The 119,322-nt window shown below is 42.9% G+C and overlaps 9 protein-coding genes across 11 annotated transcripts; all 9 read right to left on the bottom strand.

Annotated features, from left to right (window-relative positions):
* Positions 1–7,923: 7,923 nt before the first annotated feature.
* On the bottom strand, positions 7,924–27,958 carry lypd6 (LY6/PLAUR domain containing 6). The gene is made up of 5 exons (XM_067259622.1): positions 27,843–27,958; positions 13,302–13,475; positions 9,969–10,067; positions 9,020–9,150; positions 7,924–8,217 (listed from the first exon to the last, which is right to left on the bottom strand). The coding sequence occupies exons 2-5, from the start codon at positions 13,417–13,419 to the stop codon at positions 8,038–8,040; spliced, it is 528 nt and encodes a 175-aa protein (XP_067115723.1). The 5' UTR covers positions 13,420–13,475; positions 27,843–27,958; the 3' UTR covers positions 7,924–8,037.
* An 8,426-nt stretch (positions 27,959–36,384) lies between these two features.
* Positions 36,385–41,687, bottom strand: lypd6b (LY6/PLAUR domain containing 6B). Its single transcript, XM_067261069.1, has 5 exons — positions 41,654–41,687; positions 38,164–38,312; positions 37,927–38,025; positions 37,538–37,668; positions 36,385–37,268 (listed from the first exon to the last, which is right to left on the bottom strand). Exons 2-5 carry the CDS (start codon positions 38,285–38,287, stop codon positions 37,098–37,100), a joined length of 525 nt encoding a protein of 174 aa, XP_067117170.1. The 5' UTR covers positions 38,288–38,312; positions 41,654–41,687; the 3' UTR covers positions 36,385–37,097.
* A 19,487-nt stretch (positions 41,688–61,174) lies between these two features.
* LOC136959813 (aerolysin-like protein) lies at positions 61,175–73,229 on the bottom strand. 3 transcript variants are annotated; one of them, XM_067254021.1, is made up of 13 exons: positions 73,063–73,229; positions 72,793–72,908; positions 72,518–72,650; positions 71,681–71,758; positions 71,312–71,425; positions 71,074–71,181; positions 70,633–70,933; positions 70,438–70,465; positions 70,019–70,282; positions 68,752–69,036; positions 67,067–67,339; positions 65,731–65,827; positions 61,175–63,248 (listed from the first exon to the last, which is right to left on the bottom strand). In XM_067254021.1, exons 2-13 carry the CDS (start codon positions 72,839–72,841, stop codon positions 62,282–62,284), a joined length of 2,697 nt encoding a protein of 898 aa, XP_067110122.1. In that variant the 5' UTR covers positions 72,842–72,908; positions 73,063–73,229; the 3' UTR covers positions 61,175–62,281. The 3 variants fall into 3 exon arrangements, with proteins under 3 accessions (XP_067110122.1, XP_067110124.1, XP_067110132.1); XM_067254023.1 differs by lacking the exon at positions 72,793–72,908 and having other exon boundaries at positions 73,072–73,229; XM_067254031.1 differs by lacking the exons at positions 68,752–69,036; positions 70,019–70,282; positions 70,438–70,465; ... (5 more) ...; positions 72,793–72,908; positions 73,063–73,229 and adding an exon at positions 68,362–68,469.
* A 2,352-nt stretch (positions 73,230–75,581) lies between these two features.
* LOC136960137 (olfactory receptor 4B13-like) lies at positions 75,582–78,551 on the bottom strand. The gene is made up of 2 exons (XM_067254497.1): positions 78,541–78,551; positions 75,582–76,521 (listed from the first exon to the last, which is right to left on the bottom strand). The coding sequence occupies exons 1-2, from the start codon at positions 78,549–78,551 to the stop codon at positions 75,582–75,584; spliced, it is 951 nt and encodes a 316-aa protein (XP_067110598.1).
* Positions 78,552–81,826: 3,275 nt separating this feature from the next.
* Positions 81,827–82,777, bottom strand: LOC136960117 (olfactory receptor 10J5-like). Its single transcript, XM_067254463.1, has 2 exons — positions 82,210–82,777; positions 81,827–82,176 (listed from the first exon to the last, which is right to left on the bottom strand). The coding sequence occupies exons 1-2, from the start codon at positions 82,775–82,777 to the stop codon at positions 81,827–81,829; spliced, it is 918 nt and encodes a 305-aa protein (XP_067110564.1).
* A 4,357-nt stretch (positions 82,778–87,134) lies between these two features.
* Positions 87,135–88,085, bottom strand: LOC136960109 (olfactory receptor 10J5-like). The gene is made up of 2 exons (XM_067254450.1): positions 87,518–88,085; positions 87,135–87,484 (listed from the first exon to the last, which is right to left on the bottom strand). The coding sequence occupies exons 1-2, from the start codon at positions 88,083–88,085 to the stop codon at positions 87,135–87,137; spliced, it is 918 nt and encodes a 305-aa protein (XP_067110551.1).
* An 8,593-nt stretch (positions 88,086–96,678) lies between these two features.
* LOC136960099 (olfactory receptor 6K3-like) lies at positions 96,679–97,647 on the bottom strand. The gene is given in 1 exon segment (XM_067254441.1): positions 96,679–97,647. A coding segment is annotated over 1 exon segment (969 nt).
* Positions 97,648–102,564: 4,917 nt separating this feature from the next.
* Positions 102,565–103,506, bottom strand: LOC136960090 (olfactory receptor 10J5-like). Its single transcript, XM_067254429.1, has one exon. The coding sequence runs from the start codon at positions 103,504–103,506 to the stop codon at positions 102,565–102,567; it is 942 nt and encodes a 313-aa protein (XP_067110530.1).
* Positions 103,507–113,033: 9,527 nt separating this feature from the next.
* On the bottom strand, positions 113,034–116,613 carry LOC136960081 (olfactory receptor 10J5-like). Its single transcript, XM_067254417.1, has 3 exons — positions 115,707–116,613; positions 113,645–113,673; positions 113,034–113,081 (listed from the first exon to the last, which is right to left on the bottom strand). The coding sequence occupies exons 1-3, from the start codon at positions 116,611–116,613 to the stop codon at positions 113,034–113,036; spliced, it is 984 nt and encodes a 327-aa protein (XP_067110518.1).
* Positions 116,614–119,322: the final 2,709 nt, after the last annotated feature.

The raw sequence follows: 119,322 nt of genomic DNA, 5'->3' as shown, positions 1-119,322 counted from the left end.
CTGGTTGTACAATATGAATCACACGACTCAGCCAAGTCCACAGTTGTTATCAAGCATCTCAAATCATCGCCCGGAGAGGGTCCCTGTCTCGCTGCTATTACTTCTGTTGCTCCTGTCACTCATACTCACAGATGGACCAAGTTCCAACATCTAGGTATTCATGCATCTGCCCCAGACCACTTCCAGAAGAAATGGTGCATTTCAGTGACTTAATCTCTTAAGTGTTTAAGCCTCCTGTGTTGATGGAAACTGTAATGTATCAGAGGCCGTCACTGGTGTAGTCAATTTGTCCAACCTTTCCTTATCTCTCAGAAGACACGAGGGGAGACAATGGTGTACACGCACGGACAGTATTAGTGTTTAACTCTGACTTTCCTGTCGATAGAAACCCAGGTGATGAGGTCGAGATGTGACAGGAGGAATGGATTGTTGTCATTTCCTCAGGACTGGTTCCTCGGCCGACTCTGGAGAGATTTGCTTTAGGAAATGGAAATTACTGTCCAGCGACAGCACAGGAAGAAAGAACGTGGTCTGGAGAGACTGACGGCCAAGCAAAACTTTGGTTTGGTAAGGAAGACCGACAGTCAGAAAGGAGCGAGGGAACTCAAAAGTAAGAGACAGATTGAACATGCTTTCAGAATTTGACAAAATGATCCTTAATATTGTAAGGGAAGAATTCATGCTGTTCATATTTAATCAAGGTTGATATCTAGGTCAGGTGGGTTGGTTGTTGGTTTGCATAACGTATGAATAATTAACACCTTATTCCTGAGGACAGATACTTCAAGGAATTTCGTAACATCAAACAAGTCTGGGAGTAAACAATGAGTTTATTTATTTTAGATGCAACAGGGACGTCATATCTTTGATGTTTTTTCAGTGGTTTCTGTGTGTGTTCTGAAGCCTAACTATCTCAGTGACGGCAAAACACTCCCAACTGAAGGGATACAACCATTCTGGTATCTCCTGTCATTGTTTTCCATTGGTATCTCTTATAAATCCAAGTAAACCTCCATGGACCAAAAGTTCTGCACTAAAATCTTTCTAACATCTGACCCATTTACCACATTAGGTTGAACTGAATTGTGTTTTATTTGAGATCCTGTTGTACGACTGTCTGGCAACAGACTGCACCCACGACAATGTTTGATGCGCTCATGATAACTTACAGTATATTATGTCGTTGATCGCACTATGCACTATTGTTATTGAGATGCTGTTGTTGCACTGTAGTTAAGATACTGTTATGATAGTTCACAATGCTTGGTAGCTGAGATGTGGTTATTTTGCGGTGGATAGTGAATACGAACCTTTCCTTGACTCCGACCACCAAAATAACGTTAGATCTATGCACTTCTGATCCTTGATCTTCGACTGTACTTTCTAGATGCACTATTTGTACGTCCCTTTGGATAAGAAAAGGAATCGAAATGAATACAATGTAAATGTTTGAGCGGCTCGAAGGAGTCTGCAGTAGCAGGGGTGGAACATGTCAGGTCAGGTGGCTAAGCGGTAAAAGAATCAGGCTAGTAATCAGAAGGTCGCTGGTTCGATTCCTGGCCGTGCCCAAAAAATGATGTTGTGTCCTTGGGCAAGGCACTTCACCCTACTTGCCTCGGGGGAATGTCCCTGTACTTACTGTAAGTCGCTCTGGATAAGAGCGTCTGCTAAAAGGGAGTCAGTTGGCTGAGCGGTGAGGGAGTCGGGCTAGTAATCCGAAGGTTGCCAGTTCGATTCCCGGTCATGCCAACTGACGTTGTGTCCTTGGGCAAGGCACTTCACCCTACTTGCCTCGGGGGAATGTCCCTGTACTTACTGTAAGTCGCTCTGGATAAGAGCGTCTGCTAAATGACTAAATGTAAATGTAAAATGTAAATGACTAAATGTAAAATGTAAATGTCTCCTGAAGCCCCCTTTTTCCCATAACGTCTGCCTGCGAAGGGTTGTGTTTGAAGTTCACAGAGTCTGGGGGAAACCTTCAACCCCACCAGGATCAGGCTGACTCGAGGGACAGCTGTGTCCGGTCGTGGCTTGTCTTCGACCTAACAGAGCAGGCCCTCCGGACCCATAACTCATCCTCGAACGCGTTCCTGCTCTCACAGACTCAGCACGGACTCTGCGTGTCACGCGCCTGTACTGACCCGCGCTCACGGCTCAGTGTTAGAGTAGCGGGATGAAATTCAAGAGGACGCAGGTTTGAATCCCCCCTCGGTAAATTGCTATGGTCGAAAACGAATCCGTCTGCTACAGCAAATGAACACATGGTTATTGTCATAACTTCTGACGGACAGAGGATTAATACTACAGAGTCTGTAGTCAAGTCAGTCGCACACCAGTTGTGTTTATCACCCTTTGATTTCATATTGTCACGTATATATGTACATATAATATACTCTACAGTATATTGCAAGTGTGACTATTACTCTGGGCCCCAGACTGAATGTAGCCAGTGTAATCCATGAGGGGAAGGGGCACGCTCTGTTCATTCACAGCCTCGACTCTGGTAATCCTGTTAGACGTTCACGCCAGGAATTTCATTCAATTAAGACTCCGATTAGCGAAGGGATTTGTAATGAACTACAGAACTTTGTCTTGGCCAGACAAAGGCCAACACAGCTTATGCACTGCGCCACGGAGAGAGACCAGTCAGGGAAGCCCCAGGGAACAGGAACACGCGGGATTGGCTGGGAGGGCACGGTGTGTGTTTGTAGACAGATTCATTTAATAATAATAACAATCTGAAGTGGATAATAGATGTTGATCTCAACTGTGTCGCTCTGGAGATTCTTTTTGCATTTTGCGACATCTTCCCAGCTTGGCCTTGGCTTCCTCTGTGGTTGTGTTGCAGAGGTGTGTGTTGATAACAGTCATTCCCTTCTGTTCTGAGCAAGCGAAAATGTGCCATAGAACTGTCAGGATTCTCTTTCTCTCCCTATGAACCTGTCAAGCTCCAACTCCCCAACGGCACCTCACACAGCTACGCTTCCTGGAGTAACTCCAAAACCAGAAACAGTTTCCATAAATATTTTGGAGGTTCTCGCAACCTGCTTCCTCCCGGTGTCATCGTCTTCCTCTTTCGAGGCTATCACACTTACATCACGCTCCAATATTATTTTGTCAGTCACACCCAAGCTGATGACACAGTTACAGAGAAGGCCCCCAGCCTCCTAGCCCCCAGCCTCCTAGCTCCCCTTCCCCCCAGCCTCCTAGCCCCCAGCCTCCTAGCCCCCAGTCTCCTAGCTCCCCTTCCCCCCAGCCTCTTAGCTCTCCTAGCCCCCAGCCTCCTAGCCCCCAGCCTCCGAGCTCCCCAGCCTCCTAGCTCCCCAGCCTCTTAGCTCCCCAGCCTCCTAGCCCCCAGCCTCCTATCCCCCCAGCCTCCAAACCCCACAACCCCATCCTCCAACCTCCCACTCCACACCTCCATCCCCCGAGTCCCCTAGCCCCCCCCCAGGCCCTCCGCCCCCCAGCCTCCTTCTTTCATGTGTGCCCCAAGATTGCTCCCCAGATAACCGTGTAGGCCGGTGGTTCTTCTCCCTTTATAGCATTCCTGCTTCTGCATGTGTTTACCGAGATAATGAGGACATCAGGTTGACTTTGTAATTACCCTGATAGTGTGACAACGTGTTGTGTGAATTAGGAACCCAGGAGACAGACTTTGTCACGTCTCCCTGGAGCCTGTCAGTCACCGTGGCGATGTTCCCTCCTGCTTCATCGCACAACACAGCCAAAGAGACAAACAGGGAAAACACAGACGACTGGGTAAACCGCTGATTCACATACACACACATACATGACACAAGCGCACGCACATCTCACACACACACTACAAGCATACGCATACACACACACATAGGGCCCTGTAATCTTACCGTACTTTTGCCCCTGAACCATTTCTAATCCGTCTACGATACACACACACATTCCAGGGGCTTGCGGGGCCAAACAGCTGACCCTGCTCATCACGGGGGGGCTTGTACCCCCATCCCCTCTGTCCTGTCAGCCATGAATCACCATCCAGCAGCCAAACCTCTGTCATGGTCGCGACCACTTTCTCTCTCTCATCACCACGTCTCACAGTAACACGACACCACTCCAGGAGTTACAGCTGAACCAAATCACCAGTTCATAGCCACAGCATTAAACAGCACAACCTGAAACACCTCAGCCTGAAACACCACAACCTGAAACACCACAACCTGAAACTCACAACATAAAATGACCACAACCTGAAACTCACAACTTGAAACACCACAACCTGAAACTCACAACTTGAAACACCATAACTTGAAACACCACAACCTAAAACTCGAAACCTGAAACACCACTACATAAAAACCCATTGCATAAAATGCAACTACATGAAACACCACAACACGAAACTCACTATTTGAAAAACACCACAACATGACACGGCATGAAACACCCCAGCATGAAACAGCACAATGTCTCAACTTTGTGTGTTCGTCTCACAAACAGGAGTTTGATAGCAATAAAAGCAGTTTCACGCTTTTAAATGACACAAAAACTTTATACACCAGCAATGCCTCTCTATGCTGTTACTGTGTTCAATTAGCAGCCAGGATTTAGCAGGCACTACTCACCCTAAACTGAGGGCAGAAAGCATGCGTCTCTGGGCAGCGTAAGAACAACCAGGGGTCACCTCTAAATGAACACCCTGCAGGTCACAGGTTGGGAGAAGAAGGATAATCTTCCCCCTTAGAAGAGGATTATAAATGACACTTGAGGGTAGAGAGCCTGAGAATGTGGTCAACATGTTGTGCAGCGCTGAAAGAGAGGAGTGTAAGAGAGAAGGGGACGAGGGACTTTCTCTCACACATTCTGGGTTGTTTCAAGATTAGGACGTTACCTAAAACCCTGTGCTCTGCTGACAGTACCTCACTGTGAAACCAAATGCCTTTCTACAATCAACAAAGTCAGCTTCGCTTTCGCTCTGGAGTCCACATGTGACACGAAAACGGACAAAAGGGTTCAGGATATTAACCTTTGACCCCCGGGGTTCTGTCCAACTGGGGTCGTGTTGCCAAATTACATGTCTCACTGGGAGTGATCCCGGGACATTTACATTTACATTTAGTCATTTAGCAGACGCTCTTATCCAGAGCGACTTACAGTAAGTACAGGGACATTCCCCCGAGGCAAGTAGGGTGAAGTGCCTTGCCCAAGGACACAACGTCATTTGACACGGCCGGGAATCGAACTGGCAACCTTCAGATTACTAGCCCGACTCCCTAACCGCTCAGCCATCTGGGACCACCTAATCCCCTCCATAAATCGACAGGACATGGTCTAGTCCAAACACACTTTACCACAAAAGTGAACCGAGCGCCGTAAATCTTGGTTCTTAACATTGTGTCTCGTTTTAAGCTGCCTCAACATACCTCCCTTCTCGCTGATAGTTGGTTGTTATGACCAGAGCTTCAAGGCCCTGGTACCCATCTCAGCTTCTTAGACCCTCCGTAGCCCACCAGCTTTCACCCTGCCCCCCCCCAGCCCCCCCAACCACACACATACTCTACAGCCCACCAGTACTATAACATCCTGAACACGGCACTGCCACCCCCCCCCTCCCACACACACCCCAGGACCAGTTCACTCCCTCTCCTGGTGGAGGTTGGGGGGAGGGGCAGACAACATTGTCCAGAGGGAAGGCTTCTCGCCCGTAAAAGACCCGGGTGCCATGTTCCTTTCGGACACCGTGGAGAGCATGCCTTATCTCCCGGCGTCGCTGCCTCCACTGAGGCACCAGGTCCACAGCGCTCGCATGATTCACCTCCACGCGTCACCACGGCTCACTTTCATATTTATGAACAACGAAAAGGTCAAACGGTACGAAAACATGGTGGATTTATTGGCGCCAGCCTCGCAGCCCTATGCTGCTGGACGGAAACTCCACAGCCTGTGGAAAAAGAGGACTGAAAAACAACGGAACAGAGAAACAGTTGGACATAAATAACCCAGCTCAACATAGCTGGAGCTTGATTTAACTGGTAAGATCATCCAATCAACACCCGGAATATCCTAGTCAGCTAAAACTATGAACTATAGAAATGTTCCCTGACTGTCGAGCCAGCATCACTTAGAACCTCTCTCAGTCTTCAATGGCAGGTTGTGTTAACGGACGGTTAAATGAATCAAACACTTCTAACGCGGTTTCAAGTCTTTAATATGAAGGTATAAAGTCATTCGTGTCTACTGTCGCTACACAACTATATACAGAGGAATAGCATCGAACTGTTAAGTCCACATCACTTCACATTGGCACAACACTGACATGCAGGTATCTCCCTACAGGCCTGGAGATCATGCAGCTCCTCCACTGTTCACTTCTTCCTCAGCGAGAAGGCAACAAGGCAGCGTGTGGAGAAATATGTTGGCACACGAGATTCATGTTCCAGCCCTTTTACCCCTGAAACAAACATCATCATATACCTGTTAACAGAGCATGGAGAGGGCTCCAAGGATGTATGTCGGTTTGCCGAGTTCCTTCTCTTTGCTCCTCTTGGCCTGATGGTGTGTGTGGTGTTTGTGTGTGTAGGTGTAAAACAGACAGAGAGGGGGAAATAGGAAGACAGGGAGGAAGAGAGAGGGAGAGACAGGGAGACAGGGAGACATGGAGAGGCAAAGTGAGTATAGAGAAAAAAACGAGAGAGAGAGAGAGAGACAGGGAGACACAGAGAGAGACAGATAGAGAGAGAGACTTAGAGAGAAACAGAGAGAGAGAGACAGAGAGAAACAGAGAGAGAAACAGAGAGAGAGACAGAGAGAGAGAGACACAGAGAGAGAGACACACAGAGAGAGACACAGAGAGAGAGGGGAAGTGACTTGTCTCCTCAGAGTCTCGGGCATCCAGCCTAAACTAATCACAAAGCTCACAGAACAATAACACTGTAATTGCAAACGCTGCATTTTTCTGGCAGGCCACACAGCCAGACCACGGAGATGAGTGAAAGCTGTGTCCCATGAACAGGAAACACGAACAAAAAGGAGAGAAAATGTCTTCTGTGGAACACATATGTCAGGACCTAATCGTGTGCCTGCTAAGTACTGTAACTTATTTCTGCTTCTCAGTTAAACTGGTGTGCTAAGCAAAGAATTGGGATTTTGTTCCAGAAGAAAAGTTCCCAAAATAAAGTCCTGGGTTGGACCGGGGAAAAAGACCAATCCATTTGATCCTCTGGAAAAATAGTTAAACCCAAATTGTCCTATAATTCTTTTTTTAGAGATTCAAGGAAATGAATTTTCCCCGACAATAGTCACAGGCCACCTTAAAGGGTTGAACATGAAAGATGCCAGGATTTTCTTTCTATGTTAATGAAAATACTTTCCACAGAGATGAAAGAACAAGAGATTCTATCCCTTCCAGGTTAAAAGTAAATGTATTCTACACATCACTGACATGCTATAAGCTACAGACAGAAACTGGGATACACTTCTCACATTCACTTTCTAAAATCAAACAACAATATAAAAATAAATACTATGTGTATGTACATATGTGTCAAAACTTACAACTTGGAATATCAACTTAGAATGTGACAACATGAAAACATAAGTGTTTAGAAGCGTTTGAATCCCCCAGACATATCCCTACACCCAGTTCGGTTCTTCAAATTTTCCTCATCACTCTAAAATGTCCTAACTTGACAGGTCCCGACTTGTCTCCCGACATTTCAAAGTCTCCAGTTCCCCGCTGTGCATCTCTCTTCAGACCGAGATGACGTAACCCTGTACAGTCATGTTTACGGCGTTTGATCCCAGGAGCTCCTCAGAAATAGTGGCTGTGTGGCAGGCAGACCCAGAGTGCTGCAGACAGTGCTAAGTGCTCTTCTATTCATACCCTGCTCAAGCTGGAAGGATAAAAACACTGAATCCCTTTAAAGTTCAAAGGTAAGACTGCCCAAACAATATACATCCCCTCTCCCAAGACTCAACCTGGAGATAAAAGCCAAACTGAACCCAACCGACAACACGACTGGGTCATTTAGCGGCCAGTTACAACTGGCGTCGGTCTACGCCTCAGATGTATGTGGAGGTGAGGAGGGTGAGGGTGAGGGTGAGGAGGGCGGAGGTGAGGCCGTGGCTCTGTGAGAGGGTGCTGGCGTGGCTGAGGGGCGAGGTGGTGGTGAACACGGCCTCCGTCTCGTTCCAGGGCAGCGCCAGGTTACAGATGTTCCCCTCGCAGCACGCCGTGCACACCTGAACAGGAGGACATGGACAACAGAAACAGGTCTGTCGATCTCGGTTCACAGGAAGAAAGCTTGAACTTGAAATTGAAAGAATTCACAAGCTACTACTAAAACGAAAACATGTCTTTGTTCTTTTTCGATCAGATGCGACTCGCGGTGGGAGGCACTGGGTTTATTTACACACCAACTTTACACTCTTTGCTGTTTCTCTCTTCCTCTGGGGGGCTGTTCTCAGCCTGGTGTCAGTGACAGAGAAAGGAACGCTCGTTTTCTCTCTCTGTCACTCTATTCTCTCTGTCTCTCCTCGCTCTCTCTCTCTCAGTTGTGTGGAGGAAGCAGGCAGTGAACAGACATAGTGAAGACACCAGCTTTTCACCAGCGATTAGACTGACAGCACGGAGAGAGGCCAGTAAAACTCCTCTCTTTATCTTATCTAGACTGGCCACTTTTGAGAATGGCAGGATTAGCCGAAAGGCCCGGTTAAGTGGTGCTGACTATGGGAGAGACCCTCAGCTTAGACACAAGGAGGCACGGCTCTGACCACACCCCCTTCAGCCAGGCCTGCCACAACAGGCTGCCGTCAAACCGAGCCATGATGTTGAGTTCCTGTTCCTGTTTTGGTCCAGAATCCATATCCAAGTCAAATATTCCTTATATCATACTGTGGCATGTTTCAACACTCCTACAGTGGAACATTCCACCAGTAAAACAGTCCACCAGTAAAACAGTCCACCAGTGGAACATTCCACCAGTAAAACAGTCCACCAGTAAAACAGTCCACCAGTAAAACAGTCCACCGGTGTGGTGCTCACCCTGTGTCCTTCATGGTCCTCCTCCGAGCAGCCTGTGGAGAGACAGTCCTCCAGGGACACACAGCGCTTGGTCACCGACACACTGCTGCCCTCCGCGTCCATCTGGTGATGTGTGTAACAGTATCTGGCTTCTGTTCCAGACAAAGAAGAGAGACACATCCAGGATTATTATCAAGCCAGCCTGTCTGTGTCATCTAGTCATGGCCAGCTACGTTCAGAACCTAAGACGGTACAGAAGTTTACGTTAAGCGTAAAGTGATGAGAGTGTAAAGTTACCAAAAAGCGTAAAGTGATGATAGTGTAAAGTTACAGGGGAGTAAAGTAATGGCTTTGCATGGAGGCCATGCTGAGTACTGTTCGGCTGAACTGATCCTCTTTGGGACTGGGACCTCTGAGTGTTTGACATCTGATATGTGAAAATCTCCAGTGCTATGCCCTGAATGTGGCTTCTGTCATGTGGAAAACCACAAGTAGAACCTTGGGAGAAGGCCAACGATACCGCATTACCTAGCACATTCCTCCGAGTTTTGGTCAAGCTCTGCGCCCCCCACCCCCCCTATAAACGAGGAAATCAGAGAATTCATGCAAAGAATGCATTTTTAGGCCTGGACCAAAGACTAACTCAGTCATTAAGACCGTGTTATAAATCTGCCCAGAAGTTGTAGAGGCAAGCAAAACCTCTATATGAAGGCAAGTATTTATGAGCTAAACATGTCGGTTGGAGGGTGAAATATATTAAATGATACCCAAGAGGCCTCCACAGAACAAACAGAGGAGTAATTTACTACCAGAACAGAAGGAATGCCCAATCCAAATACAGACAGGGGAGGGGCAGGCAGAGGTGCTGAAATTATATTGAAGGTGGTATTGAGGTATTGAGGGTGGGGGTGGTGGTGGTGGGGGGGGGTCCTGAGGCCCCCAGGGGGGTGGCTGTGAGGGGAGGCCCTACCTTGTGGGCAGTACAGGTCTGGAGCCCAGCGGTTACACTGATAGTTGTCTGGAGCGTCTTCACAGGTGAAACACTTAAACCCACCTGGGTACGGAGTGGCTGTGGAGACACACAGACAGACACACACACACAGACACACACAGACACAGACACACAGACACACACACACACACAGACATAGACACACAGACATAGACACACAGACACACACACACACACAGTCACACACAAACACATATAGAGAGACACACACACAATAACAAATTAGGTAATGCTACAAAATACATGCTGTAACTTATTAATTCCTTTTAATCGGAATGAAAAAAAAAAAAATCTTAATTTTGTACACGTTTCGAGGGTGTAGTTGTATTTTGTACGTCAAAGGAACCTGGTTCGAACCCAGTGTGGACAAGACAAGGAGTAAGCTATCCTAACAAGCAACGTGAAACGTTGAACATGAAAAGACTGCTGTGAGCTTCTTGTTGACCACCCGGGCCTGTTTCAGACACTACAAGCATGCAGACATCACAGGCGCCCCCCCCCCCCCTCAACGCACACATCCCCAGGGGGACCGAGCCGGTCCGTGGAAGCCATCTGCTGTGATCAAACAACAAGGCCTGTTAGTCTTTCCAATTTTGCACCATCACATTCATCTGATTGGCCCCCAGCCCCTCCTCCAAGGAACAGCTGGGACTGCATAGGTCAAGCAAACTCCTTTCAGCAGACAGATACCCCCAATCTGACCCCTCCTCCTTCGGCTCCCAGCATGCCTGGCTACCTCGCTCTTTACCAGGGTGTGTCACACACACACACACGCACACGCATGGACACACACCAATCCACATGCTCACGTGTAAACAGACACACATGGGTTTACGCAGACAAAACCGCAAAATCCTGAAAAAAAAAAAAAAAAAAGGCTTTCCCCTCCAACACACACCAGACACGCGTACGAACACACACACATCGCACATCACCCACACACTGCACGCACCATCCACACGCTCACACACACACACTTTTCTAAATCCCCAAAGGGACCCGAAGGGTGGCCTCCCGCTCACACGGATCTCTCCCGCAGTACCCCGGAAAGCCAGCGTGTTGCGGCCCTGATCCCGGGAGTCCTGTCTCCGTGTGATGAAAGAGCCCCAGGTCTTAAGAGCTTTACATCCTGGCTCCGTGGGGGTCCTGCTTTGGAGCGCGGGAGGGCTGACCTCTCACATGCCCGCTTCCTGGAGAAAGTTGGCTTGTTTCAGCCTTCTAATCTTGGGAGGCTTACCTACAGCACACACCCCTCTCCCGCCCCGCCCTGTAGCTCTGCGACTGCTGCGTGCCCCTGAGGGGGGCAAGAGGGCTTTCAGAAGTTCTGGACGGTTACGCATAAAAATAATTCAGCACACTTCTAGACAGTCAGGCATCGAGAGAGATAACAGACAAGGACTAAGGCCTCTAAAGAGCGGGTGGACGTCCAAAGCAGTCATTTCCCAGTTTAATGGAGGCTTCTAGTTAGCACGTGTCCCATGGCCACCAGGGCTGAGGTAAAACAGGGTGAGAGGGGACAATGCTGTGGATGGCAGCCATGTCTGAGGCTAGGGAACATGATCTAATTCACACTGAGGACCAATTAGGCAGGTTTCCACACTCCAGAACATTCCGTTCGACTCTCGGGGACAGCCAAAGGACAGCAAGCAATCAATTCCCTTTCAGCAGTCTTTTTGGTCTTGTTAAGCCAGCCAGTGTCCTAGAGGACAACCCTGTAGTCCTCACCCTGTCATGTCTATCACCCTGGTCTACGACAGAACCAGAATACCAAGCGTCATACCAAAGCTCCAATGTTTCTATACTGTAGTATCTTTAAGTCACCCGTCAATAATCCTCTCAGCAGTGGTTCCAAAGGATCCGTCATGCCCATAGGTCAGATGGGGGGCGGAGGGGGGGAGTGGAGCCTGGGCTCTATGTGGATGTGACAGCAGGAGGGCAGAGGGCAGCATTGGTCATTCTGCTGGGTAGCTACGCACAGAGTCACGAGACTCCATACTTGACTTTAAAGACCCAGGAGAGGTGGATGCAGACCGTCGCTACGCCAGCTGTAGCTCTGTCTGGCCGGGGATCAGGAGCTGTGTGAGCACACCCCTGATGATCCCCCGGCTACCTAGTACAACCTAAACCCTCAGAGAAGAGATGAAAAACTCCCCCCAAATCCCCCAGAGAGAGATTTGAGACATCCCCCTCATCACTGCCCAGGACGGTCAGCCTAACGTGGAACGGAGCAGTCTATTCCTGTTTGGGGGTAAACAGTGATTATGGCGGACTGTAAGGAAGAGAGGAGCTTCCAAATAATCTGGTCATGTGAGAATGATAAGCGAGTGTGAAAGAGCGAGAGAAAGAGGGAGGGAGGGACAGAGAGAAGTAAAGAGGGAGGAAGGGATAAAGGGAGGGAGGGAGCAAATTAACTAATATAGGCACAGGGGAGACAGCGAGAGAATGGGGGAATGGGAATAAGAGAAGGAATGAGAGAAGGGGTAAAGATAGAGAGAATGTGGGAACCAGGGACAGGGCGAGAAGATGGATGGAGACACCGTGCCCTCTCCTTCTTCACGGGGCCCCATTAGAGTTACCTTAATAACAGCCCACAGTCTAATGACAGGCTCCACAGCAGCCTGTGGGCCTGGGGACTCACGCAAGCTCTGTGTACAAGCTGTCAGGCAGCTACCCATGTTCACTACCTCCTAGACAGTCAAGTTCACTAGCTACTAGGGTTCACTTCTAGCTCCAAAATAATCCACTTCACTAGCCTCAAGACAGCTAGCCATGTTTACAAGCCCTCAGACACACAACCTATGTTAACTAGGTCCTAGGCAGCTAGCAATATACACTAGCTCCTAGATAGCTAGCCATGTTCCCTAGCTCTCAGGCAGAAAAAACCCCAGGCTAGATTGAGGCCAGAGGTGGAGGATTAACAAGTGCCATTTACAGCCATGGCGTGACTATCTTGTTTACATCCCAGCGCCTGGTGATGATGGTGGTCACATGTTGCAGATACTCACAGAGCTATGAGGTACAAGCCTGACCCTGCAGTATCAAATATTGCATAATGTGTTGACATTGTCTAATACATGTAACAATATAACATCATATTTATATAATTTAATACAAACAAAAGGACACTTACATGCCGTGCAAGGCCCCTCTTTTGGGACAAGATTAGTCCGTCAGAATGTTTTCATGCAGTTGATCTCTGCTATGCCTAGATTAGCACAATGCTTTCTTTGTAATTATGTCCGAAACGACATGCTGATCTTGGCATAGAGGGATATGAGGTCAGGTTCTTACTTGAGGGATGGAGACAGATGATGTCTTGTTCTGTGAAGTCCCTTGATTGGGCTATTTCCAGCCAATCAGTGATGAACGTCAGCAGTAGGACCCAGGCCACTGCTGGCCAGGGTTCCATCGCTGGTCACGGCTTCACACATGCAGGTCTCTGATGAGACACGCACGGCAGGACACCTGATGAGGAAACAAAGAAAACGAATGAAATCGGATCTCTTTGAAACGTTGAAATCAATACAGTCCCACTGGTCACTTTCCTCAAGGTTCATTTAGCATAAAGTGACATATTGTGCATCACGAGTAATATCACTAAGGTCTTAGTTATTGATATTTCCAGCTCTACCCTGACCACATGGTGTTTCCTGGGACCTCCAGGCCTGTGAGAGAGACCGGGGGGGAAGGCCCTGGGTCGTCTTCAGACAGCGGACAAAGCGGTGTTCCTCGTTACAACAATCATCATCACGGTCCAGTATTCCTTCATTATATCAATGACATTCATTGGACCGAGTCCCAACCGCTCTCCTGAACTCGGCCCAGCTCCGTATTTAGGGCGGATGACAAATCGCTAATGGATGTAGGCACGCAGATGTAGGCAACAGTAGACAACAATTGTAATTACCATGGTAATAATTCAGAACATTGGCTACAGACAAGATTCACACAGTCTGACGAATGTCACTCTTTTCAAGTGAAGTAGCAACAGGGGAGTTCCCTACTTACATGCTGGCTATCCAGCCATGTTTACACTCGCAAAGCAATCGATTATATTTAATTCACCCTCTCAAAAAGGATCTGCGATAAACCATTTTACACTTGTCACCACAAGACACAAGCGGAGAAAATGGGTTCATCAAACGCCAGGCCTCGAACAAGCGCCGGGACTGACTTAACAGCCTGGGGGCCAGTGTGGCTGGACGTCTGCCAGGGGGCTGGTGCGTCAACATCCCAACAAAGACACAGAGATGCCTGCCGTTCCAGACCCAACAATGAGGAGCGTTAGGATTCTCTCTAAGCAAAAGAAACCAGTAAGACAATACAGTGTCTGCCATCTAACGTTACCACAAGTTGACCAGATTCTCTCCCGTCATATCTTACCCTGCACAGTACAGTAAGTCACAGTACTGTAACCTTGACTGTCTGGGATTGTGTGAATTACATAAGGGTGAGGGGAGAACATGTTGGTTTCTCATTAGACAGGGAGAACAGTTTTTTCTCAGTTGTTTTTGGCAAACATGCCTGTTTCAAGGGTTTTAAGATCAAATTCTCGAGAGTGAAACTAATAACATGCAAAAAATACATGCACAAGCTTTACTGAGGAGACAAAATATCTGGGGAATGACTAAAGAATCTGGAATTTGTCTGCAAAAACACACAAAACTGTCTCCCAGAACCCATGTCAATCCTGCTACTCCACTTAGGGATTCTGGAGACATATGGACTTTGGTGAACGACACATTCGAAGAGTCTTCCTTACCCTTGTGTTCACAGGAGAATGGTAGAAAGCCCTGAGAGGGCCCTCATTCACGGCCTAGCCTCCCTGACAGAGTAACGGGGAGCTGGGCCCCCCGTCCCCTGGGCAAAGCCCCCATCTCCAGACTCAGATGGAGAGCTGGGAGACAAACCTCGTCCATCACCCCCAGGGTAAAGCCGGGATACGCTATGGTTTAATTGCGGCCTCGCCAAACTGAAAAAGAACCGGGGTCCATTTTGTCAAAGAGAGCTGACAGGGATACAGAGGAAAGTCTGGCCACGAGACAAGCCTCGGCCCAGCGGCCTCGGAAAAATTGGAGGCGTTTACACATTTGTCACACGCACTTGACTCGAAGCCTTTGTGTTAATTACCCTGGCCCAGAAACATATAGGGAAGAGCACAAAGCAACGATTCAAAGGCAAAATTGAAATGGGTTCATCATCATCGTTGAGGTAAACACTAACAGAAATCGAACAAAACATTCCAGGAAAGTTCACACACTGTTCCTTTCTGCGGTCCAAAAACCTGATGCCTGCAGTCAGAAGTCAAACGTAGTGTTATTAGCAGTACAGGGGATTCAACAGCAAAGCTCGCTGGTGTAATTTTAGGCTTAGCTCACCCGAGTCTGCTGACCCAAACTGAGAGTGTGAATTTCACATCTCAAAGCCAAATTAAATGCTGCTTGGAAATAGCATCTCGCTCAGCAGTTTAGGTCTCCCGTAAGATATCTTTTGTACAGACGATGATGTCATTAAAGTACAGATGTATTGGGTTATTTAAGGCCTCCGTCTCCCCAGGCAACCACTGCGGATCGGAAGAGTGGAACACTTTAGAACACCTAACTGTATATTGTAACAACTAATAAACTCACCATATATCCAATCCTAGGCCAGACTGTGGATTTTAGCTACTTATGACCCTTTACACGGAAAGAGATTATGGGTAACACAAGCCAAGCGTTGGAAAAGCTGAGTAAATAATCTTTATCTCAGGGTGTGGCAACAGTGGCACTGTTTGATTTTCACTGCACCAAAACAAAACAGCCCTCACTTTCTGGGCTTGGCTACATACAGTATGCCTCCTCTTCGCTACTTTATGCTTTATTTGGAGAGATAAGATAAGTGTGTTTATCTAACACAGTTGTGATAAGTCTTTTTAATGCCTTTTAAGTAAATATTGTCAATTACTCAAGGGTATCTGAAGGGTCCTGGAATTCCAAAAATCCAACATACAGTACAACCCTCCGACCCTGCGCACACTCTGAGCAAAGCATGTTGGGTCACTAAACAGAAACACTCTGGCAACCACACCGGCTGCCCAGAGTCACGGCTTCTTGTTCTGCCTCCTGACCCTCTCCACAAAACACCGGCACAGTCCCTAACCATGCAGGACTGCATTGAGTTTCCATGGAGAGATTCTTATCATCTCTGAAGGTCCACTGTGTATTCAGTCAAAGACCAGAGCGGGTGGTGTGCATAGCAACGAGAGAGAGACCCCTGACCCACTTCCTGTTTCCTGTAACCTGACATGTCTGGCAGCACAGACCCTCAGAACACCTTCTGCAGCAACAACAGATTGGCAACACAGGGAACACAGTCATCTGCATTTGGTCATCTGTAGCTGGACTGCTGAATTAGACAAAACAGAGAGTCAGTAGAAAATATGCAAACAACCAAACAAGACTGCCTTTGTCAAGAGTCAAGTTCAAAATACCGGCATTCCAGACATTGCCAGTTTGAGGTAAGTTTTTAGAGATCACAGATCATTTTTTAATCGTTTTTTACCGTTTTTAACACTTTCTCAGTAGCACATGAAGTAGTTAGAGGAGGAGGTGTGTATGGGGGGAGGGAGTTGTTGGGGTGGGGGAGGGGGAGGAGGGGGGGGGGTGGAGGGCACTCGTGGGGCACTCGTGGCTCTGAAAACCAACCACAGGAGCCGTAGACTCCCCTCACGGCGGACAAGGAAGATCAGATAAGTTCTCCAGATAGATGTGGTTCTGCCCAACCTCTAGCTCCACCTTTTCACGTGGCGACAATGCCCAGAGAATGGCTCCTATATGAAGAGAGAGCTAAAGGACACAAACAGACTTCCCATTGACACGGAGACGTGGGTTCGGTTTCAATGCTACAGGTGTCCCAACAGAAGCCCGAAGACATCTTTAGCCCCATCTCTTTGTGAGGGTGGAGGAGGGGATTGCTGCATGCTGGGGCCTTGTCCAGAGGAGGGGCTGACACTGTTGGCAGGTACCTCTGATGGTAATGGATTTCCCCTCCAAAAACACTGGAGAAGGCTACAGAGGACGTGGACACAATGTGAACATGACCTCCAGTGTCTGGAAGACAGTTGATGTTTCAGCTCTGTGTTTAAAGGCCTACACATGGCGGTCAATTGAAAGGGATTTTTAGAGGTGAGTCTGTTCGGTGTTGAGGTATTGAACATGCAAACTGGTCAGAATCTGGTATTCAAAACAAAGCAAGTCTTCACCCAGGCGTCAACCAGGGGGGTATTCCAGAAAGCAGGTCATGTGACATACCCGGGTAAGTTAACTCCCCAGCTGACACCCAGCGTGGTAGCAACATTGTCAGTAGGTCGCTGCAACATTGTGAATCAGCTGGATAACCTGCTTTGTGGAATACCCCCCTGATGACTAAATAACCAATATATCGTCTATAAACAGATACTGTACGTCAGCAAACCTCTCACCTGATACCAACCAGAAACAAACCCTGTTTCTTTTTGTGGTTACCTGACAAAGCAGCAAACTTCCTCAGCTTATCCTTTCGCTGGCAGAATCTTTTATACTGCTCCGAGTATGTGACAGACATAAACACAGCATTATAAATAATTACTTCTTTCATATCTTAAGGAAGACATCATAATTAATAAGTGGTTGTACGGGGCAACTATCCAATGAATGTCAAGCTCTCAGGAAATGGTTGCATCAGAACTTCAATCGTCAAGCTTCTCTAAAACGTTGCCAGATCGTCTGCCACAAGCAACACCTGTCATCAAAGGCTTTTAGCCCGTTGGCGCTCAGGGCAAATGGAAACGGTGGCCGCTTGTTTGAGTCGAAGCCTTTTGTCTTTTTGGCCTCTGTGTGGGAAATTTGACAAACTATTTGGCACTCCAGCACAGCCAGTCAAACCACTGACAAACCAAGATCTCGAAAGAGTGACAGGTCCGCCTCTCTTCTCTCCTCTGGCTTTTCTCTTTTCTTTCTTCTTCTTCTTCATCCTCTCCGCGACAGTTTGGAGTAATTACCCTCTCCGAGATGGCAGGTGAAGAAGAAAAAAAAACAACTCAGTGCCCGGCTCTGAACGTACACAGGAAGTGGAGGGCGTCCGGGAGTGCTCAGGGTTAATGATCCAGGAAGTGTAGATGTAATGAGGTTGAGAGGAGTCGAAGGAGGCATGTGTTGGGGAGGGGTCTGTCGCTGCAGAAGAGCAGTAATGCTTCCTATTTTCTTAGACCCCCCCCCCCCCCCCCCCCCCCCCCCCCCCCCCCCCCCACACACACACACACACACAAATATGGCTCTTTTGAGCCCTAGCCATGAGGCTGGGGATGTGGAGAAAACAAATGCCATTCATCATCTCGCCACAATGTCTGAGGAAAAGGTCTAATGAACCTCTTCACAGTGCACTTCACACGGACCCACAGTCTTCCCCAGGCTAACCTGTGTGCCATAACTCCCTTGGAGTACCCTTCTCTGCAGACAGCAATGAACTGCTAGGAACACTAATGGTACAACATGGAGGATCCTCATGATAAATACCATTAGCCTCGGCTCCGCTCACCGCGCTCCGGCACCCCATGTGATTCTCCCGTTCCCCTCCCAGGTCACTGACAGAGCCAGACCTCCAGGACTCCCGACGGAAACCAAAGCAAAAACAGCTCAGGCCTGCTGCTTCCTCGCGGGTCAAAGGTCAAACCTCCTGCAGTACTTCTCTGAAGCGCAGCCAGCTGGGTAAAGCTATCTCCAGGGCTGGCAACACGATATTGGGAGCTGGGCGATGACCTGTGAATAGTGGTTCCTCCCATACAGAGAAGAGAGAGGGGTGGGGGAAATGCAAATTGGCCGTCTTGTGACTTTGAGAACTGGTCGGACCAGATTGGGGGAGAGAAAGGGAGGATGGGAGGGAGGGGGAGGTGGTTACACAGAGCTTTTCTTTCCTGAGGGCCTTTCGCAGTTGTGCAGAGAGACAAACTCTCCAAACTCAATTACAAGACAAGTCTGATAGAACCGTGTAAGGATCCGAATAAAGCATAATAGTCTTAATGAGCTTCTCTCCAGTAAACTGATTTTGTAAACAAGTCTGGGCTGTCCGAAAATCCCTGCAAATCCATACAGTATGCAAACCCTTTGTCCTGTAACAAATCCAATTAGAGCATTCTCAGTACAACACCAGAGTAGCCGGCTAAAGCTGATTACACAGCTAGGGCCGACAGCCGTAGTCAAACCTCAAGCCTGCCATGGACCCAACAGTCCCACAACCAAGCAGGACAATGTGTCACCGTCGCGGATCGTCCTCTGCTGTCACCAACCATATGGTGACTGACGAAGCCTCGGGGTCCCTCTCGGTCCCCAGGCAAATCTGGGGGCTCAGGAAGGGCTCTCCGTCTCAGGCTGACGGGCAGAAACCCCACATGCACACACACCCCCTAATCCAGACGTTTTCTTTTGAAGTGCTCCAAGTCAGCTGTATAATTGTTTAATCCCCATCTCGACTGCTTGGTGCAGACGGAGATCCTGGGGATTAGGAGAATAGATTCCACGAGACACTCAGGGCCAGAAAGTGCTACGGTCGGGGAAAAAAAGGTGTTAACTGTGGAAAAACAAAGGCCCTGGAATACTTGCTGAAGCTGAGACTCTAGGTCTGGTTCTCTGCCCCGGCCGTAGCGGGACACGAACGCCACGCTACCTCAGTGCTGACACAATGTAAAAGGCCAACGTGAGAGACTAGGCCAAAGAGGGCAGGTTTGACCATGGAACATTGGAGGACCTCTCAATATATAAAGACATGCCGTACTGAAGCCCCATCCCCCCCCCCCCCAGGTCTAAATTCAGCCAATCACAATCAAACTGTCTGTGTTACCCCAGAAAATAGCTAGGGTGCACAAAGTACAACCCGATTAACAAGGAAACGTTCCTAGTTAAAATGTGATTGGTATGCACTCAAGTAGTTCAACTAATCACCCTGTCACAAACCCTGCTCTCACACGGTAAAACAAACACAGGAGCTGTAAATCATTTCAATTACAGGGTGATTTCCTCAACGTCGAAATAATTACTTTTATTTCCACAGTCTGTGGTTCCTGGCTGGTGAAGAGGTCATACAGGTATGTGCATTTCTTCCTGGCTCAAAAAGCATCCTTCTGTGGGTTGTGCCCTCATGAAGTATAACTTGGGTGTTCTGAATACATTGAAATATATTCTTACAGTTGTAAATATGACCTGAAATATGTCTGAATCCTCTCAAACAAATCTCTATTCATTCAGTCTGCTAATCCTGTGTCATTTCAGCAGGATGATAGAGATGTCAACAGGTGTGTAAACAATGCACAGAATAAACCCTCTAACTGTACTGTACATAGTCACATCTTATAGTACATGTTTGTTTGGTTCCAACCACACAATGTGGGGTGGTTACTGAATAAACAGGAAGGCCTTTGCCGGACACCAAAGGACTCATTACAATGGACTTCTCCAAATACTCAATAGGATCTTTTGCACTGTTTCACCTGAAGGGTTCTGAATGAGACCTACTCTACGGTCTAATCTGTCCTCTTCCTATCCTGTCCCCTCCAACCCTGTCTCTCTATATTTTCCTTTCCTTCCCCCACTGACTTTCTGCCGTTCTATCCTCCCTCCCTCCCTCCCTCCCTCCCTCCCTCCCTCCCTCCCTCCCTCCCTCCCTCCCTCCCTCCCTCCCTCCCTCCCTCCCTCCCTCCCTCCCTCCCTCCCTCCTTCTCTCTCTCCATACCTTTATTTCCCCTCCCCTTTCATTCTCCCCCTTCCCTCTCGAGACAGATTCTCTCGTCCCTTGATGAGTCACCCTTGTTTACTTCCCCCAGTGGAGGAATGACACAAAATCTAATCCAATCCAGGTGTAACGTGCCAAACAAGCCTTGCTTTTTAACACTTCGAGCTTTAGCAGGGGATATTCTCTCTCTCTCTCTCTCTCTCTCTCTCTCTCTCTCTCTCTCTCTCTCTCTCTCTCTCTCTCTCTCTCTCTCTCTCTCTCTCTCTCTCTCTCTCTGCTGGTGCTGGTGGGGGAGGGGTGAGCAGGGAGATGCCTGCCATCTCCCACACCACACGGTGCGGCTGCTAGAGGACTCAGGCTCTGCATGAGGGGCACAGGGTGCACACCAGGCAGGTCCCTTTGAAGCGGGGGCTGAGTTGAGTGGGGGGAGGGGAGGGGGGGGAGGGGATGGGATGGGGATGGGGGGTGCGTTGGGGGAGATCATAGCATGGATAATGTACGCTTGTGACAGCTGCAGGGAATTTGGAGGGGCTGCAGGGGTGGATTTGATCCCCTTGAACTGGAGGACCAGGACTGGAGCTGAGGCCAGGCTGAAACACGGACATTTACATTTACATTTATTCATTTAGCAGACACTCTTATCCAGAGCAACTTACAGTAAGTACAGGGACATTCTCCCCGAGGCAAGTAGGGTGAAGTGCCTTTCCCAAGGACACAACGTCATTTGGCACGGCCGGAAATAGAACTGGCAACCTTCAGATTACTAGCCCGATTCCCTAACCGCTCAGCCACCTGACTCCCGGACGGAGCTCGTGTGTTTTTGAGAAGGCTTGGGGTTGGCGTCCACTTTAGTCTTTCGGCGGGAAATGATGGCACATAGGTGACCAGGGGTTGACCCTGTTCACACCACATGGATGTGGCAGGGTTCAATATCTCCCAGGTTGTACCTCGGTCTTTAGTAGACTACAGGGAAGGAAAACATGCCCTACCTCTTCACAGAACCAGCAAAGAGGAGGTGGGAGGCACAGGGCGTTTAAAAACTTGGAGGACTTTTCATCCATATGACAATTAGGAATAGGTGAATCTGTCCAACCAAAAGTTTAGTGCAGCAGTCTTTAGGAGGGACAGATCTTGTCTTGTCAGGACAACAGCACCAGGAAATATTAGAAGTTCAGGGGCACATGTTATGGTCCTTTCTTCTCAAATGCCAAGACCTGTCCAAAAAAAGCACAATTAGACACGGTGCAAAAAGCTTTTAAAAGTCTCTCTGACTTCAAAGTCCGCCTTGTTTTGAAGAGAATGACCATGTAACCTGAGTAAACCAATGGACCAATCAATTCACAGTTCGGAAAATAGCTGCAAGCGTTCAATTGAAGATGGATTTCCAGACCCAAATCCCTTGAAACAGGACCATTTGTTTTTTGGCAATGCAGAGATAATGCATCAGGGTATTTGGTGTACCTGAAGCAGGGACATTGTTGTGATTATCATCCCAAAACCAGATTTAGGAATTCAATAAACTGAACTTAAAAAAGTAATGATTTGCAGTATTAAAGGAAATGAATCCTAATCTTGTTTCTTTGACTAAATCTTATGGTTCAGCTCTTCATGCCAGAGAATTTTCTGAATCGAGCACTGGCACTACTATAGTACTACTACGACGACTACTACTACTCCAAGGCATGAATTATTCATACAAAGCCAACCAATCACAGGAGTGAGATAAAAGTGCTGAACTTCAAAGGAGATCATGAAATGATAAACCTCGAGAGGTTTGTGCCTCCATGCCCTGGTACTTTCTAAGGCGTGCGAAGGGCGAATACCCGCATTCTGAAATAAGATAAGGTTACCACATCCACCATCTTCATGTTCCATCTTCGGAACGCAATGTGGCAGAGGTTGTGAATCAACCAAATATTTAATGTCTTTGCTTTAAATCACAGCTAATCAATGATCTGTGTATCTGAAGTAGCCGATCCTGGGGTGGGGGGGGGGGGGGTAGGGGGTGGGGGGGAACTCAGTTCAAAGTATTTCCCAAATTAAACACATCGCCTTGTTCCCAGCCGAAGCCTCTCTCTTCATCTCTGCTTTGATCTGTTTGTGGGCCAACACGATCTCAGATGTGAGTGCCTCCGCGCACTTCATTGCCATGCAAATTCCGTTTCCAGCGATCTGCCGTTGAAAAACACACTGCATAATGGCACGGAAAATCTAAAAGGAATATTCAAACGGGCTGAATATTTTGGATGTGCTATTCAGGGGTTCAACAGATTATGGTAATCGAGCACTTAACCCCAATATTGCAGGGTAAAGAGCGACAGCAGGTTCACCCTAGGATACAAGCTTCTCACAGCCACAAAATGGCACAAGACAGTACGGGCCAATCAGATACATCTGTCCTCTAAACCAATTGAAAAGAGGAGACTGGGAGCTCATTCAAATACTAAATCAGAGTTAAATGCCACACCCACTGTCACCATGGAGAATCTTCCCCGTGTCAGTTTCCCCTGGGCCAAAATCAACGAGGAAGGCCTTCTTCACAAACAATGAGTGAGCGTGAGTACGTCCATTCCTTGAAACCTCGTTTTGTAAAAGCCACTCATGCTAACTGGACGTGACACATCAGTGCACCCTGTGTCTACGCGATGCATCCGGGCTCTCTGACTCTGACAGGCCAGTGGTGTTCTCTCAGTATGGAGTACAGAGGCACTGACCGAACATAAAGACCTTGTAGGAGTCATCCATGCGTTTAAGCTTGCACAAACTTTAGTGAATTATTCAAAGTGAGCATTAGGAGTATGTCAGACATTGATGTATACCATGAGGGGAGCCACATCCCGAACACACACGTACAAACACAGTCTACCACCTCCAGGATTAAAGTCATGCGGCCAAATGTCAAGGACAAGCCTCGTTTTATTTGACAGAGCATAGGTCCAGAAAGCCACATCAGGGATCTGATTATCTGATGTGTGGAGGATTTCCTTGGTTACCCTGGAGGGACGCCACAGCAGGAAGCCAGGACACGTACAGCCCTCTATGTCCCTGGCCACTAATCTAATCAAATCAAACGTCATTTGTATGAAGCCTTTAAAGGGCCTCACAGATGCCCACAGATAACCAACCTATATCCTCAATGAAGACAAGAAGAACTCGCCCGTCCTCCTGACAGGATCCCCCCTGGGTGACACCGACACAGGAGGGTTAGCACGCCTAACCTCTGAGGTAATGGAGGAACCTTCTCCAGACCTCTGTCCCTGACCCGCTCTGGGCCTCGCAGGCCTGGGAGATATACTGGTTTCAGCTGGTTCAAAACGCAACGCCATGACAGCTCGCCTGCCCCTGTCGCCAACCCTGGGATGTGACCTACTCGACTGGTTGGCGATGACAAGGTGGACGAGGTGATTTGCGAGAGCAGCGCTATAGGCCAGCTGAAGATATCCTCAGCCTCCTCATAAAAATGTGAGGTATTTCCGTTTGTCACTTTTAACAGGCTAGAGAGTCAGAAAGGGGCGGGCGGTACACTTTAAAGTTGTCTCTACAGATATATAGCCTCCAGTATGACCCTTGCATACAAATGTGTATGCGAAGGACAATTTCAAAGCGTCTATCTCTTCTAATGGGAAAATCATATTCAAGAGTTTTTCAACATAAAATCATTTATCTTGTTAGGTTGATAAAGTAGCAGACATGCTCTGATCTGACACACACGTTTACTGGCATGAAACTGGGGTCAGCCTTCTCAACAAGGGACTCCAGTGTGTGTGTGTGCATGTGTCGGTGTGCGTGGGCGGGTGTGTGCGTGTGTGGGTGTGCGTATGTGTGTATGTCTGGAGAGGAAAGGCAGATAGTGAGACCGAGCAAAAGAGAGAGACGACACTATCACTGCTCCTGAGCCTGTCATTCTTTCCAAGCGCATTGTCACCGGGGGCGTTCGATAACACCGGCTCGGTTCGAAGGAGGCGTTTTCTCCACTGAGCCAAGCAGCCAATACGGCCCCTCCAGCAGCACAGAGCCGGGAGAACACATGAACAATATGTTTACATGTGAGAGGGAGGGAGGAAGCGCCGTCACACAGTGCGTCCGTCGACGTGCAGCAGGAGGGAGGCCTGTACTGGTGGACTGCGGTGCTGTATGAGGGCTCCAGCAGCCATGCATCAGGGCCAGCCTACCTGCATCCTGGGGTCCTACCCCCATACCTGGCTGGCAGTCAGCCCGAGGATAATGACCCAGATGCCTGCATCCCGGTCGTTAGCCTCGTCTCACATGACACACACACACACACCCTGCAGGTGGCACATCTGTCCGACCCGAGACTCGAGGCACATATGTTATTCAGGGTCAGAGAGAGTGACAGAGAGAGTGACAGCTCTCTGGGGCAAGGGGGGGAGGTTCTCCATCAATGACAGAACCCGACGATGCACTGTTAGACAGACTAATCCATCACACCATAGAACCATCTCACTACAGACCCATCACACCATGGAACCCTCACACCATAGAACCATCTCACTAAAGAACCCTCACACCATGGAACCCTCACACCATGGAACCCTCACACCATAGAACTATCACACTACAGAACCATCACCCAACAAAACCTTCACATTACAGAACCATCACAGTATTCCAATTCTAAATCAAGTAAGAATCATCCTCACAGAGATTAATCAGGGTTTATAAACTATATAAAGGAAAGGCATTTTCCGAGCGAAGTTCTCTCTGTTCCTGGCACTCAAATACAATTCAATCAAAGCTTATGTGGCTTGTAATTGTGTATCACTTTGGCATCAGTGAAATTGATGCATACAATGATATATTGAGCATATAATAGTTGTTTGAAAAAAAAGCATTGTTGATAAGTCATGTAGTGTACTGTAATAGACTATTCACTCATTTGATACAAAAGTTGACATGCTCATTTAACAAACAAAGATGAACTCTCAGCTTCTCGCCCACTCACACACAACCTCATGCATGCACACCATCCCACACACACACTCTCACAAACACATACCCTCAAACAAACACACACACACACCCTCACACACACACGGCCAAGAATGGGGCCTAGGAGACCCCCTGGTGGTATCTTCCACGCGTGGGCACCAAGTTACCAAAGATACAGCTGAGCCAACAGACACACACACACACCCACTCTTTTCATCCTAAACTCATTTTTCATCTGCCATTGTTATGCTGATGCGCCTGAACAAAAGCGCGGCTCTCACGTCATTGCGATTATCAATATGAGCCAGGCTACAGATGGACTTCACACTGAATTAAAGCATTCCATCCTTCCATTCAGATCACAGAGCGGTTCCGAAGTGAGGTCGCTGCCCACGACTTGAGCTCCTCCTCGGTGTCTGTGCACTCGGGTCCTTGTCACACGTGCAAGGAGGCAGTCAAAGGAAGCGACGGCGGAACACTCGAATGCTAGGAAACTTTCAAGGAAGCAGAGAGAGAAAGGGGTTCTGTGTGTGTCTGTGGCCTCATCAATGTCTCATGCAGTAGTGGAGTCTGGGCTTAGGTGTAGGGGCGGACGGTAAGGGCATGCTCCTATCAAATATCAAGAGACACCACATCCCTACCAATGATGAACAGGGTTAGCATGTAGGATGATACATTGTTTTTGTCCCCCATCATTGTTCGAACCAAACCAACCCTTCAGTCGACGTGATACAGGGATGCATCGTTTGCCCACCAGGATTTCCTGTGTGTCCACTGTGAAATGAGCAGTGCAGCGCGGGAGGAGGAACGCACATGGAGGAGAGAGGCTTGGTGAACGCCATGGTGTGCCCACTACTACACTACTACACTTATAGGGGGGGGGGGGGGGGGGGGGTGTAGACCTCATGACCACCGGTCCTCTGGTCCCCAGTGGACGTCCATGGGCTCCTGGTGGCGGGAGGAGCGGCCTCCTGGGGGGAGCCGAGCTGACTCCCAGGCCCTCCCCAGCACCACGGCCGTGAAGCCAGGGATACTGACACTACTGTGGTCTTTGCCCCTAGCAACCTCCTGACGAATATGGGGCACCGAGACCCCTCCCTAGTTTAGGCGCTCCAGTCTACATGGCAACAAGCCCCCCCCCCCCCCCCTGATCCTCTACCCAGACTGGAACACCAGATCCCTTCACCAAAACACCATCGTCTCCACGCTACGGTAAATACTGGACAATACGACACAGGAAAGCACAAAGCCGCACACTCCCAAGTCAGTGCATTCACACCCACGACAAACACGTATGTTCTCTCTCACAAAAAAAGCATCAGAATCACAGTTTTATTGATCAAATCAAACAGGGTATACCGGACCATGTATTTCATATCTTTACATAGGAGAAGGTTGTGCTTCAGAAACGTCCTGTCTACTCTCAGTCTGGGACATACAGATGATGTCCAACTGTTGTTTGGAAATATGAGAAATGACAGCATTTCCTAACATCTGAGAAGTAATTTTGTTGTAACAAAATGGTCCTCATACTGTGTAGAGATGAGATAGAGATTTAACTGTGTCAAATGATATATATTTCAGAATACTTTAAACAATTTGAATGTGGTTTTAATTATTTAATATTTCATGATTCAGCATTAATATCAAGGTCACCGAAATAAAACAGTCTGCCTTTTCAGATTGAAATTACTGATGCAAAGGGTTTAAATGTGCTTATATTTCAGCACATATTTTAACGTGATTATTAGGAATAAAAGTATACCATACTTGGAAAATTACGGGTGCATCTCACCTCATAAAAAGAGAGGCTTTAAACCTATTGTTGGGGGGTAATATTTTTTATTCCAGTCATTTGCATCATATAATGGGACAGACGGGGCCAGAGCGGGTCAAAAAAATGATCCTTTTACGCTGAGACAAGAACAGTGCGCAATAGGTTACTATTGTATTCACCTCATAATGAGTGGTGCTTTTCTAATGTTATGGTTGGTATTTCTCAAACTATAAATAGTGCATGTAATTGCTTCGTAGGGGGCTCCGTTTGTCTGTTTCCCCCCGCACTGCCACGCACCGACCGTCGCTTATTGATCCTCGTATTGTTGCGGTTGTGGCAAAATAAACATAAGACTTACTTACGTGGTATTAATTCCTCTTGCTGCCAAACTTCACCTCAGGTCCAAGTTCTTGAATACTCCACCGGTCTCAGACTAACATACACTCCGCCGTTTGTTGGTTTAGGGATTATATTGTCCGTCGGTGTATTGGTTCTGGGACTCTTAGAAGGTCTTGGAAATAGAATACATTAGTTGACGGGTGTTCAGGATGAATTGCCACTTCTGTCCTATCAGAGGTCGCGGTGGGCGTGTTCAGCGTGAATTGGGATGGACTCCGCGCACTTCAATATTGGTCACAGGACAATCCGCTTCACTTTCCCTTTCAGATCATCAGGATTCTAAGAACGGTTTAGACATCATTAGTGTGTTTCTTAAATGTACATGTATAAGAGTAACGTTAAAAAGTGCACTGATGGCTTCTTAAATTCATCATTATATCTGCATAATATATTAAAGCAAACATGTTGATTGGGATTCCGTAGTGTAACGTCATCATTTGCTTATTGGGCGTATTTACTCTTTCACGTCCTCACTGAAATAGGAGAATCAATGCACGTGTGTGTGAAACTGTACAACAGTCGATATATACCCCTACATCTCTACAATATACTACCTCTCATTATCTTTCGCACAAGCCAAACACTGCCAACCATAATGACAATGTATTTTAAACACCCTCAGAGAAGCAATAAATAAATAAATCAAGGAGAGATAAAACGCTCTGCCTAAAGATACACTTCAAAAGGACGTGTCTTACTTTTTGTTTGGAGCGCAGTATGATTTGTGCTGTGCGGTTGTTAAGTGTCATAGGAGCGGAACTGCTTATGTGTAAAAGTCATGTTATTTTGTGGGAGTGTTGATGGATAAACGGCTTTGCTGTCCCATATAAGAGGAGGGGTGCGTTTCTCTTCAGGTGAACTTGCTGTTTCTCCTCTGTAGTCTAAACTCTGGAGCAGAACAGGGACTTGCGGAAAACGATATATCTTGATGTTGGTGATGAACAGTAATTATTGGGAGTGTAGGTTTCAGTTGAAAGTGTGTTATTGGGAGTCAAGATATTTGTTTCCCCCTGGATTGGAACAACACAGGATTGTGTTACATAAGTTCACAACATATTTCCAGGACTGTACTAATATTTTACATTACATTTATTATTTATTTATCAGTCACTTTCATCAAAAGTCATATACAAATAGTGCTTAAAAGTAACAGACGATATGTGATCAGATACTTTCAAGCAGGCAGCATCAGAGACCAGCCCTTGGAGCTGATCATAACAGCTGAGTTGTTATTATCTGAGAGAGTCTGCCAGTCTATAAACCAATTAACATTTTACGGTGAAATCACACATTTTGTCACATGCTTGAGCTGTTATGCTGTAAAAGAAAATACATTATAATCTACTGTATGTCTTCACCTCAAATCCCCTTGGTAAAAAAAAGTTTGGGGAAAAACCTAAATAAATAACCATCATAAGATGGCCTGAGAGGGATCTAAGTGTTAACATCTTTTTTATTGAGTAATCAATTTTTATTTCAGTCTCACAGACTATTGCATGCTGTAAGTGATTATTCTCCCAGTCCTCCATCTGTCACTGATTCTGTCTGTTGGTTCTGTCTCTGATCACAAGTCGAGTCAGAGAGATCATTGGTTTCATGTACAGATTTCAAGCATGACTGAATTCCACTTGAAGTTAAGATCTTAAAAAACAGCCATTTCCCATAATTACAGCCTCGAAGCAGAGGATCGGGTCTCCCCTAATGGAGGAGTGGGGATGTCACAAGGACAGGCTGGAGATAAGGAGTATTTCTCCCCAGGATGAAAGAGAGGGAGGGAGGGAAACAGAGAGGGAGGGAGACCATGAGAGGTTGAGGAGGTGGAACAGGTATGGTCTGAAGTTCAATGGAAAGCGCCAGCTGAAAAAGGAATTTTATCACAAAAAAGTGCAGTATTTCAGGCAGTTTAGCCACGCGTGTGTGTTTGCATGTGTGTGTGTGTGTGTGTATATGTCTGGAATGAGTCCAAACACATACAACATCGGTATGCATTAGTTATTAAAATAAAAAAGTTTTTAAAAAGCCCCAAATATATTTAATAAACATAATAAAAACATATTTTAATATAGCTTCATGATGCTTGAAGGGAAAAAATAAAAACTTGTGCAACATAAGTTGTTGACTCCTTGTGTGGGTGAGGTTCAGTTTGCAGTGCATTCTGGGATACGGTGCCCATGCTCTTTATCAGCGTCCTTGCTGTCCATCAGGAGAGACAATAGGGATAGTGAGGAGGACACATCCACAGACAGAGACCCATTCATATGGAAGCATCCAGACCGCAGACATGCCGGCGGGGTCCAGGGTCCGGGATCCTGCCCTACACCTTCACTTAACTTCACTGGCCCTGAGTGCATCGTCTATATGTCCAAGGATAGACATGACATCCTTTATCAGGAGCCAAGACACTGAGCTGGTGTCTTCCCATCCTCCCACTCTGAGATCAGACAGATGAGAGAGAGGAAGCCAGATAGATTCCCTTCGGTGCACAGGGGTTCTGTTGTGGTGGATGAGAAGGATGCAGGGATTGCTGCCTCCAACTGTGTCTGCTCTCGAGTGGAAAGAGTCATCTTTTTGTTTTGTTTTTCAGTTTTTGATTGCTTTCCACACCTTTCTAATAGCTCAGTAAATCCCCTCAGCCCTGAGGTGTGTTTAGCGTGTGTATGTGTGTGTGTGTGTGTTGAGTGGATGTGTGTGTGGACGTGTTGAAAGCCCATGTTTGTGTTTAGTCCGTACCTCAGTATTGCAGAGAGCGCTCTGGGCGAGGGAAGCCACAGCTAACTCTTTAGTCTTCCCTGTCAACACGTCTAGAGGCCAAGTACGTCCCAGGTAAAGGGGACGTCTTGTTTGCTACACAGAGAATGACAAACCTAAGCTAGCCTGCCTCCATCATCAATCAAAATAATCATCTGACTCAATCTGTCCGATTTAAAAACATGCAAACCCATTAACTTCCTTCTGGGGTTTCACACTTTCATAGTTCTACACACCACATGTACCAGCACACTCCAAAGTGCCACATATATACCAGTATTGATGAAGCCTCAGGAAAGAAGCTGTCAGCAGATAAGTGTGCGTTCAAGACTCCTGGACACTTACGTAAAAAAAAAAAACAGCGCCAATACATCCGGAACTTTTTAGAAGTCCAAACCAGATGTGGAGATCTGAGGAGCTTCACACACGTCTCCCTTTCCAAACTGTGAATGGTACGAGCCACCTGTCTTGTGACCTGGATCAGAGGCAGGGTCACGCCACCCTCTGGTCCCTGCGGGGGGGGTTTAGTCTACGGCCTCGATCCTGTGACCTGGCCATGGACATCAAAGAACATGTTGGGTGGCAAGATGTGAGAGAAGGACAAACTAAGAGTTCTGATATTTGCAACACTCACAATGCAGATTGTTGGAAGACTCATAGATTGTTTGTTAGATATAAGAAGACTGGTGCAAACATGTCTGACTTTATTCGGTACATTTTAGTTCTTTTAAAGCTACATGAGGTCCAAAGGTTTAGAAAACATCATAACGAGGACGTCACCAACATTTCTGTGTGGCTTCTAATCTCAGCGGTAAGGGACTGAGGGGTTAATGAAGATGGAGGCGTGTCTTTCTAAACTTCCATCCCTCATGTCTCTCCCGGATCAGAGAGACGCTCCACAGAGACCTGATTCATCTGTCAGCAATCTCTCACTGAAAGGTGCCAGTCGGCTTTTGGATCGTCGCCCACGCCTTCATAAAAGAGATGGACGGCCAGAACCATCTGTAGTTCAGCCTGCAGGAATGCTGTTAGCGACTCATCGTCCTGCGCCTCACCCTTCCTGCCCTTCCTTTTGTGAGCTTTCTCCTCCTCCTCCTCCTCCTCTTCCTCCACCTCCTCCTCTTCCTCTTCCTCCACCTCCTCCACTTCAATTTTTACTTAAAAACCTCATCACATCAAGCACCAGAGGGTCTGAATGTCCCTGGAGTGTGTTCCACATACAGACTCACAGAGGAACGAAAGCACAACTGGAGGGATGGGAAATTATACATTTCCTTTGAAGTGATAGACGCTTACTTAGATCTCCGTGATCTATGACTAAGCAGCTACTGTCAGTGGTCTTCGCACCTAAAGCAATCCATTTACCCCCTGTTATCATTCCTCCATGATCACCCCCCTCCCCCCCCCCCCCCCCCCCGCACCCCTCCAGCTCTGAACGCAGCCCCTGTAAAGGTTACCCTCTCTGGGTAAACAGGAGGTGTTTGATCCCAGCAGGATCTCCAGGGCCGTCACAGGGCCTCCATCAGAGAGAGGGTTAAGAGATGTGCAAAGCAGATCACAGAAGTCCCACAAGCAGAAGTGTTTTTCCCAAATCCCCATGGGTGATCCTCCAGCAGCAGTGCTCCCAGGGAAAGGGCCTGACCTGCCATCGCCGCCCCACACATGAAGGGCCGTCTGGGGGGTAGGGTGAAGGGCTGTGACCCTCCGGCTGGATCTTCCAGGAGCAGACATGTGAGGTGGCTGGAACGACAAAGCCAGACGGTGTGTGTTGACACTTGGCAGGGAGTGTCTGGAGACAGGGGAGAGGACCAGTAGAACCTGATCAAGCATGCCACCCTGGCCAATCAGCTTCCTCACAGTGCCCCACTCAGACACAGGACCAGTGAGAATCAAGCATTCTTTTCTACATACTGTATTCCACAGAGGTGAGAAATCAACCTTGGAACTGTGTCTCATGCAAACTATAAACCCTCACATACAACATACTCACAAAAGCATTTTGGAACAACCTTTAGCTTCAGTCATTCCCTCAGCTTTAAGGAGGGGATGAGAATTGGAAGCAAAGGTGAGCAATGCACTGCGTACATCACCAGGGCTTTTAGCTTCAATATTAGACCTTTCCCCTCTCAGGGACAGAGCAGAGAGTGAAGGGAGCTGAATCTTTTAACCTGATGATCCCCCCTCTACACACACCCCATCTATCTTTGATGAGGGGGCTTGGGGGTTAGAAAGGTGTGCGGTTGGGGGAGGGGGGACCCCCACCATCACCATAAATAATGTAGCTTGAGGATCCTGGAGAAGAACATTAGCAACGTGGCCCAGTTTCACAGATGACTAGACTGATGGAGGCAGCTCTCTAAAGACATGACTGGTGGATAAGACAGTATCGAACCAGGATCCACAAAATCTATAATCATGTAGAACTTTGTTATCCACAGTTCTGTAGCTTTAAAACAAGTGTGTTGCTTTACTATGTTTATGTATAATTCTGTGCTGAGAATAAGCTGAGAAATAATACTAATTAATAATAATACAATATTACCAGACCAGATTTTTTCAAACCTCGTCTCTTTGATTCTGTGGTTTTAAATCAGGCATTGAGCTCAATGACGGTCATTTACTTCCACACTTGAATCACCTGTTTCTGGGAGTCCAGCCCTTCTCCTCTCCCGGGGACCAGATCCCCACAGCAGAACAAAGTGTCGGAATCTCTGTCAGCCAATTAGCACAGTGAACTCTGCCCTCGCATCGGAATGTTAATCCCCCATTGGCCGTCGCTGTGTCAACACACCAAAACAGCAGAGCGGGGTTGGGTAACCGACGCCAGCGCCGCTACAGCTGTAAAGTAAGGGCAGAACGCCGCTCCAACAGGGGGAACAATCTGCTTTTTTAAAGCACGAGTGATGGAAGCGTGTTCGAGGTTTTTAGAGGGCCTCGTCACAAGAAGGGGGGGCATTTATCCGAGCAAGGAGGGAGATGGAAGAGAGAGAATTAGAGGAGAGGATCCAGCTGGTCAACCGAGCGTGACAGGCAGTCTTGACCTCGTCTGGTTGGCCACCAGTGCCTGGGACAGACGATGACATCACAGTAGCTCTCCGGCTAACTTGATTATGACGACCCTTCCCTGAGGGTGGGGGGGGTTCCGTCAGTTGTGGCAAGGACAAGGACAATCAGATACCCCTCTAATGGATAGGAGCTGAATACCAAATGCATTCCATGTTCAATCCACTTAATATCAGACAAGAGCTAACGCTGTGCTTCAGCAACAGTTCATTTATTAATGAATCTTTTTCCATTCGAGTGGATTATCTTGATCATCTGCTGTGCTTCGTCCATCTTCTGTTGTACTTTTTATATGGACTATTTGTACGTGACTTTGGATTTTTTTAAATGTACATGTGATTATAAATTATAAAATGTGATTATAGAAAAGTTGAAGTCGTGGAGCCATGTGCATGGTCCATACCCCGCCACGCCACCCCTCACCCCTGCTACGTTCCCCTGAACTAGCTGCCCCCCAACCCTCCCTTGTTCCAGCTGGACCCACTGATCTCCATCTCACACTGCCAGCACAAGTCACTTTACTCTACTTACATGCACATGCTGTCAGGTTGTCCCCTAGAGCTTAGGTTATCAGTTGTTAGGTGATTTATTCAGCATTAGTCCTTATAATGTATCTCATTTCTATTTATATCACATTCAGTATATTGTCAATAAGACTACTAGCTCTTATGACTTTGTTATATCTGCCAAGTGGAGCCGGAACAAATAATTCCAATGTACCTGTATTTGTTACAACAGACAATAAACTTGAAACTCGAATAGACAGATCTAAGTAATATGAATCCAGTATCCTGAGGAAAGTTGCTCATGTTTCAGTGCCTCAATCTGTGTAGGTACTTGTTAGAGAAACTGACCAGGTTGAACATTCAGGATGACTCCTGACAGGAAACGGTAAAGGAACAAAGTCTTCGTGCCGCCAGTGGGTCTCTATGGGGTCAGAGACCTGTGCGTGTGTGTGTTTGTGTATGTGAGTGTGTGTGTGTGTAAGTGTGTTTGTGTACCGTTTGTCAGTACTGACAGGCTCCAGCTCCACGCCTAATAAAGCCAGAACAAAGACAGCAGCAGCCAGGGATAACAGCACACACACACACCCACAAACACACAGGTCCAGTGAGGCCTTTCTGCGTCACCAAAACACACACAGACATACACACTTTCACTGGCCCCGAGGAACAATGGAATCCCCTCCCCCACACAAACATACACACACACCCACACCCACCCAAGCACACACTCACAAAACCACAGCCAAACACTCGCGCACACAAACGAATAGAACATGTTCTGCTGTTCTAGTTCGGCAGTTCTAGTTAACATCCTTCAAGGCGGTGTCTATCAGGTGTGGGGACTGGGGCAGAATCCCAGACGGAGCAGGAAGGGGAAACCTCCCCCAGGGTTCGTGTCTCTGAATATGAGTGTCTGTTTTGACAGTTCCTTCAACACCTCCGCTCTCAAGACACGCAAGGGGCTGGTCTCAGTGAGGGACCTGGCTGTTGCACTCTCACTGCATAGGGGTGTCAGGGTAGCAGCCAGGACAGATCCAGGATATCCACGATCCAGGATATGATCTATCACGCAATGCCTTCCCCGCCAGCAGATCCCCAAAACACCCTAGAGAAGAAAAGACAAGCAAAAAAACAAAAAAAACCTCCCTCTCGCTCCTAGTCAGAACATACATGCACACACATGCTTCTCCAATCCCTTCCAAGGGTACTTTTGGAGATTAATGTAGAATTGGTTTCAGGTGGAAATGAAACGCAACGCTGGATCCCATGTCCGGTTTCTCTAATTTGATTTCCTCTTTTTAAAGCCGCTGCTCCTTAAAAACGCACTAACATACAGTTGGCTCACTATACTGTGGAGAGAAGGCAACAAACCCGATTTTATGGTAATTCATAGTTAGCGGAATTACTCAACAATAAACCTTGATGTTGTGGTGTTCATAACGTACAGTCTATGTATAGATATAAGTGGAGATGGAATGCCATGGCCAGACAATAGTCTATATTGACACAGCTCATGTAATAGGAGGATACTTTTTCATATTAATTATATTTACATTTATATTTAGTCATTTAGCAGACGCTCTTATCCAGAGCGACTTACAGTAAGTACAGGGACATTCTCCCCAAGGCAAGTAAGGTGAAGTGCCTTGCCCAAGGACACAACGTCATTTTGCACGGCCAGGAATCGAACCAGCAACCTTCTGATTAATAGCCCGACTCCCTAACCGCTCAGCCATCTGACCCCCTGATATTCATAATGGCAAACATGTGCATTCACATGTTTTTTGTCACTTTATGTCTAACAATGCATTAGATCCACTGACAGTACTGTACCCAATACAAGGCATCAATCTGGGCATCTTGTAGTTAGAGAGCTGAGATGTTGGGTTTGCTCTGTGTAAAAGTTAATGATGTTACCTCACAACAGTACAGAACTGGATATCAAAATACCACACTGGAATGTCATTTCGACAGAAGTTGTTGTGTAAGGACAAATGACTACAATACTTTCCAAAAACAAGCAGAGACACAACGATCCAGGAATCCAATAATTTTTTTCACGACTGTAGCCATTTAAATGTGTTTCGTACCTTTTTTACTGACATCCACATACAGTCCACACTTCTCCAACTGAGTATGCTATATTCAAGTTTTGTTAAAATCAAGTTCAAACATTTCATAAGTGCAAACATGGATTTGTCATACATCACACTAAAAAGATAAACCGGCATTGACAACCTAAGCGCAAAACTTTGCAATGACCGTCATACGACTCTCCTTTATAGCTAGTCTGTGTTCTTTGTCTAACGTCTGGTGCATGTGTTCAGCTTTTAGGAACTTGCTGTGATGAATGACACCAGAGCAAGTTGGTGAACATCACAAGACAGTTTTGGATTGTCCATGTGTTTACAGGTGTGCGGAGGCTGTGGCGAGTCTTGAGGAGCTGGACAGCATTATCTGTGCCACCAGTGGGCAGGTCGGAAACGAAACACCATCATCATCATCATCATCTTCATCATCATCAACCAAGTTTCTACTGGCTGAGTTACATGACCTTATCAGGAGTGCCACGAGAGGCATTTCTGAACTATCTCTGCATCCCCAGGCTCCAGAGTTCAGTCAGCTGGTCACATCAGTGTCCATGCTTCACAGTGAGTTTGTCTCAGGTTCATGAGTTCGGAGAGTCTGTCCTGGCTCCATGGTCTAGGTGGATGGAGCCCAGTCTTTAGCAGTCGTGAAGAACATCAGTATCACCTTGGTGAGCACTCCTGGGTGATAACTTCACCAACTGTTACGTCTGACGAACTGTCACAGGGCACATCCTTCACCAGTATCGGGGAAGATTACTGGTCTCGCGCTGTCGGTCCCACCCTCTGAGACCTCCTCTGATTGGCTGCTGTGTCACAGTAGGAGCAGCGTGGCCAGCCCCAGGCTGAGGAGTGTCAGTTTGCCTCGCAGCCTCTCATTGGCTGAGGAGGAGCTGTGGGCGTGTCTCTTGGCAAACACAGCGTTGGTGTGATTGGTGGGGACCTCCACGTTACAGACCATCCCTTCACAGCAGGAAACACACTCCTGGAGGAGGAGAGGGTGAGGAGGAGAGAGAGGAGAGAGAGGGGATAAGGAGATGGAAAGGGGGAGAGAGGAGAGGGGGAGAGAGGAGAAGATGGGGTGAGAGCAGAGAGGGGGAGAGGAGGAGAAAGTGGGAGGAGACAGGAAGAGAAGGACACAAAAAGTAAGTCAGGACAGAAAACAATTACAGATTTTTTGAAATATTCTTCACGATACATAGGATCCATCAAGTCACATCCAAATCATGCCAGCGTGTCTGCCAGGGGACCCACAAAGTGTCCTGTGTCTCTGTGGTGTCTGCAGCCGGACGCGTGGCAGTCCTGGTGGGCCGCACAGCGCTTGGTCACAGACCTGGTCCTGCCCTGGCTGCTGAAGTGGTGCACAGTCATGCAGAACTGGGTGTCTGGAGGGAGGAGACGGCATCCGAAACAAGCAGGGTCTTAGGATGGACAGGGGTAGTCATAGGAGAGGTATAATCAGAGTATTGGTGTATCTGTGAGTGTGTATTTGTAAGTGTGAGTGGGGTATGCATGTGTGTGTGTGTGTGTGCGTGTGTGTGTGTGCTCATGTGTGTTTCATTGTGTGTGTATATACGCATCTGCCTATGAGTGTGGCTGTCTGCTTGCGCAGTGTGTGTGCGTGTGTGTGTGTGTGTACTCACTCGGTGGGCACCACCTGTCTTCCGCCCAGCGATTGCAGTTATAGTTGTCCTGCGCTCTGTCACAGGTGAAACACTTGAAGCTCTTAGGAAACGGAGTGGCTGTAAGAAAATAGTCACGATTTGTCAAGACACAAAAACAACACTTTACAGCACAATAACATCCAATCACAGTGGCTTGGCCGAATGACAGTGGGGTTTGGACATTACAGCTGCTCGGGTCAATGTTGAGAACCAAACCTTCGACTGGAGGTCTGACGTTGTAGAAGTTGATGCGGTCGGCCTCCGCCAGGCCACAGCCGACCAACAGCAGGACCAGGAGCTGCAGACCAGCGTTGGGGTGCGGGGCCAAAGAGAACGCCATCCTCACTGCCTCTCTGTGACCACACCTGCAGGGGAGACAGGGGGAGGGGGTGACTACCAGTGTGGAGGAGCTGGTCCTATTGTGTGGACCAGCCTACTGAAGAGGGACTGAAGATTCCCACAGCCTCCTGGAGGGAGATGGGGTCTCTAGGGTGAGGGGGGGTGAGGGGGGGGGGGGCTCAGGGATCTTCTGACTCCCCTCACTCAGGTTCTGAGTGCCTGCTCCTAACCTTTGACCCCCAGCCCAGGTAACCTTGAGGTCGGGTGACCGGCCGCGGGGTCAGGTAGACGGGGTCAGCCACAGGAAAGTGAGCGGGTGGAGGGATCAGGACAGGCTCGAGCGAGTTTCACTGGGGTCTCAAGGAGTCAACCGATGGTCTCTGAGAAGGGGTTTGGTCCATAAAGAAAGTGGTTATTGGAGAGGCCACCAGAGGATTGGGGTCCACAGGGAGCAGTGTGAGGAGGGACCCATGTGAAGACCGTGGATACCCTGAGAAACAGTCCCTCTTAATGCTGCTTCTATCTTATATTATCTGAGTGAGACATCTGCAAGAATGCAGTATTAATCTAATGGTACAGTAGCTCATGGTACAGCGCAGTCCACGTAGAGAACCAAACCAGTAACAAGACACCCAGACCGGACCAGTAATAACACACCCAGACCAGTAACAAGACACCCAGACCAGACCAGTAATAACACACCCAGACCAGTAATAACACACCCAGACCAGTAATAACACACCCAGACCAGTAACAACCAGTCTCCTGTCTGGCCCCCCAATGGTGGAATCATCTCCCCACCTCCATCAGAGACACTGACTCCACACCTTACATTTACATTTAGTCATTTAGCAGACGCTCTTATCCAGAGCGACTTACAGCAAGTACAGGGACATTCCCCCCAGAGGCAAGTAGGGTGAAGTGCCTTGCCCAAGGACACAACGTCAGTTGGCATGACCAGGATTCGAACTGGCAACCTTCGGATTACTAGCCCGACTCCCTCACCGCTCAGCCACCTGACACCTTCAAGAAAAGGCTAAAGACGCACTTGTTCCGGGAGTACAACGGTACTTAATAAAGATTTGTTGGATCAGATGTTAGTTTATTTCCTCCAGGAACACAATGACACTTATTGAGGGACTCGCTGCACTTGTTGGTTAGTTGTAACTGATTTAACTGCTTGTACTCGCTGTGAATTATATTATTGTTGCTTGCTTTCCCCCATGTACACTCTAGCACTTTCGAGGATCATGTTGTTTAATTGAAATGTGTTTAATTACATTCTCTTCTGGTTCCACCCATTGGCAGTTATTTGCTTTTCAGAATGTATGCTTCATGTTTTGGCTACCCGCAATGTTCGTTCAATCTCGTTGTTTATGATCATTGCCCTATGCACTTTTTGTAAAGCTCTCTCTTGTAAGTCGCTTTGGATAAAAGCGTCTGCTAAATGAGTAAATGTAAATATAAATGTAAATAAATACGTAATTTGAAGTGTGCTTGTCTGTGGGGTTTAAGGTTATGTAACAGCCTTTAAGTAAAGGGAAGAAGAATCTTTTTTGAAATCACAAAATCTGCAAATTTATACAAAATACAAACATCCAAAAAACGAATAACCAATAAAAAAATACACAAGTCTGTACACCAGATAAAGCCTAGAGTTAAGTTACAGGGTAATGCAGGTAACACAAAATTATTTAATGCAGGTGACACACACGTGAAGCAGGTAAAACTGCCTAGTAGCTCAGTGAATAGTAGTGAGTGGCATGTGAATAGCATGAACTAGTGAATAGCATGAACCATTGAAAAGCATGAACCAGCAAACAGGTGTAGCGTCTATGTTTAAATGAATACAGCAGCCCTAATATAAGGAGAGGTGTGAGAGTGCCAGATACTGCGAGATGTACCTGGTATTAAACAACTACAAGCTAGTAGAATGTTTGCAGTAATGAGCTGCATACCTAAAGATGTCACAGGTAGTTGAGACTGAGGATGAGGGCTGTGAACCAGCATGTTGGTCTGTTGTCTGGTAAACAGACACACTGAGGCGGGCCGTTTGAAGCCTGGTCCTGTTCTCATGGCTGGTTTCTAGAAGATTCAACTTCTACTAGCATTACTTTATCACTTGGGGCGCAGGTAGTCGTGCTTGTCATTATTGGGCTGCATTCCAACATAATAAATACCTAATAAGTTATATGGAACTCAAAGGCCAGTTGAACAACACCTTGCCAAGAGGCAGAACTGACGACTTGGTCAAAGTCACCAGTCAGCCCTAATGAGTCCTCTTCCATGTCAGCAGTGAGTCAACAGTCACCTGTTCACCTCTGCCTACCTTAATCTGAGGGGCCAGAAATCACACTCAGACGCTGACCTCCAACAGAATCAATGTCTGAAAACAAACAAGCCCTCGCTTATCTTCTCACTCTGAACCAACACTGGCTCTGCCTAGCAGAGGCCCGGCCATCCATCACGCTGGAGAGGTCGCACTCCTAAGGCCCGTGCCGGAGGGGTGAAACGGAGCTTTTGAACAAATAAACATTCGACACCCCTGTGACACCTCAGGGGAGGGAGACTTCACGGCTCGCAGGGAGGAGACAAGAACGCTCTTGGTGTGACTGGCTAATTTTAGGTCATCTAACTGTTCTCAGGAGTGGTTCCCCCTTGAGGGAGTTGAACAACCTGAGTTGAACATGAAGAATAAAGGAAGACACACCTTCGACCATGCAAGTTATCACTGTAACAGTAAAAACTGAATTGCAAAACTGCATTAGGCTGATCATCATCTTACATTTAAATGAGTTGTTTTCTTCACGTAAATTATTTAAAATGAGAAACGAGGCCTTTCTCCTCCTGCTGTCCTTCTGAGGGAATTAAAGGAGTATGGTGTTGATTCCGTCACGTCCTCTGTGTGGAGCGGCACCTCAGTAACTAACACACAAAATAACCCCCCACTCCTCTCTCTCTCTCTCTCTCTCTCTCTCACACACACACACACACACACATCTATCACTTCCTACCCCACACCCCACACAGGCAGTTTCACTGGAATTAGCATTGGGTCCCACATCCAACTGCTGGTAGTGGAACAGGTTACTGTGACAGCTAAGGGCTAGTGGTCAAAATCCTGCCACTCAGTAGTAAATATAGGAATGGTGAGAAGTAACTAGAAAGACATGAGAAACAGAGTTATATAGATGTGGTGATGACCTCACACAAACACCACTACTAAAGTGTGTATGGTTAAAAAAAAAATACATACAAATGTGCCAATACCACATATATCTTTAAAAACTCCAGATTGGTCAATATATACAAACACATATATGTATTTCAATATGGAGCACACAAAGCATGTATGTGTAGGACTTACCTAACAGATGCAACAAAGTGAGGTCTTATCCATGTGTTACCAGTCAGTAAAAGCCTTGTTTAGCAGACCACAGAGGTCAGACTGAGTGAGATAGATGGTCCTCTAGTTGAATAGAAGCTAGGAGTCATTTCCTGATGGCCACCTCCCTACCAACTCAGAGTCCCTCAGGGGTCAATGACCCCCAACTTCCTGACTCTGCAGCAATGTGATTGGATGACGGGTGGGGCAACCATGGGAACAGTCGGTGGCTAACAGACCGGTGTCAACCCCTCTGCCAGCCCACCTCATTAGCATTCACACACACACACCCACGTACACACACACACTTGATCTAGGGGGAGGGGGAGATGTCAGCAGATACTGCCACAGATCCTTATTTCAGAGAGGTTGTCTGGGAGGTAAACCCAGATTAAACATGTCCCAGAGAGAGAGATTACCAGCCTATCATATCATGTGACTCAAGTCATTTCCTTCCTTGACACAGTGCTGCCAGGTGGGAGCATGGGAACGGGTTATAGGTTATCGCTAGCTGGGAAAAGGTTGTAGTAAGCGCTATACGCTACCTGGGAACAGGTTACGGGTTAGCACTAGCCACTTGCTGGGAACAAGTTACTGGCTAGGAATTTGTTGGTAAACAGGTTACTGGTTATCACTAGCCAGTAATTAGATGGGAAAAAGTTACATGTGTTAGAAACTATCTGGGAAAGGTTTATAGGCTAGTGTTAGCCACTAGCTTGGCTTGAAACAGCCTCACTATCTAGTATCTACACTATTGATTCTGGTCACCTAGACAGGTCACATGAGGAAACCACAGACTTATCAGGTTGACTATAGTGAGACGTAATCAGTCACCAAACATTTCAGCAATTAGCCTGCACACACCCACCCACCAAACAGAGTATGCCTGGCACTAAGCAATGCTTGAAAAAGTTTGTTTTAAAGAAACTCTTTATCAAGCCTTCTTTTTCGACAGAAACACAACCACAGCAGTCCTGGCTAATGGCACTCTTCCTCTCTGCATCAGCAGGGCTTTCCTCTCGCAGGTCTCTGAGATCAGAGAGAAGCACTGGTTCCCATGACGAGGAAGGAAGGCAGAGAGAGAGAGAAAAATGGAGAGAGAGAGGGAGAGAGAGGGCTCAGTGTCTCAGCAGGGGGCTAGTCATTTTGTGGAAGGATTTAAACCACTTCCTGCCCTGCAGTTCCGGACGAAGCTCGCCCGACTCTGTAAAACACATTCCAGAAGTGGTGCACCTGATGTCTTACCAAGCACCTGGCTCTGATAACTAGTCCTCAGCATGGTGCGTGTGTGCATTTGTATTAGCAAATGTGTAGGTGTGTGCCTGCATGTGTGTTTGAGTGTTTGTGGTTGGGTGATGGAGCAGACTGAGAATTTCTTCAGCTTTTAATTTAAGCCCTGATCTCTGCTTCCTGCTCCACTGAGTCCGGTAGCATATTTCCCCAGCGCATTCAAACTGCAATGCATTTCTACACTTAACTGTGTTAGAAATGTTAGCTGTGAGGGATCCAATTATCTTGATGCGAAAGCACATGTTGTCTGTGTAATAAGCCTAGCTTCTGAAGAGTGACCACAAGATGTTCTGAAAGAAAGACAAGGTGGTCCGTTTATGCATCATATATCTCTGAGATGTGACCATTAAATTAAAGTGATATAAATCAAAGAAAATGAATGCTAACAGTGACAGCATGTGTATGTCATTTTAAGTGGTTGTCTGTGTGGGGGCATCGGAGGAGAGGTTGTAATCTGATGAGGAAGTGCCCTCAACTTTCTGATAGTTAGTGGTGAGCTAGTGGTGGTGACCCACCCCCCCCCCCCCCTCCCCTCCCTCGTTCCCCAAGGCTGGCTCGATAAACTCAGGGGGAGATATCATCCCTATACAGCGTAGCTGGAATGCTACATGTCAGTGAAGTTTACAACACCTTCTGAGGACCTTTGAACAAACCGTATTTTAAATGCTGGGAGGCATAATTCTAAACCAACAAGAAAATTCCCCGTGTCAAGACAAGAATCAAATACTCAAATACCCTCACTTCACGGTAGACCACCCCCTTTTAACATTTTTACAATTCTTCTGATAAAAAAAGAAAGATCTGTCTTTATAACCTCACAAACCGACTTGAATTTCCACGTCATGAACATTCAAACCACATCAAACGCTCTTCCAATGTGTAAAACTGTTGGGTGGCAAACTTCTTTTGGTGCAGTTTTCAGCCCACAATCACCTCTCCCTCGGGCAGAACTGGTAGGGTTCCTCAACTGTCAAACAGATTAACTTCTCTGTCATTTCTGCTACTGGTCCAAGGCTGGTCTTTGGGGATATATGAAACAGGTGAGCTTCAAATGAGATTCTATCAGTGTATTGAATTAAATGGAAAAATGGTTTTCAGATAAGCACAAATAAAAAGGGAGATATACTGTTGATTTGGATTTCTAAACGCGATAGAATAATTGATAGCTGATCACTGTTTTCTATCAGTGTCTCCTATCAACAGCAAGTTATCTAGGGCAGGATCATCTTAATTAGTTTACGGAGGCTGTATCAGTTAAGGAGAGATTTAACAAGAGGTGATGCAATCTCATCGCCTGTTCACAACAGCTTCCGAAGATTAAAGGAGAGAGAAAGATAGACAGACAGAGATGGGCAGAGAGACAGACAGAGCAAAAGAGGGTGAGACAGAAAGAGAGAGACACTATTTCACTTGTGACAGCATTTCACCTTGATGTCGCAACTATTGTCTGTATGCGATTACACTGTGGCAGCTCAAGATGCCTCGGGCAATCAAAATGACAGATTTATTACTTTGTTTTTGGCGTTGAGAGTGGAGAGTCCTTCGCTACCACAGGTGAAAGGAGAGAGAGAGAGACAGGATGAGGGCGTGGCCTCGTCACAAACAGTGCCATAGGAGTGGCGGAACCCGTCTGTGCATGGTGGCTTGTGTCAGGGTGCGGATGACAGCGATCAGGGAGGCCTTCAGGCTGTCGTGGCCAGCTTAATGCCCGACCGTCATACACAATGCCGGGGTCTATTTTTGACCTCAGCTCACCATGGGTTAGGAGAATGGTCTGAGTCATGGTTTCAGAAGGGACGTTGGGTGGTGGTGGGCTTCATGCCCTAATCTAACCTCAGACCTAAACTGCTGATTCAGCCTTGGTTTGACCTTTCTGTTCTGTTAACGACACTGGTCTCTATTGTGTCTGTTCCCTTCCAATAGAACTCGTCGTTAAAAAACGAAGGACACGAAAGGCATCAGAACACTTTATCAGCCAGGGGGGATGGGTGTACTTAACCGCTAGAGCATTTGACTGCACATTAAGAGGTCACAGGTTCGAATCCCCCCTGTAAACCAACACGCCCAGCTGTTGATAGTCATCTTCACCGGGCCATTCCCACAATGCACGGCTATACACCTGCTGACAACACACCAGGTGAGCCAGGGGGCGGAAGCGACCTCTGCGGGGGTCCACATCGCCCGCTGGGCAGAGCTTGTCCCTCGGCGCCGCCGGCACAGAGTGGTCCTACGCGGCCGTCAAAGGCACCGGCAGGGGCTGCCCACAGGAATGTACTGCCTATCAACAGAGCACCCCCTTAAGATCACAGAGAGAGGGTCTCATGTTCCTGTTTGTGTGGAACACAGCGGGGGGTGTGGAGAGAAGATGACTCAGGGAGATGCCTCAGAGAACGTCATCTCCAATAAACCTCCCCCTGGAGACCGGAACTTCAAACGAGAGCTTACAGGGAAAAGATGCCCATTCCACAAATGCGTTAGTTCCTCCGCCTCTGCAGCAGTGGAAAGCACTTGGGATAATTAACAGCAGCGTCCCGTTTGTACCATACGATATTGCGAGCGAGTACAGACATGCTTAACAGGTAGCGGTGCACAAGCAGGGGCGGGAATAAACGACAAACGACATCAGCATGCAAACGAATCCGTTACCTGAGAGATCCTGATGCACGCTCTTGTCTTCACCTGCCAATAATCCTTGCCTGCAAGAAAGAAAGAAAGAAAGAAAGAAAGAAAGAAAGAAAGAAAGAAAGAAAGAAAGAAAGAAAGAAAGAAAGAAAGAAAGAAAGAAAAAAACGGAAAGGTTAGAGAAGTATTCCGGTCCCTCACTGCTCCCAAAAGCAAACTGGTATGTGATCACTGTATGTCGTCAACAAAACAAACTGTTTTGTGGTTACTGTGTATCCTGAAACCAAACGTGATCCCTGGTTACCTAAGTGTGCCTTTTAACCGCCAGCCCCAATCTGTCCTCCCCCTCTCCCACGCATGGAGGACCCTCCACACCAGGAAGTGACAGGGGGGCTGGCCGCTCGTAAAGCCCTGGGGACAGGCTATATAAACCCTGGGGGCCTTTTGGGTGGGTTTTATGGCTGTGTTGTGGGAGAGTGGGTCATTGGACCGCCTTAGACAATGCCTCTGGGCCAGAACACAGCAATGAGGGCTGTAAAGCACTTCGACCCTCCAGACACTCCACTGATGATCAACAGCAGAGCTATGGAGAGCCGTAAGCGCCCTGCTGTGAATGGCAGGGTTGGCCGTAGACTCAGACAAACACTGTGACGTCCTAGCGTGTCTAGACAAGAGTTCACTTCTTTTAGATTGTTGTGTGGCTTCCCAAAAAATTGTATGTAAGGATTTTTTTAAGTCATTGCTTAACTTCAGTAATGCATTTGATCTGTCATTGATTATGGTCACTGTATGTAGCTGATCTTGCACAGAATCTTTTCAGAAAACCTTGGAAAGTTCTAAAAAGTATCTTTCATAGTAAGATCATGTAGTGTGAGTATTCTACCACAGAAGAAGACTGTCTATGTTTGTGTAAGGTGGTGCTGCGCTAGTGTTGTTGTACCACAGAAGAAGTCAAGTCTCTCCCAGTGTAAGTGCTGTGTAAGGGAGAGACTCAAACTGTGTTGAGTCCTGTCTGGTCTTTCAGTAATGACAGGCGAGCATGTGGGAATATAGTAAACAAAGCCAATGAAGGGTGACAAAGGACCACTCCTACAAATAGCTGGGAGCAACCCTCACCTTGAACAGCGCTCAGAAATCTGTGGTATGTCTTTGGTCACTAAGCGGTTGGGACATCTATCACCTGTCTTTGTTAGCGTAGATCCACTCACCGTCTCCTATATGTTACTTTCTCAGGAGACAATGATGGCTGTGAGTAAACACAGGACCCAGAGGAGGATTGTTTTACTAGGTTTTCACGGCACAGTAAACATTTACATTTATTCATTTAGCAGTACCTTTTAACCAAAGCGACTTCCAAGAGAGAGCTTTACAAAAGTGCATTGGTCACTGATCATAACGAGATAGCCCCAAACATTGCGGACAGCCAAAACATGAAGCATACATTGTGAAAAACCAAACCAGTAAAGAGAATATGAAAGCTAACCAAGGTTTTAGTAACTCGTCCCAAAGCACTGTTACACAACCCACCAATCGAATTGCCATGAATATTGTACTACTGTTAGTGAACATTGTACAACTGAATCAAACCTGCCATTCTATTACTTTACTGTTTAACTGTTACTTTATCTAACCGATCTAAACAAATTATGTCTACAATGACTACAAAGATATAATGTTAGGAGATCTGAAAGCGTACTGAAACATCTTCACTTCGCAAGGTTTCTTGATCGAGGATGATTTCACACCACAAACGACATTCATTTACTGTGACAAACAAAATGACATCACTCGAATGAAGAAGTAGGGGAAGCACCTCCCTGCTACACGCCAGGGTCCATTCATTTAACCCTGGAAAACGGCTCAGTGGTATGCCAGAAACACCCCTTTCTGTGCACACACCCCGGGGGTAACAGCGTGGTGGTACGACGTAAAACCCACACTTAAAAGTTGAATTGTGCTCCCGCTGGCCAGCTTCAGGGGTGATGTATTGAGGTAATAAATTGGTGAGTGTAACGTGTGGTCGTTATCTGATCTGGTCCAGGTGAGCCGCAGAGAGCTGAAGAGACTGGCCCAGGCTTCTAGATAGTTCCCCCTTCAGGTAGGTAGGTTTTTATATGGCTGAATTTGGCCTCCTTATGAATTCTTCTTCACAGAGAGAGGGGAAGTGAACGCCTTGTGAGTGATTCATTGTTGTTGCATCATGAACGTATGATGTCATGGACTACAAATATGCCAGACCTGGGCCAAACTCTCTGCCTATTGTGGATGTGCCAAATAATTGAATGGAGCAATTAGGGACTTCCATGTAGACGTACGGTATATAATCCTCTCGCACCCAATTGTTTTGAAGTACTATTATGGTCTGTTTGCATTTCAATTTATAGAAAGTAACCGTTTTAGTTAGTTTCACTGCCCTGCATGACAATTTGCTTCAATAGACAATGAGAAGGACCTTCAGAAGGTTTGTTCATGCGAGAAGGATATGTTTATTGCAAGGTTCATGTGAGAAGGATAGCTTTATTTGCAAGGTGAACCAAGAAAATAATTCAATTTCAGATGGTGGAACAAAAGACGCTCCACCAATCACATCCATCTCACGTTTCATCTCCTTCTCAGCGCAGGTCAGTGACCTTCGCTTTTCCTAGAGTTTAAATCTTATCTGGAGTAGCTCAACTCAGCAACTGCCACTCCTTGGAGAAAATACTTAGAAAAAGCCCTAAAACAACAAGTCTATTCCAAATCCTCCAAAACACACAACTAATCATCATCACGAAAGCGAACACAAACAGCCCTTTATACACATTCCAAACCTTTTAAGACTTGTGAAATCAAGCTAAAAGTATACGCATTTCAACGGATAAGTTACTGCAGCGATTTAACAATGTCCAGCTTTGCACACACTAGTTTAATAGCAGACAAAAGCCCAGATCTTTCCACAACCATGACCTGCTTTCTACCATCCATCCATGCACTACCAAATTAGCATGTGCCCAGGCCACCTCTTCTCTCTGTGCTCAGGTCACTACACTCCTTCCCCCCAGAGGACTCTCCCACCTGGGTTAATACCCGCTCATTACACCAGGGCAGGAGACCAGGGCCAGTTAAATTGACCGTCTGATTACAACCGCCGGCTTCCCCTTACAGGTCCTGCCCCGCTCTCCTGGTTCCAGCCCGCTAGGCCAGGAGGATGGACCCAGCGCACACAAGGCCTGTCTTTGTGTCGCTCGCTGTGCTGGGAAATCGAAAACGTTTCTCTCCGAGGCCGCAGAGAGGGGGTGAACAGGCCCAAGAAGAAGTAAAAAAAAAAAAGAAACCAGTCTTCTCAAGTGTCAGTTGGAGGCGCTGTGCAGGTGAAGCCAAGGAGGACGGCACAGACAGCGAAGCCGTTTCAGGAGGGCTGATTTGGAGAATTTTGGTTTTGATCTTTAAAAGGGAGCGGATTTGTCTCAATGGTGAATATGTAGACATAAATTACATGGTTGGTTGCGCACAAATGATTTGAGGTACGGCAAGAATGTCCAATGCTGCCGAAGACATTTCCGAACGTGACGCCGGCCACTCGAGACATAGATAGCCCACCTGTATTAAGTGCATTGCCATTTGAATGGTTTGAATATCACACAGGAACATTGATGTCTTGGAAGGGACAAAGGCTCGAGCTGTGTCAGGCCACCACTCTGTCTCTGCGGGGCCTATTGTGCTTTGACAGCTTGACCCGTGTCATTTCCAGGATAAGGCTTATCCTCCTTAGATTTCTATGGGTTTCGAATGGCCCACTACTCCACCCACTTCAGGTGTGTTGGAGCAGCGCATGTACCACCAGTTACCTCTCAGTCGGGACAAAGCTACACAAAGGATCGCCGGGTGTAAACGTATGAACGTTTAGTCTGACGAAATCGAAACCATTTGATCCCATGAAGCCTGATCTATTCTGTGTGAAGAGCGTAAAGGTGATTGGGAGTTCACCCGTATAGACGTTAGGAATCTGGGGTCAGGTTCCCATCATCCTGTTCTTGGGTCAAACAACCGCACATACACACAGCAACAACAACATATTGGCATCTAGCAAAGTTATGTATTAACCGATTGGCAGTTACACTGTAACATAAGTTAAGCAACTAATTGTGTGTGTGTTAAGCAGCTGGTAGACGATGCATAGAACAAAGCGGGGGTGCGTTTCCCGAAAGCGTCGTAAGCCTAAATTGATCGTAGAATCCATCATAGGACAAATCTTAGTTTTACGGGCCGTTCCTAAAGACATCGTATCTAAAGTGTCTTTTGAAAATTCGTAACTCTTGAAAGTGCATAGATTAGCCTACTCCTTACGAGCATGTTTGGGAAACGCACGTAAGAAATATCGATGGTTTCGTTTTTTGCTCGATCGTTGCTACAATCCATCGTTATCGGGAAACGCAGCCCAGGTCATTTAAATAATAAAACAAGCAGAGCTGGTTCATGAAGGAGGACGTGAGACATAGCGCACCACTAGCAACGCGTCATTTTATGCGCAGGGCACTCCCTCCTAATAGGGCGGGGTATATAAGGGGTTCCCGGCATATGCATCGCTAGTGCGACATAGACTTCAGTCTTCCTGCTGCCTCCGCCTCCCCGGCCCTCACCCTTGGTTCTGTTTTCTGTTTCCTGTTTCAGAGGGAATGCGTCGCTGCTCTCTGCTCGGAGGTCGAGACGGTGTCTCGTTGGATGCGGCAGGGAGCCGATGCGAGCAGAACCACAATGCCAAATCAAATGTACAATCGTGTTTTGTATAGTGGGAAATAAAGTATTCGTAAAGTCATACTGAGTCCTCCTGCCTGAACCTGCAAGCCAACTGAAAAGTGAAGCCAAAACGTCCTGTTACATTTTTGTACCAGGAACTTGATAGAATATAAAGAAAGGCCTTGATTTAGATGAGGTAGGACTCCTTCAAGTACCACAGTGGTTTAATAAAGAACCTGGAGATCTCATATTTCGTTTTATTTAGTCATTCCTCTAACTGGAAAAACTACGTAGCATAGATGCTACTCATACCAGTCTGTCACAGGATCACTGGCAGTAATTGGTTTAAATAAAATGTTTACAAAATGACTGAAGACCCTTCACTGAGAAGCTCTGTAGTCACACCAATAAAGGAGTTTTCATCTCAATCTATTTTGGCCCCTAGGAACCAACAATGTTGAATGAGCTCCTCTCTTCACAAGAAAGAACCTGGTTTAACAGGCTATATAATCTGACCATTCAAGGTGCTGATTATCCTCATTATGTTTCCAGCAAGTCCTTACCGGCATTGGCTCTTCAATCACATTTAATTAACGAGACACAATGGCCGCTCCAGATGTACAGTGGAATCAATAGACCCTGAGCAGGCACAGTGATTGGCCTCGATCTGTGCTTTTGTCGACCTTGCTCCTCAGCGATCTAATCCCCCGAGATGATGAGAGATTGGGTCCTATCCCAGAATGCCCCTGTCAGGGGAAAGATTAAATAAAACCCTTGAGCTGTCCCACCTGGGCCGGGGGCCAGGCTAGAGATACGCCAGAGAGTTCTACAAAGCCATGTTGGAGCATAGTAATGCCTTTTTCTCTACTGGTCCTTCATGTCCCCCCTACATAGGTTTGGTGGTCTGTCCTGGTGTCTTTGATGGAACATACCAAGTTGCAGGTTAAGGGGTGTTTTAAGGCTAAATTACATTGCCCCACCAAGGGTTTGTTTCTAGATGTTTCCAAAGTTACTTTATTGATTTACTACCTCCACTTAACAGCATTGCCATTGGCAACCAATTATGAACCTGGTGCTTGTAATAACGGCTTTCGCCAAATGTAGGTCAACTATGGATACCTCTTAGTAACACAAAAAAAGTGAAACCTAAATTTGAACAAGCACAAGCCTGTTGTTTTGGGAATGGTTACTTCATTTGTGTGGAAAAAGATGGAGAGCAACTGAAATTGCCACATGGGTAGAAATCGTTTTCTTGCCAACATTATGCCAAACATATTTCCTACCCTCTTTGTTGATATTAGCAACGCAATAAAGATGTTGGTGATCTGTTTACCATTACACACTACCATTAGTGAATCATCACCTTGGAAACCAAAACAGAATATCACACTCACTCCTGGTTTAAACACAGAACCTACCTGTGTTTGACTGCAGCAAGCTGTGCAACAATCTACTTATTTATCTACTATAGAAACACAGCAGACGTTTACTTCACTCCTTGGTTTTACCTTGTTTAATAGCCCCTTCCCCTGTGTAGAATAGTCTTATCTGATTTGTCATATAGATTCAAGATAACTTGAACTCAATAGATCTATTGGTTTGTCACCAGAGAAGACACACATGGATATATGCTAATGTCTGTAGGAGATCCCTATCAGTCAGTGTAGCAGCCCAGGCCTGAATACAAGGGAGTGGCCCCACACCCCACACCACCTCCCCCAGGGTCAGTGACAGGCCCTGGGCAGGTGCCTCAGGCTTCAGCCAGGTCTTATCAGCGAGGAGGACCAGACCTGCTTGTTCGGGATCAATGGTCGTCACCTGCTCCTTCAGTCTAAGGACTAACCCCAAATTAACCACAGGCCCTCCCCTGCTCTGTAATGGAGCGCTGGTTCGGGAACAGCTGGTTAAAAATGGCTGATGTCCTTCCACTTTGTGCTCCTCTACACACCGTGTTCTCTGCTAACTTGGGTGGGGATTTCTCCCGACCACACAACGAGCTACAGAAGAATGTGTTTAATTAAAAGTAGAGGACAAACCCAGGTTGGTGAGGATACATCCATCAGTCAGTCTCCCTCTCTCTAGCTCGACAATGACAACCTGTTTCCTTGTCTTCAATGACATCAACATGAGATAATCACAATCTGGTGACAGCTGTGATGAAGGTCCAGCACAACCTCCATATCCTGAGGGCTGACCTGTTTCAGTGAACTAAATTAAGACCCTGTCTCAAAGGCTACGATGTCACTGCCATTACAAACACCTGCTTGTGTGTGTGTGTGTGTGTGTGTGTGTGTGTGTGCAGCCTAACTATGACAAATGGATGTTCCTGCATGTTCACATTCACTCATGTAGGAATTGTGTGCAGAGTTCTGGGAGTGGAGCTCATCTCCTCCTAACTCATCTGAACGCCTCTTCTACTGTCTCCAGCCTCCTCTACTGTCTCCGGCCTCCTATACTGTCTCCGGCCTCCTCTACTGTCTCCAGCCTCCTCTACTGTCTCCAGCCTCCTCTACTGTCTCCAGCCTCCTCTACTGTCTCCGGCCTCCTCTACTGTCTCCGGCCTCCTCTACTGTCTCCGGCCTCCTCTACTGTCTCTGGCCTCCTCTACTGTCTCCGGCCTCCTCTACTGTCTCTGGCCTCCTCTACTGTCTCCGGCCCCCTCTACTGTCTCCGGCCCCCTCTACTGTCTCCGGCCCCCTCTACTGTCTCCGGCCTCCTCTACTGTCTCCGGCCTCCTCTACTGTCTCCAGCCTCCTCTACTGTCTCCAGCCTCCTCTACTGTCTCCGGCCTCCTCTACTGTCTCAAGCCACCTCTACTGTCTCCAGCCTCCTCTACTGTCTCAAGCCACCTCTACTGTCTCCAGCCTCCTCTACTGTCTCCGGCCTCCTCTACTGTCTCAAGCCACCTCTACTGTCTCCAGCCTCCTCTACTGTCTCCGGCCTCCTCTACTGTCTCCAGCCTCCTCTACTGTCTCCAGCCTCTCCTCTCCAGCCTCCTTTACTGTCTCCGGCCTCCTCTACTGTCTCCAGCCTCCTCTACTGTCTCCAGCCTCTCCTCTCCAGCCTCCTCTACTGTCTCCAGCCTCCTCTACTGTCTCCAGCCTCTCCTCTCCAGCCTCCTCTACGGTCTCCAGCCTCTCCTCTCCAGCCTCCTCTACTGTCTCCAGCCTCTCCTCTCCAGCCTCCTCTACTGTCTCCAGCCTCCTCTACTGTCTCCAGCCTCCTCTACTGAGAGTGAGTGGCAGAGTGGGCAGCTACTTTAAATGATATACAAATCAATGTTGATATACTGTAGCCTACATCCAGGCTATGTATATGTATATGGCATGTTCGGTCATACATCTAGGCAGGAAATATTGATTTGTTGCAAAAGCAGTGTGTGTACAAAGTAAATATTGGTTGAGTATTCCCATAAAGATGCTGTTGGATGGTGGGCATGGACATCTTTGTCAGGGCTATTATGCTATCTCTCTTCTTTTCCATCCTTTAATATGTATCTGGTCATCTAACCCATCACCCTCTCACTCAGCTCCAACCGTCTCTCCTTCTCCACCCTTTATCTCACACTATTCTCCATCTCACTCACTCCCCCTCTCTCTCTGTCTTCTCTCTTGTTCATTCCTCCCCCTCTTCCGCTCCCTTTATTTTCTCTTGTTCTTTACCCTCTCTCTTCTCTATCTCTTGGTCCCCCCTCACCCTCTTCCCTCTCTCTTCCCTCTCTCTTCCCCCTCTCCTCCCCCTCCACATGGATAAGAACCCGCTGAATCAAAGCAGGCCAATGAACAAGGCCCCCTCTTTTCAGCAGAGTGATAAAAAGTTAATAGGTAGTATGTGACCGGGCTTAGATTCCTGGGTAATTGCCTTGAGCTGCGTCAACCTTGATGAAGTGAGTTAACCCACAGCGACGGAAAAACACCAAAAGCAACCTCAACCAAGCTATCAGGCCCGGATAGCTTAATGATGAACTTGCTGTAATAAACTGTTGACAAACAAAGGGAAACACATGCATCAACATTTCAAGTCCATGTGCAGAGAGGCGGTTGCACATTACAAGTCTCTTAAAAACAGAAATATGTCTAGCGAAGAAAAAAAAAAAAAAGCAGTTATCTGTAATATTCACCTATTAAAAACGTTTAACCACTTGTAAATGTGGTTTCATATTATAGGTGCAGGTAATATCATACTCATTAAAAGCTAAAGTTTGCCACGATCGCTTTGAAAGACGATAACAGCGACAATGTACATCTCAGTATATTTGGTTTTCCTGCCATAAACACATCATAAAAGCCCATCTGCTGTGATCTTATCTGTCCACGGACTGACCCCCCCCCCCCCCCCCCCCCCCCATCCCCCCCAGCGCCCGTCTACACCACGTCGCCCTCGCTCACTCTCTCTCTACAGGTCTGGAAGCTGGACCTCACTGCCTGCCAAGACCAGCGCCCAATAAATTCAATCACGGTCAAACATTAAACAATTGTAAATGGGCCTGTGAGATGTGCCAGAACACCAGTGTTTTCTAAACTAAAGGTCTTATCTGTGTCATACTGCATCTAGTCAGATAGAGGGTACGTTCTCTGTTCGAGAAGGGTTAAGGCGGCACTTTGCTTAAGCAGTAAACGGAATATGACTCGCATGCTTTAGCAATATTATGAAAATGTCATGAAGAAGCTTACATAAACACTTTAGAAGGCCTATCCCACGTGTCTCCATTGATATACCGGGAAATTGTTACAAATGATCTGTGAGGTATGCCCTAAACACACATTCTAGGCCTTACCCAGCGTTTACAAAGGCTTAAGGAACTATGTACGAGATCAACTGCTTTAAGGTGTGACTGAGCTTTCTGATCCCTGTGGCCTCCGCCGGTAGGATCGGAGGAACACAGGCACTGTTACAGACAGAACAGGACGGGCTTGTGTCCTACGGCGGTCCTGTCACTCCACACCCTGGCTCAGCCCATCGCTGGTCCATCAGACCCAGACCAGACCCCCACCCTGGCAGCCGGGAGGAGGGCAGCGGTGGGGCCTGGTTTCACTCCTCACTAGCCTGGAGCACCACTGATGGTTGGAGATAGAGGAGAGAGGGACAAGATGGATGGGCCGGTGATGAAGGAGGAGGGCAATGACAAGGGGGGTAAAGAGGGAGAGAGAGTGGGATGGAGGGAAGGGGGTTGGGACGGGTAAAGAGACAGGGAGGGAGAGACAAAGAGAGGCAGACCGACAGGGAGGGAGATGGAGATTGGGCGAGAGTTGGAGGAAGGGTGACAGAGAGGGGAAGAGAGAGAGAAATAAGGAGAGGGAGAGAGAGAAAGATGAAGAGAACAGAAGAGGGCTGAGGTGACAGAGGAGTGCGGTTGCTGGGAGAAGGTAGGTGAAAGGTACAAGCCATTTCGGCTGACTTCATAGACAGACTGAAGGAAAGGCCTGAAGTACAGGTGTACTGTGCACTGCGTTGAGAGTTGCATCCTTGCTAAGAATAGGTATAGACCTACCCAGTATGGTAGGTACAGGCCTTTATAGGTTAGGTACAGTACAACCAAGTACCAATCAGGGAGATTGATGGTACTGTCAGCAACTACAACATACACTGTGGGGTCATATATTAGAAGAGATATCAAATCTTTGTCTCTCTCAACTTTGACAAAAACAAAATGGTGGCTTGACTTATTGCAAGGGGGCCGCCTGTGTTCTGTTTTTAGCTTGTTTAGCTGGTGAGAGCCCAGAGTAGAGGCAGTTGGTGTACTGGACCATGCTGGGAGCCACCTGTCCAGACCACATGGACTCTGTTGAGTGATACTTCCATGAGGTACATGTGGCTTTGTTCACAAAAGTCCTAAATAATGCTCAACATCTAATAGCTATTCAGAGAATTATATTTACATGACTCACAATAAACAATCAATGCATGTTCTGAGATCCTTTATTTTCATTTTTACGTATTTGTTCTCCTTTGTTAATTATCATTGGGACTTTGACTGTAGATAAATGATATTGAACTGTATGTTTTATGCAGCACTTACCAAAAAAAAGACCCGCTATGGCCATAGGACTAAAACATAACCATCGATGTTCACTTGGGGTTTGTTTGAGTGACAGTTAGGGACTAAGGTCAGTTTAAGGTCTCCGGACAGCAGGACACACACAGAGGAACAGTCTGCTTTCCAGAGCTACCGGGGAGTCCATACCACTGTCTATTATATTCAAAACATAGTGGTGCACAATTACGTGTTTGATCGTTTTCTTTTCCTTGCAAGATTACATTGTATGTAAAAATGTTAAAGACAAACTGATGATAAATGTTTTTTAAGCTTTCTTGACTGTTTTTCGTTTAGAAAACTGCGCACTGCACACTTTCGCAAAACACATTCCTGACCAGCTGTGCGCAGTGTAGCTGAGAAGATTCATTTTTAAATGTATTGTCAAATTTCTCGGTTCAACAACTGAATATATCGATCATGACTGTTTCAACCATGTGTTAAATGGAGCCTAACAATAGCCTTTGTTAGGTTATTAAAAATGTCTTCAACAGCTGTGAACTGGTCGGACAACGGCCCCACAATAGGCTGCAAACACATAAGAATCGGTGCCAAGACTGAAAAGTGAAACTTTTGCTTACTCTGCAACACTGACTTTGCATAGCATACAGTTTTATTTAGACACGCTTCAGCAATAAGTATAAACTCCTTCTTAAAGTGTGTAATAGTTTGCTAAATCAAATCGTCGTATGTTGACTTATTGAAACAGTGTATGACAAATTACTCACCTCTGTAAACCTTCAACGAAGATTGTTGATAAAGTACGTTTAGTAGCAGAAAGCAGCGTAGGCTAGATCTCTTCGCCTATAGCCTCAATGTATAACCATGTTGCCGGTTACCCGTGGCTGACAGGGCGCTAAAATAGCGGAGGACCCGGAGGCTGGAGAGAGGGCGAGGGCGGAGTTGAAGGGCAGGTGAAGTTAGTATTTGCAGCGAAGACCAACTCAAAATGATACATTCGGAGGTGGTAATTTTTTTATTTTAAATGATTTAGCCTACAATAAGATTTTCTGTTTGAGAGATTGGGAATCACAGATAAAGGCGTAAAAAGTATCTTGAAAAAAAAGCATCTTGTCTTGAATATGAGAGGCATCGTTTTCATTCATGATGAAATCCAACCGGCTATTCAACATTGTTAGACAAGAAGTTAAGAACAATAAATCAGGTTCTGACATTCACCAAGACTCCAGAACTGGTGAATGCCACGCGTAAATGTGCAAATGTGCATAGAATCAACATGGAAATGTATTTGGTAACACTTTGATCAATATACTACAGTTAATTAGAGAGCCCTAATAAATAACCTTTTTTTAAAGTGAATTACCTTTCACCACACTGCCCGAGTGGAGCCAGGCCTGAGTGGGTAGAGGAAGCATGCAGGCCAACTGATAATTACAAACGGAACCTTTAGCGATAAAAGGACATTTAATTCATAATTGAAATCCATAACATTGTTTGTACAGATACTTACCAAAAGTATTGAATAGCATCTACGTCAACCAACTATGTCAACCAACCCCCTGCTATTTCCATCTCCCCACCCCTTCACTACAAGATAGCCTGACTTACTGATCAGTAACCTTGCACAGAAAAAAGCATTTCTGTGTGGAATTTGCATGTTCTCCCTGTGCCTCCCTCACATGGGTTTCTCACAAAATAACCAGAATACAAATAAACATGCAGAAAAGATGTCTCTCCTGCCCGTGTCCCTGGCCAGGACATGGCTGTGCACTTGGACTTGGCCTCAGGTTGCTGTTGATATGACTGACCGCTGCTGTTGGCTGTGACAGTTAAGTTACATGCTATGATTTTATGCTACAATCACATCAAAAGTGTGTAATACTGTAAAAAAAAAAAAAAAATACAAAAAATTCATGCGTCAGGGTTCGAGTCTGGTCTTGGCTGTGTGCTGCATGTCTTCCCCTCTCTCCCTTCCTTTCCTGTCACACTTCTCTTAAATAAACTGTCCAATAATGCATGAACAATGACACAAATTTCTGTAGGTTAGGTGGTTCGGGGATGGCAAAGGGGAAGGGTCCAAGGGATTGAGGTGGTTCTGGGGGGGTTGTGGTTGGGTGGGTTCTTGGGTGGGGGTGGGGGGGTCTGTATAGGTCCCTCTCATTAAAGTTGTTGGGGGGGGGGGATAGGTCCATGTTCAGAATAGGAGCAAAGTCGGGTTATTGTAGAACAGAGGGTCTGTGCTTGGCGATCCAGCGTGGATCAAAAGCTATGGAGAGCGATGGGATGAGATCCTATGAGTGTACGTGTACAGTATATATCTTGGCTAACGAAAATAAACCCACTATGAAAGTATGATTACATAATTACAGTGGTACTGTAACTGGCTGTGTGATTTTTTCCTCTTTCAGTATTAAACAGCGTCAATGACCGTTATTGAATGATTATTTATTAGATACTGCCCCCTTGTGGCACATTTCTGAAGTGAGCCTTTCCTGTCATGCATTCCTCAGTTGTGACTGGCATTTCTTGCCATTTTTAGCAGGCTGACTGAAGTTACCATAAGAGCAGGTTACAAACATAAAGACAACAGCATCAGACCCCAGCTGGCAGCTCATAGTAGGGGCTTCTCTTTATGAAGACTCACTCTCAATCAGATCTTTTGTCCTCATTCATAGAAACAAGTGAATGCAGCTCTCCTGACCAGGCCACTGGCAACAACACAGAAGGAGACTTTGTGGGCTTTCCTCTGTAAACCCAAAGATTCCCAGACTCTCCTCAGAACTGATTACAGCTTGAAAGGCTTTGAAATCTCATTAATGAATGCTGGTTCCCTGACTGCCTCGTTAATCTTCCCCCTGCAAGGCCACAGTGCTAATGTGGGCCAACACCAATTAGACCAATCAGATTAATTCAGCCTAAACGCGTGACTCGACCAAAAACAGGCCCACAGCTGGGCTCTATGACTGCAGTTATATGTGATTTGCCCACATATTTCTGTCTTCAAGACGTGTATTGTTTCAATCTTGGGTGTGAATCTATCTGCAAATTGCAGTGTGGGAATCTCTAGGTCTACTCTCACAAGGCGTTCTCTGCCGACCTCACACCGCACCAGACACATTAACCTGACTTTAGTAGACCAGTCAATTTTGCAGAATCAGTGATCTGACTTTAGTAGACTTTGCACACACTTTATTTTGACACAAAACATGGTGCTTCCTGACATGGGGGACTAATCCATGTTTGTAGTCAAAAAAGGGGGATGAATAGAAAGATGGATGGACTGAATAAATAGGGCTTGCATGATTACTATTGCTCAGTCCAGTGTTGCTACATGCAGTTTGAAAACAATGTAACTTAAACTAAACAACCTTTTTACTGACTGGAGAGTCACTGTAAAGAATCAGGCTTCCCATCGCTCAGGGCGGGCGAGGGGTGCTGCAGGTCATGTCCAGTACAGATGGGTTTGGCTGCAAACACACTATTCACACACTACACCCCACCACACACATTCACACACTACACCCCACCACACACATTCACACACTACACCCCACCACACACATTCACACACTACACCCCACCACACACATTCACACACTACACCCCACCACACACATTCACACACTACACCCCACCACACACATTCACACACACATGCATACCGTCAACAACACTGTAAATTTACAGTGAACATGCTGTGCTTGATACAGTATATACCAGGTCTATGGTACTGCTTACATTCACAGTCACTATATTAAAGTATTTGAGCTCAAGTCTCAACCATGATTTCTTGAGGAAAACTATTTGTTTAGTGAAGTCTTTGAGGCCTTAAGGTGAATAGTTTCAAGTGCCAGCGCGGGTCTCTAGTCTATCCATGATTTAGAGCAGCTGAGCAGGTCTGCTCGTGTCCCCTACTCACTGAGTTTGTTCCGAGTTCCTTGTCGAGGTCAATGCCACCTCTCTATTGCCATGTGTGCCGATTGTGAGTGTGAGACCATAAATGAGGGTGTTGAATAATGGCGGAAAGATAACCAGTTCTAAAGACAAGAAATTGTGGTGACTTGTAAGTCTAATGAGCCATATACAGCAAAAAAGATAAGAGACCCCCTGCACCTTTTCCTTTCCTTTTTGTTAAATGTTGAGAAGGACAATTTTGAGTGAAGAACAGAAGGCTTACATAAAATTGTTCTGAGAAAAAGAAAACTTATAAAAGTGTGAGGATTTACATTTACATTTACATTTAGTCATTTAGCAGACGCTCTTATCCAGAGCGACTTACAGTAAGTACAGGGACATTCCCCCGAGGCAAGTAGGGTGAAGTGCCTTGCCCAAGGACACAACGTCAGTTGGCATGACCGGGAATCGAACTGGCAACCTTCGGATTACTAGCCCGACTCCCTCACCGCTCAGCCAACTGATAACGTAACAATATCGTTTTGTGACAGAACTTCCACACCTTCATTCATTTCACCCCATTTGTGTTGCAAAGCCGAATGTTTTCTCAAAAGCCCTGAATCCTTTTGGTAAAAATTTGGGTTGTCATTTTCAGCAAATATAAAAATATTAGTCCAACTAATAGTTCATATTACATAAAGCTCCCGAAACTATTTTGTGCTCAAATTAATGCTAAAAGATTCAAATTCGCATTACCTGTGAAAGTCCCTATCTGATCTCACATCAAACCTAGACTAGGCCCTAAAATTCACAGTATACTCACTACATAAAAGCTATACTACACCACTGTGTATTCAATACCATCATAGCACAAGGAATTGGATGCCTCTTTCTCCACATGGCAACCACTTCACAGATTTTTAAATCCTGCCTAGAGACTGAGGAGTCGGTGAACTCATGCAAAAATTTAACGAGATAAATTTGACTAAGCTTTGAGTACTTTAATGGTTGCAATCATAGAAGAGACACTTGCTACCAAGTTTGTAGTTGTCTCTCATGAAGCAACAATGAACAGGCTTGTATACATTATATTATACATTATATACAGACTTGTATACCTCCTCAGAAGTTCTCCTGCAACAGCAGACTTACATGTTGTCATTTCAAACTGTAACATTCCCAAAAGTCACCGTTGTCAAACGTAATCAAATAGTTTCCCATTCAAAAACTTTTATTACAGACTCAGGGTCCAGTTAAGATACAAGACAATTCATTACATTGACAAAAAATAAATAATAATCCATACAGATCAATGTGTTACAAAGACGCAACGGTAACAGATTTTCCACAGCTTGATTGGTAGTGTATAACACTGATCCTTATATTCGATAAGCCCACAATTTCATTTTCTGAATTGTTGAGTCAACAAATAAACGTATACATAAAATTGATTAAAACAGCATGCAAAGTATAGACTGCAGCCAAAAACATTTCACTCGCACTATGCCATCTGGATTTCTTTAATAACACTCTCATTGCATCATTATAAGCTACTTGAAGTCTCTGTAAGCTTGCTATCCTATAGTTTGACCACAAATGTGCTATGTAGAGTGGTGTGCAAAAGACCTTCACCCCATCTGTACATGCACTAAACTTGTGTGAAAGTATGTTATCCTGTGTACACATCATGGGACGTTGCCTTTCAATGTCCTCATCTGTCATCAAAATGTTTTCAATATTTTTCACCTTCACTCAAAAATTAAGATAATTTTCAATTTAAAAACTGAAATGTTTAGACATTTATCCTCTAGTTCTGCAAATCATAACAACACTCTTACTAGCATTATAAATAATATCATGTTCAAAACACAGAACATAAATTGAGGAAATGTAGTCCTGTGGTCTTTTTCAGAAGTTAAACATCGGTTTTAACTATGCTTTCTTTGAAGACATTGATTTCTCCTCAGAGCACTAAATCTGACAAAAAAAGTATTCTTATGAGTTACACAACAAAATATCAAATGGCCATCACATAAATTCTCTTTGTGAATTTCTAACTTAATTATTTTGAGAGCATCAGCCTACGCAACAGTTTAAGCACTAGTAGTAACTACTACTACTTTTGCGTCTGTGTAAGTGAGGCCCTTGTAGGTTCCACTGATCTTAAACCTCAGAACACTGTTATTGAGACAGGTAATTTCCACTGTGGCAGTGAAGGGGAGATCAACTGTAACTCTACCAATAGTGATGTCAACATGTACGGTCTTCCCTGCAGGAACATCAATCGGAAAGGACAGACACTCAGTATGGGATCTCTCTTCCTCTAAGCCATGTGGACTTTCTGTCCCCACAGTGAAGCCATATCCAGCAGATACTTCTGCTACCTCTGGGATTCCTGCTTTCACCAAACAGTTGAAGTTTGTTTCAAACTTGTTAGTTACAGACCACAATGACTTTTTGGTGATCGTTTTAGACGTTTCAATTTTGTATTCTTGAGGGACAGTAAAGTTGTTTTTGTAGGTCACAGACTTAATTAGCTCAGTAGCCACCTGGGGTATTACACCTTGAAGTGTGGGGTAATAGACATCCGTCAATATGGTAGACTTGATGGTATTAATGAATTGGAAACCTAAGCAATCCATGTCTGAACCAGCCTTTCCAGAGACTCCAACGCAGATCCCGGAGCCGACATCAACAGGGTACTCAGTTTTCAGCTCCCAGTCTGTCATGTAAGCAAAGAACTCCCGTGAGTGATTTGTTTGGAACTTCATGGCACCCAAACGTGTCCCAGCACCATTTCCCCACAGTGAAAGCTTGCTAAAATGCTCTCCATCTTCAAACTGAAATTCAGAAAACTTTCCTGCAGGTTCTCCAAATTCTTGGCTTCGACCATCAGTAAGCCAAACCTTCAGAGCCTTCACCTGCCAGCCTCCTACCCACACCCAGATCTTTTCCAGCGTGGCTCCACTGTCAATACCATTGAAGTCAAAGGGAGAACCTCCTTGTCCACCAATCGTAAGCATCGGTGAAAGGTATGACATTCTTGCTGTCGATGCAAACCTAAAAAAGAAATTGGATAGATTAATAAATATTAGGAAGTCAAATAAATATTTTATCCAAAAAGGACATCCAGCATTTTTCGCTACGTTAAAATGGTTTCACCTGTGCCAAAAACTTGCCAATAAAAGCTCCAGCTATGCAAAATGTACTTTGGCATACACTCTGAGGGCTAATATAAAGGGTTATTGGGTTTTCTGACAACCACATTTTGAAACATGTAAAGGTTGTTGTTCTTGATACTGTTGTTTGTTGAAGGGTACTGGGATAATTTGGCCAGCCTTCCTATAATCTTATATATATTTTTTTTTTTGCAATTTTCTGTGGCTTGCATTTCCAGCAGGCAGCATTTCACAAAAACCTAGGGTATGCCAGAATTCATTTCATTTCATTCAATTTATTATATCTAAACAACATTTCTACAAAAATACACCATCAAATAATGCGAGGAGTCCACAGACATGCAGATAACAAAAGCAATCAAAGGCGTAAGTTTTTAGGCCAATTAAAAAAAGTGCATTAATTTGTATCCGTTTGAATGTTCTATGTGTCTAATGTGTCTAACTCTTTATCACTAGTCTCCTCTCAAAATGTTAACCGTCTAATCCTGTTGCTGTCTTGGGAATCTGCCTCACCGTTTCTGTGTGCGGTAATTAACCTTGACTTTCCTGTGGCCGCAGTCACGCCTATTATTGCCTGCTATGAACGTCTATGAGAGAACATCTAATGTAAAGGATAATATGAGGGTTTTTAACCCATTTGTTTAGGCATTCTACAAAATCTACACGGTATGGAGAAAAGCCTTTCCTCAAGTGAACACCAATGACATGAGTGTGACAGTTCAGACACTGCATCCAAAATGTAGCCTAGTGGAACCAATCCCAAGCCGGGTGTGTCAGGTGGGACACTGAAATAGGGTGCACTACCTGAGCAGGTGATATCCGGCCACTTGATAGAAGGCACGGGGAGGGCAATTGGGAGAGGGGAATGCAAGGCGGGCTGGTGTGTCACGGCCCGGGAGGGCTGTTAATATACCTGATAAGTATGGACGTTGAAAGCGTGACGACAGTGCACGCGGGTGCAGTCAGTTGCATGTCAGGTGCAATGCCTGCGACATTTATGATCTATGTTAAATAAATGAATGTATTTTTCTACATATACCATAGCCTACCTCCTGTCTGAACTGTGTGAATAAAAACAAAGGTCCATCACCTGCATATGTAACAAAATATGTAACAGGGAACACATTTCTATAAATAACAGATTTATATAACAGTTAGGTAAGGTGGAGTTTAAGTGGAATCGATTATTTGGTTTCCTCCTCTCCGTGGCACCCACTCCCCACAGGAATGTCGTCATCTGACAAAACTCTATGAATTTACAGAAATATCTAGTGTATTATCATATGTTGTCGAGTTTTTGTATTTTTCCTCTGTGTAGGAATATTACAACAAAAAAAAAGGAGAAAAAATAAGGCAGAAACAAGATGCACAGAGAGGTGTGCACAGTCTACAGAGACTCCTACCTGTGTCAATGACACACACACACACAGTTCAGTGGGTCGGTTTTTCCTGATGGGGTAGTGTTGCATATTTATTGGGAAAAGAATGCAGTTAGACCCCAATATATCATTGGCACCCTGGTCTGTGCCTGTTGCGTTTCTACATTTTACATTTAGCAGTTGCTCTTATCCAGAGCGACTTACAGTAAGTACAGTGACATTCCCCCGAGGCAAGTAGGGTGAAGTGCCTTGCCCAAGGACACAACATCATTTTGCACAGCCGGGAACCGAACCGGTAACCTTCAGATTACTAGCCCGACTCCCTAACCGCTCAGCCACCTGACACCTGACTCTTGAAGTCTTTTTGTAGTTTTAGTTAGCTAGAAGAAGCTATCTAGCTACTGAAAAGAGACTTGTACTGTAGGTAAACGCACGCAGGGGTTTGACATTGTGACATTAGCAATGTTTGTGACTGTGGATAGCTAGTTAGCTATCGTTAGCAGCACTTTTTGCCCCCAAAACAAAAATTTGTCATAAACCATGCAGCCGAACCTTTGAGGAAGTAAAAGCAATACATTCGGGAATGAGACAAACATTTTGACACTTTTCACGTGTATGTAGTGCAAAACTCTTATGTCTATAAACACAACTCCTGTTCTGGGGTCCAACAGCATTATTACGTTTGCAGATGACACCACAGTGGTAGGCCTGATCAGAGACAACAAGACCGTCTACACGGAGGAGATCCAGCACCTGGTTAAGTGGCACCAACAACAACAACAACTTGACACTCAAGACCAAGAAGACAAAAGAGATCATTTTGGACTTCAGACAAGCTAGGACCATCACACACATCCCCATCCATATCAATGGAGAGGTCGTGGAGCATGTCTAGCTTAAAATTCTATAGCTATAGGGTATACTATGGTAATATACCAAATGTTGCTGAATCGATACAAAAAAACAAATATTCTGTGTAATTACTGATGTTGAATTCCTCTGGCTGGTGTTAGGGTGGGGGAGGTAGGGTGGGGGTGCTCTGTTCTTGCAGTGGGGCCAAAATTTCCCATAGGCCACCCGTCTGGAGAAGGGATAAAAGATCATGAACATTGTAATAAAATACAGTTTCAAGAGTCCCTTGACAACATTTACGTGCAGACAATGTTCTGGGGTCTCATTTATAAAACTGTGCGTAGGATTCTTACTAAAAGTGTACATACGCCCAAAAGCCTAAAATGGCGTACGCACACAAAAATTCAGATTTATAAAACCGTGCGTACGCACACCTGTACGCAATGTTCCCTTTATAAATCACAGATTACCCACAAGTGTGCGTACGTGAATCAGCATTGTACCCCGCCCTGAACACGCCCATTTTTAACCATAAATAGTCAATGCAAAGCACCTCATGAATGCTAATCTAGTATCTCATCATGACCCTGGCATGCGATTGTTCTTTACGGTGAATCATAGCGCATGACAACTTCTCAGACACTGTTAGCCTAATGGTGGAGCCCAAAAACTCCGAAAATTTTAGATCACCAATTACAAAAACTGTGCGAGTGGCGTCAACTGTGCCAGTGATACAATTTGTGATACAATACAGAGTCGAGATACAATTTGAAAACAAAAGCGTTGTTATGAACAGTAATCTATTAAAGTCTGGACTGATGACGTGGAGTGTAGCGATTGCACGGGTGCTTAACGACTATATTTCCAGTTTTTGACATATGATGATATATGCACAGTATTAAATACATATATTTAGTTATACACTGTATTCTGCAGTTATTTAAATGTAGGATATGTGATGTTATCTGCATTCCATGCAGTCGGGCATTTACCCCTCCTGCACTCCGGTAGTGGACAATATGATGGTGAGATAGCGCTGATTTTTTATTTTTAATTTGAGTTGATTGTACAAGGTGTTTATGGAACATTTATCACTCAGTACAAGCTAAAATAATACTGCTGGATTAAATCTAATGATGAAATCGAGTGAAAAAAGTGTGTGAGGAAAACAAAATATATAAATATTACGAGTAATCGTTCTTCCCACATTTACTTTCTGCAGTCTGACTACAGTACGGTCATCTGCGTCGCCAATTCCAACTGTTTCCAAAATGTGCGTAGGCCTACGGGAGGGTCAGAGTTTGCGTGGAGGACCGCACATTCTGCCGTCAAGTTTGTTTTTATAAATCACAACCTTTGCGTGGAAAGTGGCTTAGGCACTTTTTCAGCCCCGTTTTGTGCTTACGCAAGCTTTATAAATGAGACCCCTGGTGACAAAAGCTTGAATTGAAATGTACAAGTGTCTCACCAGTGATGATGGTTGTAGAGGCAGGTTTACTCAGTTGTCCTCCATGATCCAGCACAGTACAGACTCCAACAGTGTAGTGAGTACCAGGTAGCAGGTCAGTCAGTGTTGTGCAGCAGTCTCCAGTCTGTGTTGGCTGGGACTCTGTTCCTGGGCTGCTGTAGGTTATGAGGAAGTGATGTGGGATTGTCTCCATTCCTTCAGGCTTGGTCCAACACAGGGTCACAGAGGAGGGCTGTAACTGCTCTGTGGTCAGGTCAGTTGGTGATGGAACTCCTTAAGTGAAAGGGGGGTATTTTAGAGATTTGATAGAAACATTTTGATTTGCAGTAAACACTTGTTGTTTAAGTTGTTGGTCTGAACATAAACACCTATATTTTAGGCATGGAGTAGTGGCAAAGCTAACTGACACATTCTCTTCTCTGCTACTTTTTTTACTGACTCCAAACATTGAGGCAGGTGTCAAACTGATGGAATTCTACATTGCGTCAGGATTATGGAATTCCATTTATTTCAGGTAATTGCATTATACATTGCTCAATAAAGACATTCACATACTTAATTACATTAAAGACACTCTACATTGATGATGCAGTTCTGGGTACATGACGTGAGAAAACCGGATAAGACATTTCATCAAGCAGAAACATCACAACCAAACCTTTTGCCTGCATATATTACTCCCACTATTGCCAACATCGGATTACATACCTCTTCAACTGTCCAAAAATTGTAAACCTTCATCAACAACTACCTTTCGAACACAGCAAAAAGCAACTGAAAAGACAAGTCTATCGAGACTGAGGACAAAAATACCACAATCGAGGTCAGTTTACTCGTCTATCAACAACAATCTCTCATTATTGGAATAATTACACGCAGACCTCACAGAACTGAAATCCAGTATCAAATTCTCCCATTCACCAAACGAAATGCTTCAGGAAGAAAACATGTAAAATAAAAGTTAAAACTTTCTCTGCCCAAATCAGTAACATTGCCTGCAGTAACATTGGATCTCCAGTGCCACAGCATGCTTGATGATGAAACACTTCTGTGCTTAAAGATCCTGATGTCAACACATTATTCACAAAAGAGTGGGCATCCCTCATGGAAATAAACAATTCCCTAGAGTCTTATCCACACTACTCTGGGAAACAGCAAATAGTAATTATATCGTATTTACCACACAAAAAGAAATCTGTAAAAATCAAACAACTGATAGATTCAATTTTTAACACTACACAAATTGGATTTCAGATAAATGTTTATTCAGTGGCTAGGAATACTGTACAGCTCACCAATGGCCTGAGTTGCTTCGAACGGATTATCATCACAGTTTCACACGGCACAGGGAATCAGGAAAGGATGCCCACTCTCTTTATCCCTTTTTGTCCTGTTCATTGAACCTTTAGCTGCTGCAATATGTCAAAATAACAACATCAAGGGAATTCAAACCCTCAACACAAGAACCACCATCCTCACAAGAACAGCCTTTATGCAGATGATACACCGCTTTATCTGTAAGAATCATCAACATCTCTACAAGACGCCATAAAGGAGGTTTTTAAAAAGGAGGGATAAAAAAATATGAAGAATTTGAAGAGTTTTAGTATACAGGAAATACTGTACAGCACTGTAAAAGGTCAATCTTCTACACAGAGAGCAGTAGAACAATGAAGATGTCTTACTGGTGGAGATGGTTTTAGACAATGGTTCACTTTGCTGCCCATTTGTCAACACTGTTGAGACATCAACAGTGTACTGAGTACAAGGCTGCAGGTCAGTCAGGGTTCTGGAGAAGTGGAGTGGACCTGTTGTGTGTTTAGTGTGTACTGCCAGCGGTTCTGATCCAGGGCTCCTGTAGGTTATTAAGTAGCGATGAGAGAGCTGCAGTCCATTTGTTCTGCCCCATTCTACAGACAGAGACCTGTCCAGGCTCTCTAATACTTCCAGGTAGCTGGGCCTTGGGACCGCTTTGAGAAAAATGACAACATTAAATAATTATGGGATGATGATGTATTTTTCTCTGTAGGATTTCCTTTCTTTAAACTTTTTTCTTAAGAGAGGGAAACCATCAAACTATCGTATTTTTCGGAAATAAAACCGCGGCTTGTACCCCGATTTTACAATTTTCTTGTGGTTGTACGGCTTATATTTCGAAGCGGCGTATAGCCCGGTTTTAGAACAAAAAAGTGGCTTTGTCCTAAGATCTCTACAGACCGTGCAGCTAATTTAATGCTCAACACTTGAACTGGGGCTTATTACTTGAAAGAGGAATTATTTACTGTGTCGTCTCAGTTACACTATCAGGGCTTGGAAATACAATAACTTGCTAAAGTAGGCAAAAGGCTAGTAAAACATAACATTTTACAATAATTTCAGTAAATCAAACAGCTGCAAGACCCAGTGAAATGTTATATACTGTACAGCTAGCAAACCAACGCTAGCTAGCATCGCTAACGACATTGGCTAATTCAACTTCGGTAGGCTATCCTCAGGATTTGCAAGCTAGCTAAACTTATACTATATCAAAATTAATTTTGTAGACATAACAATGGATTTTGCAACGCATGGACATACTATCCACAACCGAAGTGTTTTACGGCATGCTGTAAAATCGCCTATACTGCATTGCTTGGTATATATTCCAGGGCGGGTTATAATCCGATTTAAAAACACGAAGCTCCCATTCTGGTGGGGTGCGGTTTATAGAAAATGCAGCTTGTTTTCCGAAAAATACGGTATTGCAATAGGTTGATGATGCAAGTGGGATTTAATACTCCTTGCCAGGTTATAGAGCACAATGTAATAAACACATAAAAAATATGTATGTGTCCTGAGACTTTGTTTACTGTAGCTAACCTACAAGTAGTCTGCCATTCTGTTCACAGTTGAGTCCAGATTATACATTATTCATGGATCTAGCTGATTCTAGCTGTAATAAAATAATTTTACCTGTTATTACAGTTTTTGAAATAGAACTGCTTTGGCTTCCTTCGGCTCCCATTGTTGCCACCTTGAAATCATAATGTTGACCAGGTTGAAGCCCAGTGATTTGTACTCTGTACATGTCTTTTATGATCAGGTTATCTGGTTCTCCATCACCCTCCCAGGTCACTATAAACTTCCTGGGTCCTTCCAGACCCTCAGGAGGTCCCCAGGTCAGAGTCACAGAGTCTGGCTTCACTGACAGGAAGCTGATCTCTCCAGGAGGGAACAATGATGAAGTGCAGAATGAAAAAGATGAATAAACTAACATGAACACAAGCTTTCTTAAATAATGCAAAAGATAAAGGCTCAGTTTATCAAAGGAACTATATTGCCAATATAGTTGAAAAATAATCTAATTTTGGATATTCATAACACACACTTACGATTAACTGTATCTAGCCTTTGACGTTCCTGTTAATAAAGTACAGTTTTTTTATTAAGTAATTCAATTTAAAAATTTAAAAATTGTTGTTCAATTCATGAACATAAATGTTGTTTTATGGTGTGAAATGAAATATCCATAACACATATTCAACATTTCACAAGTTATTAATCACAGTATCAACTTAAGTAACTACCTTTCCTGCAGCTTGTTCATCCTTTACAAATATGTCATGTCCTCTGTGCTGTGTTACAGAACACTGACTGCAGATCAGCATGTTATCAGTCCAGCAGAACACCTCCAGAGGCTTGTGATGATCCTGGCAGAGTCTCTGCTGTTTGGCTGGGTCCACATCCACCAGGGTGTGTGTCTGAAACTTTGCGTCTGTGTAGTGCCTCCTGACGTGCTTGTCACAGTAGGAGCTGCTGCAGGTGAGACAGGTCTTCACGGCTCGAAGCTTTTTTTCATCATCAAAACAAGGATCACAAAGACCCTCTCTGGATTGAACATTAAGAAAGCAAACAAAACAATCACCTACACATGTGAAAGCCAGTGTATTGTTTTAGATCAGCCGTGTTGATATTCAGTAATAATGCACTCCCTCATGTGTGACATTGCTTAAGTAGTATGATCTCACATGATTGTTGAACCTCCAACCCTGAAGCTGATGGGTATATCCATAGAACAGTCACTCTTCATGGATACATGACTGGGGGTTGGTGATCCTGCTCTGTCAGTCTGAAACCTGTAGGGAATAGTCATATTTTCAGTGACATAAATGAATGCATGAATTAATAGTGAGGTTAAATGTTTTTTTTGGTTTTATTTATGTTGATGTCAAAATCAATACTATTGCCATAATTAAAACAACTTACTCCTTCTCATCAGGCATGTCCTGCTCTTTGCGATTCATAAGGACAGACATTGACTGTTCACTCTTCATAGACAGATAACTGGGGGTTGGCGATACTGATCTCTCCTCATTCACCCTACAACAATTCAGCAAAACAACTTTACAAAATAATTAATGTTTTGCTTATCCATTCTAAAGGGGTGACTACAAAAAAAGCAACAAGAACTTTCAACTCATGTCAACATTTTAAGACTGGGTAAAGCCAAATAGAAAAACTGTGAGAAGATTTCATCTTAACACAAACCCTTAAGGGCTTACTACTACACAACAACATTAATATAAAGTTGTACAGTTGTACAACAAACTGTCTCGTACAGATGGTAGACTTCACCTGTGTTTCATAAGTTGACGTTCCTTATTTGTAGGCTTGTCGCTGGCTGATGGTGACTCTGCATCCTCAACAGACACACTATCATGTTTGAAGATAAAAAGTACACAAAGGTGAGACTTCAGAGGACCATTATCAGGCTCTGGTGACTTGGCATTATAATGACAACATTAACAAATAATGAGAATCACAAGACACTAACTCAGGTGCAAATGAGGTTCTAAATCAAAGTTGTTAACGTTCTGGGTTGATGGTACTGTAAACTCTTTGAACAATCTCCCTTTTTGTGTAGATCTTTTGTCTGTAATTAAACATACAGCAAATAATGTACAGCTTGGTTGGCTTTCTAGAATGTCATCAAATAAGGTGTATCACAGGATCTTAAAAACTCTATATATACGATATAAACTCTACACACAAAAACATTATCATCTGGGGGGTCAGATGGCTGAGCGGTTAGGGAGTCGGGCAATTAATCAGAAGGTTGTTGGTTCGATTCCCGACCGTGAAAAATGACGTTGTGTCCTTGGGAAAGGCACTTCACCCTACTTGCCTCGGGGAGAATGTCCCTGCACTTACTGTAAGTCGCTCTGGGTAAGAGCGTCTGCTAAATGACTAAATGTAAATGTATCTGAACATTTTATTTATGTGACAAATTTACTATGTCATTAGTTTTACATAATTTTGAAGTAAACTAAAATCGTTCCGACACTCAAAATTTAATAAATGCATGCTGATTTTACTTGCTCCACAAGTCGATGTCGTTATACCTTGACCGTGTTTTGGTCAAGTGACAGGCTGTATGTAATTGTCCCCTCCAGTACATCCACTCAGTCTCACCTCTTTAACTGAGAGATCGCCTCCTCCTGAGGAGAACCAGTAGCTTCCTCCATGCTGCTCTGGGGGTTTCTCCCCCCTCCTGTACTCCTGGAAACTCCTTTCACCCTCAGACACCAGCACGACCTACATGGTCCTACATTGGAGATTATAATAAATAATGCAAATATATTACATTTCTTAAACCGGGCTGTAAACTGCAACAAAAACAGATTCTTATTCTCATTAACAGACAATGTCAAATTGTATATGTACACTAAATTAATCTCATGTCTCACCACCTTGTTGTCCTACATAACTACACACTTTCTCCATCTTGGCCTGCATCGTCTCGAAAAGTATTTGGTTGATACAATAACGACTAGCAGCAGGATGTAAACTGTTTCATCACAACCTCCACGACATGCAATATAACCACACTTAATGTCAAATTACATTACATTTAACATATGACTAAACACTTAAGGCACAATTCAATTTCGTAATTGTAATGCGTACGCAAGTTGAAGAAAAATCTAAGGGATCCGCTTTCAATAGGCCTAAAACACAACTTTTACCTGCTTGATGAACGGAATCGTCCTTAATTCAAATTGCTTTATCAAAAGGGGTCTCAAATACTTTGATTCGTTGGATTAGTATATTAAAATTAGGTTTAGTAAGTTACTTTGTTTACGTTTCTAACCTCGTCCTACACGCACTACTTGATTAAATGTGGTTTCACTTTCGTTTTTGGGCCAACACGTCCTCAGGAACGCCCCTAGTAGCCTACGATAAAATAAGCATGGAAGGGTTCAAAATCATTATAAAATGGAAGAATGAAAATGCTGGCCATGGAACGTGTTCGTCCAGTTAGTGTCAGTGTCACCATAGAAAACATTTTACACATATATTATTTTAGGCTATTTCAGTGTAATATTTTCCTTATTAAAAAAATAACTGCCACCAGAGACATTTGTATTCAGAAATAGTTTTTTTTTTTTTTTTTCATCAAGACACCAGTGGCAGGCTTGACTTCTTAACGTCACTGTTGCAAACCAAATATAAACTAGAGAGGGTACAATTTCTGGGGAAATTGTGAGGTGTGCTTGTGTCGGTTGCAGCTGGACCATTATTATATATATTTTACTACATCACCTCCAAACCTATTGTTTAAACTCACTAGTGCACAGTGCCCGTGATGCAGTTGGTGCCTAAGATGTCAGAGAAACACACAAATACAGATGACTTGAACTATAGATAGTGCACAGTGCCCGTGAAAAAATTGGTGGCACATACAAACACACACACACACAAAGATTCCTGGAATTAAAGATAGGGCACAGTGCCCGCAATGATGTCGGTGACACAGATCTCTGGAATTATAGATAGTGCCTGTGATACAGCTGGTGATGACAGTTCTTCTCAGGACCTATATTTCTCAGGTCACAATTGAAATTCTCTGTCATCTCTGAAGTACTCATCCACATCATCATCATCTATTCTAGTCACTTAAAAAATAAGCAATTTCTCATTATTTTAAACTAATTGCCAATGCTCAAGTACATTAATGCATGTCTGTTGTTTCCTACGTTCAAACAATTAAAATGTATTATATTTGTTCTCTGTTAAATTGTCTTGCCACCACAAACATCTAGACATTTAGTCAGTTGTCATGATTGTAGGTCTGATTCACCATACAGCGCTTGCATGTACAGTTCTGCCTAAGAGGTGCTTGCTATGTTTACATAAACGTTACATGTAATAAATGTGCATTTTTTGTATTTATTTACAACCTATTGTACTTGTCTTAAGGAAAGGTTTAGTAAGCAGCATGTTTTGCGTTTATCTTTGGTGTAGCTTGTTTTCAGGGTCTGCTTAATGTTTGGCCTTAGACATGGATAACGATGAACCAAAACACAAGCCCACAAGCTGGTAGGCAAACGGGCCTGGGTGATGGCACTCCCACCCACAAACAGGACCACATCTCCACAAGGATCGTGGAAATGTTTCGAATGAATGACCTTCCTGTTCCCAGAGTGACTCTTATAGTCATATAGTCAGTACTATATGGACTAGGAATTAAATGGACTAGGTAATGTGTGACTGACACTGACTTCAGTTCCACTAATGTCCTTAATGCACCTTACACTAGTACTACCCTATTACACAAATAAATATTTATATCATAATGTTTAAGAATGTTGAGAAAACAAATGAAGTATTCACTTCAAATTTTATTTCAGGTTATGAACAACATGATAAACAAATGTCCATGCCACGGTTTGCCTCACTTCTCAAGAAAGTTGTGCAAACAAATAGAATATTTTCAAAAAAATAAATAAATCACAAGGGTAAAAAGGCTCGACACAAACTATTGTGACACGTTGTGTCCTTGGGCAAGGCACTTCACCCAAGTAGGGTGAAGTGCACCCTACGCCTCGGGGGAATGTCCCTGTACTTACTGTAAGTCGCTCTGGATAAGAGCGTCTGCTAAATGACTAAATGTAAATGTAAATTGTAGGATCCAATCCTGCAGCCACCCACTAGGTGGCAGGATAGGGTCAGGTTCTACTGTAACTTAATAACACATGTAAACACAGAGCTTGATACAGATCTTTTTCCAGTAAACAACATATGATGGACCAAGTTGAAGGCAATGAACTGAGGAATTACATTGTTGGATTTTTGCAAAGCAACATGAAAAACACCATGTAAAAGCTACAAATCATACCCCTACTTTTCAGCATTCATAGGAGGACTAAGTCTTACAGCATTCACATTTCAGTTAACTTGCAAAGCTTGATGCCAGAGCATTCACAATTGGGTTATTTGCAGGATACTTCTATATTGAAGATATCCTGACTGCTAAAACCCAATCTTTTATTCCAAGTGTCATGCTTTTCATGTGAGGCAAATAACATCTAAGAGTGAAAAGAAGCCTTACAGACAGTATACGTTCAACCCAAGAGTCAGTGACGCAATTTTTCTGTGTTTGCTCAGAATAAAGTGGACTACAGTATGATTTCCTTTTTTGTAATACATTTGACCCTTTTTCTACCCCCTGCGCGATTACAATAAACTTCCGATGTCATTTCCTTTTCCGGAATGGATACAGTACTCTGTTACGGATTTGAGTGAGTGTGAGACCATAAATGAGGGGGTTGAATAATGGAGGAACAATAACCATGTCTATAGACATGAAGTTCTGAAGACTTTGTGGAAAACTCAATGAGCCAAAGCGCATATACATAACATCAAATAAAACTGCAATTGTGATATTACATAACGCCAGTAAATGTGGAACACAGGTCCTCAGGAACTTTCCTCTGCTGTCTAAGGATTTTAAACATGATTGGATTAACTGCAAATAAGAGCAAACAATGAAAAGACCAAGAATAACATAAAACATTATTGTCACATAAGCAACTACATTGATCGGTGTGGTTGATGTCACCCAACTGGTTGCAGCACAAGAGAGTTTAACAATAAGCCAACCAGCACAGTAAAGTTTCTGTATGTGGGAGCCACACAACTTCAGCTGGAAAGTGAATATCATATAAGTAGACATAAGACCTAAAGGAGCAAGCCAGGAGAAGGAGACTAACTGAGCGACCCTCTGCCTGGTCATAACAGAGTGATACTTCAGTGGTCTGCAGATGGCCACATACCTGTCATATGCCATCACTGATAACAGACAAATGTCAATGCACACAAAAGAATACATTACAAAACCTTGAAGCAGGCATCCTATGTAAGAGATACCATGATGATGAGACAGTAGATCCACAAGGAATTTGGGATAGAAGCCTGCAGTACCAAACAGTCCATTGATGCACAAATTACATATAAAGATGTACATTGGCTCATGGAGGTTTTTATACATGATAATGGTAACAATAAGAGTACTATTTACGATAATAATAACACAGTAAAACAGTAAAGTGAGACAGAACAATGTTACCTTGTAGTACAATATCTCATTTAACCCAGATAGAGTAAACTCTGTGACAGATGACACATTTTCCATTCTAAGGGAAGACTAAACCAAACCTACCATTTTCTCTGCTTGATATACGTATATATAAATTAAATAACAAGACTCATTACAAGCAACTTGAACCTAACACAATAACTGTGAAATAACACAATAACTGTGCTGTTAATGTGAAGTCTGTACTTTGGAAGTCCAGCCCTTGCTCTCCCTCCTTGCTGACAGCCTGTTTATTTATAATCATATACACACATGAACATGTTGTTCTGGGATTCAAGGTGTCCAATCAGTGATCTGACCTGACGTCATCTCCTAAACTCAGTGAGCTTGTAGCATGAGGTAAAGAATAGTTGATATTGTAGATCATCAATGTGGACTAAAGACAATATGTGATGAAAGAGTAGAATATGACACTGATGCTAAATGGTCATGTATGTTACACATTTTCTAAGCATGTAACTGCTGGACATATTGACTACTTCTGTATTCGACAACATGTTTAGATGTCCCTTTTTGAATACTGAAAAGTAACAGAAAGAAATAAAAGTAATTGTTTAATCCCTGGAACAGAAGAGCCAGGTGATTCATCTAGATTCTAAAATACCTTGACTCTGTCCTGTACAGAGCTGCCTACTGATCAACACCCCAGCAGTTTGTCCTTTAAGCTTGTTCATAATGCAATAAGGACACATGTAATGCATGCTGCCGAGCCTCCAGTTTCTCCAGTAGGGGGCGCCAGCTTTTGGGACATTTGCGGCCGTGCCTCCAGCTGCTTCTCATAAGACAATAAATGCCAATTAAGGAGACACCCCTCAAAAGGGGCATGTTGGCAGAGCAGACGGGGGTTGCTTGTGGTATCGTAGAGTTGAGCGAACGGGGGAGCGATTAATGTGGACTGGTGAAGTTGTGATCCTTGTCTTGTCTAGTGAGTCAGTTGGCTGAGCGTTGAGGGAGTCGGGCTAGTAATCCGAAGGTTGCCAGTTCAATTCCCGGTCATGCCAACTGACGTTGTGTCCTTGGGCAAGGCACTTCACCCTACTTGCCTCGGGGGAATGTCACTGTACTTACTGTAAGTCGATCTGGAAAAGAGCGTCTGCTAAATGACTAAATGTCTTATTTGTACCTTTTAAACTTTTGTGTTGCTTCTTGTTTTAATCGTAGATATATGGTCAGTGTCTTAAGCAGTGTTGTACCTGTTAGCTATACTTATCTTTGCTTGCCGTGTAACCTCACTACCGTTTGCAGTGCCTGTGTTGTGTGCGTGTGTTAACCTAGTGTCGTGTTAACACGTAAAACGGGTGTTTTGCAGTGCTTATTTCACCGTGGTGTATGTGAACTGGCTTAAGGAGCATATGCTGTATTGCAGGGCTCTTCAATTAGTTTGGAGCTGGGGCCGGTTCTTGAAACTGAGGCAAAGTCAGGGGCCGGAGGATATGAGTAATCACGGTAACAAATGAAGAAATTACAACAACATACTGAAGGAGTCAATATATTCTATTTTGTAAGTGCATATAACAACATATGCCCAAGAGGCCGCATATGCCCAAGGATTCAAAAATCAAACCAGGTGAGCAAATTGTGAGCTAAGGCATTGCAGTGGAATCAGAAAACTGGCAAGTCCGATCAAGAAGCAGATACATGATGTGAACTTTATGACAAGCAATACTAGCAGTATGCCTACTGTAAAGTATTCCTTTTAATTGTTTTTATTTTATTTATATATGCCTATTGTAGATGGCACTCACAACATATGTTGTTCTTTTTGCTTCCTGTTTTTAGTATGACTGCCTAGTATTGTGTCAGATTAAATAAACTGTAAACTTTAATACTTGTCTCTGTCTTGGTGCATCCTCGCCAAAGCAAGTTAAGTTAAATATATACCATATTTCTTCGATTAAACGCCGCAGCATTTATTAAATAAGGTTAATTTTTGGTGCAGCGTTTATTCGAGGGCGGCGTTTAATTAGTAAGAGAGATTTCGTGAATTGTAGCTGCAGTGCAGCCATAGACAAATTTGTTGCTGGCATTGTGACAAATGAATCATGCAGCTAAAAACGCAGGTTTCATTTACTACCGCTGACCTTGTCTATTCTTTGTTTGTCTGTGAGTGCGGCAACTCCCTTTCTCATTGGCTATCAATTAGGTGTGCGTTGGTAGTACAATTGTCTCTAATACAAGTGTTCTACATCAGGGGTTCTCAAACTTTTCTGATCCAGACCGGCCCGCCAGAACCGGCCCCCGTATACGCCACCACAGCTAACCTGCTAATGCATGCACATTCTGATTTTGATATGATGCTAGTTCGGGAGTTCAATAGTTAATGCGAGCGCGCAAATGGTAAAACCTTGTCTAGTGAAGGTGATGTCTTTTTGTCAGCCCCACCCTTACGTTTCTTAGCCTGGTTTTCCATCGTTATTTTTCTCCCGGTGCTCCCGGTGGCCAGTCCGCTACTGCGGGTCTGTGCGGTCATTATTCCAGAGGAATTAAAATATTACACCTGTTAGAGACTCTGCTATGATTGTAGCCAATATCTGCTATCAGCTTATATTTTCTATAGAAAATACTTCAGTATTTATAAATTCTGATAATGGAGAAGCATAATAGTATATTATACTTTACAATTTTACAATAACTGCACAGTCTAGACCATTTGTAATAATTTTGTTAGTAGTCAACAAACATCATAATTAAATAATTGTACATAAAAACATTACTGAGGCCTACGCATTCAGTATCTCATGCATTATCTGTATGAAACACTGATAGAAAGTGTTATCTGTAAATATATACGATCACATTCTAAAACCTTACTCATTATGTAAAATGTAATGACATTTGAATAATGTTTCACGAGACTTTTACTCAGATTTATGTACATTTTGGGTCATAAAGAAGACTGTGGTCAATCTATAGGAGAACACATTAATTGATATCAAATGTATTATGTGGTACAGATGCAGACACCAAATATAACTCTAGCGTACATGTATTTATCAAATAAGTACTGTATAATTAAAAAATAACTTTACACAGTACACATGAAGAGCTATACACAAGCAATCTGCAACATGCCCTGTTTTCATCAGGCTCATAACAAGCCTCAAAGCAGACGGGGGGAGGTCGTGAGAAGCTTCACTGAGGTCAGCAAATTCTATAAAACAAACTGACAGAGAGCACAAGGCAGGTTATACACAAGCACAACACTAATGAACAATGCAGGACAGGTGTGCCGCAGGTTAGACGGTTGGAGCAGCAAGGCCAGAGAAGCAGGTGAAAGGTAAAACCCGGACCGGAACTGACCTGGGATACAGGCAAGAACAAGTGACAGGCAACAGAGAAACAGGGAGGAGCAGAGGTCAAGAGGACCTACCAGCTGAACAATGACCTGACCATTTTAACATACACTCAAAAACTCAATGATACCGCTAATAAATATTTTTCTTCAAACCAACAACGTATTCTGGGTTTGATTTGCTAGAAAGGAATTCCACACTTAATGCGAGCGCTCAGAGCGCTCGAGCGAAATGTTTTGGTACATTGGTACGCAACTCTGCGCGCCTCCACGGTCGTCTTCCACATATTAAAATAGTGCTGCTGCCAACGAATAATGCACCTAATAATATGGTTCCTGCAGTGCCATGGCGGGCCGGACCAAATGATTTCGCGGTCCGTATGTAAGTTAATAGATAGATAAACTAATGTTTGATGCAGTCAGCTGTCCCTGTTGGATTTAGCTAATTAGGAGTTGGGCTGGTCAGTGAAGAAATGGTTTACACCTGAAGAGATCTGTCCTTAACCACTGATCAGTTAACAATAATTAAAGATAATGATTACTTTATTACTTTTATAAAGTTTGGAATGCTCTGAATATAATAAACAATGTTTGATCTATACCTTGCTATATTAAGCTCATGAGAACATCACCCTTCCTCTTCACACCCTGGGACAGAAAAGCCAGGTGACTGATCTGGAACATCTTCTATCTCCCTTGGAGAGAACTTTGCAATATGAACACATTGATTTAGAGCAAGTGTTAAATCAAATTGACAGCTAATTTATCCAATCGTTCGTAGTCAGTCACTCACGTAGTTGTATAGTTTTGATTTTGTGCACGGAAACCTGTAGGCTGTAGCTGAACACTGAATGTTGACTTGGCCCGCAAAACGTCTGAAACGTTAAAGGCAGGATAGGTAAGTTTTGCAAACCTAGTGTAACCCAGTGTAATAATTTATATTTATGTTTGTTATTTTATGTATGCGTTTTATTACTGTATATGGTTTATGGGTAACAAGCGCTACTTAAGCATAACTGCTGGACATATTGACTACTTCTGTATTCGACAACATGATTAGATGTCCCTTTTTTTAAAACTGAAAAGTAAACAGAGTTGAGCTGGTCATAGAAATAGAAGAACTTGTTTAATCCCTGGAACAGAAGAGCCAGGTGATTTATCTAGATTCTAGAATACCTTAACTCTGTCCTGTACAGAGCTGCCTCCTGATCAACACCCCAGTAGTTTGTCCTTTAAGCTTGTTCATAATGCAATAAGGACACATTCATTTTGAACTAATTTATTGTTTTCATAGTATTCCACCAATGAGACCCGACTGCCCAGGCACCAAGGACCGTTGGTAAACCCTTGTCCCCATTCAGCGTGATGCCTGACCGTCACCACCTCCTGTGAGCTATTCCAATAAACCTGCCTATCGTAGGCCTTTGTGTTCAGCCAGTGTTGATGCCCTCATTTCCCGCCGCAAGTACACATACAGACACAATCTACCAAAGGTCACACTTTCATAGTAAACATATAGGATTGCTAGCTAGTATTGATAAACAGACTGTCAAATTATAGTTACTGTTTGTCAACCGTATATATTATTTGTGGGATACTTTGCATCCGAAGTCTCAGAAACATCTGGCAAACAAGGAGAAAATAAAAGTCAGTTTATCAAAAAGCACAAGAGTTGGAAAAAGACAAACCATCATGTATATACAAATTTTGTTGGATTAAATAATTCAAACTCAGACCACTTAGAAGAGTATTTACAGGCAGAGGCGATTCTAGGTTTTAAAACTGGGGGGTGCAAAGGGTAGTGAATATTTTGTTTTATTTACAAAAACATGCTCAAAATGAATACTAGGTCTTAAAATTTAAAAGTAGTACAACAAACCATGATAGAACATACAATGCATGCAAATGCACCCCCTGCACCAGAGGTAAAATTGCCTATGAGTACAGGTACTATTTTAATGACAAATATAAATTAAGGCAATGAATTTGGGAATTTTCATGTGTTGAATTCAGTTTCTTCATTTTTACCGAACCTTATATTTTGATGCCATTAACAAATCTGTCTTTTCTTTTTCAAACATGATAAAAGTATTTTTTTACGAATTTGAGTCAGTGTAATACCATACATGACGGGGTTGACTATTGGAGGAACTATAATCATTTCTGTAGACAAGAAATTCTGAAGACTTTGTGGTAAATCTGAGGAGCCATATCGCATAAACATGACATCAAATAGAACAGCAATGACGACATTGAATAATGCCATTAAATGTGGAACACAATTTCTCATGAACTTTCCTCTGTTCTCCAAGGACACCAAACATGATTTGATCAACTGTACATAAGTGCAAACAATGAAAATACCAAGAAAAATATAGAATAATATTATCACATATCCAACTACGTTTGTTGGTGTGGTTGAAGTCATCCAACTGGTCTGAGCACAGGACAGCTTAGCAACCAACCAAGGAGCACAATATAGTTTCTGTATGTGGGACCCACACAACTTCAAACTGGAAGAAGATATTATACCAGCAGATACAAAACCTAAAGGAACAAGCCAGGAAAAGGAGACTAACTGAGCGACCCTGTGCCTGGTCATAACAGAGTGATACTCCAGTGGTCTACAGATCGCTACATACCTGTCATATGCCATCACTGCTAACAGACAAATATCAATGCATACAGTGGAGTATATTACTAAAACTTGAATCATGCATCCTGTATAAGAGATGACCTGGTGATGAGACAATAGATCCAAAAGAAATTTGGGGTAAAATCCTGCAGTTCCAAAAAGTCCATTTACACACAAACTACACAGGAAAATATACATTGGCTCATGGAGGTTTCTATCCATGGTAATAATAACAATGACAACAACATTTACCATAATAATAACACAGTAAAACAGTAAAGTGAGACAGAAGAACGTTAGTTTGTAGTCCAATATCTCACTGAATCCAGATAGAGTAAACTCTATTAGAGATGTCACATTTTCCATTACAAGGGAACACCAAACTGAATTATTTTAGTTTTTACTAAAAGTAAAATAAAATATACCTTTTCGTTTCTGTCTCTGTCACTGTTACAAACCTTGATCGTCTTATTTACACTAAATAATATGACTAAATAAGATATCCCAAGCTAAAATAAACTGAACAGTTTTCTAGAAATACACTATAAGGTCCATACAGTATAGTGCATATTAAGTCTGCTGTGTAGTTCCATCAAATGTTCTCCCCCTTGTGAAGGTCAGTGTCTCTCTCTCATCGTATAAACACATGAGCAGGTTGTTCTGGGAATCGAGGTGTCCAATCAGTGATTTCCATTTAGATTAAGTTCAGTGAGCTGTTTAGCATGACATAGCCTGAAGATGATGTGTTTTTACTCTGCTGTCCCTGTTGGATGGTGTTAATGCAGGCGCGTTGCTAGACAGAGAGATCTACGGGAGCACAGGCCCCTACTCATTTTACGTACAGTTCAGGAATGTACGCTTTATATCAGCTTTGGTAAGGACATCAAAAATTATTGTAAATGTTTTTTTTCATGTTACATAATATGTTGGATGCTCATGTTAATACTCATGTTATTATTATGTTTGAGTCAAAATAAGATCATCAGTTGGCCTATTGTTTAGAAACTTTCTTTGGTTTTCTTAGCCGGGGGGGCACTTTGAATTTTTGCCATGGGGCCCGAAATTCCTGGCGGCGCTCCTGCGTTGGACTCATGTTATTATTATGTTTGAGTCCAAATAAGATGATCAGTTGGCCTATTGTTTAGAAACTTTCTTCAGTTTCATAATGTTTTCTTAGCTTACCTCGATTCTGACTTGCGTGCCGACATCTGGACTTATGTGTGCGCGCTACAGTGGCTATTATAGCAAGCCCGGAGGAGCGCTTGTATGTACAGTTCTATGGAAGCAAATCGTTACCAAAATTCAGCTCGGTCAGCAGGGAGCTGAAGAAGAGCGGCTACTGACGTCACTCTGCTGCGCCGCTCAGAATGCTTTTTCGTTCATTTTGCATTTCTGCAAATGCATTTGAATTTGAATTGTGGTCACGATTTTGCAGCCACGTTCTTAAAATGAAAATGCATTTCTGGAAATGCATTTGAATTTGAATTGTGGTCACGATTTTGCAGCCACGTTCTTGAAAATGAAAATGCATTTCTGGAAATGCATTTGAACTTGAATTGTGGTCACGATTTTGCAGCCACGTTCTTGAAAATGAAAATGCATTTCTGGAAATGCATTTGAATTGTGGTCACGATTTTGCAGCCACGTTCTTAATGCATTTTAATTTTCAAATTTTACATTTCAAATTGAATTTTGGTATCTATTTGCTGGGGCATGTTTTGAAAATTAAATCTCAAATGTCTATTTCTTTTTCATTTTAATTAAGTGAAAGATTGAGCACTCTTGAAGAAGAAAATTAAAATGCAAATAGGATGATTGATTACTAATTTCATTTATGAGTCAAATAATGCAGCCACATTCTTAAAATGCAAATGCATTTCTGGAAAAGCATTTGCATTTGAATTTTGGTAACGATTTGCTTCCATACAGTTCTACCTAAGAGGTGCTTGCTATGTTTACATAAACGTTTGTATTTTTTTCCTTTGTGCTATTATGTGAAGCAAAGCACATTTGAATGTCAAAATAATGGATTTCATACAACAGTCAACCCCAACATCAATGCTACAACTTTGCAGCGTTTGTTCTATAACATACTTCCGAGTGTTGAATCCAGTTTCTTCATATTTACCGAACCTTATATTTTTATGCCATTAACAAATCTGTCTTTTCCTTTTCAAACATGATGGAAGTATTTTGTTACGAATTTGAGTCAGTGTAATACCATACATGACAGAACAAGTACAGAACAAAGTATCGGCCATATAGGCTACTATCGTACTAGGCTACAGTACGGACGCAGCCTGTGTAGCGAGTTGAATAGCAAATGGTTGTGAGCTGACCTCATCAAAGTTGACATATTCTCCAAACAGTAATTATAATTTTACAGTATGTTTAACAACAAGACTAACCAGCTATCGAGTGACTCAGTGAGCTTGTAGCCTGAGGTATAGAATTCTGTGGAATAGTTGATATTGTAGATAATCAATGTGGACTAAAGACAATGTGATGAATATTCTGAGAGTAGAATATGACACTGATGCTAAATGGTCATGTATGTTACATGTTTTCTAAGCATGTAACTGCTGGACATATTGACTACTTCTGCATTCGACAACATGTTTAGATGTCCCTTTTTGAATACTGAAAAGTTACAGAAAGAAATATAAGTAATTGTTTAATCCCTGGAACAGAAGAGCTAGGTGATTTATCTAGATTCTTGAATACCTTGACTGTCCTGTACAGAGCTGCCTACTGATCAACACCCCAGTACAGTAGCGTTTTTTGACACGGGCGAAGCAGGCAGCTGGGGCAGAGGGCGGCAACCAACAGAGGGAGCCAACCGGGGGCGTGCATGCGGGCACCCCGGTTGGCATCCCCGGGGGGGTGTAAACCTTGCCTAGGGCACCAAATGTGCTAGAACCGGCACGGCCCAAGTAGTTTGTACTTTAAGCTTGTTCATAATGCAATAAGGACACATTCATTTTAAACAAATGTATTGTTTTCAAAGTATTCTACTGTTGAGACCCGACTGACTGCCCAGACACCAAGGACCATTGGTAAACCCTTGTCCCCCTGCAGCGTGACGCCTGACCGTCAACACCCCCTCTGAGCTCTTCCAATAAACCTGCCTCTCTGAGGCCGTTGTGTTCAACCACAGTGTTGCGTCCCTCATTTCCCGCCGTAAGTACACATACAGACACAATCTAGCAAAGGTCACACATTCATACTAAATATAGAGGATTGCTAGCTAGTATTGATAAACATACTGTCAAATTATAATTACTGTTTGTCAACCGTACATAATGTTTTTGCTTTTGAATCTTGCTAGCATAACCTTAGCTTTCTGGCTCATAGCTGAGCCCAAAGGTTCCATTAGCAGAGCGGACTAGAAAAATCTACGCTGGCTTTATGGCTTGTGAAAAGCTTTTTTTATTTGCATTTTTATTGCAAAACACATGAAAATATAATTGAATGTTAGTACTTTTTTCTTTCTTTGGCAAGTGATCATGATATAAGAGGGATACTGCCCTTCGAGGTGTCCATTATCAGGAAATAATGAACTCCGAGAGGCAACCATTCTGGCCTCCCCGTTGTCCTTTCCTGATAATGAACACCTTGTCGGGCATCATCCCTTACTTATATTTGTGGGATACTTTGCATCTGAAGTCTCAGGAACATCTTGCAAACAAGGAGAAGTAAAAAGTCATTTATCAAAAAGCACAAGAGTTGGAAAAAGACAAATCATCATGTAAATATAATGTTGTTGGATTAAATAAATCATGAAAATTCAGACCACTTAAAGGAGTAAGTACAGGCAGAGGCGATTCTAGGTTTTAAAACTGGGGGTGCAAAGGGTTGTGAATAAAAGAAATTTGCATACAAAAACATGCTCAAAATTAATACTAGGTCTTAAAATGTCAAATCAATCATTAGAGTACAACAAACCATGATAGAACATACAACTCTGACATGACTGAAAAATGTTTTAAATACATTTCATCGTTTTTTTACATTAATTTGAAAATGTAAATTTATTCATCCAAACATCAGCAAATGCACCCCCTGCATCCGCTGTAAAATTGCCTATCAGTACATGCATTTTATGTATTTATATTGTATTGTAATATTTTTTGCCTGGACCCCAGGAAGAATAGTCTCCACCATGGTGTAGACTAATGGGGATCCTTAATAAATAAATAAATAAATAAAAGTACAGGTACTATTTGAATAAGAAATATAAAGTAAGGCTATGAATTTGGGAATTTTTATGTTTCAGACTCGCAGGGTTACATTAAAATGCAATGACACAAATGACACAATTCTCTTTTCCATCCATCATATCTTTCTTTGTCACTTGTTTTCAACATAATTAAGGGAACAGACATCCATGATGTAAGCACATTTGAACATGGGCAAAGCTGTGTAATGAATCATGATAGAATAACATTCAACATTGTGGTCTTAAAATCTCTTCGTTTTCTTATAAGAATATTTATAATCTTATAAGTGCTGACTTTACTTATGTGGTAAGCAGTGCTTACCTGTGATAAGCGTCCTGTTTTTTTATGTGAAGCAAAGCACATTTGAATGTCAAAATAATGGATTTCATACAACAGTCAACCCCAACATCAATGCTACAACTTTGCAGCGTTTGTTCTATAACATACTTCCGAGTGTTGAATCCAGTTTCTTCATATTTACCGAACCTTATATTTTTATGCCATTAACAAATCTGTCTTTTCCTTTTCAAACATGATGGAAGTATTTTGTTACGAATTTGAGTCAGTGTAATACCATACATGACAGGATTGACTATTGGAGGAACTATAATCATTTCTGTAGACAAGAAATTCTGAAGACTTTGTGATAAATCTGAGGAGCCATATCGCATAAACATGACATCAAATAGAGCAGCAATGACGACATTGAATAAAACCATTAAATGTGGAACACAAGTTCTCATGAACTTTCCTCTGTTCTCCAAGGACACCAAACATGATCTGATCAACTGTACATAAGTAAAAACAATGAAAATACCGAGAATAACATAAAAAAGTATTGTCACATTAACAACTACATTGATCGGTGTGGATGAAGTCATCCAACTGGTCGGAGCACAGGACAGCTTAGCAACCAACCAAGGAGCACAATATAGTTTATGTATGTGTGAGCCACACAACTTCAACCAGGAAGTAAATATAATAGCAGTAGATACAAGACCTAAAGGAACAAGCCAGGAGAAGGAGATTAACTGAGCGACCCTCTGCCTGGTCATAACAGAGTGATACTCCAGTGGTCTACAGATCGCTACATACCTGTCATATGCCATCACTGATAACAGACAGATATCAATGCACACAGTGGAGTATATTACTAAAACTTGAATCATGCATCCTGTATAAGAGATGACCTGGTGATGAGACAATAGATCCAATAGGAATTTGGGGTAAAATCCTGCAGTTCCAAAAAGTCCATTTACGCACAAACTACACAGGAAAATATACATTGGCTCATGGAGGTTTCTATCCATGGTAATAATAACAATGACAACAACATTTACCATAATAATAACACAGTAAAACAGTAAAGTGAGACAGAAGAACGTTAGTTTGTAATCCAATATCTCACTGAACCCAGATAGAGTAAACTCTATTAGAGATGTCACATTTTCCATTCCAAGGGAACACCAAACTATCTGTAAAATAAAATACACCTTGTCGTCTCTGTCACTGTTACAAACCTTGATAGTCTTATTTACACTAAATAATATGACTAAATAAGATATCCCAAGCTAAATTAAACTGAACATTACATACAATATAAAGGTAGTTTTCTAGAAATACACTATAGTGTCCATACAGTATAGTGCATATTAAGTCTGCTGTGTAGTTCCATCAAATGTTCTCCCCCTTGTGAAGGTCAGTGTCTCTCTCTCATCGTATAAACACATGAGCAGGTTGGGATTGAAGGTGTCCAATCAGTGATTTCCATTTAGATTATTAAGTTCAATGAGCTGTTTAGCATGACATAGCTGAAGAAAATGTGTTTGTACTCTGCTGTCCCTGTTGGATGGAGCTAATGCAGGCGCGTTGCTAGACAGAAAGCTCTACGGGGGCACAGGCCCCTACTCATTATACGTACAGTTCAGGGATGTAAGTTTTATATCAGCTTTGGTAGGGACATAAAAAATTATTGCACATTTAAAAATGTTTTCATGTAATTTAATATGTTGGACTCATGTTATTATGTTTGAGTCCAAATAAGATGATCAGTTGGCCTATTGTTTAGAAACTTTCTTCAGTTTCATAATGTTTTCTTAGCCTACCTCGATTCTGACTTGACCTGACATGCCGACATTTGGACTTATGTGTGCGCGCTGCAGTGGCTATTATGGCAAGCACAGAAGAGCGCACGGAAGACCACTTGCACGTACAGTTCTGCCCAAGAGGTGCTTGCTATGTTGCTCTTGCAGTTTGCCTATAGAGCTAACAGGTTTGTTGACGAGGCAGTAAACATGAACCTCCACTTCACCCTCCAGCACCTCAATAAAAATTCCAAGAAATGTATAGAAGAATATCTAATATGCATTTATATTGGTTGGTGTGATCGAAGTAATCCAACTGGTTGCAGCACATGAGAGTTTAACAACCATCGAAGTAGCACAGTAAAGTTTCTGTACGTGTGAGCCACACAACTTTAATCTGGAAACTAATATTACATGTAATAAATGTGCATTTATGAATTTATTTACAACCTATTGAGCTTTACAACCTATTGTCTTAAGGAAAGGTTTAGTAAGCAGCATGTTTCGTGTTTATCTTTGGTGCAGCTTGTTTTCAGGGTCTGCTTAATGTTTGTCCTTAGACATGGATAACGATGAACACTGGCAACAAGCTGGTGGGAAAACAGGCCTTGGTGATGACACGCACACCCACAAACAGGACCACATCTCCACAAGGATAGTGGAAATGTTTCATTAAGGAATGAATGACCTTCCTGTTCCCAGAGTGACTCATATAGTCATATAGTCAGTACTATATGGACTAGGAATTATATGGACTAGGTAATGTGTGACTGACACTGACTTCAGTTCCACTAATGTCCTTAATGCACCTTACACTAGTACTACCCTATTACAATAATACATATTTATATCATAATGTTTTGAGATTGTTGAGAAAACAAATGAAGTATTCACTTCTAATTTTACTTCAGGTTATGAACAACATGATAAACAAATTTCCATGCCACGGTTTGCCTCTCCCTTCTCAAGAAAAGTGTGTAAACAAATAGAATATTTTTTATTTATTAAAACTAAATCACAAGGGTAGGCTAGACACAAGCTGTCCTCCAGCATAAATTGTACGATCCAGACTAATCCTGCAGCTTCCCACTAGGTGGCAGGATAGGGTCAGGTTCTACTGTAACTTAATCACACATGTAAACACAGAGCTTGATACAGATCTTTTTCCAGTACACAACATACGATGGACCAAGTTAAAGGCAATGAACTGAGAAATTACATTGTTGGATTTTTGCAAAGCAACATTAAAAACACAATTTAAAAGTTACAAATCATACCCTTACTTTTCAGCAGGAGGAGAAGTCTTACAACAGTCACATTGCAGGTAACTTGCAAAGCTTGATGCTAGAGCTTGTTGCTTGATGCTTGAGCATTCACAATTGGGTTATTTGCAGGATACTTCTATATTGAAGATATCCTGACTGCTAAAACCCAATCTTTTATTCCAAGTGTCATGCTTTTTATGTGAGGCAAATAACATCTAAGGGTGAAAAATGCTGCTGCTAGACTATTGACCAGATCAAGAAAGTTTGATCACATAACATCTACTCTTATCTCTCTACACTGGCTCCCTATCCAAGCCGGAGCTGACTTCAAAGTTCTACTACTAACATACAAATCTCTGCATGGATTGGCACCACTGTACCTCTCCGGTCTCCTTGCACCCTATTGCCCCGCAAGGACACTTAGATCTCAAGATGCCGGCTATCTGGTGGTTCCCAAAGTTAAGAAAAAAACAGCTGGAGGTAGGGCGTTCTCATATAGAGCACCTCTTCTCTGGAACAAATTACCCGTCTCAATTAAGGAGTCTGATACTGTTTCGACATTTAAAATTAGGTTAAAAACGTTATTGTTTAGTCAATTCTACGACTGTTAAAGGTAAGTATGTTACTAGTTGGAGGCAACGGAGGACGGGTTGCTTCCATCCTTATTCTATAAGTATAACTTATTTTAGAGTTCTCTTCCCCTGGAACAGATTTCATGTTCCAAATGGGGGGGCTGTCGCTGTCTTGGTGTGTGGGGTTGCATCAAATTCCCCTTTTTTGCTCTGTTAAATTGCTGCACCAGTCCATACTTGACCGGTGGGGATCTCATTCTATTATGACTGTAACTTATCTGCTCCTGGCATCCTCTAATCCCTGCTCTCCTCTCTCTGTCCCCCCCCACACACATCCCTTGTGGTGTGGGGGGTTTGAGTTGTCAGCACCTGCCTGGTCGTCGGTCAGCCAACGCTGGACCTGGTCGCAAGTCTCCCGGTCCTGTCCTACATCTATAAAGTTGAATAATGGATTTTGGTGTTTTAAAAACCCACCGACACTGTATGACTATGTTTAGCCTGTGTTCTGCTCCTCTCTCTCACCAACTGTCTCTGGAGGAGGGGATCCCTCTCTGAATTGCTCCTCCCAAGGTTTCTTCAATTTTTTCTCCTGTTGAGTTTTTTGGGAGTTTTTCCTTGTCTTCCTTGAGGGTTTAGGTTGGTTGAGGGGAAGTTCTATGGGCATATGTGAAGCCCTCTGTGACATGCTTGCGTGTAAAAAGGGCTATACAAATAAATTTGATTTGATTTTGATTTGAAAAGAAGCCTTACATACAGTATATGTTCAACCCAAGAGTCAGTGCCACCGTTTTTCTGTGTTTGTTCAGAATAAAGTGGACTACAGTATGATTTCCTTGTTTTGTAATATATTTTTGCCTTTTTCTAGCCCCTGCGAGATTACAATAAACTTACGTTGCCATTTCCTTTTCAGGAGTGTGAGACTATAAATGAGGGGGTTGAAATATGGCGGAAAGATAACCAGTTCTAAAGACAAGAAATTGTGGTGACTTTGTTGTTAATCGGCTGAGCCATAGCGCATATATGAAACATCAAATAAAACTACAATTGTGATATTACATAACGCCAGCAAATGTGGAACACAGGCCCTCATGAACTTGCATCTGTTTTTTAAGGACTTAAAACATGATCGTATTAACTGCACATAAGAGAAAGAAATTTAAATTCCAAGAATAACATAAAACATTATTGTCACATTAGCAGCTACATTGCTCATATGTGATCAGTGCTAACAAAGAAATGCACACGTAAGAGTACATTATCAAATTATTATTATTGTTTATTTTTAATCATATAAACACATGAAATCAAATCTTAGTTGTTAAATGGACTAAGCCCATATTACTCATATGTAATGAGTTTTTTTACTCTTTCAAAGTAAGTTTGAAAAACAAACACACTGTTTTTACATTCCCTACAACTTATGTTTACTTAGAATGTGCAGGTCAGTTATAACCTCTTCAGTAACACTAAGTATGACAGTAACAGAGTAAACAGTAAAGTGAGACCAAAGAACACTACTTTTTAGTCCAAAATGTCATCAAACCTAGACAGAGTAAACTCTTTTAAAGATGTCACATCTTCCATGATGACAGAAGACTGAACAACCTAAACTTATTAAAGATACCTATTGTCCTCTCTCACTTAAACATCATTTAAGTCATTATACTAAGCAGAATGACTATAAAGATACCACAATAGACAGTACTTAACAACAACATATGTTACAGATGGCTGCTTTCTCCAAAATTACACAATAATTTCACACTATAATGTAGTTGAAGTCCGTCCTGCGTAGTTGCATCAAGTGTCGTATTACACATGAGCAGGTTGTTCTGGCATTCAAGGTGTTTATTCTGTTCTAGATTACTGAAGTTCAATGAGATGTCGTGTGAGGTAGGGAACTTAATGTTTGTTGTACTTAGCTGATTCAGACACAAAATACAACCTTAACTTATGTGTATTTAGCAAACGAGTATATTATAAATTAACTTTAGAGTACACAAGGAGCAAAAGACGCAAGCAATCTGCAACATCCCTTATTTTAACATCCACTCAAAACCCCAAAGTCAATGATACCGCTAACAAATATTTTTCACTATAGAATAATTGTATCCCAGCGAACAAAATTACATTTAAGGACGTGACCTCAATGTTAATTGTGTCTACACAAAGTCCTGGTTAAGTACCTGTGGAACGTTACATCCCAGGTTGTGACATCCAGTACCTCTATAAGACCATACGGAAACGTCACAAATAGCTGAGATGTAAACGTTTCCTTTTTTATTTCCAGGCTTTTCAAGCTCCTTAAGCAGATGAACTAGAAAAACGTAGTCATTGGGTGTGCTCAAGCCTTCGGCGAGAGCACAACCTTTGTTCTCTCACATATATATTATTATTATTTTTATTTATTTTTGCCCCCCTAAAACTCAGTCAATATTTGGCCTACATAGACAACGTAGGTGTCAAACGTTTCGTCTTGGTAGCGATTGAGTTGCTTCTATTGGAATTTACGTTCCGTTGCATGGTTTAAACTTCAGTTAAGTTTTTGTGGCGAAAAGTGAAGCTAACGGTGGCTAATTTGCTAACCACAGTCACTGACGTTACTAACGTAACTGCGTCACTAACGTCACGAAAACACGCGTGACTACCTTTGCCAGAACATTCGTTTAGCATCTGTTAACTTGGGGGATAGCTAGGCTAACTATAGCTTTACTGCAAGGCAGCTGCAGAAACGCCACAAGAAAAGAGGCCAGGGTGATAACTATTTACTCATTTTACTTTGTGATATGACACACAATTGTGATGTGTAATGTACAATATAAGCTGATATTATTAAGGAAGTACATCTACTTTCGGAAACAGTAGTCTACTATTTCACTGAAGTATTAGCATCATGACATTAGCCTGTGTTTCCCGGGCAACACATACTACAGTGGTCTATGATGTAGTGTTATCTGTTTTCAATCGTTTTTTCAATTCCTCACATATACATTTTCGTTGTAGGATTTATTCTGACATTAGAAAACGATTTGTTGGTAAAATTACCATTACCTGTGGTTTCAAACCAGTGTAGCTCACTGCAACGCTGTAGCTTACGCGAGACACACTACAAAACGTCTAGCTACAGTACACAGCTGTTTAGGAAGTCAAACGGCGACAGAAAATGTTCGGCACTCCCCTTACTTAAATCAAAAGTCTATCTAACTACTAACCTGAACTTCATTGCCACAGCATAAACGTTGTCAATCTGTTCATGAAAATAATTAATTTCAGCCTAAACCGTACAACGGAACGTTAAATCGAATTCAACCAACGCAATCGCTACCAAGACGAACACAGCAGTAGTCTAGTACTGTACCGTAGTAGTACAATTTACCGGGGCAGCTTCTCCACACAGGGCTATATCGCATTTTGCGTTGTTACTGACAATGATCGCTACCAGTGAGCTTTTTATGAATGAGCAATTTTCCACTAAATAAATGTCAAGCTTATTTACGTTTTGGGGGGCATATTTTCAGTTAGCAGGTGGTACCGTTTGAATCGCGATTCCATCTTCTACTGCTGGGGAACGTCGTAGAATAATCTTCAAAGGGGTTGTTTATTCATGAATGAATGCAATATGAGTAGGCTAAATGCCTGAAAATATCATGAGAAGGGAAAAACTTAATGACGTTTAAATCATAGAGATTAGGTCAATTTTTACACCGGTCTGCACTAATGTCACGAAAACACGCGTGACTACCTTTGGCAGAACATTCGTTTCGCATCTGTTAACTTGGGGGATAGCTAGGCTAACTATAGCTTTACTGCAAGGCAGCTGCAGAAACGCCACAAGAAAAGAGGCCAGGGTGATAACTATTTACTCATTTTACTTTGTGATATGACACACAATTGTGATGTGTAATGTACAATATAAGCTGATATTATTAAGGAAGTACATCTACTTTCGGAAACAGGAGTCTACTATTTCACTGAAGTATTAGCATCATGACATTAGCCTGTGTTTCCCGGGCAACACATACTACAGTGGTCTATGATGTAGTGTTATCTGTTTTCAATCGTTTTTTCAATTCCTCACATATACATTTTAGTTGTAGGATTTATTCTGACATTAGAAAACGATTTGTTGGTAAAATTACCATTACCTGTGGTTTCAAACCAGTGTAGCTCACTGCAACGCTGTAGCTTACGCGAGACACACTACAAAACGTCTAGCTACAGTACACAGCTGTTTAGGAAGTCAAACGGCGACAGAAAATGTTCGGCACTCCCCTTACTTAAATCAAAAGTCTATCTAACTACTAACCTGAACTTCATTGCCACAGCATAAACGTTGTCAATCTGTTCATGAAAATAATTAATTTCAGCCTAAACCGTACAACGGAACGTTAAATCGAATTCAACCAACGCAATCGCTACCAAGACGAACACAGCAGTAGTCTAGTACTGTACCGTAGTAGTACAATTTACCGGGGCAGCTTCTCCACACAGGGCTATATCGCATTTTGCGTTGTTACTGACAATGATCGCTACCAGTGAGCTTTTTATGAATGAGCAATTTTCCACTAAATAAATGTCAAGCTTATTTACGTTTTGGGGGGCATATTTTCAGTTAGCAGGTGGTACCGTTTGAATCGCGATTCCATCTTCTACTGCTGGGGAACGTCGTAGAATAATCTTCAAAGGGGTTGTTTATTCATGAATGAATGCAATATGAGTAGGCTAAATGCCTGAAAATATCATGAGAAGGGAAAAACTTAATGACGTTTAAATCATAGAGATTAGGTCAATTTTTACACCGGTCTGCACTAATGTCACGAAAACACGCGTGACTACCTTTGGCAGAACATTCGTTTCGCATCTGTTAACTTGGGGGATAGCTAGGCTAACTATAGCTTTACTGCAAGGCAGCTGCAGAAACGCCACAAGAAAAGAGGCCAGGGTGATAACTATTTACTCATTTTACTTTGTGATATGACACACAATTGTGATGTGTAATGTACAATATAAGCTGATATTATTAAGGAAGTACATCTACTTTCGGAAACAGGAGTCTACTATTTCACTGAAGTATTAGCATCATGACATTAGCCTGTGTTGCCTGGGCAACACATACTACAGTGGTCTATGATGTATCTGTGTTCAATCGTTAAAATAAACATTCCTCACATATACATTTTCGTTATATGATTTATTCTGACATTAGTAAACGATTTGTTGGTGAAATTACCATTACCTGTGGTTTCAAACCAGTGTAGCTCACTGCAACGCTGTAGCCTACCCGAGACACTAGTGTGAGTAGCTAACAAAAACTCCTCAGCTGTTCAAGTCAAACGGTGACAGAACATGTTCGGCACTCCCCTTACTCAAAAGTCTTTCAATAGTTGAAACAATCTGACTACTAACCTGAACTTCATTGCCACAGCCTAAACTTTGTCAATCTGTTCATGAAAATAATTAATTTCAGCCTAAACCGTACAACGGAACGTTAAATCGAATTCAACCAACGCAATCGCTACCAAGACGAACACAGCAGTAGTCTAGTACTGTACTGTAGTAGTAGAATTTACCGGGGCAGCTTCTCCACACAGGGCTATATCGCATTTTGCGTTGTTACTGACAATGATCGCTACCAGTGAGCTTTTTATGAATGAGCGATTTTCCACTAAATAAATGTCAAGCTTATTTACGTTTTGGGGGGCATATTTTCAGTTAGCAGATGGTACTGTTTGAATCGCGATTCTATCTTCTGCCGGTAAAGTCGTAGAATAATCTTCAAAGGGGGTTCTTTATTAATGAATGAATGCAATATGAGTAGGCTAAATGCCTGAAAATATCACGAGAAGGGACAACTTAAAAGGACGTTTAAGTCGTAGAGATTAGGTCAATTTTTACACCGGTCTGCCAAATGTATTCGTTTTGATTCAGCCTGTCAGCTGCCTCTTGCAGGGGAAATGAGAAGACATCATATTTCATTCGACACTTCACTCGTATTTTGAGTTGTAAATGAGCAGCAAAAAAAAGATGCTTTTAAATCTATGTAATCTTTATAAATAATAAGTAGGCCCGATGCATTTTTATATAAAATATACAGACCCCTGTGCAACCGACGCAAGCAAGCACACCCTACAATTTCCCCAGAAATTGTATCCTCTCTAGTTTCTTTTGCAAAAATAGATGCAGGATTTGGTTACGAATTTGACTTAGTGTAAGACCATAAATGAGGGGGTTAAATAATGGAGGACCTATTATGATTTGTAGAGCCATGAAGTTCCGAAGGCTTTGTGGTAAATCTGAGGAGCCATATCGCGAATACATAACATCAAATAGAGAAGCAATTGAGATATTAAACAACGCCAGTAAATGTGGCATGCAGATCTTCATGAACTTTCCTCTGTTTGCTAAGGACTTAAAACACAATCTGATTAGCCGCACATAAGTGCCAAAAATAAAAATGCCAATAAATGTATAGAAGAAAATCATGACATATGCACTTATATTACTTGGTATGGTAGAAGTAATCCAACTGGTTGCAGCACATGATAGTTTAACAACCAACCAAGTAGCACAATATAGTTTCTGTATGTGGGAGCCACACAACTTCAATCTGGAAACAAATATTAAACCAGCAGATACAAGACCTAAAAGAGCAAGCCAGGAGAAGGAGACTAACTGAGCGACCCTCTGCCTGGTCATAACAGAGTGATACTCCAGTGGTCTACAGATCGCTACATACCTGTCATATGCCATCACTGATAACAGACAAATGTCAATGCACAGAGAAGAGTATATTACAAAAATTTGAAATATGCATCCTGTATAAGAGATGACCTGGTGATGAGACAATAGATCTAAAATAAATTTGGGGTAAAATCCTGCAGTTCCAAAAAATGCATTTACGCACAAACTACACAGGAATATATACATTGGCTTATGGAGGTTTCTATCCATAGTAATAATAACAATGACAGCAACATTTACCATAATAATAACACAGTAACACAGTAAAGTGAGAAAGAGGAAAGTTAGCTTGTAGTGTAATATCTCATCAAATCAAGACAAAGTAAACTCTTTTACAGATGACACATTTTCCATTATAAGGGGAAAACAAATCTGTAAAAAAATGATCAAAAATACAGCTACTGTCCTCTCCCTCCCTTTACAGTCTTATTTAAGCTAAAAACACGACTAAATGAGATATCCCTAGCTATACGGATTAATACAGTCTAACACTGAAGATTACAAAAAGAAAAGAAAAATGTTTTCCAGACATTACACAAAAAGTGTATATGTAATTATTCTATGAGCCTGTGCTGTAGCCTACAGAAGCACTCTACTCTGTTCTCACTTACATTTACATTTATTCATTTAGCAGACGCTTTTATCCAAAGCGACTTCCAAGAGAGAGCTTTACAAAGTGCATAGGTCACTGATCATAACAACAAGATAGCCACTAAACATTGCGAGTAGCCAAAACATGAAGCACACATTGTGACCAACCAAAATAAGTGCCAAAGGGAAGAACCATAAGAGCATGTAGTTAAACAAGTTACAATTAAACAACATGAACCGCTATAAGTGCAAGTGTACCTGTGGAAAAAGCAAGCAACAATAATAAAAACAATATATGACAGCGAGTACAAAATTTAAGTCAGTTACCACTAACCACAAGAGCAACAAGTCTCTAAGCAAGAGTCATTGTGATCCTTGAGGAAACTAACATCGGGTCAAGCGAACCGTTCCTGAGTGCCGTTGTACTCCCGGAACAAGTGCGTCTTGAGCCTTTTCTTGAAGGTGGAGAGACAGTCAGTGTCTCTGATGGAGGTGGGGAGTTGATTCCACCACTGGGGGGCCAGACAGGAGAAGAGCTTGTGTTGGGACCGGGCGGTCTTGAGCGGTGGGACCACCAGGCGGTTGTCTGAAGAAGACCGTAGGTGACGGGTGGGGGTGTAAGGCTGCAGGAGAGACTTGATGTAGACGGGTGCAGTCCCGTTCACTGCTCGGAAGGTCAATACCAGGGTCTTGAATCTGATACGGGCCATGATAGGTAGCCAGTGGAGAGAGATGAGGAGCGGGGTAACATGGGAGCGTCTGGGTAGATTGTAGACCAGGCGGGCCGCCGCATTCTGAATCCTCTGAAGAGGGCGGGTTGCACATGCTGGGAGACCAGCGAGCAGCGAGTTGCAATTGTCCAACTTGGAGAGGACGAGTGCTTGGACTATCAGCTGGGTGGAGTGCTCAGACAGGTATCTCCTGATCTTCCGGATGTTGTAGAGGGTGAATCTACACGACCGGGAGACCGCAGCAATGTGGGCCGTGAGGGAGAGCTTGTTGTCCATGGTAACCCCAAGGTTCCTGGCAGAGGATGAAGGGGTCACCGTCGCAGATCCCAGGGTGATTGAGAGATCGTGGGAGATGGAGGGTTTAGCCGGGATGATGAGAAGTTCTGTTTTGGCGAGGTTCAGCTGGAGGTGGTGCTCGGTCATCCAGGCTGAGATGTCTGTGAGGCAGGCCTCAATCCTAGCTGAGATCCCCGGATCGGTCAGGGGGAACGACAGGTACAGCTGCGTGTCGTCAGCGTAGCAGTGGTAGGAGAAGCCATGGGAGGTGATGATTGGTCCAAGTGAGGTGGTGTACAGAGAGAAGAGGAGGGGTCCAAGGACGGAGCCCTGTGGGACACCAGTGGAGAGCTGGCGAGGGCCTGACAGTTTGCCTCCCCAGGAAACCTGGTAGGATCTTCCCGACAGGTAGGATGAGATCCACTGGAGTGCAGTGCCAGTGACACTTCTTGCTGACTGTCAGTATACTCTCTCCCTACATGTATAAACACTTGACAACGTTGCTCTGGGATTCAAGGTGGCCAACCAACGATCTTCTTTAGATGATGTAGTTAATAGATAACCTAATGCTTGATGCAGTCAGCTGTCCCTGTTGGATTGAGCTAATTAAAAGTTGGGATGGTCAGTGTTGAAATGGTTTACACCTGAAGAGGTCTGTCCTTAACCACTGATCGGTTAAGAATAATTAAAGATAATGATTACTTTATTACTTTTATACTGTTTGGAATGCTCTGAATATAATAAACAATGTTTGATCTATACCTTGCTATATTAAGCTCATGAGAACATAACCCTTCCTCTTCACACCCTGGGACAGAAAAGCCAGGTGACTGATCTGGAACATCTTCTATCTCCCTTGGAGAGAACTTTGGTTGCAATATGAACACATTGATTTAAAGCTAGTGTTAGATCAAATTGTAGCTAAAATGACAGCTAACTTATCCAATCGTTCGTAGTCAGTCACTCACGTAGTTGTATAGTTTTGATTTTGTGTTCGGAAAACTTGTAGGCTGTAGCTGAACACTGAATGTTGACTTGGCCCGCAAAACGTCTGTAACGTTAAAGGCAGGATAGGTAGGTTTTGCAAACCTAGTGTAACCCAGTGTAATAATTTATATTTATGTTTGTTATTTTATGTATGCGTTTTATTACTGTATATGGTTTATGGGTAACAAGTGCTACTTAAGCATAACTGCTGGACATATTGACTACTTCTGTATTCGACAACATGATTAGATTTTAATTTTTTTTACTGAAAAGTAAACAGAGTTGAGCTGGTCATAGAAATAGAAGAACTTGTTTAATCCCTGGAACAGAAGAGCCAGGTGATTTATCTAGATTCTAGAATACCTTAACTCTGTTCTGTACAGCAGTGGTTCTCAAAGTGGGGTCCCCGGACCCCTAGGGGTCCGCGAGCCATAGACAGGGGGTCCGCGAAATAATTTGCCATAAATTATACAATTGTAGAATTGTGCTGTATCATTAAAAAGTAAAAAACTATATAATAATCTACAGATGGGTGACCATTTGCACCAATAAAATAAGCATATTGTGTCCATTTAAGAGCACAAAGGCAGGGCTCTACAGTGTGCCCATTTAAATATGTGTGCATGGAAAAGTACTTGGGCGCACGGGTGCGAGCGAGTTATGTTTTTAACCTATTGCAGCTGTCAGTTACGTGAAAAGAAATGATAGAACCCAAAAATGCTCAAACCATTATTTGCAACGGGAAACATTTTTTCTGAGATTTCAACACCAAAATAATCGCGACTCGGATAAACCTCATAGGCTGCGTCCTGTGATAACCTACTGAATCTGTCCTGCGTTGTAACAGCCTGGCTAACGATCTACCTAGCTAACCTTCACCCTCAGTGTGAACAATCAAACTAACCAAACTAACATCCAACACTACACATATCAAACGACTTCAACAATATAAACTTAAACAATGCTTCCGTCAACAAAATGAATCCCCCAACTGAGTCCCCTTCTGTCCTGCTGCAAGCCATGCTGAAAACCAAGAGCGCAGTTGCGACCCTACATGAACACCGGTGCGAATAGCTACAACATAAAAACTAAATTTCCCATAATGAGTAGTTTGAATCCATCCACCACCGAGGACCTCATTCGGATCAGTACAGTGGGGCCCTCCATGGAAATATTTGATGCCTCTAAATGTGCTGAAAACTGAATGAATAAATTCAAAAAAGTAATAAATGAATATGTAATGAATAAATAACAACTCCTGTTTCTGGTCAATTTTGTGTAATTCATTCAATAGTCTAATAATGATGCAATGTTAAAAGTTTTTTGTTTTGGTGGTGGTGGTGGGTCCCTGGCCCCAAAAAGTTTGAGAACCCCTGCTGTACAGAGCTGCCTCCTGATCAACACCCCAGTAGTTTGTCCTTTAAGCTTGTTCATAATGCAATAAGGACACATTCATTTTGAACTAATTTATTGTTTTCATAGTATTCTACCAATGAGACCCAACTGCCCAGGCACCAAGGACCGTTGGTAAACCCTTGTCCCCATGCAGCGTGATGCCTGACCGTCACCACCTCCTGTGAGCTATTCCAATAAACCTGCCTATCGTAGGCCTTTGTGTTCAGCCAGTGTTGATGCCCTCATTTCCCGCCGCAAGTACACATACAGACACAATCTACCAAAGGTCACACTTTCATAGTAAACATATAGGATTGCTAGCTAGTATTGATAAACAGAATGTCAAATTATAGTTACTGTTTGTCAACCGTATATATTATTTGTGGGATACTTTGCATCCGAAGTCTCAGGAACATCTGGCAAACAAGGAGAAAATGAAAGTCAGTTTACCAAAAAGCAACAGTTGGTAAAAGACAAACCATCATGTATATACAAATGTTGTTGGATTAAATAATTCATACTCATACCACTTAGAAGAGTAAGTACAGGCAGTGGCGATTCTAGGTTTTAAAACTGGGGGGTGCAAAGGGTAGTGAATATTTTGTTTTGTTTACAAAAACATGCTCAAAATGAATACTAGGTCTTAAAATTTAAAAGTAGTACAACAAACCATGATAGAACATACAATGCATGCAAATGCACCCCCTGCACCCGCAGTAAAATTGCCTATGAGTTCAGGTACTATTTTAATGACAAATATAAAGTAAGGTTATGAATTTGGGAATTTTTATGTTTCAGACTTGCAGTGTTACATTTAAATGCAATGACAAATAACACAATTCTCTTTTCCATCCATCATATCTTTCTTTGTCACTTGTTTTCAACATAATTAAGGGAACAGACCTCCATGATGTAAGCACATTTCAACTCGAGCAAGGCTGTGTAATGAATCATGATAGAATAACATTCAACATTGTGGTCTTAAAATCTTTCAGTTTTCTTGAAGAGATCTTATAAGTGCTGACTTAAGAATAAGTATAAGAATATTTATAATCTAAAAAATAGTGCTAACCTTACTTTATGCGGTAAGCAGTGCTTAACTGTGTTAAGCGTCCTGTTTTTTTATGTGAGGCAAAGCACATTTGAACGTCAAAATAATGGATTTCATACAACATTCAACCCCAACATCAATGCTACAACTTTGCAGTGTTTGTTCTATGACATACTTCCGAGTGTTGAATCAAGTTTCTTCATATTTACCGAACCTTATATTTTTATGCCATTAACAAATCTATCTTTTCTTTTTCAAACATGATAAAAGTATTTTGTTACGAATTTGAGTCAATGTAATACCATACATGACGGGGTTGACTATTGGAGGAACTATAATCATTTCTGTAGACAAGAAATTCTGTAGACTTTGTGGTAAATCTGAGGAGCCATATCGCATGAACATGACATCAAATAGAAAAGCAATGATGACATTGAATAATGCCATTAAATGTGGAACACAATTTCTCATGAACTTCCCTCTGTTCTCCAAGGACAACAAACATGATCTGATCAACTGTACATAAGTGAAAACAATGAAAATACCAAGAAAAATATAGAATAATATGACCACATATGCAACTACGTTGGTTGGTGTGGTTGAAGTCATCCAACTTGTCGGAGCACAGGACAGCTTAACAACCAACCAAGGAGCACAATATAATTTCTGTATGTGTGAGCCACACAACTTCAAACTGGAAGAAGGTATTATACCAGCAGATACAAAACCTAAAGGAACAAGCCAGGATAAGGAGACTAACTGAGCGACCCTGTGCCTGGTCATAACAGAGTGATACTCCAGTGGTCTACAGATCGCTACATACCTGTCATATGCCATCACTGCTAACAGACAAATATCAATGCATACAGTGGAGTATATTACTAAAACTTGAATCATGCATCCTGTATAAGAGATGACCTGGTGATGAGACAATAGATCCGAAAGGAATTTGGGATAAAATCCTGCAGTTCCAAAAAGTCCATTTACGCACAAACTACACAGGAATATATACATTGGCTTATGGAGGTTTCTATCCATGGTAATAATAACAATGACAACAACATTTACCATAATAATAACACAGTAAAACAGTAAAGTGAGACAAAAGAACGTTAGTTTGTAATCCAATATCTCACTAAACCCAGATAGAGTAAACTCTATTTGAGATGTCACATTTTCCATTACAAGGGAACACCAAACTGATTTTTTTTAGTTTTTACTAAAAGTAAAATAAAATATACCTTGTCGTCTCTGTCACTGTTACAAACCTTGATTGTCTTATTTACACTAAATAATATGACTAAATAAGATATCCCAAGCTAAATTAAAGAACAGTTTTCTAGAAATACACTATAGTGTCCATACAGTATAGTGCATATTAAGTCTGCTGTGTAGTTCCATCAAATGTTCTCCCCCTTGTGAAGGCCAGTGTCTCTCTCTCATCGTATAAATACATGAGCAGGTTGTTCTGGGATTGAAGGTGTCCAATCAGTGATTTCCATTTAGATTATTAAGTTCAATGAGCTGTTTAGCATGACATAGCCTGAAGAAGATGTGTTTGTACTCTGCTGTCCCTGTTGGATGGAGTTAATGCAGACGGGTTGCTAGACAAAAAGCTCTACGGGGGCACAGGCCCCTACTCATTATACGTACAGTTTAGGGACATAAGTTTTATATCAGCTTTGGTAGGGACATCAAAAATGATTTCAATTTTTTTATTAATGTAACATAATACATTGGATGCTCATGTTAATACTCATGTTATTTTTATGTTTGAGTCAAAATAAGATGATTATTACTATTAATAATCATTAATAGTAATAACTATTAATGGCTATTAATAATATAATCACTATTGTTTAGAAACCTTCTTAGGTTTTCTTAGCCTACCTCGATTCTGACTTACGTGCCGACACCTGGACTTTTGTGTGCGCGCTGCAGTGGCTATTATGGCAAGCACAGAAGAGTGCACGGAAATTGAATTTTGCGTGTGTTGTTCCATTAAAAAGGGTCTAGCGACACACCTGACCTAATGTAACTTTGAGTTTGGTCAGTCAAATTAGAAAGTTTACTCCCTGCCACAGAAGCACCAGGTGGATGGATCTAGAACACTCAAGTCAACCATTTTTATGGCAGGCATGGTTCGACAATAACATCTCAAATACAACTAGAGAGGGTACAATTTCTGGGGAAATTGTAGGGTGTGCTTGCTTGCGTCGGTTGCACAGGGGTCCGTTTTTGAATGACATTTTTACAACTGATATTTCTGTATATTTTATATAAAAATGCATACTTATTATTTATAAAGATTACATAGATTTAAAAGCATTTTTTTTGCTGCTCATTTACAACTGAAAATACGAGTGAAGTATAGAATGAAATAGATGTTTTCTCATTTCCCCTGCAAGAGGCAGCCTCAACGTTGAATCAAAACGAATACATTTGGCAGACCGGTGTAAAAATTGACCTAATCTCTATGACTTAAACGTCATTTTAAGTTTTTCCCTTCTCATGATATTTTCAGGCATTTAGCCTACTCATTGCATTCATTCATTAATAAAGAACCCCCTTTGAAGATTATTCTACTACGTTAACCGGTAGTAGAAGATGGAATCGCGATTCAAACAGTACCATCTGCTAACTGAAAATATGCCCCCCAAAACGTAAATAAGCTTGAAATTTATTTAGTGGAAAATCGCTCATTCATAAAAAGCTCACTGGTAGCGACCATTGTCAGTAACAACGCAAAATGCGATATAGCCCTGTGTGGAGAAGCTGCCCCGGTAAATTGTACTACTACGGTACAGTACTAGACTACTGCTGTGTTCATCTTGGTAGCGATTGCGTTGGTTGAATTGGATTTACTGTTCCGTTGTACGGTTTAGGCTGAAATGAATTATTTTCATGAACAGATTGACAACGTTTAGGCTGTGGCAATGAAGTTCAGGTTAGTAGTTAGATAGACTTTTGATTTAAGGAGAGTGCCGAACATGTTCTGTCGCTGTTTGACTTCCTAAACAGCTGTGTAGTGTAGATGTTTTTGTAGTGTGTCAGTGACTGTGGCTAGCAAATTAGCCACCGTTAGCTTCACCTTTAACCACAAAAACTTAACTTAAGCCCAAACCATGCAACGGAACGTAAATTCCAATAGAAGCAACTCAATCGCTACCAAGACGAAACTGTTGACACCTACGTTGTCTATGTAGGCCAAATATTGACTGAGTTTTAGGGGGGCAAAAAGAATAAAAATAATAATAATAATATATATGTGAGAGAACAAAGGTTGTGTTTATTATTTATAAAGATTAAATAGATTTAAAGGATTTTTTTTTTGCTGCTCATTTACAACTGAAAATACGAGTGAAGTGTAGAATGAAATAGATGTCTTCTCATTTCCCCTGCAAGAGGCAGCCTCATCGTTGAATCAAAACGAATAAATTTGGCAGACCGGTGTAAAAATGGACCTAATCTCTATGACTTAAACGTCATTTTAAGTTTTTCCCTTCTCGTGATATTTTCAGGCATGTAGCCTACTCATTGCATTCATTCATTAATAAAGAACCCCCTTTGAAGATTATTCTACGACGTTACCCGGCAGTAGAAGATGGAATCGCGATTCAGACAGTCCCATCTGCTAACTGAAAATATGCCCCCCAAAACGTAAATAAGCTTGACATTTATTTAGAGGAAAATCGCTCATTCATAAAAAGCTCACTGGTAGCAATCATTGTCAGTAACAACGCAAAATGCGATATAGCCCTGTGTGGAGAAGCTGCCCCGGTAAATTGTACTACTACGGTACAGTACTAGTAGACTACTGCTGTGTTCGTCTTGGTAGCGATTGCGTTGGTTGAATTGGATTTAACGTTCCGTTGTACGGTTTAGGCTGAAATTAATTATTTTCATGAACAGATTGGCAACGTTTAGGCTGTGGCAATGAAGTTCAGGTTAGTAGTTAGATAGACTTTTGATTAAGTAAGGGGAGTGCTGAACATGTTCTGTCGCCGTTTGACTTCCTACAGCTGTGTAGATGTTTTTGTAGCATCTCGCGTATGCTACAGCATTGCAGTGAGCAACACTGGTTTGAAACCACAGGTAATGATAATTTCACCCACAAATCGTTTACTTGTAATGTAATGTCATAATAAATCCTACAACGAAAATGTATTTGTGAGGAATGTTTATTTTAAAGATTGAAAACAGATGCATCATAGACCACTGTAGTATGTGTTGCCCGGGCAACAGAGGCTAATGTCATGATGCTAATGCTTCAGTGAAATAGTAGACTACCGTTTCCAAAAGTAGATGTGGGCCTACTTCCTTAATAATATCAGCTAATATTGTACATTACATTTCATAATTGTGTTTCACATCACAAAGTAAAATGAGTAAATAGTTATCACCCTGGCCTCTTTGCTTGTGGCGTTCCTGCAGCTGCCTTGCAGTAAAGCTATAGTTAGCCTAGCTATCCCCCAAGTTAACAGATGTGAAACGAATGTTCTGCTACAGGTAGTCACGCGTGTTTTCGTGACGTTAGTGACGTTAGTAACGTCAGTGACTGTGGCTAGCAAATTAGCCACCGTTAGCTTCACTTTTCACCACAAAAACGCAATTTCTACTTAAACCATGCAACGGAACGTAAATAAAAATACAACCAACGCAATCGCTACCAAGACGAACCTTTTGACACCGCCGTTGGGTATGTAGTCCAAATATTGACTGATCCTTAGGGGGGCGAAAATAAATAATAAATAAATAAATAAATATATATGTGAGAGAACAAAGGTTGTGCTCTCGCCGAAGGCTTGAGCACACCCAATAATATATATGTGACAGAACAAAGGTTGTGCCCTTGCCGAAGGCAAAGCACACCCAATAATGCGTCATAAGTCATAATTAAACTACAACATAAAAGTATGTTGGGTGCACACTGTGCAATTTGTAACAGTCCTTTGCAACTGTTGCTTGTCAGACTGTAGGAACATGATCCCGGCTGTAAGCCATGTCACACTGTAGGATCTCAGTTGTCAGACTGTACGACAGTCAAGACCATAAACTTATAACTTGACCAAGCCAATGAACTCTTGGTGGCCCCATTTATTTCTATGGAAAGTGCTCAGTGGCGCAGTGAGACAAAGTTGTCCGATCATGTGCAGAACAGTGGCTCGCCATGCTCCGAGCTCTGAGGCTCGTGCACGCTTGCAACCAGCTATACACGTCACGCCTTTGCCACAACCAGTTGTGAGCTAAGGCATTGCAGTGGAATCAGAAAACTGGTAGAATGGCAGAAATGGCAAGTCCGATCAAGAAGCAGATACATGATGTGAACTTTATGACAAGCAATACTAGCAGTATGCCTACTGTAAAGTATTCCTTTTACTTGTTTTTATTTTATTTATATATGCCTATTGTAGATGGCACTCACAACATATGTTGTTCTTTTTGCTGTTTTTAGTATGACTGCCTAGTATTGTGTCAGATTAAATAAACTGTAAACTTTAATTTTGGCTCTGTCCTGGTGCATCCTCGCCAAAGCAAGTTAAGTTAAATATATACCGTATTTCGATTAAACGCCGCAGCATTTATTAAATAAGGTTAATTTTTGGTGCAGCGTTTATTCGAGGGCGGCGTTCAATTAGTCTATTCTTTGTTTGTCTGTGAGTGCGGCAACTCCCTTTCTCATTGGCTATCAATTAGGTGTGCGTTGGTAGTACAACTGTCTCTAATACAAGTGTTCTAGCTACATCAGGGGTTCTCAAACTTTTCTGATCCAGACCGGCCCGCCAAAACCGGCCCCCGTATACGCCACCACAGCTAACCTGCTAATGCATGCACATTCTGAGTTTGATGTGATGCTAGTTCGGGAGTTCAATAGTTAATGCGAGCGCGCAAATGTTATGGCCTTTATTTGAGCGCAAAATATTTGCGCTCAAATAATAATATTTGCGCCCCCCCCCAATCCCCTCCTGTGTTTGACATGATGCTAGTTACGGATTTCTAGAATCAACGCGCGCGAGCGAATTTTGGGGGCCTTAATTTGAGCGCAAAATAGTTTTGAGCTTTATGTAAAATAAACATTTTAGAAGCCGTTCTTCAATTGGTAAAATCTTGACTAGAGATCTTTTTGTCTCTTAATTTTTCAGCCCCACGTAGCTACCTTGCGTTTCTTAGCCTGGTTTAGCCAAGGAGCTCTCCACCTTTATCACTCATTTAAAAACTATTTGATAAATCGAATATAAAAGCATCATAGAATGTAAAGTAACAGCTACACTGAAAAAAATTATGTTTAAGATTTACTCAAAAAAAATGAGGCAACAATTTGCAAACAATTTTTGTGTTTAAATTTAACACCATGTAATGTGTTTAAATTACACTACACAAACTAAGTAAAATTTACTCAGTATTAGCAATTAATATTCACAAAGTATTACCAATTAATTTAGTATATCAGGTAAGGCTTACTTAATTTTTCGCAGTTTACGTAGTAAATGTTACTTGGATTGTCAAATACAAAACTACTTATAAATATCTATTAATTAAATAACAATTAACTCCCAGTTATCAGTATTTTTTAACTAAATTATATCAGTATAAATGATTGGTTATAAATTGTAAGATGCATAACATTTAACATCATCAACAATGTTTTAATCACTCACATTGAGCAGTATATGGAGTCAGGTGGCTGAGCGGTGAGGGAGTCGGGCTAGTAATCTGAAGGTTGCCAGTTCGATTCCCGGCTTACTTTGACCATTCTTGCTCTGATTTAACTCAGTCAAATAACTCAAATTCTAGTATATTTGGTCAATATTAATACACTGTCCAGTTTACCCCTCTTCCATTAGATTAAGTATATGCCATGTAGAAATAACTCAAAATATAACTATATGAGAGAACAACGGTTGTGATCACCGAAGGCTTGAGCACACCCAATAAAACGCAGACACGTGCAACTGGCATGCACTGTATGCATGGGCAACTGTATTTAACTACACAGCTACATAGGTTAACTGTGCAAAACGTCCATAAAATTACCGCAGCTTATTTTACTAAACTCAGTATAAATATAGCATAAGTATGTGTCTAGCTAGCTACTTCAACCATTTATAAACGAGATATTTAAAAAACATTTGCTAAATCGTCAAATAAGATTTTTCATCTAGCTAATTAGCCTCATGTTGCTAGATAACCACCCCCAATTATCTAGCTAGCTAGCTACTGTAGCAAACATTACGAACAACACCAAAATCTATATTCTTGACATTTTATACTTTTCAAATTTGACACACGTTTTCTAATAGGTTTGTGCAACATTGAAGTCAGAGGACAAGTAGCGTTAGGGGTCTTTAAAAAGTTGAGCATTTCTGCCATTTTGAATGGCCTATAGCATTGCTATTTAAGTTAAATAAAATAATCAAACCCAAGTTATGTCAGATAATTCTACTCGAACATTATATTGACAACACAATTAAATTATAGTACAAGTCGATTATGGTAAACTCTTACTTCATGAATGCAGGGCAATCCAAGCAGAGCCTCCTCGTAGATTTGGTGACTGTCTCTGGCAGCTTAGACGAGCACGCGCCAAAACTAAACTTCCGGCTTTCGATGCGTTTCTGCTTAGTTACGCTTTACTGCGAAATAACAATTAATTTTTACATAAGCTTATGAAGCATAATCATTTATCAGTTTAAAATGTTAAATAAACCCAATATTATCAAGTACAAAGGAGAAACACATTTTTGTATGTAGAATTTACACCAACAATGTTTATAATAATTACTGACCCACTCATTTTTTTCAGTGTATCTGGCGTCAGTTACTTGTAAAATGCATAGATAATGTTTAACAGTAACATCTCAATTTAGCTTGCACCTAAGTTAAAACATATTTGAGTGTGCTAACATTAGCAATAAGGTCAGCTAGTTTGAGGTGTATGCATGGGCGGCGCTAGGGAGGGGCTAGCAGGTGCTTCAGCACCCCCAAGAAAGACAAAAGCACCCAGATAGCACCCCCTAAAATATTGCTCATTTAGTAATAGTATTCAGGCCCGGAGTGGTCATCGGGAGAATAGGGAGAATTCACGGTCTGCCCGCTCTGCCGCTCATAAATTGTGCCAGCAGATCGCCTGCTTTGTCTTTGTTTTTTCACACACCGAATAAAACGATTTGTGTTAAGTTTGTTACTGTCTGACTGATAAGTAAGCTAATAGGCTACACTAGGTTTTAATCTAAATAAACGCATGATCAGACCGTGCATTAAAAAGTGCCGTTTTCAGTTGTCGCGCATGCTCTCTTTCTCAAACACAGGTGCGTGTACCAAGACCCTAAACCTTCATTTATTGTTGTGGAGGGAGTTTGCAAGATTAAGATTATGTCTAAATAATAAAATGGATGGGAAAAAGATGCCAGGAGGAACTGAAAAAGACAGGTAAAAAAAGAAAGATCTGTCACTTCAGAAATCTAGGTTCCTGCAAGTGTGGGAAAAATATGTTTTCTCAAAAGCCCCAAATCTTTCAGGTAAAAATTTGGGTTGTAATTTCGAGAAAATATAACAAAGAGTCCAACGTAATGTTTATATTACATAAAGCTCAAAAACCTATTTTGCACTGAAATTAATGCAAAATATCTCGCTTGCGTGCTCGCATTAATGTGAAGTTCCGATTTCAGCTCACATCAAAACCTTGACTAGGTCCTAAATTTGGGTTATGCCCCGAATGTGAAAGTATGCCTCGGCCCCTGGTGGGGATGGGCTGGTTTTGGCCATTACACTCGCGGGCTGAAAATGGGTCCCACTCTGGCCCTGATAGTATTTATATAATATATAATATATATATAATTGCGCAGCTCCCCCTGTCAATGATCTAGCACCCCCTCAGCACCTGCATGAAAAACTATCTGGCGCCGCCACTGGGTGTATGCATAGGCTAACCATTAAATTAGCAGCACATTTCCCGTATTTAACAATGATTAAACATGGGCTTACCTGAAAGTGATGCACGGGCACCATCTCGCAGTCTCTTTTTTTCTTCCCCTGACTCCTGTTATCTTTTTAAGCCCATTTTAGAAAAGTTGACCTAGCCTACTGTCAAAGTTCGTCAGGCCACTGAGATAGGGAAGGGCACCCACAGCGAGCTTGGGAAGTTGAGTGTGTATTTGTTTTTTTTGTTTTTTTTTGGGGGGGGGGGGGGGGCACCATCGTAACTTTTTTTGAGCTTTTAAATAGGCTATATCTCTTGTTCTGCCTGTTTTGTAATATACGTGCCTAATATTTCTATACTAAAATAATATCGGCATTATAAGTATTATAACTATGATGATTTTTCAGTTGGCTAATTTTTGGTGCCCTCTCAGGAGTTGGTGCCCTACGCACAGCACGTTATGGGAGTCAGGTGGCTGAGCGGTGAGGGAATCGGGCTAGTAATCCGAAGGTTGCCAGTTCGATTCCCGGTCATGCCAACTGACGTTGTGTCCTTGGGCAAGGCACTTCACCCTACTTGCCTCGGGGGAATGTCCCTGTACGTACTGTAAGTCGCTCTGGATAAGAGCGTCTGCTAAATGTAAATGATATTGGAGCGGCAGCACTGGCTACTAGACTACACAAACACTGTTTTTGACGTGATTTAACATAATATTTTGATCGAACGAGTTGCAATAAAGTACTTACATTAAGGAAAGTTATGACTGCGTTCATAATGTGATATAACATTTTAGTTGACATTGTCCAGGGCCCCTTAGATGTCATGTGCCCCTGGGCAAGTGCCCAGTTGCCCTAATGGTTAATCCGGCCTTACGTGAGTGATTTTTTGGTCACTGTTGTCCCAAACGTATGTACTGTATTATTGCAATTACATTTATAAAAATAAAAAAAATCGGTTGCCTGGAGTCTTGGTGCCCCTGGGCAGTTGCCCAGTTGCCCATATGGTTAATCTGGCCATGCTCATTTTTCCAGAGGAATTAAAATATTACACCTGTTAGAGACTCTGCTATGATTGTAGCCAATATCTGCTACAGCTTATATTTTATATAGAAAATACTTCAGTATTTATAAATTCTGATAATGGAGAAGCATAATAGTATATTATACTTTACAATTTTACAATAACTGCACAGTCTAGACCATTTGTAATAATTTTGTTAGTAGTTAACAAACATTATTATTAAATAATTGTACATTAAAACATTACGGAGGCCTACGCATTCAGTATCTCATGCATTATCTGTATGAAACACTGATAGAAAGTGTTATCTGTAAATATATACAATCACATACTAAAACCTTACTCATTATTTATAATTTAATGACATTTGAATAATGTTTCACAAGACTTTTACTCAGACTTATGTACATTTTGGGTGGTAAAGAAGACTTTGGTCAATCTATATGAACACATACATTTATATCAAATGCATTACTTATGTGGTACAGATGCAGAGACCAAATATAACTCACCAAATAATAATGTATATAGCAAATAAGTACTGTATAATTCTAAAATAACTTCAGAGTACACATGAGAAGGTATACACAAGCAATCTGCAACATGCCCTGTTTTCATCAGGCTCATAACAAGCCTCAAAGACGGGGGTGAGGTCGTGAGAAGCTTCACTGAGGGCAGAACATTCCATGAAACAAACTGGCAGAAACCACAATGCAGGTTATACACAAGCACAACACTAATGAACAATGCAGGACAGGTGTGCAGCAGGTTAGACGGTTGGAGCAGCAAGGCCAGAGAAGCAGGTGAAAGGTAAAACCTGGACCAGAACACACCTGGAATACAGGCAAGAACAAGTGACAGGCAACAGAGAAACAGGGAGGAGCAGAGGTCAAGAGGACCTACCAGCTGAACAATGACCTGACCATTTTAACATACACTCAAAACCCCAAAGTCAATGATACCGCTAACAAATATTTTTCATTATAGAATAATTCTATCTCAGCGAACAAAATTACGTTTAAGGAGGAGACCTCATTGTTCATTTTGTCTCCACAAAGTCCTGGTTAAGTACCTGTGGTGTCAGCTGACGAACATTACATCCAGGTTGTGACATTCAGTACCTCTATAAGACCATACGTCACAAATAGCTGAGATGTAGAGATTTCCTTTTTTCTTTCCAGGCTTTTCTAGCTCCTTAACCCTTGTGTTATCTTCGGGTCATTCTGACCCATCAGTCATTGTGACCCACCGTCGTATTGACTGGCAGATGAACTAAACACGTAGTCATTTCTTTTGCAAAAATGGATGCAGGATTTGGTTACGAATTTGACTTAGTGTAAGACCATAAATGATGGGGTTAAATAATGGAGGACCTATTACGATTTCTAGAGCCAAGAAGTTCTGAAGGCTTTGTGGTAAATCTGAGGAGCCATATCGCATATACATAGCATCAAATAGAGAAGCAATTGAGATATTATATAACGCCAGTAAATGTGGCACGCAGGTCTTCATGAACATTCCTCTGTTTTCTAAGGACTTGAAACACGATCTGATTAGCTGCACATAAGTGCCAAAAATAAAAATGCCAATAAATGTATATCCTTGCTGACTGTCAGTATACTCTCTCCCTACATGTATAAACACTTGACAACGTTGCTCTGGGATTCAAGGTGGCCAACCAACGATCTTCTTTAGATGATGTAGTTAATAGATAGATAACCTAATGCTTGATGCAGTCAGCTGTCCCTGTTGGATTGAGCTAATTAAGAGTTGGGCTGGTCAGTGTAGAAATGGTTTACACCTGAAGAGGTCTGTCCTTAACCACTGATCGGTTAAGAATAATTAAAGATAATGATTACTTTATTACTTTTATAAAGTTTTGAATGCTCTGAATATAATAAACAATGTTTGATCTATACCTTGCTATATTAAGCTCATGAGAACATAACCCTTCCTCTTCACACCCTGGGACAGAAAAGCCAGGTGACTGATCTGGAACATCTTCTATCTCCCTTGGAGAGAACTTTGATTGCAATATGAACACATTGATTTAAAGCTAGTGTTAGATCAAATTGTAGCTAAAATGACAGCTAACTTATCCAATCGTTCGTAGTCAGTCACTCACGTAGTTGTATAGTTTTGATTTTGTGTTCGGAAAACTTGTAGGCTGTAGCTGAACACTGAATGTGGACTTGGCCCGCAAAACGTCTGTAACGTTAAAGGCAGGATAGGTAAGTTTTGCAAACCTAGTGTAACCCAGTGTAATAATTTATATTTATGTTTGTTATTTTATGTATGCGTTTTATTACTGTATATGGTTTATCGGTAAAAAACGCTACATAAGCATGTAACTGCTGGACATATTAACTACTTTTGTATTCGAAAACATGTTTAGATGTCCCTTTTTGAATACTGAAAAGTAAACAGCATCATCCCTTACTTATATTTGTGGGATACTTTGCATCTGAAGTCTCAGGAACATCTGGCAAACAAGGAGAAATAAAAAGTAAGTTTATCAAAAAGCACAAGAGTTGGCAAAAGACAAACCATCATGTAAATAAAAATGTTTTTTGTTGGATTAAGTCATGCAAATTCAGACCACTTAGAAGAGTACAGGCAGAGGCGATTCTAGGTTTTAAAACTGGGGGTGCAAAGGGTAGTGAATAAATTGTATTTGCTGACAAAAACATGCTCAAAATTAATACTAGGTCTTAAAATTAATCATTATAGTACAACAAACCATGATAGAAAATACAACTCTGAGATGACTTACTCTTAATGACTTTTTTTTTTTTACATTACTCTAAAAATGAAAAACATTTCATCCCAACAGTCGGGAGTGCAAATTCACCCCCTGCACCCGCAGTAAAATTGCCTTTGAGTACAGGTACTATTGTAATGACAAATATAAAGTAAGGCTATGAATTTGGGAATTTTCATGTTTCAGACTTGCAAGGTTACATTAAAAAGCGATGACACAAATGACACAATTCTCTTTTCCATCCATCATATCTTCCTCTGTCACGTGTTTTCAACATAATTAAGGGAACAGACCTCCATGATGTAAGCACATTTCAACTCAAGCAAGGCTGTGTAATGAATCATGATAGAATAACATTCAACATTGTTGTCTTAAAACCTCTTTGTTTTCTTATAAGAATATTTATAATCAAAAAAATTGTGCTAACTTTACTTTATGCGGTAAGCAGTGCTTACCTGTGATAAGCGTCCTGTTTTTTAATGTGAAGCAAAGCACATTTGAATGTCAAAATTATGGATTTCATACAACATTCAACCCCAACATCAATGCTACAACTTTGCAGTGTTTGTTCTATAACATACTTCCGAGTGTTGAATCAAGTTTCTTCATATTTACCGAACCTTATATTTTGATGCCATTAACAAATCTATCTTTTCTTTTTCAAACATGATGGAAGTATTTGGTTACGAATTTGAGTCAGTGTAATACCATACATGACAGGGTTTACTATTGGAGGAACTATAATCATTTCTGTAGACAAGAAATTCTGAAGACTTTGTGGTAAATCTGAGGAGCCATATCGCATATACATGACATCAAATAGAGCAGCAATGACGACATTGAATAATGCCATTAAATGTGGAACACAAGTTCTTATGAACTTTCCTCTGTTCTCCAAGGACACCAAACATGATCTGATCAACTGTACATAAGTGCAAACAATGAAAATACCAAGAAAAATATAGAATAATATTAGCACATATGCAGCTACGTTGGTTGGTATGGCTGAAGTCATCCAACTGGTCGGAGCACAGGACAGCTTAGCAACCAACCAAGTAGCACAATAAAGTTTCTGTATGTTTGAGCCACACAACTTCAACTGGGAACTAAATATAATAACAGTAGATACAAGACCTAAAGGAACAAGCCAGGAAAAGGAGACTAACTGAGCGACCCTCTGCCTGGTCATAACAGAGTGATACTCCAGTGGTCTGCAGATCGCTACATACCTGTCATATGCCATCACTGATAACAGACAAATATCAATGCACACAGTGGAGTATATTACTAAAACTTGAATCATGCATCCTGTATAAGAGATGACCTGGTGATGAGACAATAGATCCAAAATGAATTTGGGGTAAAATCCTGCAGTTCCAAAAAGTCCATTTACGCACAAACTACACAGGAAAATATACATTGGCTCATGGAGGTTTCTATTTATGATAATGGTCACAATGAGAGCAACATTTACCATAATAATAACACAGTAAAACAGTAAAGTGAGACAGAAGAACGTTAGTTTGTAATCCAATATGTCATTGAACCCAGACAGAGTAAACTCTATTAGAGATGTCACATTTTCCATTCCAAGGGAACACCAAACGGAATTTTTTTTTTAACTAAAAGTAAAATAAAATATACCTTTTCGTTTCTGTCACTTTTACAAACCTTGAAATTGTTATTTACACGAAATAATATGATTAAATAAGATATTCCAAGCTAAATTAAACCGAACAGTTTTCTAGAAATACACTATAGTGTCCATACAGTATAGTGCATATTAAGTCTGCTGTGTAGTTCCATCAAATGTTCTCCCCCTTGTGAAGGCCAGTGTCTCTCTCTCATCGTATAAACACATGAGCAGGTTGTTCTGGGATTGAAGGTGTCCAATCAGTGATTTCCATTTAGATTATTAAGTTCAATGAGCTGTTTAGCATGACATAGCCTGAAGAAGATGTGTTTGTACTCTGCTGTCCCTGTTGGATGGAGTTTAATGCAGACGGGTTGCTAGACAGAAAGCTCTACGGGGGCACAGGCCCCTACTCATTATACGTACAGTTCAGGGACATATGTTTTATATCAGCTTTGATAGGGACATCAAACATCATTTTCATTTTTTTCATGTAATATAATACGTTGGACTCATGTTATCATTATGTTTGAGTCAAAATAAGATGATCAGTTGGCCTATTGTGTTTAAACTTTCTTTAGTTTCATAATGTTTTCTTAGCCTACCTCAATTCTGATTTGCCAACATCTGGACTTCTGTGTGTGCGCTGCAGTGGCTATTATGGCAAGCACAGAAGAGCACATGGATATTGAATTCTGCGGGCACGCATCAGTTTGTGTTTTCGGTTAAACTGCCCCAGTAGGGGGTCTAGCGAAGCACCTGAGCTAATGTAACCTTGAGTTTGGTCAGTTTACTGGCATGGTTCAACAATAACATCTCAACTAATAGTGCATAGTCATAAATCATAATTAGTGTACGACATTAACATAATATGTTGGGTGCACATTGTGCAATTTTTTATAATCCTTTGCAACTGTTGTTTGTCAGACTGTACGAACATGATCCCCATTGTAGGCCATGTCACACTGTAGGATATCAGTTGTCAGACTGTACGACTATATTATATATCTGTCAAGACCAGACATATAACTTGACCAAGCCAATGAGCTCTTTAAAGATGGTGACCCCATTCCAAAATAAAAATCATTAAGTGTGGAACTCCCTAACTAGCATCACATCAAACACATAATGTGCATGCATTAGCAGGGCAGCTGTGGTGGTGTATACAGGGGCCGGTTCTGGTGGGCCGGTCTGGATCAAAGTCCAGGGCCTTTTTTTACTCCCAGTCTGTCCCTGGATGGAACTCACAACATAAATTGTTATTTTTGCTTCCTGTTTTTAGTATGACTGCCTAGTAGGCCTATCGTGTCAAATTAAATCAACTGTAAAGTTTAATACCTGGCTCTGTTGTTGCTCTAGCTCGCCAAAGCAAGCCAAAATTATTACTAGCTTACTGTTATCGCTAATTCCATCATTGTGGTGTTAACTGACATAACGTTGCATAGCCATAACAATATTGTGGGTTATTGTGGGAGCCGGGTACCTAATCGGAAATTCACCAATATGTACCGGGGCCTTTGCCTCTAGCCGAGGAGCGAGGGGTGGGGGCTTGGTCAAGACCAAGGGGCAAGGGATATAGATCTCAGACAATAGTTTAGCTGCGCGCTGCTCTGTGTACTTCCACGGGAATTACAAAGACGAAAGTTTGTAAGTTTTTCAAGGAAATTGAAAATGGACTACGGTCGTAAATGCAGGGCTGTACAGGGAATGCTGACACTTTTCATAGTCTTCCCAAGTAACCAAACACTCGACGGGCATGGCTGATGTTTGTCTATGAGAAGATCCCTGTGAAGTTCGACACTCAATTATTCATTTGCTCGAACCATTTCACCAAAGACAGTTTTGAAAACCTTGGACAATTTAAAGCAGGATTTGCAAAGAAGCTGTTGCTGAGAAGATGTGTTGTTTAAACCTTATGCTCATGACAAGCGCACGCTGTAAGTATGATCAGAGAATGGCAAATAAGGGGAGAACGTTTCTCGGGAAACCTCCGGCTTCTGAACTGGTTGCAGTTCCACTCTGGTTCCATATGAGGGCGCTCACCGGCGAGTGCATAATGAATGGAGGTCTATGGAGCTATACCCCTCAAAATCCACTTTTCTCAGGATATAATTTGATTTACTTTGTCTAGTAATTTGAAGGTTGCATTCGAAAGGGGAGGCAAAGAAAATACACACTGATGGGTGTAAGATTTTTTTTAAGTCGCTTTTTTGTTCTAAAAAGCCTATTAGGGAGTCAGATGGCTGAGCGGTGAGGGAATCGGGCTAGTAATCCGAAGGTTGCCAGTTCGATTCCCGGTCATGCCAATTGACGTTGTGTCCTTGGGAAAGGCACTTCACCCTACTTGCCTCGGGGGAATGTCCCTGTACTTACTGTAAGTCGCTCTGGATAAGAGCGTCTGCTAAATGACTAAATGTAAATGTAAAATGTCATTGACGTCATACACATCGTACGGCCAGAGATACTGCTTTACGGCAAGCTCTGGTCACTTCCTTTTTTCTCTCGAGGCATCGACAACACAGCTGACAGGTTAGGATCTCCTTGTCAATACACGTGCTAGAAAGAGTTTTGGTTTGCTAATGTTTTAAAGACCACGCCGAAATGTTCACATACACACACTTCGAATGCCATCAAGTGGGATCTCTGGTCATAATCAGTCCTTCG

Source organism: Osmerus mordax, chromosome 2 (genome assembly GCF_038355195.1).
Source record: "Osmerus mordax isolate fOsmMor3 chromosome 2, fOsmMor3.pri, whole genome shotgun sequence".
Taxonomy (NCBI): domain Eukaryota; kingdom Metazoa; phylum Chordata; class Actinopteri; order Osmeriformes; family Osmeridae; genus Osmerus; species Osmerus mordax.
This window is presented reverse-complemented; position numbering and strand designations above follow the sequence as displayed.

Excerpts from the sequence above, each read along its gene's own strand:
- lypd6 (XM_067259622.1), bottom strand. The coding sequence starts at position 13,419 with ATGGAACCCTGGCCAGCAGTGGCCTGGGTCCTACTGCTGACGTTCATC. Across the intron at positions 9,151-9,968 it reads AGACCTGTACTGCCCACAAG|AAGCCAGATACTGTTACACA; the intron begins GTAGGGCCTCCC and ends TGTCTGGAACAG. Across the intron at positions 8,218-9,019 it reads AGGACCATGAAGGACACAGG|GTGTGCACGGCGTGCTGCGA; the intron begins GTGAGCACCACA and ends CCTCCTGTTCAG.
- lypd6b (XM_067261069.1), bottom strand. The coding sequence starts at position 38,287 with ATGGCGTTCTCTTTGGCCCCGCACCCCAACGCTGGTCTGCAGCTCCTG. Across the intron at positions 38,026-38,163 it reads CGTCAGACCTCCAGTCGAAG|CCACTCCGTTTCCTAAGAGC; the intron begins GTTTGGTTCTCA and ends ATTTTCTTACAG. Across the intron at positions 37,669-37,926 it reads AGACAGGTGGTGCCCACCGA|ACACCCAGTTCTGCATGACT; the intron begins GTGAGTACACAC and ends TCCTCCCTCCAG.
- LOC136959813 (XM_067254021.1), bottom strand. The coding sequence starts at position 72,841 with ATGCAGGCCAAGATGGAGAAAGTGTGTAGTTATGTAGGACAACAAGGT. Across the intron at positions 67,340-68,751 it reads GTCTAAAACCATCTCCACCA|GAGTTCCATCACCAACTGAC; the intron begins GTAAGACATCTT and ends CTTTCACTTAAG. Across the intron at positions 65,828-67,066 it reads CTCTACAACCATCATCACTG|ACGGGTGGCCTATGGGAAAT; the intron begins GTGAGACACTTG and ends TCCCTTCTCCAG.
- LOC136960117 (XM_067254463.1), bottom strand. The coding sequence starts at position 82,777 with ATGGAAAATGTGACATCTCTAATAGAGTTTACTCTATCTGGATTCAGT. Across the intron at positions 82,177-82,209 it reads GCTGTCCTGTGCTCAGACCA|TTGGATATGTGATAATATTA; the intron begins GTTGGATGACTT and ends CAACAAACGTAG.
- LOC136960109 (XM_067254450.1), bottom strand. The coding sequence starts at position 88,085 with ATGGAAAATGTGACATCTCTAATAGAGTTTACTCTATCTGGGTTCAGT. Across the intron at positions 87,485-87,517 it reads GCTGTCCTGTGCTCCGACCA|TTGTTAATGTGACAATACTT; the intron begins GTTGGATGACTT and ends CGATCAATGTAG.
- LOC136960090 (XM_067254429.1), bottom strand. The coding sequence starts at position 103,506 with ATGGAAAATGTGACATCTCAAATAGAGTTTACTCTATCTGGGTTTAGT.
- LOC136960081 (XM_067254417.1), bottom strand. The coding sequence starts at position 116,613 with ATGGAAAATGTGACATCTCTAATAGAGTTTACTCTGTCTGGGTTCAAT. Across the intron at positions 113,674-115,706 it reads ACTGACTCAAATTCGTAACC|GCCTTCAGAACTTCTTGGCT; the intron begins AAATACTTCCAT and ends ATTTACCACAAA. Across the intron at positions 113,082-113,644 it reads ACTTCTTGGCTCTAGAAATC|GTTTTACCTTTCACCTGCTT; the intron begins GTAATAGGTCCT and ends GTTCTGGTCCAG.